The sequence below is a fragment of the Triturus cristatus genome, chromosome 7, assembly GCF_964204655.1.
Source record: "Triturus cristatus chromosome 7, aTriCri1.1, whole genome shotgun sequence".
Lineage (NCBI taxonomy): Eukaryota > Metazoa > Chordata > Amphibia > Caudata > Salamandridae > Triturus > Triturus cristatus.
Genome location: NC_140590.1, coordinates 1,217,228,127 through 1,217,372,305, shown reverse-complemented (window position 1 = coordinate 1,217,372,305; position 144,179 = coordinate 1,217,228,127). Strand labels below are relative to the sequence as shown.

The 144,179-nt window shown below is 44.8% G+C and overlaps 1 protein-coding gene across 1 annotated transcript; it reads left to right on the top strand.

The window, feature by feature from the left end:
• The first annotated feature begins 27,724 nt into the window (after positions 1-27,724).
• Positions 27,725-140,255, top strand: LOC146811650 (uncharacterized). The gene is made up of 6 exons (XM_085618623.1): positions 27,725-27,797; positions 38,143-38,250; positions 42,102-42,264; positions 61,283-61,563; positions 82,051-82,220; positions 138,406-140,255. The coding sequence occupies exons 2-6, from the start codon at positions 38,205-38,207 to the stop codon at positions 139,807-139,809; spliced, it is 2,064 nt and encodes a 687-aa protein (XP_085474749.1). The 5' UTR covers positions 27,725-27,797; positions 38,143-38,204; the 3' UTR covers positions 139,810-140,255.
• The last annotated feature ends 3,924 nt before the right edge of the window (positions 140,256-144,179 follow it).

The following is a 144,179-nucleotide window of genomic DNA, read 5'->3' as shown; positions in this document are numbered from 1 at the left end:
CCAAAGAAGCATTAATAATCCTGTACGACAACAACACATTTTGCACCATCTTCTAAAGAAGGTAAATTTACTTTTGCTACTTTTTATGTTTGCCATCGTTTCTAAAATGAGCCGTGTCTTTTTACTTAGCCTCTTCTACTTCACAACTAGTTTCTAACCCAAGGTTTCTAAGCACCTACGTGGTTCTACCAGTTTTTGTCTTTTTCAGTATTTTATTGTCTTTCCATCAGTAATTTCTTATCTCATTCAGTTTGGCATCTCATCATCTTTCACCTTCCCTTTGTTTTCAACATTCAGGTTGTCCTGAACATCTGCTTCTTCTCCAATATCAGACAAGATAACTCTCAGGATTTCCGATTCTTCATCTTCCTCAACCACTTCCGGTACAACCACCTCTGGATTTCCTTGGCTATCCGCCTCTTCTTTCACTTCAGGCAGGGCCACATATGTCCATTCCGGTGATTTATACTTCTGGTTAGGTTTTCTTGTTCGTTTGTTTTCTTTGACTACTGTCTGTTCTTCTTCTTTCGATTTTTCCTGACTCGTTACTTCATTCACCTATTCAGCTCTTGGCGAATTTACAAGTGTCAGTCGATATCTCAGTCTCTTTATTTTGTTTGGCCACATCTCGTCTTTTGCCGCTCTTTTCAATTTACTCCCTTTATCATTCTTTTCAGTTCTCCAAGCTCTCCTTCTCAGAACTCGGCCTTCTGGTATTTCATCTTCGCTTCCCTCAGACTCTGTTTCAACTTGCTTTTTACCTTCAACTTTTTCCACCTCTTCTTTTGTTTTCCCTACTTCTGTCCCTCCTCGAATCTCCGTCATGCAATCTTCCTGCTGACTACGTGTCCCTGCTTCTAACTGGATGTTGGAGTTCCCTACGCCTCCTCGGGGGTCTTCCGCAATAATCTTTCCCTCTCTCTCTGTATCTGGCACCTGTCCATCTAAAGGTGTTGTTTCAGGTGGAATTTCTCTCAATCTTTCATCTGGCACTTCCTTCTCACGGATTTCTATTATTGTCTCTCAACGTTCTTTTTCTTGGTTCCTCCTTTGTTCTTTCTTGGACGAATGTGCTCTTTGTTCTGTCTCCGAGTCTGAACTGGATTCAGAAATCTGTAACCTTTTCCTCAGGGAGTTACTTCTGGGGACCAAAGTTAACCTTGGCTCTGTCTCCCCCCTTTCAGAGTTTTCTCCTTCCTTATCTTTTGGCTCTCCGTCATCTGACTCAGTACTGGATTCTGATTCATCAAAATACTCCTTTTCTTTACAGTCAACTGGATTTGGAATTCTCAAAGTATGACTTGCATGGATCCAGTTCTTCAATCCAGCACACTTCACAGCTGTTGTAGTAGTCAAAATGACTTGCCTTGGTTTTCTCCACCTGAGAACCAAACAGTTTATTCTTCTGTGTACTTTTATCCTTACCCAGTCCCCTGGGCTTAGATCATGAGCTGGCTTCTTTTCAAGAGTGGTGGCGTCCGCTCCAACCTGATGAAACACAGAATAAACTGCGTCAGCCAGGCTTTTACAGTACTCCAATACCATGTCATCAGTAATTGTCATCAGCTTGTTGACTGGTATAAATACATTTCTCATTGCGCGTCCCATGAGGATCTCATGAGGACTCAAACCAGTAGTTCTGTCTGGTATTGATCTAATAGTCATGAGTACTAGAGGCAAGACATCGGGCCATTTCATACCTGTGGCTAAACACATTTTCCCTATTCTGTTTTTGATACTACCATTCATTTGTTCTACTACACCAGAAGCCTCTGTTCGGTAGGCACAATGCAGTTTCTGTCGTACATTCAATGCTTCACAAATCAGTTTTATGATCTCATTATGAAAATGTCCTCCTCTGTCTGATTCAATTGTTACTGGGAACCCAAACCTAGGTATAAATTCCCTCAACAATAATTTTGCCACTGTCATTCCATCATTTCTTCTTGTTGGGAATGCCTCTACCCACCTGGAGAATAGGCACACCATCACCAAAGCATACCTCAACCTGTTACAAGGAGGCATCTCAATTAAATCTACTTGCATTCTGGTGAAAGGCCCTCCCTCTCGACCTATTGTTCCTAAACTCACCACTGTCTTTCTTCCTGGATTGTATTGCTGACAAATTAGACATCTTTGACAAATACTTTCCGCCACAAGCCTGAACTTGGCATTATACCAAGTTTGTTTAAAAGACCTAATCATGGCGTCTCTCCCTATATGTCCCTGTCCATGATACATCCGTGCCATGGCAGACATCATGCTATCAGGCATAACTGGTCTTCCATCTCAATAGACCCACACATGCTCTTTCTCTCTTGGTGCACATCCTGCTTTTACCCACTGTTTTATTTCTTCCTCTCCTGCTTCTTCCTGCAATTGTCTTACCTCATCCCATGTTCCCACAGTGTTAGTAAACATGGGGAATCAAGAAATCGACTCTTTTTCCTTTGCCCGACTGATTGAATTCTGATTTTGTTCACAACATTGCGCCATGTCGTTTGCAAACTTATTTCCAGTGGCAAAGTAATCACCACTGCGACTATGAGCAGCACATTTTACCACAGCCAATTGCCTAGGCAGCTGTATTGCCTCAAGCAACTTTCCAACCACTTCAGCATTCTTAATGGGAGTTCCACTTGAGGTTAGGAAACCTCTTTGCAGCCAAATTTGGCTGAAATCATGGACCACCCCGTAGCCATACTGGCTATCAGTTATCACAGTCACTCTCACACTTTTCCCAATCTTACATGCTCTGGTCAGGGCAATAAGTTCAGCTACTTGGGCTGACCTTACTCCTTTCAAATAGGATGCTTCCATCACTGCTGCAACTGTACATACCGCATATGCTGCACTCAGCACTCCATTAGCTGTTCTCAAACAAGATCCAGCAACAAACATGACATAATCACTTTCTGGCAAAGGTTCATCTTTTATGTCAGGTCTTGGTTTTGTACAGAAATCAAGTACATCCAAACAATCATGATCTGCTTCATCTCTTACCTCCACATGCTCTACATCAGGCAACACTGTTGAAGGATTCACATTCACGCATCTCACAAGACTCACATTTGTTGCACCCAAAATGACCTTTTCATACTTAGTCAGTCGGCTGTGCGTCATATACTGAGTGTGACTCCTTGTTAAAAGAATCACCACATCATGAGGTACAAATACTTTCACAGGGTATCCCATCACAATTCCTTCACTCTGTTCCAAACTTCGACATGTAGCAGCAACTGCTTTCAGACACCCAGGAAGGGCTACAGCTAACGGGTCCAACATGGATGAAAAATATGCAATTGGTTTCCTCAGTTTTCCATGCTTCTGTACTAGAACAGAGAGCGCACATCCATTTCACTCACTGCAATACAACTCAAACTCCTTATCGTGGTCAGGCATACCTAATGCAGGCGCTTCACACAATCCTTGTCTTAACTTCTTGAATGCTGCTAACTCCTCTTTGTTCAAATCAATTGGATCTCTTACATCACTTCTTGTCAATCGTACCAAAGGTTTCTAATCAATGAAAAATTTCCTATGCACTGACGACAATATCCAACCATTCCCAGAAACATTCTCACTTCTCTTTGGGTCATGGGTGGACTCATTCTTTTTATGATCCTGATTCTGTCTATAGTTATTTTCCTGTGTCCTTTCTCAATGCTATGTCCTAAATATTGGACTTCTTTCTTACAAAATTGTATTTTTGATGGTGACACTTTTAATCCTCCATCTGCCAAATGATTCAGCAAAGCTACCATGTCTACCTCTCAAGCTTCACGAATTTCGATGCCACAAGTAGGTCATCGATATACTGGACTAGTACTGAATTTTCAGGCATTTCTAGACTCTCCAAAGACCGTTTCCATAGCTGATTAAATATTGAGGGGCTTTCCGTATACCCCTGTGGAATTCGGCACCATGCCAAAATACGCTTGCCGAAACGAAATGCAACAATTTGCTGACTGTCATGACGCAATGGGATAGAAAGGAAAGCATGGCACAAATCAATCACTGTGTACCATTCTGCGTCATGAGGGATCTGATTTAAAATCACAGATGGATTCGGTACAATGGGACAACTTGGTACAACAATTTTGTTTATCTTTCTCAGATCTTGCACTATTCTGAACTTCCCACTAGGCTTTTTCAGTCCCATTATTGATGAATTACATGGGCTACTCATTATTTCTCTCAAAATTCCTTGTTTTATCATTTTCTCAATCACAGGAGTAACTCCTTCGGTTATTTCAGGGGTCAATTTATATTGTGGGACATTTGGATAACATACTCCTTCTTTTACAGTTATTTTTACTGGATCTACATTCCTCATTAATCCTACGTCTTCTCCTGTAAAGTCCCAAACTTCTGCTTTTACTGATTGTTTTAATTTTTTTGGTAATTCATCAGGGTTAAATACAGCATAGGTTCCTGTAACCTCTTTCTCTCTGTTTGCCATTGTCATTTTATACAACACATCATCACCTGTTGTTTCAAAGGCTATTCCATCAGGAGTACAAAATATAGTGCAATTCATCTTGCACAATAAATCTCTACGTAACAAATTCACAGGACTGGTATCGCACACTACAAACCTGTGCATTTCAGAAGATTTCCCTAAACTAACTTTCACTGGTTCTGTAAGGTAAGGTAAGATTTAATCTGTCTGGACACACCAACTACTTGGATCGTTTCATCCGAGAGAGGAAGATTCTTGACATCAGCTGATCTAACTGTCGATCGAGTAGCACCAGTATCTACTAGGAAAGTAATATTTTCATTATTAACTTTTCCATCTACAAATGGGCCTGTCTGGTCTACTTCTAGAGTTGCGCCAAGTATGCACTCTTCTTCCTCCCTTCGGCACCGTCAATAACCCTCTTCTGAATCGCTTTCATCGCGTTGCAGCCAATACTGCGAAGCAGCGCTAGCGCGTTGCAGCTTATTTACCTGTTCATCGTTGTAGAATCCATTCTCCTTACTATACTTCTGGCAATTTTTGTTCTGTGGAAAAGGTGGTTTTGGCATCTCATTCTGTTGTGTTACACCCTGCTGTTGTCGTTGCTGTTGACCACTCACCTCATTCTGCACCTGTGGATTCAAGGATGAATTTTCATCGTTACTACTTGGTGGATTCTTACACTCAGGTTTCCAATGCCCTATCCTACCGCACTTATGACACGGAAATTTCTTCTTGGCTTCCTCAATATTATCTTTATTTTTCCCAGGATTACATTTTTGTTTTGACCCAGCTTGTTCCACTAATTGTGCTTCCTGTCTCTCTGCTACTTTTACCTGTGCCCACATTGCTTTCTCTTTGAGTTTTCGCTGTTTTGCTTCAATTTCATCACTGAAATATTTAGCATGTCTTAATACTTCGTCTATTTTCTTATTTTGCCAATCTACCGTATGCTGTTTTATCATTTCACTAATTTCTGGACGAAGACCATATACAAATCTGTATACGAAATGACTCAAATCCTTGTCACTCAAATTTTCATCTCCACTAAATTGTTTAAAGGCTAAAATTAACCTCTCATAATAGGCATATACTGATTCTTTGCTTTCCTGATGTGTTCTGTCAATTTTCACCCAATCTGTCTCTTTAGGGGGTACTTTGTTCTTCAAAAATGCCATAACCTGTTCATATTTCTTCATTACCTCGGGGTCTGGAGCTCCTATCTTAGGATCCCTTGGGTATTACTGTGTCGGCCAAACTATTACTATTTTCCATTCTGTCCATAGATCTGCTGGTACGATTATGTCAAACAAGCTATTCAGATCGATCCACAATACTTTGGATAATTTCACAAATCTGTCCACCTGTCTATACCACTCGACGGGTTTTTCACGCAGTCGAGGGAAGTCATACGTAAATGACAAAATATCCTGTCTAGTCCATGGGACAAGCACATATCCTCCTCCCGGAATCTCTCTCATAGGGTATTCTGTCACAACCTTCTCTTTCTCTCTCACAGGATAAGCTGAAAACGTTTTGTCTGAAACTTCGTCTCGTTTGCGATACCATCTGCTCTTCCATTTGTCCATATCTCCCCATTTCCTCAACAAAATAATTATTTCCTTAATCTGACCTATTCGTCCTGTGGTATTCATGTTTTCAATGTCTTTTTCGGTGAAATCTACTCGATAGGGTTTCTGTAGGGCTTTTACCTTTTCAATATCAATACCCATCTCATTGGCCAATTCTTCTAATCTTTCATGAAGACTCTTTGCTCTCCACGTTACGCTTTTGCACAGAAATAACAACTCCTCATCTTGGTAAGTTTTTTACTTCTCTGTCGGAATAGTTCCTACTATTAATTCTTCCAGTACCATTTGTAATTTGGCTACGTCTATTGACTGGGATTCCTTGTCTTTCTTTTGCAAGCTTCCCAACCATTCACTCAACTCCTCTGTAGATGGTCCTACTGGCTTCTCTACATTTCCTTGTCCAAAATCTTTTTGAGTTTCTGACATTGTCTCTATCATCGTCATACGTTTCTCTGCACAGTTTTGACCTATAAACGGGTTATTTGAAAAATTTGGTTCAATCATACTCATAGTCTGTCTCCATGGATTCTCACTCTGACTCATTCTTGGTTTTTCAAGCGGTATATTACTTTTATAAGGGACTGTCAAACAATGTTCGCTGTCTTTCTGCTTGTCAAAAATAGGCATTACTGGACCTATCGTTACTGGTACAGTTACTGCTTCCAAATTCTTAGTCAATTCTCTTATTTTCTCGGTTAATTCTAGGGTTGTTTTTGCTAATTCTGCTGAATTTTCTCCATCCAATTTTCCTCCAGGCTTCTTTTCTACCTCTCTAATGGAATTGTTTCTTCCTAAATCTTGGAATTCTGGTTCTGATTTTATAATTCATACTGTTTCTTTCATTGGGGCACTTGGAGTTAATATTTCTGGTTCTGGTCGGTATGGTAGTGGATTCTTATAGAACATATCATCAAGTACATCATCCTCTGATTCATTCATTCCATACCCTCTTGATTCCACATTATGCCTCTTTTCTACACACTTTTGTCCTTCATTCTCTCCTGCAGTTCTTACGGGAAACAAACCCTTCTCATTCGATCATCATGCGTCTCATGTCCGTATGATCTGCCAAACAGGTACCTATATCCTCTACCATTTCTCTGTCTTTCTCGGTCATGCATTTCGTCTTCCCACTCCGTCAAAGCCTCAAATTGAGTCGGTCTAGGTCTCAGTTCTAAATTCATCATTTTCTCTCTCAAATTTCTCAAAACAGCCAAATTAAATGAACCATGCTCTGGAAAAGCCAACACTCCATCCTTTTCAGTGTATTTGACCCAATTATCTAGCCAAATGCAGGTGTGATATCCATATTTCGCAACCATAAAGGATGCAGGGGGGACGCTAGGTGGCGCGCTAGCGTATGGCAGCCTTCGTGTAGGGCTCCCGCAGTCCGGCGACTAATATCCGCTTAAATATCCTGAAGTGGGCAATATTTGGTGCTGTAACTACGTACGGAGCTTTGGTGCAAGAATTGGCGACTACTGTCCGAGTTTGAGCGGTACTGAGTAGCTGCAGCGGGAGAGCGGCGCCCCGGAAGCTACGGCGGACAGGTTGGCTGCAGGCAGCGAGGAGCTTGGCGGGCTGCGGATTCCAGGCGAGGCCGCGGCGCGGGATCCGGCTGCAGGCCTCCAGGACGCGTGAGGAGAGCAACGCGCGCTACGGAGGCAAACTGGTGACACACTCGGAGCATTGGGCATATTAGGCGGACACGATTGGGGTGGTAGAGGCAAGGCTTCCCCCCCTTCAAAGTATCGGCGGAGATTGCTGAGCCGAGGGCGGATGCTGGGGACTGACGGGGCTGCTCGGGAACTACACGGCCCTGAATTCTTTTGGCTCGAGGAACAAACAATGTGGTGAGCGGTTTCCCCGCTGGACTGATTAGGGTGGCGAGACTTTGATTCCCCCTCCTGTGCCTGGGGCCGTGGTGCACTGACGGGATCCCCCGCGAGGGGCTGGCGCATCGTTGGGGACCGAGCCGGGACTGTGTGGAGGAGCTGAGCTGGCGGCCTGGTGAAGTGGTGAATGGGACCCGGGGGCGCTGACGGTCTATTGGACATTTGCGCTGCTGCTAGTACGGATAGCGTTGTCTGCTGATATCAGGGCATCCTCTCCCTCCCCCCACCACGTACTGCCTTTTGTACCAAATTGGGTCTGCGGGCTGGGGACCTGGAGAGTGCTCCACTTCAAGGGACGCTATACTACACTGACTACTGATCAAGATGGGCAGGCAGGACACGAGACAGCCCAAGCTCACGTTTGACACTAGCAAGAAGACGACCAAACCTGGGGAGGGTCAACACAGCCCGGCTGGAACGAGCAGAGCCGCGCGGGGATTCACCGGAAACGGCGCCTAACCTACAGGAGGTTTTGCACGAGATGCGTCAAGGGTTTGCGACGATTGCTGACAAAGTCGATAGGATGTCATCGCGCATGGAGGCAGTGGTTCAGAAACTGGATGCTCACGAGGAACGTCTGAAAGGAGCAGAACAGCGGATATCGGATTCGGAGGACACTGTGACACAACACACTTCGCAGTTATATAAAATGGACAACCTGCTGCAAGTTATTGTGGCCAAAAATGAGGATTTGGAAGCGAGAAGTAGACGGAATAATGTCCGCATAGTAGGTATTCCGGAGACGACCAATGTGGGCAAAATGGAGGAGTACGTTGAGAAGATGTTCTTGGCGGCGATTGGTTCTGACGTTTTTTCGCCCCAGTTTATAGTGGAAAGAGCGCATCGTGCCCTGGGCCCCAGACCGAAACCGGGTATGGCCCCCAGGCCAATCATAGCCCGGCTGCTGAACTACCGGGATCGGGATGCGGCTCTACGGGCGGCTCGCGGCACGCAATCACTGTCATATGATGGAAATTCTTTTACGCTGTACCCTGATTTCACTCCGATGGTACAAGAGCAGCGTAGGAAATTTCTAGCTGTCAAGGCCAAGCTGCGCAACTTGCAAGTGGACTATACATTGCTCTACCCGGCTCGTCTGAGAGTCACGTACCAGGGGAGACAAAAAATGTTCACGAATCCTCAACAAGTAGAGGATTTTCTCAAACATTATAGGCGTGCTCACAAGCCTAATGAGGGGGCGGAGGAGGAGCCGGATCCACTACACGGGGAGATGCTGAACGGTGAACAGTGAGTAGGGTGCACGCTGATCACATACCATGACTATGGGATATACGAGGATGGTGCACGAGAGTTGAGAATGGTGCTCTCGGCTGAGAAAAGACAGTGCACTGGGATCGGTATTCTGACTGTCCCTTAATGTTGTGAGCTCGGGGAGGTGGGCAGAATTTTGAGACCTCCGACTTATTGGCTGCTATTCCGTTTGTGCTTTGGGTTTTCTCTATTCTATTGGCTATGGACAGTACAGTTTGTTGATGTGGTACCTTTGTTGCCTATGGTTATAGCGCCGGACACCCCTCTGGGTCACCAGGACAGACTACGAGTCACATTGTGGTTTGGTGAGGAGGAGGGGAATTAGTGGTGCCACCTAGATATGGTCCCCGAAGGGAATTACCCTAGACTAGTTTTGTTGTGGGGGGAGACTACAAGCCCTAGTTCTTGGGGCAATTATGGGAGGGCATGGGAGGGAACATGGCTGGCAGGTTGGGGTTTGCTTCAGTGGGAGTGGGGAGGGTATATGGGGCTAGAGGAAGGGACGGATGTTTGGAGTTTGTGTACGGGGAGGGGGAACTTGGCACAGTTGAGGGGGGTTTGCCTACAGAGGAGGGTGGTGGGAGACGCTTATTGGAATGTTGAGGTGCTTGTTCATGAAAGTCCAATGTTGTGGTTGCTATGGCTACTCTTGATACGACTACGGGATCATAGGCGAGGGCACGTACTTTATGCTATGTGGCTATTCGGAATATGGGACTCTGATGATTGATGGCCGATGCTGAACGGATGACGAAAATCACTGTATTATCATGGAATGTGCGAGGTTTAAATGATGCCAGAAAGTGCAGGAGGGTAGTGGCCTATTTAGAGCAGCATCAGGTACAAATCGCTTTATTGCAGGAAACGCATCTTAGTCCACGTTCTAATTATACCTTGGCTAGCAAGTGGGCGGCGGTGCGCAGTTTCTCTTCCTATTCAGGGTATGCCAGGGGCACAGCAATTTTAATTAAAAAAACTGTGCCTTTTGTGAAACTAGGAGAGCATACGGATACAGAGGGGAGATTTGTCTTGCTATGGGGCAGGCTTGGCACAGACACAGTCACAATAGTGAATTGTTATGGTCCTAATGTAGATTCCCCCGCATTTTTCAAACAGCTATGGGGTAAAATACTGAACACGGGGTCGATGCATATTATATGGGGAGGAGACTTTAATGTTGCGATGGTCCCAGGACTGGATAGATCGGACGGCAGCCCTCAATACAATAAAAGTGCAAGGGATACGTTAGAGGGTATACTGGAGGAGGGGGGACTGATAGATAGTTGGAGGTTTGTGCATGCTGGGCTCCGGGAGGGTACGCACTTTACAGTCTACGTCAACACATGGGCCAGACTTGATTACTGTTTCTTGTCTCGCGGATTGGTGGTCAATTTAGGCAGAGTTGCGCATTTACCGAGGTCTTATTCGGATCATTGTCCGGTTCTGGCTCAGATGTCAGTCCCGGGTTATGGTAGGGCTGCACAGACCTGGCGTATGCAATCCACGGCACTGCTGGATCCACTGTTTAAAACGGAGCTGGGAGAGGAAATTGCGGAGTTTTTCCCTCGCAATAAAGGGTCGGTAGATAGTGTGGATACCATCTGGGAGGCGTTTAAGGTGACGGTCCGGGGATATTACATCTCAAAGAGCTTTGGGGTGCTGAGAGACATCCGAGGGGCGCTTACGAAACTGGAGAAAGAACTTAAGGGGCTGGAATCTAGGATGGCTCGGGAGCCGATGGGACCAATTCATAAGGAATTTAGAGAAAGGCTAACGCAATATGAAAAGGAAGCAGATAGAGAAGCCAAATTCAGAGGTAAACACTGGCAGGCTCGAAGATACTGCGAGGGGGAGAGACCGGGTTGCGCCTTAGTGGAGGTCACTCGACATCCGCGGTGCAACACGCACGTACTGGAGATACGTACGTCGGAAGGGGTCACGCATCAGGATACGAAGGGGATATTAGGCCTCTTCACTAAACAGTACGAGGAATTATATACTGCACGCTGCGCTGGGGAGGTCATATTTGGGAATTTCTTGGATGATGTGGCACTATGCTGGCTCAGTGACGACCATAGGCAGTTCCTTGGAGCCCCGTTTGAACTTGATGAAATCCGAGATGCAATTATGTCTCTTAATAATGGTAAGGCGACAGGCCTCGATGGGCTGCCAGCGGAATTTTATAAATGTTATATTGATATAATGGCCCCAGTGCTCAAGGAGGTCTTTGAGGAGTCTTTGGAGGTGGGAATTTTGCTGGGGTCAATGAGGGAGGTGGTGATTACTTCTTTGCTGAAACCAGGTAAAGACCCTGCTGAGTGCGAATCGTATAGACCGCTCTCTTTGATCAATTGTGACGCCAAGATATTGGCGAAGGTGCTTGCCACTCGGCTCTCCCTGTTGATGTCTAAGATAGCCCTTCCGGATCAGGCTGGGTTTGTCCCCGGGAGATCTACTGCCAGTAATTTGCGAACCCTATTTTCTCTGATCCACACAATAGCGCCGGACCTACCTGTAGCTGCCATATTCCTGGATGCCACCAAGGCATTCGATTCGGTCGAGTGGAGCTACCTGTTTACCATTTTGTATAGGATGGGGTTTCCAAAAATATTCGTGGCGTGGATAAAGTTGCTGTACACTGACCCAATGGCGAGAGTACGAATTAATGGCGAGCTGTAGGATCCGATTTCCCTAACCAGAGGTACCAGACAGGGGTGTCCATTGTCCCCATTGCTATTCGCGATTGCGATTGAACCTTTAGCATGCCGTAATCGACAGCTGCACAAACCAAGTGCTTTTAAATGCTTCCAACGTCAGATAGATGTGTCACTCTATGCGGATGATTTAACGCTGTATGTGGTAGATCCGCAGACTCGCCTCAATCCGCTGCTCCGGGAATTTTTGGTTTTCGGTCGATTGTCTGGGATACAAATTAATTGGAAGAAATCACAGTTTTTTCCCCTGACTCCAGCGGTGGCCCGATTTTCATTGGACTATCCGCTTGAATGGTGTGACTCGGATCTCGTTATTTAGGGATCCAGATATCAAAGGTGAGGGAGGAGACGTTACGATTGAATTATGGCACTGCCATCACTAAATTGGCGGAGGCTGTAACACGATGGATTGCGTTACCGTTTACCATGGCTGGTAGGGCATCTCTAATTAAAATGGTGGTTTTACCTCGTTTTTTGTACTTGTTCCAGAACATCCTGTATTATCCGGGTGCTTTTTTCTTTCGGACGCTGCGTTCAGAGCTGTTGAAGCTGTTCTGGGCGGGTAAGCAACCTAGATTGGCATAGTCGATTATTACCCAGCCATATAGTAGAGAGGGATTCGATGTCCCCGATTTTCTGGCTTATTATCTGAGTGCTCATACCCATTTTGCATACCATTGGTTTGCGCCTACGCCATGCATGCTGCAGCTGGCTGTGGAGGACTGGATAGCTCGACCTCTGCCGCTGAAGGGCATTATTCAGGGCCCGGTAAGTGTAATAGAGACGCCGGCTACTACGGTTACGTGCACGATTGATGCGTGGCAGCGGATCCTACGAAGGATCACACTTACTTTCCTGTATGCACCGACTTTGCCACTGGTTTACCATCCGGGTCTATCCTTGTTGCAAGAAGGGGGGTTCCAGGGGATGTGCGCTAGGTTGAACATCCGCTACTGGGGCGATTTGTTTGTGAACGCTCAGTTTAAAACGCAAGAACAATTGTTTCGGGGGTGTCAGCCTACAGCGCTGGACATCTTTTACTATATCCGGCTGCGGCAGGGATTCAGGGCTGTTCTGCCGCAGTTTCCGAGGAAACATGAAATAGTGCTCCCACTACAAGTACTGCTTACCTCTGCGGATGGCAGACATCCTGTCTAGTCCATGGGACATGCACATATCCTCCTCCCGGAATCTCTCTCATAGGGTATTCTGTCACAACCTTCTCTTTCTCTCTCACAGGATAAGCTGAAAACGTTTTGTCTGAAACTTCGTCTCGTTTGCGATACCATCTGCTCTTCCATTTGTCCATATCTCCCCATTTCCTCAACAAAATAATTATTTCCTTAATCTGACCTATTCGTCCTGTGGTATTCATGTTTTCAATGTCTTTTTCGGTGAAATCTACTCGATAGGGTTTCTGTAGGGCTTTTACCTTTTCAATATCAATACCCATCTCATTGGCCAATTCTTCTAATCTTTCATGAAGACTCTTTGCTCTCCACGTTACGCTTTTGCACAGAAATAACAACTCCTCATCTTGGTAAGTTTTTTACTTCTCTGTCGGAATAGTTCCTACTATTAATTCTTCCAGTACCATTTGTAATTTGGCTACGTCTATTGACTGGGATTCCTTGTCTTTCTTTTGCAAGCTTCCCAACCATTCACTCAACTCCTCTGTAGATGGTCCTACTGGCTTCTCTACATTTCCTTGTCCAAAATCTTTTTGAGTTTCTGACATTGTCTCTATCATCGTCATACGTTTCTCTGCACAGTTTTGACCTATAAACGGGTTATTTGAAAAATTTGGTTCAATCATACTCATAGTCTGTCTCCATGGATTCTCACTCTGACTCATTCTTGGTTTTTCAAGCGGTATATTACTTTTATAAGGGACTGTCAAACAATGTTCGCTGTCTTTCTGCTTGTCAAAAATAGGCATTACTGGACCTATCGTTACTGGTACAGTTACTGCTTCCAAATTCTTAGTCAATTCTCTTATTTTCTCGGTTAATTCTAGGGTTGTTTTTGCTAATTCTGCTGAATTTTCTCCATCCAATTTTCCTCCAGGCTTCTTTTCTACCTCTCTAATGGAATTGTTTCTTCCTAAATCTTGGAATTCTGGTTCTGATTTTATAATTCATACTGTTTCTTTCATTGGGGCACTTGGAGTTAATATTTCTGGTTCTGGTCGGTATGGTAGTGGATTCTTATAGAACATATCATCAAGTACATCATCCTCTGATTCATTCATTCCATACCCTCTTGATTCCACATTATGCCTCTTTTTTACACACTTTTGTCCTTCATTCTCTCCTGCAGTTCTTACGGGAAACAAACCCTTCTCATTCGATCATCATGCGTCTCATGTCCGTATGATCTGCCAAACAGGTACCTATATCCTCTACCATTTCTCTGTCTTTCTCGGTCATGCATTTCGTCTTCCCACTCCGTCAAAGCCTCAAATTGAGTCGGTCTAGGTCTCAGTTCTAAATTCATAATTTTCTCTCTCAAATTTCTCAAAACAGCCAAATTAAATGAACCATGCTCTGGAAAAGCCAACACTCCATCCTTTTCAGTGTATTTGACCCAATTATCTAGCCAAATGCAGGTGTGATATCCATATTTCGCAACCATAAAGGATGCAGGGGGGACGCTAGGTGGCGCGCTAGCGTATGGCAGCCTTCGTGTAGGGCTGCCGCAGTCCGGCGACTAATACCCGCTTAAATATCCTGAAGTGGGCAATATTTGGTGCTGTAACTACGTACGGAGCTTTGGTGCAAGAATTGGCGACTACTGTCCGAGTTTGAGCGGTACTGAGTAGCTGCAGCGGGAGAGCGGCGCCCCGGAAGCTACGGCGGACAGGTTGGCTGCAGGCAGCGAGGAGCTTGGCGGGCTGCGGATTCCAGGCGAGGCCGCGGCGCGGGATCCGGCTGCAGGCCTCCAGGACGCGTGAGGAGAGCAACGCGCGCTACGGAGGCAAACTGGTGACACACTCGGAGCATTGGGCATATTAGGCGGACACGATTGGGGTGGTAGAGGCAAGGCTTCCCCCCCTTCAAAGAATCGGCGGAGATTGCTGAGCCGAGGGCGGATGCTGGGGACTGACGGGGCTGCTCGGGAACTACACGGCCCTGAATTCTTTTGGCTCGAGGCGCAAACAATGTGGTGAGCGGTTTCCCCGCTGGACTGATTAGGGTGGCGAGACTTTGATTCCCCCTCCTGTGCCTGGGGCCGTGGTGCACTGACGGGATCCCCCGCGAGGGGCTGGCGCATCGTTGGGGACCGAGCCGGGACTGTGTGGAGGAGCTGAGCTGGCGGCCTGGTGAAGTGGTGAATGGGACCCGGGGGCGCTGACGGTCTATTGGACATTTGCGCTGCTGCTAGTACGGATAGCGTTGTCTGCTGATATCAGGGCATCCTCTCCCTCCCCCCACCACGTACTGCCTTTTGTACCAAATTGGGTCTGCGGGCTGGGGACCTGGAGAGTGCTCCACTTCAAGGGACGCTATACTACACTGACTACTGATCAAGATGGGCAGGCAGGACACGAGACAGCCCAAGCTCACGTTTGACACTAGCAAGAAGACGACCAAACCTGGGGAGGGTCAACACAGCCCGGCTGGAACGAGCAGAGCCGCGCGGGGATTCACCGGAAACGGCGACTAACCTACAGGAGGTTTTGCACGAGATGCGTCAAGGGTTTGCGACGATTGCTGACAAAGTCGATAGGATGTCATCGCGCATGGAGGCAGTGGTTCAGAAACTGGATGCTCACGAGGAACGTCTGAAAGGAGCAGAACAGCGGATATCGGATTCGGAGGACACTGTGACACAACACACTTCGCAGTTATATAAAATGGACAACCTGCTGCAAGTTATTGCGGCCAAAAATGAGGATTTGGAAGCGAGAAGTAGACGGAATAATGTCCGCATAGTAGGTATTCCGGAGACGACCAATGTGGGCAAAATGGAGGAGTACGTTGAGAAGATGTTCTTGGCGGCGATTGGTTCTGACGTTTTTTCGCCCCAGTTTATAGTGGAAAGAGCGCATCGTGCCCTGGGCCCCAGACCGAAACCGGGTATGGCCCCCAGGCCAATCATAGCCCGGCTGCTGAACTACCGGGATCGGGATGCGGCTCTACGGGCGGCTCGCGGCACGCAATCACTGTCATATGATGGAAATTCTTTTACGCTGTACCCTGATTTCACTCCGATGGTACAAGAGCAGTGTAGGAAATTTCTAGCTGTCAAGGCCAAGCTGCGCAACTTGCAAGTGGACTATGCATTGCTCTACCCGGCTCGTCTGAGAGTCACGTACCAGGGGAGACAAAAAATTTTCACGAATCCTCAACAAGTAGAGGATTTTCTCAAACATTATAGGCGTGCTCACAAGCCTAATGAGGGGGCGGAGGAGGAGCCGGATCCACTACACGGGGAGATGCTGAACGGTGAACAGTGAGTAGGGTGCACGCTGATCACATACCATGACTATGGGATATACGAGGATGGTGCACGAGAGTTGAGAATGGTGCTCTCGGCTGAGAAAAGACAGTGCACTGGGATCGGTATTCTGACTGTCCCTTAATGTTGTGAGCTCGGGGAGGTGGGCGGAATTTTGAGACCTCCGACTTATTGGCTGCTATTCCGTTTGTGCTTTGGGTTTTCTCTATTCTATTGGCTATGGACAGTACAGTTTGTTGATGTGGTACCTTTGTTGCCTATGGTTATAGCGCCGGACACCCCTCTGGGTCACCAGGCCAGACTACGAGTCACATTGTGGTTTGGTGAGGAGGAGGGGAATTAGTGGTGCCACCTAGATATGGTCCCCGAAGGGAATTACCCTAGACTAGTTTTGTTGTGGGGGGAGACTACAAGCCCTAGTTCTTGGGGCAATTATGGGAGGGCATGGGAGGGAACATGGCTGGCAGGTTGGGGTTTGCTTCAGTGGGAGTGGGGAGGGTATATGGGGCTAGAGGAAGGGACGGATGTTTGGAGTTTGTGCACAGTTGAGGGGGGTTTGCCTACAGAGGAGGGTGGTGGGAGACGCTTATTGGAATGTTGAGGTGCTTGTTCATGAAAGTCCAATGTTGTGGTTGCTATGGCTACTCTTGATACGACTACGGGATCATAGGCGAGGGCACGTACTTTATGCTATGTGGCTATTCGGAATATGGGACTCTGATGATTGATGGCCGATGCTGAACGGATGACGAAAATCACTGTATTATCATGGAATGTGCAAGGTTTAAATGATGCCAGAAAGTGCAGGAGGGTAGTGGCCTATTTAGAGCAGCATCAGGTACAAATCGCTTTATTACAGGAAACGCATCTTAGTCCACGTTCTAATAATACCTTGGCTAGCAAGTGGGCGGCGGTGCGCAGTTTCTCTTCCTATTCAGGGTATGCCAGGGGCACAGCAATTTTAATTAAAAAAACTGTGCCTTTTGTGAAACTAGGAGAGCATACGGATACAGAGGGGAGATTTGTCTTGCTATGGGGCAGGCTTGGCACAGACACAGTCACAATAGTGAATTGTTATGGTCCTAATGTAGATTCCCCCGCATTTTTCAAACAGCTATGGGGTAAAATACTGAACACGGGGTCGATGCATATTATATGGGGAGGAGACTTTAATGTTGCGATGGTCCCAGGACTGGATAGATCGGACGGCAGCCCTCAATACAATAAAAGTGCAAAGGATACGTTAGAGGGTATACTGGAGGAGGGGGGACTGATAGATAGTTGGAGGTTTGTGCATGCTGGGCTCCGGGAGGGTACGCACTTTACAGTCTACGTCAACACATGGGCCAGACTTGATTACTGTTTCTTGTCTCGCGGATTGGTGGTCAATTTAGGCAGAGTTGCGCATTTACCGAGGTCTTATTCGGATCATTGTCCGGTTCTGGCTCAGATGTCAGTCCCGGGTTATGGTAGGGCTGCACAGACCTGGCGTATGCAATCCACGGCACTGCTGGATCCACTGTTTAAAACGGAGCTGGGAGAGGAAATTGCGGAGTTTTTCCCTCGCAATAAAGGGTCGGTAGATAGTGTGGATACCATCTGGGAGGCGTTTAAGGTGACGGTCCGGGGATATTACATCTCAAAGAGCTTTGGGGTGCTAAGAGACATCCGAGGGGCGCTTACGAAACTGGAGAAAGAACTTAAGGGGCTGGAATCTAGGATGGCTCGGGAGCCGATGGGACCAATTCATAAGGAATTTAGAGAAAGGCTAACGCAATATGAAAAGGAAGCAGATAGAGAAGCCAAATTCAGAGGTAAACACTGGCAGGCTCGAAGATACTGCGAGGGGGAGAGACCGGGTTGCGCCTTAGTGGAGGTCACTCGACATCCGCGGTGCAACACGCACGTACTGGAGATACGTACGTCGGAAGGGGTCACGCATCAGGATACGAAGGGGATATTAGGCCTCTTCACTAAACAGTACGAGGAATTATATACTGCACGCTGCGCTGGGGAGGTCATATTTGGGAATTTCTTGGATGATGTGGCACTATGCTGGCTCAGTGACGACCATAGGCAGTTCCTTGGAGCCCCGTTTGAACTTGATGAAATCCGAGATGCAATTATGTCTCTTAATAATGGTAAGGCGACAGGCCTCGATGGGCTGCCAGCGGAATTTTATAAATGTTATATTGATATAATGGCCCCAGTGCTCAAGGAGGTCTTTGAGGAGTCTTTGGAGGTGGGAATTTTGCTGGGGTCAATGAGGGAGGTGATGATTACTTCTTTGCTGAAACCAGGTAAAGACCCTGCTGAGTGCGAATCGTATAGACCGCTCTCTTTGATCAATTGTGACGCCAAGATATTGGCGAAGGTGCTTGCCACTCGGCTCTCCCTGTTGATGTCTAAGATAGCCCTTCCGGATCAGGCTGGGTTTGTCCCCGGGAGATCTACTGCCAGTAATTTGCGAACCCTATTTTCTCTGATCCACACAATAGCGCCGGACCTACCTGTAGCTGCCATATTCCTGGATGCCACCAAGGCATTCGATTCGGTCGAGTGGAGCTACCTGTTTACCATTTTGTATAGGATGGGGTTTCCAAAAATATTCGTGGCGTGGATAAAGTTGCTGTACACTGACCCAATGGCGAGAGTACGAATTAATGGCGAGCTGTAGGATCCGATTTCCCTAACCAGAGGTACCAGACAGGGGTGTCCATTGTCCCCATTGCTATTCGCGATTGCGATTGAACCTTTAGCATGCCGTAATCGACAGCTGCACAAACCAAGTGCTTTTAAATGCTTCCAACGTCAGATAGATGTGTCACTCTATGCGGATGATTTAACGCTGTATGTGGTAGATCCGCAGACTCGCCTCAATCCGCTGCTCCGGGAATTTTTGGTTTTCGGTCGATTGTCTGGGATACAAATTAATTGGAAGAAATCACAGTTTTTTCCCCTGACTCCAGCGGTGGCCCGATTTTCATTGGACTATCCGCTTGAATGGTGTGACTCGGATCTCGTTATTTAGGGATCCAGATATCAAAGGTGAGGGAGGAGACGTTACGATTGAATTATGGCACTGCCATCACTAAATTGGCGGAGGATGTAACACGATGGATTGCGTTACCGTTTACCATGGCTGGTAGGGCATCTCTAATTAAAATGGTGGTTTTACCTCGTTTTCTGTACTTGTTCCAGAACATCCTGTATTATCCGGGTGCTTTTTTCTTTCGGACGTTGCGTTCAGAGCTGTTGAAGCTGTTCTGGGCGGGTAAGCAACCTAGATTGGCATAGTCGATTATTACCCAGCCATATAGTAGAGAGGGATTCGATGTCCCCGATTTTCTGGCTTATTATCTGAGTGCTCATACCCATTTTGCATACCATTGGTTTGCGCCTACGCCATGCATGCTGCAGCTGGCTGTGGAGGACTGGATAGCTCGACCTCTGCCGCTAAAGGGCATTATTCAGGGCCCGGTAAGTGTAATAGAGACGCCGGCTCCTACGGTTACGTGCACGATTGATGCGTGGCAGCGGATCCTACGAAGGATCACACTTACTTTCCTGTATGCACCGACTTTGCCACTGGTTTACCATCCGGGTCTATCCTTGTTGCAAGAAGGGGGGTTCCAGGGGATGTGCGCTAGGTTGAACATCCGCTACTGGGGCGATTTGTTTGTGAACGCTCAGTTTAAAACGCAAGAACAATTGTTTCGGGGGTGTCAGCCTACAGCGCTGGACATCTTTTACTATATCCGGCTGCGGCAGGGATTCAGGGCTGTTCTGCCGCAGTTTCCGAGGAAACATGAAATAGTGCTCCCACTACAAGTACTGCTTACCTCTGCGGATGGCAGACATCTGGTTTCTCACCTGTACCGTAGTATCCGAGAGCAAAGTGGGAATGGAGAGTGTAAAGCGCTCAGGCAGTGGTGTGTTGATTTAGGCAGGGATATAACAGAGGCACAGTGGGCATATTGCTGTGAGCTCACTTCTGAGATCTCGGCCAGCTGCAGGCTACGGATTATCCACTATAAGTTTTTGCAGAGATTGTACTGCACGCCCGTAAGAAAGATGAGGTTCCGACTATCGGATAATGACAGATGTGAGTGCTGCCACTCGGAGGGGGCTGATTTTTTACACTTGGCTTGGATGTGTCCGAGGGTGTTTGATTACTGGATGCAGGTCCACACAGCATTAACAGCTATGTTGGGCGACACGATTGCATGTGAACCGCTCATGATGCTGCTGGGATATACTATGCAGATACCCAAGGTGAATCGGAAATTTGGAAACATTGCACTCTTACTGGCGAAGCGACGGGTTGCCTGTCGGTGGGGGAGGGGCCGTGCACCGAAATTTAAGGAGTGGATAGATGACTTACTATATTGTCAAGAACAGAACACGATATACGCTGACACACAGCCACTGGGTAGTAGGGCCAGGGACATATGGGATCCGTTCAGAGAATATTTGGCAGCTCATGCCACTTCAGATGGAGATGGAACTCATGTAGCAGTGGATACCGGCCCTGCAGATATCACGAATGTTTAGGAGAGGTGCTGTGATGTGTGGATGAGTAAGTATAGCTGGGAGTGTGGTACCGTGATGAGATGCTCTATCAGACGGCGGTATTATGGCTACAGCGTCGCTGGCGATGAGGAGGAGCGGGATAGCCTGGTTGCAGAGCGAGGGGTCTGGCATACGATTTATAGGGGGTTGTTGACCTGGAATGCCTGACTCATTGGGTGACATGGCAGATTGCCCACAGGGATGGGAGGCGTAGTAGGTGCTGCAGGTATGCTTGACGGTCTCCTCGGCTTATAGCCCTATATTGTAGCTTAGATTCATGACCTCTGGGGCAGGGGATTGATCCTGTTCGGGGGGTATCTCAGCTTTTTTGAACCTGTTCTGTACGTGACCATAGCTGTATGCCTGGCAGTACCATGGCAATTGGGGCTTTCTGTTAAGCGTTAGGATTATGGACGTCCATTCCCCAAGTTTAACTTCGCTGTTGTTCAGCGGCGAAGGAGTGAAATAGGGAAACAGAAATAACTTCATAGACCTTTTGGACTGTTGCATGTCAAATGGGGACGGTAAGCGGGATGTGTTGCGGAGTCTTGCCGCCGGACCTCTGGGTTGTCGGCCAAATGGCTGTGTATATATGCAAAAGTAACAGATGGATGTTCTCGAATGTGGCCGGCCCGTGAGGTTGTAGGCGTGGTTCTGTAATACTTTGTAATGTTACAATAAAGGTCTTTGAAATCAAAAAAAAAAAGGTTAAAAAAAAAAACCCATAAAGGATGCAGGGGTTTTCGGTGGAGGAAGTAACTGTCCTTCCCTAGTTATGATCGGTTTGTCCTTCTTAAACCACTTCTTAATTTTACCAAACCATGACTTTTTCTCCTTTTCTGGTGGATCGTAATACATTTCCCTTTCTTTCGTGTCTCACTAGTTTCTCCTTACGACTGTACTGCTATTCTGTCCAATCGTGGCGCGATCCACACTAACGCACCAATCCGGAGCGTCTACGTCACTGTCACAATCCTCAAATCCCAGCGCGACTCACACTAACGCACCAATAGGGAGCGTTTACGTCACCCTGTATTTCTCCACTCCTAGCGCGGCGCACACTAACGCACCAATCCGGAGCGCTTTACGTTTCTGACCGTCTGTCCAATCCGAGCGCGGTCGTTCTGTAGTCAGCCGCTGCTGCGGAAGCTCCTGCTCCTGTCTACCCCTCCTTTACAAATCTGCTCAGTAAGTTTTTGTTTCAACAACATAAAAACGTCTCCATTGTCCGCTTCGCTAACCAAGGAATAGCAATAGACCTTTCTCACAAGAATTCCGTCTTTCCCGAGAGCAGCGCTTACCTCTGCCCTACTACGGAATCGTTACTTCCGTTGATAAAGTAGCACATCCCTCTACTTCACCCTTCTAACAAGCATTAGCTAACCATTTCTCCAGAATTAAGACACATAGTTGGAGACCAAATGCTCCTGAGAAATAAAAATAAAGTTTCACAATTAACCCGAATGCCTTCACAACCACGCACTTTCACAGAAGAAAATATAATACATTCACACAGAATCCTGTGTTTCCCGAGAACAGCGAACAGTCTGTTCTACTACAGAATTATGACATACGTTAACAAAGCAGCGCTTTCCTCTCCTTTGTCCTTCTAACAAGCTCAGAGAGTACCTATTACCTTTCCAGTGATAAGCGTTATCGGAATGCCAGTTGGATCCCTGGTACCTAAGACCAGAATTTCACAGGTAACCTTCGCTATCATACACACTTCTCTCACACAGACAATGTCTCTAATGGCAACACACGGCGATGTTACCGAATCGAACCCAGACAATGCGTCGTGCAACTTCAATCATCACACGTTTCTCCTGTGTACCTACAGGATGACAACAATTCCGTCTTTCCCGAGAACAGCGCTTACCTCTGCTCTACTACGGAACTGTTACAAACTTCCGCCTTCCTACATCCCAGAAGCCGTGCAAACAACATAAAACTCAACGTGACTCACCATAAAGTGTAAGTACATAAACCAATATCAATAACCAATAATCAATAAGCTATTTACAAGCAATAATCACCAAACCAAAACAATAAAAACCATTGTCTTGCTACCAGAATAACTGTTGCAGCGTAGAACATCAAATTCCCCCTTTGTCACAGACCAAATACCTCAGCATCCAATTCTCTCATATACATTCAGTGGTGGGGCCCATAACACCAAAACTTACATTCCGTTGATCTGCTTTCCTAGGGAAATAAGATTCCAAACGCTGACATGAAAGGAATACCTTTACCTTACTCTAAACACCTAGACTTCAGACCTAAGATATTCCTCTCATAAGGAGATGGATCATTTAGTTGTTGTATATGATTTTAGTGAATAAACTCATCTATCTACACATTACTTCTTTATCCTAATACTCTTTTTCAAATAATCGACACAACACATTTATCAATTAATCAAGTATTCTTTATCTAAGAAATATTGCAAGAAACGTAAGAAATCATCAGCAGCATTTCAGAGCATCATATATACCTATTCTGGCTAAAGTCGTCCTCTAAGTCAGTCAGTCAAGAAGAATTTTATTCAGCAAAGTTAAGCCGCAATTCAGTCTCTCAAAGATTCAGGATAACAGCTGTCCAGCAGTGTCACCGTCCTCTCCATCAGCATAACGTCAGGAAATCGAGTTCGTCAAAGAAGAGCAAAACCCAGTGATAGCGTTAGCATAAGCCTTAGCAAAATGTCCAATTCCCTACCTACTTTTAAAATGAAAATAATGTCAAAAAGTATCAAGATCGAGGTTTAGAAAGTCCTGATTGGTCAACTTGGGGTCGCGAGGTACAGTTCTCAGGGTGTCAAACGATGAAGTCATCAAACTTGCTAGTTCCGGTTTTTAAATCGAGCATTGTCTTTGGTATTGGATAGGTTCCCGGAGCGTCCTTGAAGGGTACATGTTCTCACGGGGTCAGGTCCAGGCCACTGCTGCTGGCGGTGACGCCTGCGCACTTCACCCAGAACCTCGTGTTGTCGGGGCAGTCACATTTAACGTCTCGTTCAGCCATCTTGTCTAGGCCGAAATGGTCAACTTAAGCAAAAGAAACACAAAAACGTAATTAAAACATAGAAATGACTAATAAAATGTTATCCCCTTCCTAATACCCATATGTGTGTGTATTTATCTAGCAGAAGCAACACTCAGAGCGGTTTATACTCACTGAATAAAGCACAAATCACAAATACGTCACCAAAGCGACATATAACATACAATATTCTAATTTCCTACTATTAATATGCGTACTCAAGTTAGCTCACAATTAATATAGCCATGCGAGGTGCAATTCCCACGTGTAATTCTTTTGTTAATAGAATTGGTGAGTTATCACTTCAAACAGATTAATAATATTACAATTAATTAATTATTCGGATTAATATAAACATGCAGAATGGGGGGTATACAACATTTTGTATTACCCGCTCCAGCAATACGCATCCGAAAATCAAGGGCCATTTAGCATTTTAGTGGCATAGCTGACTTTTTTTTCTTTTTTAATTACTTAATTGGTTTTAATTGTTCTTATGTATTATTTGATTCTGTACTTTATAACTGTATTGCACTTTACATCTGTACTGTATGCTATTAGGGTTTTTATGCATGAAAATCGAATAAGGATGACTTTAGATTTGATTTAGTCATATGATGTAGGCTTTCCTTCCTGTCTTGTGTTTATTCCCCGATGGAGCATGTATACATTGCCTATTTTCTTCCACTGCCTATTTTTCAGACACCATTTTTTTAAGTGCCCTATGAGAGTACATGGGTTTTCCAAATGATTTCATTGTGTGCTTCTCCCACCTCTGTGTTCCTCTTTCTCACCCTCCCTCAATTGTCATTCTTGCTTCTTCCCTGCCCACCATCCGTTGTCATTCTTGCTTCCCAACAGCCCCCTTTTCTATTTGCCACCTCAGCCCCACCCACCTTGCGTTTTTCCATGAATTTCCTCATTATCCACCCACACGCCCTCCGTGCTTTTCTAAACAATGAAATTGCATCAATTGATCGAAACTCTAGTGGATGTGTGTTCCATGCTGACGGCCCAGGAAAAGAGAAGGACCTTCCCCCAACTCTGGTGCGGCGAATCCTAGGGATTCGGGCCAGGAGGGTAAGGGACAGAACAAAAGTTTCTTGGGTGGGGGGGGGGGGGGGGGGGAGGGGCATAAAATCTCATTCTTGCCCTGAAATAGCAGGCACATGTGTGGCGAAGTACCCTGTGTACCAACACAAGTGTTTTAATAAAATTGTGACTTTTGACCCCAAACCTGTGTGCTGTGTTGAGATTCTAGTTCTCTTGTTCTTACTGTATAAAATGTTTCTGTCAGAAATATTACTAACGCAGTAAAAAGAAACTAACCAAAATGTGTCTTTTTCCAACTAAAGTTACAGTGACTCGGTGACATAACTACTGTGTTCTGCTTTATTCTTCAGATGCATGGCACACTAAAATTGTTTCTACTGCCTGCGTTGCGAAAAATACCCTCAGTATCCTTGGCATGGACATCATATTTGGCTCATAATTAAGGCTCCCAGATAAAGACCCACAGAAAACTATATATTTTCTGTTTGTATTTATTTTAAAAAGAGGAAAGATACGGAAAATTGTGCTTCTTGTGAGTGACTTTCTATGCCTTCTGTCATGAATTCCAGGACAACAGCTGAGCAGATGAACAGCGTGGGAATTCGAAAAACAGGGTAAGATTTCATTGAATATAGGCATATATTACAATATATTTGTAGTATATTGCTAATATTCACCAGTGGATGGAGTGTTCTGCTATATGTGGGTGCTGAATTTGCTAAAACGTGACAGGTCTCAAATTATGAGTGTATGTTTCGGAGTTAAATAAATGTAGAAATATACCATTTTTGATTCCATTTATTCTCAAACCACAAAATAAATCTGGATAAATACATAAAAAAAATGGAGCCCTACTCATAATTTAGCATCATTGTGGATTTTCAAAGGCCTTCTCTATGCTGCAGACTGTAGTTCACTGTATATTTTATCCATGGACGCCAGTCTTCTGTCCAACCAAGGAGTGAAAAGGAGGTCTCTCAGGTGGCTGATTGAGAAAGAAACCCTCTTTTAAAGAAACAGTTGCTGAAGATGGCCTCTCACATTGGCCTCTCACATAAACAGCATGTCCATCACCTCTGGGGCACCCCGATGTCACGACCACAGCCAAGACACAGGACACAACTTCCGGCCCCTACAGACTGGACAGGAAGTGTCAGGAGAAGCAGAGGGATTCAATATTAGGGTGACAAAGGTGATGCATGGGCGAAGAGAAGGTTACCAACAAGTAGAGGACCAATGCCCCAAAATAAAGAATATGTCAGCAGTATACCATGCATGTGCGTTATCGGGCCACGCTACATATGTGATACAACACGCCAGGGCTCGCATTCATTCTTAACATTTCCCGGCATGCATTTGGAACCCCAACATGCCTAGTAACAACCAGGGGATATTCCATTCAGTCCTATAACAACGATATGCAAATGTACTTGTGAGCTAGTTGGGTGCAAAGAAGTTTCAGGGACTTTTTCTAAGTTTATAAAAGGTTGCTAGCTCTCTGAAAGAAAATGAGACAAAATGTAACAGGGTAAGATATTGAGGTACCTTATATAAATCTTTACAGGCTGGTCCATTTATCACAAATCCACATGTCCGATCAAACCTCCTGACTCTGAATGGGCACAACCACAAATTCACTGTTAGTGTCAAACATCTCGGTGTGACTTGGATGCTGATCTCAGGGTTTATTTCCAGACAGGACCTGCGGTTATGGTACTTGTGGTGCAGGCACCTTTAGAAGCTGAGACAGCTTTATATAAGGTCTTCTACCTGCCCATGCAATAGGAACATCACAAACTGGCGGGAGGGGAGCCTAGGGACGCCAAACCACCTTATACTATCACCACCTCCCTTTATTTACCACTGTACTAGATGCACCATTAGAAGGGGGTGTCACCTGAGCTGAATAGCTGAATCCAAATGAGGCTTGTACCGCTGATGCACAAATCTTACCATGCTACCACTTGGAGAGCATGTCTATTTTACGGTATTATTATGCACAGCCTTCTAATTCTAAAAGCAACATACTGTCATACCACCGTCATGTGTAAGTGAGAACAGAAAACATATTCCAGGCGTGTGCGACTATCACGTGATTAGTTTCTAGCCCAAAATTGTAGTGACCAAAGAACCTTAGACTGCAGCAGCGCCCCTCCCTCCACCCCAGGCTTCACCCCACCCCCCACACCGAACACACACACATACACACTTTTTCAGTACACCTTAGCAACTTGAGTAAGGAAGATGCCCACTGTGGCGCCATTCACAAAACAAAGCTTTTCATGTAACTCTCGCGAGAATTATGTGCTTTTTAAGTTTCCCGAGACGGTTCATCTGGATGTGCCTGTCTTATTCTTCAATAATAACACAAATGTATGTAAAATGGACCGAGTCCCACGGGGAGGTTACAATTCCGTGCCTTCCTCACACATACCACGTCTATAGTTATTGTTCCTTTATGGATGTCTGTAATTGACACGGTGTCTCTCCTGCCCCCTCTCGTCGGTGGTGTCTTTATGGCATTATGTGAATGTCCGCTATCTGTATTTGTTCTTTGTGTTTTCTGGAAACGCTTCCTGTGCGTTGCTGGGAAGATCAATGACGCCGCCTCAGATGGGGAGTGGTATATTTGGGTGTGATATTATTTTTTGTTCATCTCTGTGAAAGCAGTAAGGGTAGACTGTATCTGCTGTGCTGGGGGTGCAAGCCACACTACTCTTCGTCGACTGGCTGTTCGGTAGGTGTCTCTAGAAAGGGGCATATTGGCGGTCATGCTGTGTTATACTGTGGTGTTCTGGTGTGTTTTACGGTTTCACGTGATGTGGAGGGGTGGCTTTTACTCTGTTGTGGTGTGGTACGATATGGCATGTTGTGGGGTATTGTGCTCTTTTGGTGTGGTACCAAGTGATGTGAAATTTTGTGAGAAGCTACAGTGTAGTGTGTTGCAGTGCATAGCACTGTGCTGTGCTTTGTGTTGTATGGTGTAAAAGGATGCGTTATTATCGGTGTACTCTGTTGTGTTATTATTTTGTATGACATAGGTTAAAATGATATCTGTATTAATATATATATATATATATATGTATAGATAGATAGATAGATAGATAGATAGATAGATAGATAGATAGATAGATAGATAGATAGATAGATAGATAGATAGATAGATAGATAGATAGATAGATAGATAGATAGATAGATAGATAGATAGATAGATAGATAGATAGATAGATAGATAGATAGATAGATAGATAGATAGATAGATAGATAGATAGATAGATAGATAGATAGATAGACAGACATTCCTGGAATATCGACAGGACAACAGGCGCGGATCACGACGTGTTCAGATTATCAAGCTGCGCTTTATTGCATAATGTAGTTAAAATCAATCAGCATCATAAAGAGCGTAGACCAGTGCCCAGCACTCCAAGAGTTCAGAGCATCTTAATATTGCAGAACCCATTCCCCTCCAATGCCCTAACGCCTAAAGCCCTGCCCCTTTACCTACACTACCCAATCCCCCGTGGTATCCCTTAAACTACCCCAACCCCTTCCAGTATGCGTTTCGACCCCCAGGTCTTTTTCTCGGTCTGCAATATTAGAATTAAGAGACTCTGAGTCTCTGGGGTGCAGCGAATATTTCTGTTTTGTTATAATTACATGGGAAGGCTGGTCTGCCTTACACGCTGGCACAAGCAGTGAGAGCGCGACGCCATTACTTGACCGGTTTGTGATAGATAGCTATAAATATATATATTTGTGTACATAAGCCTTTTTTATCATGTACGACATATGGTTTGCCAGAAAATACTGTGCGAAATTATCATATATTTTACTTGTATGTATTATTGTATATTAGACCGTGCCAGGTCATGTCATGTTGAGCAATGCTATGTTATGCTAGATCATTTTACGGTATGATGTCAAAGCTATTCTAAGTCATGCTATGTTCTATTACATATTTTTATATGTTGTGCATTGTTGTTCTATATCATGCTATATTATGCTACGGTATGTTGGATTAAACTAGGCTATGCAATTAACCCTTGTAATGGATTCTGTTTGCGGTATGCAGAGCCACTTCAACTACAAAATAGCACATCCATGTTAGCTCCAAACAACTCCATCTCTAAAACAAGCTATATATGTTGGCATAAACCAAGAGTAGAAGATAGGCACCACCATGGCATAATCCTGAGCCGCCATCATGAGCGCAAGACATCCCCAAAACAAAATGGCTGCTTTATCATTTTCACATCACTCCACTTCCACATCAAGGGGTCGAGATAAGTGGTTGCCTAAGTATTTCCACCTCAACAGCACATCAGTACCCTCTCACCCCCAACATACATATCAACCATTCCTAGCACGTTAACATACATATATCAATTTGACACGCTCACTTCATGGCATCAAAGCTGATAGCTGGCTTATGATGCATGCAAGGCGACACAAGCTAGTGTGAGCCTCACTCAGAGACCAACAGACAATAAGGTTTCTGTCAGCAGAGCCCCCATTGGCTCTATTGACAGAAAGCTCAGTTGGGCCATCGGAGTGAAACAGTCTCACCATCCGCTCTATTTTGAGCAGATAGTGTGATTTTTTTTTCTCTGTCTGTCCCTGCTATATAAAGTCTGATGGTGACAGACAGAAAGACCTGGGAGAAACCTCCCATGGTTTGGTGGTCATTAGCTTTTAGTTTTTCAGAAACAAACTCGGTCAAAGGGATGGTGGTGTCCACCACACTTTTTGTACCTTGAAGAGAACCGTTTGTGACAGCAGTTCCTTTCCAGGTATAGAAATGGCTGGTAATGTCCTCTGCCACCCTGACAGACTGTCGGTCAATCTCAAAATCCTATAGTACTCATATCCATACATACAAATCACTGGAGAAATCACTAAAGAGGTCTATTAGCCAGTATCAAATGCGACAAACAATATCGGTTCTGTCCTAGCTGGTTGGTATCTACTGAATCACTAACACATAGTTCCAAACATATTCTCCGCAGACTAGCTTTATTCTGCTCAACGAGAGTCCAAGAACCCAATGGGCGCACAGACTTGTAAATCATTATTGAAACATTCAAATAGAAGAAATGCTTGTAACCTCTATAATGTACTTCTGTGCCTTTAAAACATTCCCGCCTCTCCCTTGCAGATTTGGGGCCTCATTTATGAGTTGTTGGCACAGGGCAGCGCATCAAGTCACTTTGCTGTGCTGTCCTGTGTCAGAAGGAAAGGGCAGAAATGTGCTGTATTTATGATATATGGCGCATTCCTGTCCTTTCAACTAGCGATATCGCACAATTTAGTGCCTAGCGCCAGTGCTTTAAATGGGCCGGTACTCACCGATACTGAGTATCGGCACTTCTTATTTTTACCGATCAGAGTACCAGCACTTCTTCACTGCCAAGGAGAGTACCGGTACTCATTGGAGGTAAATTAATTGGTTTTAGTGCTGCGAAGCTCAAGGCAGTCAGAGGGGAGCAGATCTGTACGGCCCTCTGACAGCCAAAGCGCCTCTCCAGCTCGTAGGTGAGTAACTGCTGAACCATTCAGCAGCGACTCGTGCTTTATGCGAAAGGATGTCCCTGTGTTGGAATTTTCACGCCCTGCTGTGTTTGATAGAGAAGGGCCCATTAAGGCCCTTCTCTGTCAATCACATTCACACTGTGCTTGCTGTGCCGTAACGATCCCAAGTGTAGAGTGTGAAGTGTAGAGTGTGTGTGTGCGTGTGCACCAGAGGCGCAACTAGAGCCAAATTTCTGGGGGGTAATTCTTCCACCAATAGGCAGAGTGGAGCTTCAGGGGCTCTTAAAAGGGGTGAAAAAAACAACCAAGCCTCATGAACATGCAAATGGTCTTTTAAAGACCTGTGAAGTACTCGGGTGCGGCTCTGTGTGTGCCAGGGAAGCTGTCTGGCCCGGCTGACGCACACGATGGAGGGGTGGGGGGGGTCGGGAGGGGGCTTGAAGCTCTTTGATCCCAATGGGCGTTGCACACCTGGTGTGCGCGCCTGCTTCTGTGTATGTTTCAGTGTGAGAGAAAATGCGAGCTCAGAGAGGAAAAGAATGTGGACAATCTCAGGAGGTAGTTTTAAAGAAATGTGTGGAATGCTTTCGTGTGTACATTGTCTGCTTGTTTCTGTGTGTATTTGAAGTATTGTGCCAATAGCAACCAAGTAGGAACAGTATGATAGTGAGAAGCTGCAAATATTGCAAGACAAGGTAACCTTAACATATCATGTTTGGTCTTTATTTTGTGTAATGAGTTAACACTTTTTTTGTTTATATTGATACTTTTCTCACATGTTTTGATATGTCCTGCAACTGGCGTAGTACTGATTATTAATGCTGGTATTCCAAAATCTCTTTTATTCTGAGGCACACTCATAATTAGCCTGAATAGTGCTGTTGATGGCTTGAATGTATTGATTTAAAAGCTCCTTCTAATATGATTTAGGGCCTGCTCCCAGCTGGCATTCACACCACTCTTTATCATCATATGCAGCTGTTAATCTGCATATATGGGAAGATTGAAGCTACTATCAAAGGAAATGCACGGGCAAACTGAATACTCAATAGAAATGTCTTAGTATCATCATTATCTCGCCCCACCTCTAACCCCGCCCACTAGCCACGCCCCTAGCTCAATTTAATGAGTACCTACACTTATTTTTTCCCATTTAAAGCACTGCCTAGCGCCAATGTAGGCACCTTTGCACCATGGTGCAAGGGTGTCTGCGCTGTCGGCAGGTTTGATTTATTACTGGAAGGGAGACATTCCTGCACAAAAAAAATCCATGGAGGCATTTTCCTCGTTCTACGTGTGCTGCAGAATGTGGTACACATGGAAAGAGGAACAAAAAGAGGAGAAATCAAAACATTTCTCTTCATTACGCCTGCTCTGGAAGGTATAAGGTTTCAGGGCTGTCCCGGGTTTACGTGATTTTGTAAATCTGGGGCAGGATCAAAATCCATGGGTGTTGCGTCGGAACACCCAACGCCCATAGAACACCTCCTTGACACAGCTTAAGGCAACGCAGTGATTTGTGCTGGCTTGCCTTACTCCATATTTATAAGACCAGCGTGGCTTTGTGTCACCTCATTGATAGCACTGAGAGGCCAGCACCACCGCAGCGTCAGGAAAAGCGTTGCTCCAGTGGCGCATACCTCTTGTCAATAACCCCCTTGGTGTGGATTGCAACTTAATGCAAATAAGGCAAAAGTGTCTATGTCCCGCAATGAACAGAGGACACACAACCAAATTGTGAAGTAAAGCTCTTTCACTATCACAGATCACTTTAGTTAGGTTGAGGAACAATATTTTCAGGCTTTTTTGTGAATCAGAAGAGATCAGTGGAAGAAAAATATTTTTAAATACAGTTTTTTAGATTGAGCTTGCACCAGTGCATGTGCTTCACGCTCCCTCACTTGAGAGACCGTGTTGTTTACAATAAAGAGTGTGAAGCCTCCCATAATGCACTGGGGCATGCACATTTGTTCGTTAAACCCTGTATCTGTGCATTAACAGAGCAACACAGCCATAAGGTCTGCAGTGTAAAGGAAACCAGAAAGACAGAAAGGGACATTAAAGTCAGGGGCTTGTTAATAGTAGCTAGTTGTAGTGGGCTCACAACACACATTTTTGTATTCTAATCTCTCGCTCAGTTTTATATAAATCACCCTGTAGCAAGATATATATAATTCCCTCTTTTTGCCTGTATGTTAATCACTCACTCCATAAAAAAATCTGTATTTTATCCTGCATATTAATCCCTCTGCTACTGACATCAATCCATTCACTCATTCTCTCTAGGGTGATGGAAAGAACCCCCATTAAAGTAATCTTTGCTTTTATTTGTTAAATGCCCCTCATTGACATTAAATAGACCAGGCTAGTAAAGACTCTTTTGTAAGAAGTCAAACAAGGAAGAAGAAGGAAGGAATAATGTGAGGCGTGAAGGAAGAGGCGGGGCTGCTTCCTTAATTACAAAAGGCCCGCAGGAAAGTTCTTCTGTTGCAAGGTGTAATGGAGAACATTGATATTTCTACAGATGCCTGGCATCTATCAACCCTAATATGACCTTGACCTAGAGTGTAGAAAATAAATAGAAAATGAAAAATGCATAATTATCAGGGTCGGCTCCTCCGCCGAGGCGGAGGAGCGTGGCCCCACTGCCTTTCAGCACTGTAAAAAAGGAAAACTATAATGATAATAACACAAGATTATCATTTTATTTTTCTGTGCTGAGTCAGCTTTGTGGGGTGGGGCAGGGCTGGGCAGAGCAGGGGGGCGGGGTAGTGGCACTCTCTACGTGCTCATGACTGTTTAGCCAGCCGTCTCGGGTCCGCCAAACAGTCATACGCACTTTGCATGTTCTCCACCCAGGCTGCATTACAGCCTGGGTGGGGAGCATGCCTAGGCTCCCATTCCCTGTCTGAGCGCTGAACCACTGCGCTCAGACCAATCACAATGCTGCATTGCAGTGTTGTGATTGGCTTAGGGGAGCCTGGGTGCTTCCTGCTTGCACAGAAGCCAGGAAGAGGATGGAGAGGACAGAGGAGAGGCAGCAGCCGGCCTGGCATCTGCCAGGTAAATGACCTTTGTTTTGTTTTTTAACCCCTCCCCCTCCTCCACCTTCCCTGCCCCACTGCTACTTCCTGGGAGCAGCCGCCAATGATAATTATTTTAAATCCCCACACCAGCGAAAACGTTCCATTATATGGGTGGTTTTCCAGAAAATAGCTAAAAGTGAAATAAAGGCCTAAGTAAAAATCTCCTCAAGCTTTTCAATGAGTGGCGCCTCCAGCTGGTCAATTTGTGTTCCGTGTCCTAGTTTTTCATGCCCTATGACTGTGGCAGAAGTACTCAAAAATGTTGTTTGGAAGGCCATTAAGCACGGCTTGGTGTCTGAAAATGGTCTGCTTTGTCGGGGGAAATTCTCCACGCTCTCAAAAGAGTCATTTTCAATTATATTAACAGTATTTTTCTCCGCAGAAAAACGTGGGCCCAGAGTTACCAAAAAGTCACACGACGTAGAAAGACAACTTGCTGCGCTGAGTGACAGGGAGAGAGCAGGAATGCGCTGTATCTATTAAGACACATTCCTGCTCTGTCCCTGCGTTGACGCACTGTGTGCTGCCTAGTGCCATCGCAATCACCCTTGCATAATGGTGCAAGGGTGCCTGCGGTGCTGGCAGGATTGTTTTTGTGAAGGAAGGGATACTTTTCTTCAGAAAAACAATCCTTAGAGGCATATACCTCTTTAAAATAAAAGATATTTCCCCTCGTTGCTCCTCTATTCTGAAGGCGTACCATTATGTATGCATTCCCAGGTTTACTAGTCTTAGTAAATCTGGGAATGCTCCAAAAACTATGGGTGGATGCATGGGAACACCCAAACTCTACCCCTCGAATGCCTTCCCAATGCAGAGTAACACAAGGCAGCACCTTCAGCTGCCCTGTGTGTTAGAATCCAGGTTCTCTGGTTGGCACAAGTAGGTACTTGTGACAAGCAGGGAACCTTTCCTCTAGTCAGGGTAAGGGGTTACACTACTAAAACAACCCCTGCTCACCCTCTAGGTAGCTTGGCGCGAGCAGACAAGGCTTATCTCAGAGCGTTATAGGTTAAGCATTTGTGAACACATACAGTAACCAAGTGACAACACTACAAATGGACACCACACAGGTATTTATATTAAAAATAAGGATTCTTTATATAGGATTATCACAAGACCATTAAACGATTAAAAATACTCAATACGGTTGCTTAGTTGGTAGAAGATTGCTTAGTTTCTCTTAAGTTCTTAAATGCAACACTTTAAGTCAATGTACCTTAGATGCGACACGCAGGGCACGAAAGTGTTGCAGCGATGCAGATGCGTTGAAGTTCTTGGTGCAAAAGAAATAAAGACGGGATCTTCCAGATGCGTTACGCTTCTCCGATGTTGCGAGAAGACTCGACTCGATGCGTCAGCTACAGCGCCGTCACCCTTGACGAGATGCGACGACAGCGGCCTTGGCAGAGGCACTCTTCTCCGATGTTGCGAGACGCTTCCGCTCGATGCGATGCTGCAGCGGCGACACCCCTTCTGCGAGATGCGACGACAGCGGCTCCGACGGCGGCACGCTTCTCCGTGGATGCGAGGCGCTTTTCTGGATGCGGTGCAATGCGGCAACTACGATGGCTGCGATGGCGACACGCTTCCTCCTCGATGCGAGACTCTTCTCTCGATGTGGTGCAATGCGACAGCTACGATGGCTGCGATGGCGACACGCTTCTTCGGTGTTGCGAGACACTTCCGGAATGATGCGAGACGCTTCCGCTCGATGCTGCAGCGGCGACACTCTCTGCGAGATGCGACGGCAACAGCTCCGACGGCGCCACGCTTCTCTTCCTTGCATCGCGCTTCCAGCTCCTTGCGACACGCAGTCCCTCAGAAGGCCCAACAACAGCAGCAGGCACTTCCAAAAGACTCTGGGGAGCTGGGGGTGAAGTCCACTGGTCCTGGGACTTCGTTCAGGGGGCAAGCTCAGTTCAAGCCCTTGGAGATCTTTTTAAAGCACAAGTTGAAGCAAAGTCTTCAGTAGTCTTTCTCCTCTCCTTCAGCAGCAAGGCAACCACTGCAGGCCAATCCCCCAGGTCAGGGACAGTACTCCTCCTACAGCTTTCCCAGTTCCTTCTCCTCTGGCAGAGGTTCTTCTTGTTTCAGCAGGATCTAATTTCTTGGGAGCAGGGTCCCAATACTTATACCCCTAATTCCTTTGTTCCTCTGGGGTAGAGGGGCCTTTGCCCAGTCCAAACCAGTTCTTGAGCACTCTGTTGACATGACTCTGCCTTTCTATTCAGGGTGCAGGGCAGAGACATCAGCCGCTCCGCAGGAGGTGGAGCCAGCATTGTGGTAGCAGAGCACAACCCTATTCAGAGCCCAGGTGTACTCCTCCCTCCCATCTGACTGCCAATCTTCCTATTCACTACCAGGCTACCTAGCCCTGCCCCTCTGGGTTTCCCCAGCCCTGTCACTCACACAACCAGACAGGCAGATACACATCATAGCAGAGGCGGGCTGAAATGGTCAGGCAAGCAAATACCAACTTTTTAAAAGTGGTATTTACAAACACAGAATATTAAAATAAACTTTACTAAAAGATGTATTTTATTATTCTGAGTTTAGGCATACTAAACTCGAATTTCTACCATGTTCCCTGGGTCTGTTAGGATCATAGGATATAACAATTCTAACAGCCCATTCTGGCCTATGGAGAACAGGAAGCCTTACAATAGTGAAAAACGAAAATGGCTGTAATTCACTATTAGGACATGCCACACACATCAGGGCTTGTCCTACCTTATGCTTACAATGCACCCTGCCCTTGGGCCTACCATAGGGGTGACTAATATGAAGTTAAGGGAAGGTTTAGGGAATGGCAAGTGTGTGCACTTGCCCAGTCAGCATGACAGTACCAGACTGCACGCAGGTTCTGCAATGGCAGACCTTAGATTCCTTTTACCAGGCCGCTTCTGTGGGTGGCACAACCAGTGCTGCAAGCCCACCAGCAGCATTTGTATTTACAAGCCCTGGGCACTCCTGGTGCACTTTACTGGGGTCTGACAGTAAACCAAATAAGCCAATCATGGAATCCAACCAACATATACATTTCACATAGGGAGAGCATAGGCACTACAGCACTGAACAGCAGTGGTAAAGTGCCCAGAGTCATAAAACAGCCAACAACAGGTCAGAAAAAATGCAGGAGGAAGGCAAAAAGTTTAGGGATGACCCTGCAAAAAGGGCCAAGTCCAACACTGTGTTACTCCAGATTACTATTCCATGCTGAGCCATGCATGGTGGCTCTGCGTGGCACAGTAGATCTGACTTAAGGGCTCACGTTGCCTTGCTTCGCCTTGTGTGACACAGCGGTTATGGAAGCCTTCCATCAATCGGGGCGTGTTGTTCTTAAACAATAGTGGTGGGTGTGTAAACAGCTGTTATTAAAATAAAATGGACAGTTAAATTTTTTAAAGTATGATAGGATAAAAGCCTTTTATTGTTGAGATGGGCAATCTTCCCAAAACATTTTCTTTTAATTTTAATAAGCTTGTATTGATAAATTATTCATCATAAACCATAGGGCAAAGGTGTAACTATATTTAAGAGTTACCAACATGTGAAATAAAAGTATGCCATAAAACATAGCAGCAAGCTGTTTACATATTAGGGTTTACATAGGAAAAGAGGAGGGAGGGAAAGAAAGGGGTAGAGATACAATATACTCTGTAACTAAAAATCAAATAGCAATAAATGCTCAATAGAACAAAAAGGGATATAGTTAACATATTTCCAGATACATTTTACAATGCTAATAGCTATTAAAGAGAAAAAAGGCAAGAAAGTAGAAAATCATGGAGGCTGGACATTTTCAGAATTACTACGGGAGACCTGAGTGATTGAGATCTTATTTAAATAAATAGTTAACAGTAACCAAAATAGGTCTCTATTTACATGTGGATTACAACAGGAGGCAAAACCAATATCCAACCTATGATAGTGGCATACATTTTAAGATCATGAGTGCAGTTTGGATTTTTAATGTACATTGGGCGATTAAAGCATGGAAAGATTTCAAGATTTTGGTACATGTCTTCATAGCTGAGCAGCACCTTATTTACTACCTCATATATTTAACCCCAAAGTGAAGTATTTGACCTTTACTCAGGGATGTACTGGAAAAAAGAAACAAAGTGCATAAATTATATGCATAAATTATACTCAGAATTTCTCTTAGTTAGTTCATGAGGGGCAGAGACCACCGCTTGGAAACAGAGAGAGGCAACCACAGCTTGTTTTTTTCTGAGTTGTACTGTTTGAAGCTCAAGCACTAACTCAGAAAATTCTGATTGAGGGTTACGCACTTTAGAAAGCGCAGCTGCATAAAAACAAGCGCGCAGCTGTACTATACGCGAATGCATAGGTAAAGGATACAGCGCCATAACTTTGATCTTGGATCATCCATTGCAGATGACTGTGAATTGTAGGTTCTCAATTTTATGCTTTTTCTCATCCTCTTTTACCTTATAGGGTATTTACATCTCATAGTTTTTCCACGAGACGAGGGACACAAAGTCCAACAAGACTGAGAGATGGCGCATCTTTACTTGCTTGGGGTCCTGCTTCTTCTTCCCCATGGTGAGTGTTTTAATAAGGCTGTATTAATTCTATAAATAATCATCAGTCATTGCTTAAAATACCATAATACTAAAAATATCTACTGTCTGTGCGACTTCACAAACAGGTCCTTCCTACTGCCTGTGCCCCATCACATACTGGTCCAACCGACAAGGCTGCGTATCAAAGTGTGCTAGACAGAAGATAAGCCATTCAGTGGTCTTGTTACTTGTGCAATTGCAGCAGGGCCTGTAGTTTGTTTGAGGATGAGTGGGTAGGGGGACCTCCTGCTGTGAGTTTAGGTTTTTTGGGAATGGACGTTAACACCCCAAGGAACAAGGAAGGGGGTGAAGGTGAGCTAAAATTTTCTTAGGGGAGCTCCCCGGATTGGGGTTAAGGTGTGTTCAGTGCAAAAGCAGTGCCAGTGAACCCGAAAGTTCTTGAGGGATATTCACAATGAAGTGGCGGTGAGAGGCGTTAGTCTCCTTGGCTTAACGCCTCTCACCACCACTTCGAAAACGCCAGTCTGCACCCTATTCTCAAGAATGTGGTACAGACTGGTGTTACCCACACCGACGGTGATAAATCTCACGATGTATCGCCAAAACAGGCACCCTTGCACCAGAGCGCAAAGGTGTCTGCGAGCAGGGAGGTTTGTTAATCCACAGGAAGGTGTCCCTTCCTGTGCATTAACAAACCGAAAATGCCAGTTTGCTTTTTCCATGTGTGCTGCTACATGCAGCACACATTGGAAAAACAAAAACAAGGAGAAATTTATGTTTTCTCCCTGTTTAGCCACCTTAAGACCTCATTTTTCTAGGTCTTAAGTTTGGCGCTACTTCCTATTATCGCCGCCCTTGATAATAGGTGGTAGTGTCAAACTCAAAGGGTGTTGCGGTGGTACGCCCACCACAACACCCACTGCACGCCCCCTTTTACAATAAGTTTAGCGTGAAAGGAGCCCTATTCTCAGGGCAGCGTTAAGCCACTTAACGTGGCTTTAAGCCACGTTAAGTAGGTTAACGCTGCCTTGAGAATAGGGCGCTGGCCCTATCGCCATGGGAACGTCAAAAGAAATGACGTTCCCGTGGTGATAGGGGCTTGTGAATATGCCCCCTTGTGTTTTATTATCAGTTTCCTGGAAAACACATTACTGAAACAGACTGCTAAATAAAAACAACAGATACAACGGAAAACCTAGCATGCACACTTTAGATCAAACACTCTTAATCTGAAAGACTTGATGCATGACAATATCAACTCCACCTTCCATTGAAAAAAATTATCACTCCCTTTCTTGATCCATAAAGTGCATAATGCCAAATTGCAAGGAGATCAAAAAGTGACTCAGACACATTATGGCTAACTCCCCGGCCTCTCCCAAAGGGACTACATATGTTTCAAGCAAAGCTCTGATTTCCAGGTCTGGATGTCCATCCTTAGTTATCCCAATAACATCATATCAACAACCCTTCAAAATGTAAAATAGATAGTAAAGAAAGTAGATTTAGTGTCAGCTCCCTCAGCTATTCTCTTTCATGTGTTTTAAATTATTCATCATTGCTTGGGTGTATTGAATATCGAAGCCTTGACTTTATGAGGATGGTTACATTGTTTCTTTTTGTTCCCACTAGGTTTTTGTGGTGGGACCATCAAGTAATATTTTTCTTACTCTGGAGATTTGAAATGTAACATGAGATCCAACAAAATTTTAATTGCTGTTAGTCCCTTTTATTTAGGAAGGTATTACTGTAGTGATGCCTTAGCCCCCCCCCCCTCCACAAGTAAAGCACAGTAGTATTCAGTATTCACCCTAGTGTATTCATTTCGCTTTTACTTTGCTGTCATAGTAATAAGTTGGATATATTTTTTTTTAGTTTACACAGTAAAGGGGTTTGCACTCCTAGGTATTCTTATAAATGCTTTGAATACACTCGCTGTATGTCAAAGGTATGTACTGTGAAAATCTTTGATCTCTTTGAAAACGTCATAACTTCATCTTCTGACTCCTTTTCCTACTACTCTCCTTCGAGAATATAGCTTAACTTTGTTAATGCGGTCTGATCAGTATTGTTTAGCCCAACATGCTGCTTCATTGAGAGATTTTCCTTCAAGAACAATGGAAGGAGAAACACAGAAAGATGTTCCACTATTACCAAATACTTCCCCGTACAAAAGAGCCAGAGCTATTGTCTTTCCCAATGCTTGTTGAAGTTGCCAACAATAGTATATACATTCATTACATGCACTATGGCCTCTGTCTCAACATGGGAGTCTCAGGAGCTATCACAAGTCAGAGGTGATCTCAGGAGCTACCACAAGTCAGAGGTGATCTCAGGAGCTATCACAAGTCAGAGGTGATCTCAGGAGCTACCACAAGTCAGAGGTGATCTCAGGAGCTATCACAAGTCAGAGGTGATCTCAAAACCTATCACAAGTCAGAGGTGATCTCAGGAGCTATCACAAGTCAGAGGCGATCTCAGGACCTATCACAAGTCAGTGGTGATCTCAGGAGCTATCACAAGTCAGAGGTGATCTCAGGAGCTATCACAAGTCAGTTGTGATCTCAGGAGCTATCACAAGTCAGAGGTGATCTCAGGAGCTATCACAAGTCAGAGGTGATCTCAGGAGCTACCACAAGTCAGAGGTGATCTCAGGAGCTATCACAAGTCAGAGGTGATCTCAGGACCTATCACAAGTCAGTGGTGATCTCAGGAGCTATCACAAGTCAGAGGTGATCTCAGGAGCTATCACAAGTCAGAGGTGATCTCAGGAGCTATCACAAGTCAGAGGTGATCTCAGGAGCTATCACAAGTCAGTGGTGATTTCAGGAGCTATCACAAGTCAGAGGTGATCTCAGGAGCTATCACAAGTCAGAGGTGATCTCAGGAGCTATCACAAGTCAGAGGTGATCTCAGGAGCTATCACAAGTCAGAGGTGATCTCAGGAGCTATCACAAGTCAGCGGTGTAGCTACAATTGGTGCAGCAGGTGCAGTGGCACTGGGGCCCAGAGTCCTGAGGTGCCCATTGAACTCTGAACATTGCTACATTGTACTACCCCCAAAGTGACCATTTTCCTCCCTTACATCAGGGCCCATGGGATCCTTGCTTCGCCACTGTCACAAGTGTCTTAAAATACAGCGAAAAGGATGCACATATTTAGTGTGCCTTCCCTAAATATACATCATGTGTGAAGGACTCGTGATGTGAATTTATTCATCCTTCAACATACTGTATTTTACTGTATTTTTTGCTTATTTCCATAAAAGATAATCCTAATACAAGCCACAAGTAATGCATTCATTGAGTCTATCACATACACTTATAACACCATCTTCAAAAATCCAATATCCAATAACGTTATCATGTTCTATATTAAGGTCTATCAGTGGACACAATGTACCCGTTTCTCTAGCGCATGAGTCCCAGTGCAAATCTCCAAATATTCATTAATTTTAAGGGTATTTTTTAATTTAATTTGACTATGGATTCAGCCTGTATCGCCAGCATAATATTGCCTATTACGGACTACATTCATCGATCTTATAAGTAGTGCTCTCTTTACATAGTTAGCTAGTCTAACCAAAGTATGTGCCTCCTGGGCAGTAAAAATACTTAAGTATGGGGATGATGATACATTTTTCCACTTTAGAGCACTAGCCAATAGAAATCCAGTTGTCATTTGGGCACTGGTCGCTATAATTCTCCCCCTACGACCATTTTTCACCACACTTCGAATTGGTAAATAAAAGTGAAAACTTGATGACATCATCTGTGTGGGACATGAAGGCAGACTGGCTTCCAGACAGTGTCTATATGTATATGTTTCTGTGGTAAATCGAGTAACAAGAACCTACCTCCTTCTTTGCAGCCTGTGTACCTCAGAAAGTCTCCAATCGCATCGTGGGGGGACAGGACGCCCAAGCCCAAAGCTGGCCCTGGCAGGCCAGCATTGGACTGCCAGGATACCATAACTGCGGAGGGACCCTGATTTCAGATCGCTGGGTGGTGTCAGCAGCGCACTGCTTTCCAAAGTAAGACTATTCATCCATCAAGAATCACTTTTTTGCAAAGTCGACAACCGTAAGTGCTGCTTTTATGGCAGAACTGTCGCTGGATGCTCTAGACTTCCACTTTCAAGATGGAGTAACAGCAATACATGACTCCAAAGTGTTGTGCCACTTACTTCGAGACCTTTCTGTTTTGCAATATTTTATCAATCCTACTGAAAGCAATGATTTAATGTTGATGCGAGTTCTGGCACGTGCACGTTACAGTGCATTCTTTGTGTGATTCGACCCTGAAGGAGTGGCAGAGCATTCATCTTCATCCATTGGTCTGTTCAACTGTCATTCACATTTTCTTTCTGCCCACCACAGCCTACATCATGGGGCAATGGATCTGCTACTTGATCCATTGTCTATCTTGCACTGTGAGGGACCACATTTTGTCTGACCACATCTGTGCATATGCCTAAAAAGAAGGGCACTTCATGGCTGATGGATCAATGCTTTACTGTGGCAATCTGTGTTTTTCTTTCCTTTCTGTGTCCTTTTAAAACATTTAAGTCTGTCTTCTTTGTTTAAACTAGTTTTTCAGGTGACAGGAAATGAAAGCCACTTGCAGCATTTGATTGCACCAGTATAAATCATGTTTGAATGTAAAGTGCATCAAAACTAAAAATGTTTTTCTCACCTACTCTAAGTACGCCTGCCTGCTAGGAAGCACCATTGTGGTTCTTTTAAAATTCTAAGAATTTGTTATGTTTAAAAATTCTTTTTATTGTAAATATATGACTGCTATGCTTAGACAGTGCCATGTTTTTTGTGTTTTACTTCATTTTGTTTTTGCAACTTATGCTTGCAATAATAAAATCATCATCTATTCAGATTGCCGAAGCCACTCCGATTGACTTTGCCAGTGCTTGTTTTGATTGCACGAGACAGCAAGACAGCTTAATCTGACTCTGGTCAGACCTAAAGATAGGCACCAGGGTGTTTTGCATTTCTTTCACCACTGACATTTTGTCATCATTACATGCTCTACAAAGACTTTTCCAGAACCCTTACTCAACTGCAAAGGCAAGGCCTTTGCCCTTCGCCATGATGCTCTTTTGTGTTCAACACATCACTAAGTCAGTTTATCATTTTAATGGCCACAGTTCATTTTATTTGTGTTTCGGAAAAAAGACCATTACATTTTAGAGGAAGAACAGAAATATTAGGTGCTCATATGAGTGGACCTGAAATTTTCACAGCTAACTGGGGCCTTGCGGCAGGAGATTTGCCTATCATACACCAAGCCTGTAGCTCCAGCTCTCAAACTCTATAGTGCTATGGTAGTGAGCAGTGTCCTTTATGGGGCAGAATTGTGGGGTGTAGCAGATGCAAGCAAGCTAACAACTGTGGAAAATAAGTTCCACAGGAGCCTGGTATCTCTCTCCCAAAGCACCCCCCTTGTCCCCTTGAAAATGGACCTGGGAGTTAGGTCAATTAATGACCAAGTGAGATTGCGCCCATTGGTCTTTTGATATAGACTGGTTACTGATTTGGCCTTTTACGCTGCTGCTTTTAATGAAGTTTCTGCCCTAGATAGAAATAAACAAATCGGGTGGATTAAATATGTGAATTTAATCCGGGCAGCAATTGGTCTCCCAAATGAGCTTGTTGGTCCCCAGCCCCTGCATACAAAGGATCAAATAAAACTCCAATATTGGTCATGGGTAGATCAGATTAATTATTTGAAAATCCGCCATGGTAGCCTAGCTGATGCTTTTTTAGATATTAAATCCGTTAAATGTTTTGAGAGCTACTTTGATATTATTAAGGAGCCTGGGGACAGGAAACTGTATAGTCAGTTTAGATACGGCTGTCTACCTATTAATGCTTTTATCAATACTTGGCAGAACAATAACAGCCAGCCTAAGGGCTGTCCCTCTTGCTCAAATTCAAACGAAACCATTGGCCATGTATTCTTTGCATGTCCTGCGTATGCAAGACCAAGAATGAACTGGTTGGCTCCTGTATGTAGACATTTGGGGACCCACAGTCACTATGAAGCCCTATGTATCTTAAAATCAGATATGAGACCACAATTTGAGTGTGAAGTTGTGAAATTTCTTGGCCAGTTTTGGGTTATGATCCAACTGTAGGAAAATATTATGATCTGAGGGTGTTTCATTTCCCAAGATAATGTCTACAAAATCTGGTTTCAAGTATTTTTAATGTGTTTTACTATTCCTATTCTTAATGTATAAAGCGCAGAGGGCCCCCAATGAGCAATATAGAGTTGGTGGGCTTTACAGAATAGAAACTGTGACAATTGTCATTTAAACAAATGCACTTGCACTTTGGTTTGTATCCTAGCCATTATTAATAGTGATTTTAAATAGTGAGTTATTTTTCTTGTTGATCTCTTTCGTGTTTATAAGACTGTAAAAATTACTCCTTAGAATCTGGTGTACGGATTTTTTTTTGTACCAATTCTATTTCGTGCACTATTGACAAGGAATTATATCTTTGTATCTTTTATGGTATTATAAACCGAAATAAAGATTGTATGTATGAGTGGACCGGATAATGCCTTCCCTGCGCAAAAGCCTATTTGCACAGAGATCCGAATTACAAGTGGTGAGTTTTTTATGACACCTGGTAATTACTGGCTGCCATAAAGTTCGCATCCCTGGATACAATTTGGCATGTCATATCTGTCAGAAGTTAACAGGGTAAAAAGGCTATTAATTTGAAAGACATGCAGATTTTGGAGCAGCAAGTACCAAAATTTAGATGTTAGTACCCCTTATTTATGAAAATCTCAAAGTAGGAGAATTTGGACCCACATGGTGAAACATTTGATAGGGTGCAAGAAATATCACACACTTCAACAGGTTACTCATAATCAGGGCTTTGGTCAAGCTAAGAGTTCCTAGGATGGCTCTTTTATGTTCAAAACAACAGTTCCACAGTTTAAGATTTTAAAGTCGAAGCCCAGCCCAAGAAAGGCGAAGCCGGACCCAATAGGGACCCGGGACAAATGCCGCTTGGAGGTGAGAAGCCCTCCCCCCCCCACCCCCCCGGGACGCAAGCCCGTGAAAATGGGGCAACCACGATTGGTCGCCACAAGGTAGACTCGGCCCCCCCAATCAGGGGCAAGCTCGTAAGCCACGAAGGGGGTTAAGAAGGGGGCGAAAGGCCCCCAAAGCACACACTCCCCCTCGTTTGAGGAGAAGAAGGAATCCCACCCACCCACTCCAGAAAAAGGCCGGCGTCGCAGCCGCAAGGGTAGAAGTGAAGTGGAAGAAACCCTAGAAAGATAGAAAAAGGAGAGAAATTGCTAGAGATAGATGGAAGGCTCACACAGTGTCCTTGGTATGTCTAACGGCAGGGGCACTGAGGGAGCCAATAGTGGCGATCAGCCACAGATAGAGTAGATGGGATGCTCCCGCTGGGCCCTTGGGATGCCTCACGGCAGGGGTACCAAAGGAGCGAAATGTCAGAACTCAGCCTCAGGCTAGATAGATGAAGTGCTCACACAGGGTACTTGGGATGCCACACGGCAGGGACCCGGAGGAGCAGGGAAGGGCCAAAAAGGGATCGTAGGCAAGCGGGACGGCACTTGCAGCCCAGGCAAGTCCGTACAGACACTTACCAAGTCGGTAGCAAGTTGAAGCCTAGCACCGTTGAAACAGTGGCCCAGGTATTGGTCTGTCTTAGAGCAGATAATGAACAAGAACCGACTAAAAGAACTATAATTGCCTAGACAGTAAATGTGTCAAAAGAATGTTATGCATAACCATGAAGATTGGGATATGTATAAATGTTATGTTATAATAAACTGCGACCTTTTAAGGCACCAAGCAGGTTGTCACCGGTGTGTTTTGAAGGTTAAGCTGGACGCAGTTTGGAAATTACTAAGGGAGGGAGAGGGGACTCGCCTCTTGGGAAGGGTTTAGTTTATTTTAGAGTCGGTTTGGAACATAAAAGTAGATTTCTTTTATATCACAGAGGAACACTCATACATTTTTTGCAAAGCAACGGGAGCTCCCGGTACGTGTAGTTTAAAAGTGTCCCCATCTGTTCAGGAAGGGGGGGGGGAGGTGCAAATATTTGTGGCACGAGTGGCAAAGAAGCATGTTGCCAAATTTGATACTACAATGTGCCATCTGGCACCCACATGCTGTTGGCACAAGTTAGAGGCTGCCATGAATTGCTCTAATGCAGCACTGGGTTTGCCATTCGTATCATTAGTTCAGCACGGGTTGTCCAGAAGAATAGAAATAACAAACGTGCCACAGTTCTGCAGTAATTGTGCATTTCTTTTCATTTATTATTCCTTGCAACTGGTGTGAATACATTTTTAACCTGCAGATTTGTCCCTCTGAGATCCAACATCCATAACTCAAAGCATAACAAATAACAAACTTAGCAAAGTCTATTCATATGTTTGCCTGTCTTTGCACGTGTAGCACTTTAAAACCAGACCTCTTGGCTTTGACACTGTTAGTTCTTGAGTACACACACAAAACTTTATTGTTCAAGTAATTAAAATCATTTCAAATTCTCATCATGTTTGCATTTCTATAATTTAATAAGAAATACATTATAAAAATGATAATATTAAGACAGTGGTTAAAATATATTATACATAATTTGTCCTTTCCAGTGTTAATAGGCTTTACAATAAAATATGAGCTGAGTCAAAGATGTCAATAGAAATTTGTCAAAATATCTTACGTCTATTAATAAGACCATTAAAACCAGCGTGGCTGTTGCTAAGCACATGAATTTTACAAATCAACAATCTATTTAGTGGATTATTTTCACTGTTCAGTAACTGGAAATAATTATTGTTTATGTGTGGGGACCTTCAAAGCTGAAAAGCATGGCCATAGCAGTGATTTTTGAGCATCCAATAAGTTTGGACAGGTCCATAGAATATGCAAAATGGATTCGTTTTGTTAGTCACAAAGTCTGCAGGTTTTATTTTGCCGTGTCAGTTCCCATTTTGGAGTTACATTTTTAGTCCGGGAGACACCTATTCTGTAATTTAGAAATTTCAGTTTGAGATATTCAGAGAAATGAACGTCCAGATATCCTTGTTGTGTATTCTGATTATGTGTATCTATAACCATCCACGTGTGCAATTGTTTTGCAAATTCCTCTTTATCCTGAAGATATTAGATACATGTAATTGACGTATTTACAACTGTTTGAATTCAGTTGGTATCACTGCGGAAGTCCATGGATTATATAATTAGAGACTTTTACAAGGCTATATTACACTGGTTATGCCATGTGGAAGGAACATTTTGAGGGGTATATCATTTTGGGCTTAGTAGAGACAAGGAGGAGCGGGGTGGACTAGTGAGGGGTAGATCCAAAGTAGTTTTCACACTAGATGAAGTATCCCAGGACATTCGGGCATTATCTCGTAATAAGAACTCAGGACCTGATGGAATACCCCCAGATGCATTTTTGGACAACCTGGAGTTCTGGGGTCCAGTCCTGACCTTTGCCCTCAATGCTGCAGTGAGGGAGGGGGCACCATCTTCATGGTCTACTGCCGTAATTGTCCTGGTCTTTAAAAAGGGGGACAAGGACAATCCCCAGTGCTATCGGCTAGCGCTGGGATGCCTCCGGGTAGCCATGCGCTCTAGAAATGCCTTTTCAATTCAATTCAATTCAATATCATTGATTGATTCAGCAGTAAAGGTCCTGGGGAGGGTACTTTGAAACAGGCTGATCACGTGGAAGGATGCAAACGATATTCTTTCAGGGGTACAACAGGACTTCAGGCTGAGCAGATCGACTTCGGACCAATGTCTAAATCTATATCTAACTATAAATAAGTATAATTCTCCCAATCTGTATGACTTCACTTGGCATTCATGGACTTCACGTGCCTTTGACAAGGTGAACTGCAGGAAGTTGTGGGGTTTGCTTCTTGCGATGGGGTTGGATCCGGACATAGTGTTTCTTTTATCAAATTTACAAGCCTACATCTCGGCCTTGGTGTGGTACTCCCAGAGCACGGATTCTACCCAATCCTTTAGATCTTGCAGGGGAGTCTGATAGGAGTGTATTCTTGCCCCTTTCTTGTTCACCCTATATATTAATGGTCTAGAAGAAGCCCTCCTATCAGTGCAGGTGGATTGTCAAAGGAAGGAACCAGATCGCTTCCGGTTTTATTGTATGCTGATGACGCGGTTATCACGGCATGTACCGCTGTGGAACTGCAGTCATTACTGAATACGTTTTTTACCTAAAATGCCAGCTTGGACCTTACAGTTAATTTCACAGAATCATACCAAAAGTACACCCGCTTTCTCTGTCCATGACAAGCTTGGAATAAACTATATAAGAGACATAATTGCTCTCTGACCATTGCTATGCTTGATTAAGATCTAGACGGGGAGGGAGCTCAGTTGAAATATATATGTAAATATATGAAGACGATAATTTCTGGTCTCATTTGAATAGTCTAGTTGAGATGCCATTTGGGCCTGGGACACCATCAGATTTCATTTTAAGCAACTGTATCTGTTTCGTAGTAATTGTTAAATACTTATGAACGTCCTAAGAAGTACATTGATTATATGCATTTTGATGGTCTGTTTTTCAATATATGATTTTCAAGTCAATTCACTATCATTTGCATTATTACTTCTATTATACCCAGAGGATAAGGTGTTGCTAAAATTCCCAAATTATTTTTCATTGTTAGTTTCACAGATAAAAAAATACTTGGGTCCACATTTCACTTGCTTTTGCTGTTTTCGCCGTCCTTACAGCCTTTGTGTAATTTCACCACAGGAATCCAATTATGTTTTTCTTTTTAGTTTAGAGTGGTTCTTCTTTTAAGGTCTGTTTTAGATACAAAGGCTCTTTATTAAGTCTTTTATTTTTCTTCTCGTGGATTTTTAGAGAACCAAATATTGCATGGTATAGCTTGCTCATGTTTCCTTCCCTTTTAGCAGATAGTTGCTCCAAATTCAGCTGCCAGATCCTCTGTATATTTGGTCTATTCCTAGAGGAGGTTGCAAGTTGTTGGTAATGTTGTAAAATCTATTATATTGTCCCAGTGCTGCATGGTCTTTGTCACCAAACGGAACAAATGTTTTATAATATTGCCTGCCCATTTAAGATGTTTCTGGTTCTATGTTTCTGAGTGAGTCATTTTAATTACTGTCCTTGGAAAACAGGTTTATTTACTTGAAGAACAATTATTTGGGGACAATAAGCCCTCTCTGATCTCAGTTCAATCTAAAACTGATTAAAATTAGAAAACAAGTTAAAACATGGAAATGTGTAATCTAAAACTGAATATGTGGTCCTTGAGACACAAGTTGGTACTGGTGGCTGGTCTTTACAGAAGTGCTCACTCAGTGCCCTTAACCCTGCTGAGTGCAGGCATGTGACCAATTGTTCTCCCTTTTTATTTCTCTTCTGGATTGTCTTTATTTGGATGGCAACGTTCCATAAACTATTCTGGAGAGCAGTATAACAATTTCCCTCTATATCATTCACAAAGTTTAAATTGAAGGAAAAGTAAGTTGCCTTCAATAAAGCCTTATCTGGTAGAGACTCTTTCTAGCTGCAGATTCCCTACCTTAGAATTAGCCCCTGGCATCAGACTAAATATGGAAACATTTTGTGAGCATTACCCCTGCGCACCAGTAGTTATCTACGTTTGACTACTCATGGTGTCATCCGCGCTGTAAGTGACGAGCATGGTACCTATATAGGCGCCACCCACAGTGTGCTGACATCAGTTTCTATTCATGCCTTTCCATGCCAGGAGCACGGAGCCACGAAGAACACTGAAAACTGGTGTGTAAAACTAGGGCCCTGAAAGGGGAAAAACCCTGTTCCTATAAATCTATTCCCAGAGAGGGAAGGATGGGTGGGTAAGGGATCTGTGTCTTGGGTAGGGGTCTTCAAACTGGGGGTAGGCACCCCTAGGGGGGCCTCAAGTGATCCCAGGGAGAGTACCAGGCTCTGGCCAAAAGCAGCATTATAACGATAACAGTGCTTTGTTTTAGGCTGAAAAAACATGAGCGGCAGTAAGCCACTCTAGAATGGGCTATCATTAACATGCTTTGTTATTTATTTCCTATCTGTGAGTATGTATCAAAAAGGAAGAAACTCCAAATATTCTGTTTTTAAAACCACCCCCACTTCTAATAATCACACTGTGGATACTTGTTCGTGTTAGTAAGGCTTACCTGACCAGAATAGTATTTTTTGGCAATAATGTATTTGATTGCATTTTTAAAACAGTAACAGAAATTAACTGCAATGTTTTGAAAAGCCTATACATAATTAAACATTGCCAATTTAATAAAATGATTCTGAAAAATTCTGAGGGGGCCCGTTCATTTATTTTTTTCACTAGAAGGGCGCAACATTAAAAAATGTGAAGACCACTGATCTAGGGTCTCTAAAAGATAAGGTGTTACCAAATCTGATAGAGACTTCTAGCTGCAGATTTCCTGCCCTAGAAAAGATACCCAAGCAATACCTCCCTGGAGGTAGGTCTGCAAAACAATTTCACACCAAAAAGTCCTGCATGTCTGAATGAGCAAAGTGCCTGTGCCAACAGACCTGGTTGTCCAGACAGTAGTGCTTTGTGAACCTGTGGCCGCCACAAACACAGGTTGGTGAGGCGGGTGGAAGGAACACGGGAGATGGAGCGCAGGGAGGTAGGAGGGGGGTGTTAGAAATAATATATTTTTTTAAACTTACCCTTAGCCACCGGCTGCCTCCAGCATCCCGTTGCGGCTCTTCTCCTCTTCCTGGTCCCAGCAGCTCCTGGGACAGACTCCCATCCAATTTCCCTGCTGCAGAGCAACACTGGGATTGGCCTGAGTGGACTAGAAAGACGCTCCACTCAGGCCAAGGATTCTGTGGGGGTTTCGCCAGCCCAGTTGTTCAATGCAGTCGGGCTGGAGAAACCTAAGTGCGCATGTGTGTTTTGATCAGCCTGAGACGGCCGGCCAAACACATATGCACACTTAGGGAGTGAGCGTAGTACTCCTATTTCCTCTCCCATGCCTTGGCCTCGCCCCTCCCTACAGCACTGGCTCTAAGCCGGCAAATGCAAAATAAAACGATGCAAGAAAATTGTTTTATTTTTTATTTGCTGGCTCTGAGCCAGTCAGTGGGGCGACGTTCTTCCACCATTGCGGAGGAGCCAGCACTGTTGTGAACGTGTGCAGAGCCGCGCATGTTGCTGCCTGGCAGATATACAGGAATGGAACTCCACACGCTAATCACAGCCTTTGATTTAGTGGAATGCTCATGCAAACCTTCTGGGTGTTGCTTATTGGCCAATGCAAAGCAGATTTTAATACAGAGCACAATCCATCGAGGTGTATACCATCTTGGTGGAGGGACGCCTTGCTGCCAAGATGACATTACAGACTTTGGGCAGAAGGTTGAATGCTGTCAATTCTTGTTGCTCAATATCATGCATGAAGGCGGAGCGTTGACAGGTTTAGGTCGAGAACCAGCCCTGTGTTGCTGTGACACAAGATCCTCCAGAAAGAGCAGCTTCATTGGAGGTCCGATGGCCATGCCCAACAGCTTGGGATGCCAAACTCTCCAAGCCCAGTCTGGAGCCACAAGGATGACTTGGGCCCGGTTGCTCCTGATCTCCTTGAGAACTATGGGCAGGAGTGGTATGAGGTGAAAGGCATACAGGAGGCCTGTGCTCCACTCGAGACAAACAGATCTAACCAAGGTTCTCTCTACTGCTGAAAGAGACCTTGCGCCACCTCTGGATGGAAACGCCATTCGTGATCCACTGCCATTTGTCCTCACTGGTATTCAGAGAGCTTGCCAGGTGTTGAACCACCAGGGATATGCCCTAATGTTCCAGCCATGTCCAGAGGCACAAGGCCTCTTGACAAAGGGCCTACGACCCCACCCAGCCCTGCTTTTTGCAGTACCACATGATGGTGATGTTATCCGTAAATACCTGCACTATCCCTACCTTGATGGAGGACAGAAAGGCTTTAAATGCCAGCCGGGTCTCTCGGAGCTCCAGCAGGTTGATGTGGAGTCCGGATTCTGCCGGAGACCAGAGGCATTTGATCTCCACCTCTCCCAGATATTGCCCCATCCCATGGAGTGATGCATCTAGCACTACTGTTAGATCTGGTTGGGGAAGGGAGATGGATCTCCCGCTGACCTAATCGTGGTTTGGTAACCACCACAGCAGATCTTTAGCAATACTCTCTGAGATATGGACCATATTGAAGAGATTTCCCTGATGTTGCGCGCACTGGAACTTTAAGTCCCACTGCAAAGCCTGCATAGGCCAGCGTGCATGTGTCACAATAAGGATACAGGAGGCCATGAGGCCAGCAGCCTCAGAGTCAGTCTCACCGAAACCCAGGATACAGGCTGAAAAATCGGTATCATAACCTGAATATCCTGGACTCACCATTCTGGAGAATAAACCTGAATCTGCACCATGTCCAGAACAGCTCCCATGTAAGGCAGCATCTGAGATGGAGTCAGTTGTGACTTTGCCATGTTGAAAGTGAACCCCAGGGAGTACAGGAGGTCTGCCGTAGTCTGGAGGTGGGAGATAACTGCCTGGGGTGAGCCCACCTTCAACCGCCAGTCGTCAAAATATGGGAAGACTGGAATCCCTGATCTCCGCGGATGAGCTGCAACCACCGCCATCACCTTGGTGAAACACAAGTGGTTCTGGTAAGGCCGAAAGGGGGCACAACAAACTGAAAGTGCTCGTGACCCACTGGGAACCACTGGAAAAGTCTGTGGGCAGGCAGGACAGGAATGTGGAAATATGCATCCTGCAAGTCCAAAGGTACTATCCAATTTCCCGGGTCGAGAGCAGACAGAACTTGAGTGTGCGTGAGCAATATTTATTCCTCCTTTATAAGTAAGAAATTGAGAGAGGCTGCAGGTCTAGTATAAAATGAATTCCTGCGTCCTTCTAGGGCACCAGAAAATAGCGGGATTAACAAACACAACCTACTTTGATGTCGGCCAAGAGAGCCGCCTCTTCCTGGCTCAGTAAGAAGAGATGGTCCTCCGTTAGTGGATGGCATGGGTGGAAGGGTGGTCATGAAGGGGAGGAAGTAGCCCCTTCTGATAATTCAGGAGAACCCAGTGGTCAGATGTTATTGACCTTCAGTGGTACAGGTGATGGCGTATCATGACTCCTACAGTTGCCCATGATGGTCGGAAAACAAACTAAAGAGGCTTGGAGGCTGCGGTTGCCGAGGGGGGTTGGTGAACTGGCCCGACCCCCGGCTGTCCAACCCACAGGGTCTGTAGGTACCTTGGCCTCAGCCATGCAGGGGCAGGGAAGCTTGCATGAAGTGGTGTCTTTTCACATACATGGATAATGATGGTGACGACCGGAGTACTCTACTTTGTTGATATATAAATAATCCTTATTATAGGACGCTTTGATTGGAACTATAATTCATCTGAGATATTTATATATACACGACTGATTAGTGTATGGGACCACACTCAGGTTCTACTTGAGGTGTGGTGAGATACTTTTTTATATTTGCCTTTATGCCATGAGGAAGTCATTGGGCCACTCACCCTAGACGAAACACGTGTTGGCTACTGATTACATTCTGGCTATTATATCTATGCCAATGTGTCACTGTGGATTAATACTAAATGATCACGTGGAGAAGATTTGAGAGAAAAAGAGAAAAAGAAAATAAAAGAAGAACACCGTTTGATGATTTATTGGACTGAAACTTTATTGGATTGGTTCTGATGACTAATACCTGAACGCTTATTTGCTTTTTTGCTCGGGAACATCTCTTTGTGTTGTGTTTTTCCTCTGAGTACCTTTGTAACGTAGGAATATTGGGGCATAGGTGGCTGTTCCCCTTGATGTTCCCTGGAGCACCTTTTAGATACTGACTTACACTATTATCAGGATTTTGGACTTCGCGCAAGGCTTTAACCATGCCACGGTTCGAAGTTACATTGAAGTGGTGTCTGGGCAGGTAGGGACTCAATTGGAAACTCCTTCCGTGGCCACGAAAGGAGAAAAATGTGGACAGCGGTGCTCCGGGGGCCATGGAGAGGCCCAAGAACCTGGATGTAACTCTACTATCCTTGAAGCGCTCCAGCACAGAGTCCGCCTTGTCTCCAAAGAGATGGCAGCCATCAAAGGGCATGTTCATAAGCAAAGTTTGGACATCCCTGAAACACCAGTCGTCCTCAGCCAGGCATGGCGCCAATAGGCCACTGACGAAGAAATCACTCTTGCTAGCGGGTCAGTCAAGTCAAGCCCACATCTCACCTTGAACTTAGCTGCATCGCCCCGATCGGCCATAGCTTGGGAGAGTATGGTCCGGGCCTCCTCGGGACCACAGGCAGTACCTGTATAACTGAATCACAGAGTGAATGGGAGTAATGGCCCAAAAGGCACATGGTGTTCACAGACCACAGTGCCAGGCTGGTGAAAGAAAACTATTTCTTGCCCAAAGTGTCAAGTCTAATGGATTCCCTATCCAGTGGGGTGGAAGGGAATGTGCCCGGGTTTACTAAGGAGCTGGAGGCTTGGTCCAGCCAACTCTTTAGGGTAGGGTGCTGAGTGGAGAAATTGGGGTCCCCTGGGGCGCTGGTGGTAGGGGTTAGAGATAAGAATGGGGATGGCACCACAAGAGGGCGCTGGTGGTGCCGGGAGCGTCGACACCGGGGCCAGGGAAGGTCAAGGTGTATCCACCAGTGCTAGTCTGATCCATCTGTGGATCAACAGACCAGACTAGTGCCAAGGGCAAACCTGCCAGTAGAGGACCAGTAGAGGCCCCTCCCGAACCAGACGACCCGATTGCGCTCCAGCAGGGATGGGCCGTCAAAATTTGAGGTGTATGACCTCATAAAATTTGTGGAATTAGGCGGGGTTGCCCCGGCTCCCGGAAACTCGGGAGGCACAGAAGCGTAGGTCTCTGGTCTCAGGTGTAGGTTCAACCACAGAGCCAGGCCTTGAGTGTCAACACTCCCTCGTCTCCTCAGAAGACTTCGACGGATGGGGCAAAGTTGAAGACCTCTTTGACTTCTTCTTCTTGTGGGACTTACTGGAGTGGGGCAACTTCGACAAAGATTGCTGGCTCTGCGACTGATCCTGGGACCTAAATCTCAACTGGGATAGAGACCGTCGGGCAACACACGTCAAGCAGCCAAGAGCTTGAGGGATCGCTCCCTCAAGTCCTTGGGGTGCACGGAACAACAATTAATGCAAGCCTTGGCATCATGGTCACGCTCAAGACACCAAAGACAGACGAGTTGCGGGTCCATCACCAACATTTGTCAGTGACAGGTGCCGCAGGGCTTGAATCCAGCCTTCCTTGTAGATATCCCTGCCACACCAAGAGACAAAGTTTCAAAAATCTTTGACAAAAGGGTCAAAAAAAGGTCAGTCAAAAAGTGACTGGGGGTAGCTCTTCTCTGGATCTGTGCTGACTGGCGCGGAAAGAAAAGAACTGACATCAATACGCTGGGGTGGCACCTATATAGGCACCATTCACTTCACTTCCGGCACGGACAACGACGACACCTACCGGCATGCAGAGGTACTGCTCATGAAAAATGTCCGGATCCAGTCTGACTCCCAGGGATAATTCTAAGGAAGGGAATCTGCAGTTAGAAGTCTCTATCAGACAGCACAAGTTAAGAGCCACAGGACATGAATGTGGCATACTTTAGGCTCCTCTCAAAATAATTGTATTCTCGTTTCTGTGTGGGTTACTATATACATTTAACAAAAGGAGGATTTGGTTTCCTTCCCAGTCATGTATAAATATGCCAATGAACCATAGTACTTGTATAACTGACCGGGATATTCTCATATCCAGATTAGCTGCAGCATATACACGCCCGCATGACCTTTTTGATATTGTTTCAAATCTTGTGTTTGATATGTTTGATATTCAATATATCCGATTAATAGAAAAGATGTCTTGCACCATGTTTCTTGAAACACAAGGATATAAAATGATTTCTAAAAGCTAGTTACTTCCTTGTCTTCCACGATATGTAAGAGGCCACCAACATTTCAAGAACACATGGTTAAATTCTAGATATTAGTTGGAATTGTTTTCAATTTGTTTATTTTGCGTTGAAATTGTAGGGATGCAGGACCAGTCATCATCGACTTTGTCGGACACTTCACCTATTGTGCATTGTCGCTCTGATCCCAAACCTAAGCAGATTTTCAAATGTGATATTTTCTGTACATTATAATCCACTGGACCCAGTGCACCTTTTAGAACCTTTACTTCAATTATTGGAACAGTTGATTTGACCATGTCATTGGTGTTTTGTAGGGGTGATCTTATTTGAATTTTTGGGGGACTCATTAAAATTGCAGGATAGAAAGTTTTGTAATATCTATCTACTGCATTTCCCCAGCTTTTACATCATCAATTTCTACCGTGGCCTACTTAACTAAGGTCACTTCGTTCTGTGGTGGGAACACAGGGGAATGAAATGCAATGGGCATTAAGGGCTTAGATTTTACATAAGACAGCTCCTTTATAGAGCCAAGTAATTTTAGGATATTACCTCTTATATTAAAGTTCTCTTTTGATTAATATTCTGAGTGAAATAACAGTTTATTCATTCCTGTTTTATTTTGATCCTTCGAGGTGGAAATTAATCCAAAGTCTGTATCGCTGTCATGCGGTTCATTTTGCACACTGGTTGTCAAGAATTTGGCTTTTATATTTGTAGATAGATCTTCATGAAGTTTCTTTAATTTGGGGAATTTGTTTTGTGCACTCAAACAGGTACATATTTTTGTTGATTGTCATTTTTATCATTTGTGCCATTTCCATCAGTTTTTCTTTGGAAAAATTGTTGCGGGTTATTATTTATTTGCATCAATCCTGTTGGGTCAGAATTTCTCCTGTCTTGACTAATGTCTGATGTATACTTCTTATAGTCCTGTCTTGTTTGTTACATCTGATAGTTCTAGCTCTGTTTTATGATCCAAAGGACTTTGGGGCATATCAACAACAACCGGCGATAATTATCGCTAAGCGCACTTAGCGCTAGGATAATTATCGCCGGCTAGCGTTGATTTTTATCGCTGAGATAGCGTGCTATTAGCAACGCTTATCTCAATAGCGATAAAAATCCTCACGCTAAGTGGCTAACGTGAGATTATCGCTGGAAACCCAGCGATAATCTCACGTTAGCTTGTTGATAGGGACAGACAAACTTAGCCATGATATTCACCTTCCATAGGATATCATGGCTAAGTCTGAAAAATACCAGACGTAAAAAAGCAGCGTTAACCACGGTTAGCGCTGCTTTTTTTGTCTCTAACAGGGTTAGCGATATTCTTGATAATAGGAGAAATGTCGCTTAGCGACATTTCTCCTATTATTTTACTCTGGAACGCCCCCTTTGCATCTCATTAGAGATGCAAGGGGAAGCGAAGAGTAAAAGGATGCTAACATGCAAATTTGCATGTTAGCACCCTGTTGTTGATAGGGTGCTAGTTTTATCTCTGCTTTTTTGGCTTTTAAAGCCAAAAAAGCAGAGATAAAGCCCTTGTTGATATGCCCCTTTGATTTTGAGGTGCTACTCTTGTAGCAGCATAAACATTTGTTTCCGTGGAGGCTGGAACCTTGAATAATTAATTTGCAGTTTATTCCGGGACATACTGTTGATTTTTTCCCCACACGTTCTAAATATAGGGAATAAATGATCTATTCTGTGGATTTTTGGTTTGTTGTATGTTTTGTCTCCTTTTTAATATGTGCCTTTCTCAGGTACGTCCATTCCCTTTTTGTTAGTTGTTTAATGGGTGCATCAGGGACTAGACAGTGTGACTTCACTAGAAAGCTCTTCATGATCTGATGAGGTTGCTTTGTTGCATGAGATTGAAGCTTGCCTTCAGAAATCATATGTGGGTTTCGGCGTAGGGCTATTTGATTTGGCGGTTAAGCCACTTTACGATGAGTTCTCAATATTTTGACCTCCTGCACTAGGGCATCCAATGCTTTTGGCAAATATACTAATTTGTTAATTAATGCTGAGCATACACAAGTCAAGGGTGGAGGGCCCATTTCAGTTTTGGCCAAATTAACCAAATCATCTAAATGCTCTAATTTTTTGTTGATTCTCGCCACATAAGTCGCAAGAGTTCATACGAATTTAGCCAACTTGCACCTATAATTTGGCTGATTGGAAATTGAGTGATTTGATTGTAGTGTTCAACATATAAAACGGCCATCCAAGTGGAGAACTTATCTTTATGTTCAGCGGTTCTTGAAGAATTTATTGTTTTGAAGACTGCTCATAGTGATCTTGTTCCAGTGCTGTTTTACAATCATTTTGGGGGATACGCTTGCATATCTAGTGGCTGATTACTAACTACTATTAATAAGGACTCATCTGCCAGTTGATTCATTTCAGCTTTGTGGGTTTCTAATGTTGGGTCCTCGTTAATATCAGTTTGGGATGTCATATGTACATTGTTTTGTTTATTTTGAAGATTGGCTGCGGTTTGTGGATCAGTTTGTGTACACAGTCAACTAGACTTTTATTAATTGTTTCAGATTCTGAACCTTTGAGCTTCAAGACTGATATTGGGGAATTGTGTTGAGTTTGCTTTTCATTAGATAATTAATTCAATCAGTGGTAGCTGTTTTTGTTTGCTTTAAATACTTTATTAAGGTTGCTGAAGTCGAGGGTTTGGCCAAATTAGACTTTTACTGCAGATTATGCTGTTCCATAAGCCATCTTTTTCACCCCTTTTACATTTGTATTTCAACAGAGGGGCAACTATGGTCCTAGTGCATCCGGATCTCGTTTTAAGAAATGTAGGTGATTTTAGATTTTACCGAAAGCAATTTTTCATTGCGACTTTTTTTATTTAGTTCATTTTTTTATTATATCAACCCTTCGATAGCTAAACCTAGTAACATATAGGCACATGCATCAAGGTCGGATTTTGCGAGTCCTTAATTGTAATTATTAAGGAATCGCAATTAAGGACTCGCAAAATCCTATGCATGTAGGAATCGCTATAAAAATAGCGAATCCTACATATTCCTTATTTGTGACTCGCATATTGCGAGTCGCAAATAAGGAATGGCTTCCCCTTCATTCCTATGGGCCCACAGGCCCATAGGAATGAATGGGAAATTGCAAGCGCAATTTGCGAGTACCAATAGGTACTCGCAAATTGTGAATGCAATTTGAAGGAGGCCAGGGGGCCTTAAAGGCCACCCTGCTACACCCCCAAATTTGGCATGTATGCTTATTTGGCACACACATATGCCCTAAGGGCATATGTGTGCGCCACATGGCACTTTGAAAAATGCACTTTTGTGCATTTTTCAAAGTTTTAGCAAATTACCATCAACTTGCAGTTGATGGCAATTAGCGTTTCCTAAATGCCACGTCGCATTTAGAAAAGGCTTTGATGCATCCCAAACAGGGAATCACAATTTGCGACTCCCTAAAAGCATTCGCAATTTAGGTAATCGCAAAATTTGCGATTCCCTATATTGCGAATGGATTTTGGGTTTGATGCATCGGAAATGGCATTTTACCGGCCGCAAACGTGCATGTGCCAGTAAATATTATATATTAAAAGCTTGTGGAACACAACTCTTAACAAAAACATGCAATGCTACATTTTCAAATACTCAAATTAATGGAACCCATCTTAGTAAAAATGAATGCACTGATTCATTGGAAGTAGTTGCTGGAACCCCTACCATGGACTACCTTTAAGAAAGGAATGGCTTGACCTTCAATGCTGCAGAGTTGTCTGTGGTGTGGTGCTATGCTGCAGATGTTGCCATAGTTTGGTCAAGGAAGTAGGTCCTGAAAATTGCTGATTCCCCTGTGAAGAGTGTGCGAATTTGTCCCACAATTCCCATAATTCTCATGCACACTACGATTACCATACCTAGTTTGCAAAGTATTTTTTATGTTCGTTTGCAAATTGAAGGCCATATTTATGAAAGTTCATGTCACCCTTGCAAGGTAACGCAAGAGCAACACAAAACCTAGAGGAGATTTACAAGGCCAAACAAGGCCACCTGCATGGCCCTGTGATTCTTGGTAAATCAGGAGTATTGCAAGGAAGTGCAAGTTGCTGCCTTGAGTAACTCTACCCCAGTGAGGCACTTCAGAGGTGGAGCGTGTGTGTTCCCATGCATTCACGCATGGATTTTGGCACGTTCCCAGATTTACCATGAGTGGTGTGCCTGGGAATGCATAAAAATGCAATGACTACCCAGGGGATGGCTAATGAAGAAAAATATTTTTATTTGTCCTTGTTTTTTCCTCTTTCCACATGTGCCCCTTCCTGCACACAAACAATCCTGCTAGCAACACAGGCACCCTTACGCATAGAGCAAGGGTGCCTGCATTGGCGCTGGGTAACACATAGTTCACCAGCAGATAGGATTACACCAAATAATATTAAATATGGCACATTTCTGCCTTCTCCCTGTCACGCAGCGCAGCAGGGTGTCTTGCTGAGCTGCGGTGCGTGACATTTTGATTAATATGCCCCTAAGTCTGAGTGTTTAGACTGCCACGATACAAAAATAAAGATTGTTAACATCCAGAGAATAAAAAACGCCACATTGATTTTCAGAGCCAACTAGTACCAGTGAGGAATGTTGCCTGGAAATCTTTCACAAACAAGTTGACATAAGAAAAGCAGGAAATGTCACGAACTATTGAGTAGGCCGAAAATATGTATCTAGGTAAAACTTTTCTCGTGTGATAAAAGATATTCACTCACCTGGAATCCACTACTACAGACTGAAGATAGAAAAGCAATGAATTTCACCCATTCTAACCAAGAGAATAAGATTGGGACAGGTTGATTCCGGTCTGGAACTGGACACATTTCTGCTGAAGGTTTTAGCATGGAAAATCAGAAAAGCAACCACCTGCATCACAGGTGCTCTGAACATCTTGAATGATAGGCACACATGTCCCCCTCACACCCTACATGTGTCAACATGAGTGACAATGCAGATTCTGATGTTACTTTCACTCTCATCTGTTACAGGCCGATAAATTCCTCGCTGTATGTCGTCAGACTTGGAGTGTACCAATTGTCCAATGTCTCCAACATAAATGCAATCATCACAGGGGTGAAGCAGGTGATTGTCAACAGCAAGTTTGACTCTACCGTGGTGACATCAAGTGGAGACATCGCCCTGCTGGAGCTGCAGACACGCGTGGCCTACTCCAGCTTCATCCGCCCCGTTTGCCTGCCTGCTGCCACCGCACAGTTTCCACCAGGGATGAACTGCTGGGTGACTGGATGGGGGAATGTTCAGTACTTAGGTGAGTATTTCAGGGTGCAGCATAGCCAGGCACAGGACACTGCCGGAGAGGCCTCTGTGGGTTGGATGTTACATAAACTCCCCCACCCCCAATCCCAAGAGAATATAAAGTGTCCTTCCACAGGCAAAGAACCCTCCAATTGCCACCTCTCACAAAAGATCCATAACAGACTGGAATGGACATTCTACCCTATATGACACACAGTTCATCCTAGAAACATCTGTATAGTAGCTCACTCAGACATAGCCAAACTCACACAATCAAACCACAATCACACACTGACCATCACCACATCACATACAAATAGAAAAAATTGTATAAATAATCAAAAAAGACATATGGGCTCCTCAATTACCCTATTGCTGACTCCCATAACACACCTCGCATATTTGTGGGCTCACTTTAAGGGGGAACAACCTTTACATCGTGGTTAGCACACCGCGATGCAGTTACATCGCAATCGTTACAACGACTGCATGTTACCACGCCATGCCATTACAACGCAAGTCTTTACATCGACTTGCGCTAGATGGCGTGCTAACATTACAAATTGTGTAGTTTACTATCCCAACACCTTCCCTACTGTTAAGTGGACTGGAGTTGGAATAGTAAATTACGCTTTTCTAATGTTAGTACGCCATCTAGTGCAAGTCGATGTAAAGACTTGCGTTGTAAAGGCATGGCGTGGTAACATCGCAGTCGTTGTAACAACTGCGATGTAACGGTACGCGTTGTAAAAACTCGCGTTGTAACATCGTACATCCACTTTAAGGGGCATTTTAGTGCTAATGGCTGATAACAGAAGAAACACAAATCTCTGAAGATGATACATGAGCCACCAGTCCCCACTATCTTCTTATTCACCCTACTCTTTGAGTCAGAAAATCATTAACTGAAATATTGTGTCCCAAATATTGTTTACAAAACATATTGTCAAACCTGTGTAGATTTTCTTCTATTCAATCCAGTGAGGCGATATTTTTGTAAGTGATGTTTAAAACACAATATTGTGGTCTGCAATATATCACTGTCACAAACCTTTAGACGCAAACACTTCCCTGTACAACATTGCTTCCATAGACGTCATCAGTGTAAAAACAGAAGAGACGTGGACCTCCGGGTGACATTGGGAATTGTCCACTACAATCTGTCCTCCCAATAAAGACAGACGCACAAAACGGCAAGATAAGCCCTCTCCCAAGGCACGAAAAATACACTGGTGTCACAGAAAGTGCAATACCTTCTAGTGCCTTTATACTCTGACTTAATTCTGTACAACCACTAAGCACTCTTTCCAGCATTTTATCCATTCACAGATTCACCTAGCCATCTTTATTTTGTATTGGTTGATGTGATATGTCCTTTATGAACTATAATAACACTCATCTTCACACAGGTTTGTCATTCCTACCAAGTAAGTTCTTGCCAATCTCAACATTTCCTTCAGCATCCAAAAAGAGACAACATTCTCATGTAGCCCATGTCTGCCTTGCCAATCATTCTCCACCAAACCCAAACTTTCAGATGGTCCGGATCCCATTAACTCGCCTGGTCCACTCCACAGTACAAATAACTGATAAAGACACCTGGGTGCTGAGAGGCCTGATGGAGTGACTGGCCTGCCTTAGAGCTGGGGGAAGCAGGACGCCCATTTTATAACCCCTGGGTATACACAGACACTTGTACAATTCTGTAGTAAGATATCTGACTACCAGGAGGAAGCTGAAGGAAAAACACACTACCTGCCCAATGAGGTTACTGCTAGGTGCTATGGCGAGGGAGACAGAGCTGGGAAAACTCTAGCCTTGCTGTTTCGATCCACACAGATGGGCCCCCACCTTACAGAGATCCTGACTGACGAGAAGAATAAACAACAATAAAGCAGCACAGAGGGTTAATGTGCCTGCTGCAAAGCACGTGTACCATGTCAATCACAGAAGCGCGTATATTTTAATAGTTCAGTGGGTTACTGCTTTTGTTGAAAGATCCCTTTCTTACTTGCAATTTACAAATGAAATCCAAATATAGAACTGTGAGCTATTAAATGTCATCAAAGATCTGCATGAAACTGCAAAGTAAGTTAGAACGTTATGATATCTTCCCCAGTCTTTCTTTATCCTAATGTTGCAAAAAGCGTTTATTTGGGTAGAAATCAATTCTTATTAGTAGAGGCAACCCCAACCATGGGGGTACGTTTTACATTTTGAGTTTGGGCTTATCAAGAGCGCGCACTCTTAAAGTATACTCCCTACCAGTATGGATGACATGTGACTCCTCTACCTTGTAGTCCTCTTTTTGATGTAACATTTCCAATACACTGATTACAACGTGTGATTCATTGTCTCTATGTAACTTGTGTGTGCTGTGAAGAGTTCTGACACCCTATACTTGTATGAGTAGCTTTATAAACCAAACGAAAGGCATGTGAGAGAGAGTGGTTATGGAGCTGTAAAGGTCTCTGTTAAAAGGTGGTAGTGAGGGAATTTATGGAGAACAAGGTCATTGGGGTGTGCCAGCAAACGTAGTCTCACTGGGCGTCACTAGCGCTAAAGCCGGCCCTGATTGTCAATGATCAATGTTGACAATAAAATCCTAGCATGTCTCATCGCAGACAGGCTGCTGCCTTTCCTCCCCAGCATTGTTTGACCAGACCAACCTGACTTTGTGCCAGGCAGATACACTGCACACAACTTGCAGGTCTTGTTTGCTGTGATGCACCCTGATGTCCTGAACGCCACTAAGGCCATTGACTCACTGGAGTGGCCATATCTCTTCTTACTGCTAAAATGACTAGGCCTCAGCGGCTGGTTCTTCGGATGGATTCAATTACTATACACTAAACCGATTTTCCCATCTCAGGGTAAATTATGCGGTCTCTCCTGCATACCCAATCAGCAGGGGCATACGATAGGGCTGTCTGCTGTTCCCAATACTATTTGCAATCGCTATGGAGCCCCTGGTGGCCCGTCCCTGCCAGCACCACTCCACACAAGTTATACTTCACATCTCAGGGACTCATAGTATCCATGTACGAAGATGATGTGACAGAGTATGTATATACCACATTTTTGCTGTTGCAGTTCATGGATCATCGCTGCTCCCATTCAGTGCTGTTTTTGAATTTGATATGTTGTGGTTCTTTTTGTTAAGTGACAAGTCCTGCAATTTCCACATGGGTAGTGGCCCTTCACTGGGGGTGGAAGCGCTTTGTCTGTTTCCCTGGGTGAGATATGCCAGGTCTCATGTGGACCAACATGTCTCTCAGACTCCTTCCTCTTTTGTGTGAAAACATTGGTTTTGGGAGGTCAAGGTTGCCACAGTTCAATAACCTCCAATGCTTGTTCACGATTTTTGTCACCTGATTCGAATTTGTGTTATAGGTGGTGACGCATATGGGTCTCTGCTCCGGTTCCTTTGGGATTCTTGGTTCCAGTAGGGCTTCCCTATTGTTGTTGCGTGCCCTCTTAATAGCACTATCTATGATTTGTGCTGGATATTTTCGTTTTTTTAACTTCTCTTGAAGATCCGTTGCCTGTCTCTTGAAGTCCCTGACCTCGGTACAATTCCTCCGCAAGCGGAGGAACTGTCTGTAAGGGAGGTGGTCCTGGAGGTGCCGAGGATGGAAGCTGTTGTATAACAGCAGGCAGTTCTTTGCTGTAACTTTGAAGTGAGTGGTGGTCTTCAGTGTACCCTCCTCAGGGTAGATATTGAGGTCTAGGAAAACCACGTTGGTTCGTGAGACTGTGCTGGTGAATTTTAGGTAGGCGTTTTATTGATTCAGCCAGTCCATAAAAGCTTCTGTTGACACAATGTCTCCTTCCCATATAACCAGCACATCGTTGATGTAGCGTTTCCAATTTCTTATATGGTTGATGAATGGGTTGCTTTGGTGCTGGATTTTCTTAGTCTCCAAGTAGTAGACATAGAGACCAGCTATGCTAGGAGCAAATGTGCTCCCCATGCTGGTCCCGTGCCTCTGGAGGTAGAGCCTCTATCCAAATTTGCGGATACCTTCCTTCGTCCGCTGGTCCAGAAAACCGAGACATATCTAAAGGATACGAAGGAAATCCTACAGCTACTACAAAGGATGGAGTTTGACCCCCACCAAACATCTCCTTATGGGACTAGACATGGAGAGTCTTTACACCAGCCTCCCACATGATGATCATTATTGAGGATGTACTATTTACCACCAACTGGGAGTACCAAACACCACGCAATGTGATCATGGAGTGTGTTTCTCTAGCACTCACCAAAAATTTCTTTGCCTATGATACCCTCTACCTCCAGAGGCACGGGACCAGCATGGGGAGCACATTTGCTCCTAGCATAGCTGGTCTCTTTGTCTACCACTTGGAGACTGTCTTGCTTGGGCCTATCAGACAATACAGCTCCCACACGATGGCTCAACACCAGGCGAAGCAAAAGACTTTAACACAAAACAAACAACACCTTTAGAAAAGGGTTTTATTTTACAAAATGCAAGGAATCTTTCTCTTTTAGAATAAGGCTTGTGGTTTTATTTTACACAATGCTCTCTAACAGAAAGGCTTTCCCAGATGCCAAATGCACAAGATTCAAATACACAAAGAGATATATATGTTTATTTGCAAGCAATAATAACACACTTTGTAAATATAATACATGAATAATACTGATGAATAAACAAGCAGCAAATAATATGAAATAAGACTCAAGCAAATATACTGGATGTCCTGCAAGAGATCAGAGATATATATATACACATCAAATGATTACTTTGGTGGTGCACCTTGACTCACTCACACATGACAAATAAAACACATCAAATGATCGAAGCCACTGACCAAACATCACAATGGCAATAACCAAAACTCAATACATCACCTGGTGCAAACACTGCATCTCACCCACTCCTGACTGGGGAAGTTAAACAGCTGTGATTGAGAGCCTCAGCAACCAGGGTCCCACACTCCGAGGTAGACGCGTCCGTCCCCACTCAAATTCCAAACTCCCGGTTTCTGAGTCAACAACCCTCAGCTTTAAACACAAGAAGGAGGTTCGGGAAAGACCTCCCCCCAGGCCAGAGGAATCTTACCAGAACTGAAAACCAACTAATAACCTATATAGACACTCATGTAGCTACGCACCAACCCATGCAGCCACTTATACACAAAGTGAGAGACTGATACAGATATTTACATATTTAAACATTACTCCCTAACCCATGTAATCACTAAGATACACTTAATCAGTCAGTTATAAAATCAATTTTTCATTAAAAAAATTATCCATTTAGACACTTACATACCCATTTATTCTTCCATCGACCATGAGATATACATATATAAAACATATTTAATTTTCAGAAAAACACACATTCACTGGATGATGTCATTAGTGATGTCATTTGAAATGTCATCAGTGATGTCATGAGTGATGTCACTGACCATGTCATGAGTGATGTAATATGTGACGTCATCAGCAGTGCATTGCGGGCGCGCGAGTTATAGTTAGCTGAACTAACTATAACAGGGGAATTTCAATGGTTTTGTACGAGTGAAATGTCCAGCTAACTATAACGCCCCTGAAACCTATGGTTTTTTCAGTGAATTTCTAAGGTTTTTTAAATGCTAATTCCTAACTATAACGTGCCAGAAACCTATGTTTTTTTCAGTGAATAGATAGTTAGATAGATAGATAGATAGATAGATAGATAGATAGATAGATAGATAGATAGATAGATAGATAGATAGATAGATAGATAGATAGATAGATAGATAGATAGATAGATAGATAGATAGATAGATAGATAGATAGATAGATAGATAGATAGATAGATAGATAGATAGATAGATAGATAGATAGATAGATAGATAGATAGATAGATAGATAGATAGATAGATAGATAGATAGATAGATAGATAGATAGATAGATATAAATAACAAGCAGATGAAGGCAGAACGCCGAAACGCGTCCTTGTAATTAAAGAATCTTCTAAGGGGTCCTGTGAGTGCAGCGTGTTTTCTTTTGGAAACGTGAGCGTGAATTGAAATGTGGACCCACTTCCACAGAGTTGCACCCGCCAGAAAGAGTGCACATTTTGCCTGCAAGTGGACTTTGGAGCTGTGATATATGAAGGCAAGTTGCACCACCAACAGGGATCACTCGGCACCGCCGTCGACTACTGTCGACAGTCATCATTACTGGTGGAGTTATGGCCATTTGACCTGCTCCTGCGCCGAGTGCTTCGGAACCCTGGGGTATGACGAGGGCCCCCCCCCGAGGAGACTTTGAAAACAGCGCAACACATCATGATTCTTGGAGACTGAACTGTGCATCAGAGTGGGATGGTAAATATTTACCCAGTACTGTGAAACATTGTGCTCGTGGGGGACATGTCTATGTGGACGCCGGTGGGAATGCGATGATCAATTCTCCCCCACCCCCCACGAACACCCTTGGACTTCCAATCCCACAATACATCTCAGGAGGAAATGAGTCCCTCTTTGATGCCTAGCAGCAAGAACCAATGAAATAACTTCTACCTGTTCAAATAACCAGCAGGACAGGTTGCGCTATCTTTAAACAAGCAGATGAAGGCAGAACGCCGAAACGCGTCCTTGTAATTAAAGAATCTTCTAAGGGGTCCCGTGAGTGCAGCGTGTTTTCTTTTGGAAACGTGAGCGTGAATTGAAATGTGGACCCACTTCCACAGAGTTGCACCCGACAGAAAGAGTGCACATATTGCCTGCAAGTGGACTTTGGAGCTGTGATATATGAAGGCAAGTTGCACCACCAACAGGGATCACAGGGCACCGCCGTCGACTACTGTCGACAGTCATCATTACTGGTGGAGTTATGGCCATTTGACCTGCTCCTGCGCCGGGTGCTTCGGAACCCTGGGGTATGACGAGGGGCCCCCCCGAGGAGACTTTGAAAACAGCGCGACACATCATGATTCTTGGAAACTGAACTGTTCATCAGAGTTGGATGGTAAATATTTACCCAGTACTGTGAAACATCATGCTCGTGGGGGACATGTCTATGTGGACGCCGGTGGGAATGCGATGATCAACTCTCCCCCCCCCCCCCCCGAACACCCTTGGACTTCCAATCCCACAATACATCTCAGGAGGAAATGAGTCCCTCTTTGATGCCTAGCAGCAAGAACCAATGAAATAACTTCTACCTGTTTAAATAACCAGCAGGACTGGTTGCGCTGTCTTTAAACAAGCAGATGAAGGCAGAACGCCGAAACGCGTCCTTGTAATTAAAGAATCTTCTAAAGGGTCCCGTGAGTGCAGCGTGTTTACTTTTGGAAACGTGAGCGTGAATTGAAATGTGGACCCACTTCCACAGAGTTGCACCCGCCAGAAAGAGTGCACATATTGCCTGCAAGTGGACTTTGGAGCTGTGATATATGAAGGCAAGTTGCACCACCAACAGGGATCACAGGGCACCGCCGTCGACTACTGTCGACAGTCATCATTACTGGTGGAGTTATGGCCATTTGACCTGCTCCTGCGCCGAGGGCTTCGGAACCCTTGGGTATGACGAGGGCCCCCCCCCCCCCCGAGGAGACTTTGAAAACAGCGCGACACATCATGATTCTTGGAAACTGAACTGTGCATCAGAGGGGTATGGTAAATATTTACCCAGTACTGTGAAACATCGTGGGGACATGTCTATGTGGACGCCGGTGGGAATGCGATGATCAACTCTCCCCCACCCCCCGAACACCCTTGGACTTCCAATCCCACAATACATCTCAGGAGGAAATGAGTCCCTTTTTGATGCCTAGCAGCAAGAACCAATGAAATAACTTCTACCTGTTCAAATAACCAGCAGGACTGGTTGCGCTGTCTTTAAACAAGCAGATGAAGGCAGAACGCCGAAACGCGTCCTTGTAATTAAAGAATCTTCTAAGGGGTCCCGTGAGTGCAGCGTGTTTTCTTTTGGAAACGTGAGCGTGAATTGAAATGTGGACCCACTTCCACAGAGTTGCACCCGCTAGAAAGAGTGCACATATTGCCTGCAAGTGGACTTTGGAGCTGTGATATATGAAGGCAAGTTGCACCACCAACAGGGATCACAGGGCACCGCCGTCGACTACTGTCGACAGTCATCATTACTGGTGGAGTTATGGCCATTTGACCTGCTCCTGCGCCGAGGGCTTCGGAACCCTGGGGTATGACGAGGGCCCCCCCCCGAGGAGACTTTGAAAACAGCGCGACACATCATGATTCTTGGAAACTGAACTGTGCATCAGAGTGGTATGGTAAATATTTACCCAGTACTGTGAAACATCGTGGGGACATGTCTATGTGGACGCCGGTGGGAATGCGATGATCAACTCTCCCCCACCCCCCGAACACCCTTGGACTTCCAATCCCACAATACATCTCAGGAGGAAATGAGTCCCTTTTTGATGCCTAGCAGCAAGAACCAATGAAATAACTTCTACCTGTTCAAATAACCAGCAGGACTGGTTGCGCTGTCTTTAAACAAGCAGATGAAGGCAGAACGCCGAAACGCGTCCTTGTAATTAAAGAATCTTCTAAGGGGTCCCGTGAGTGCAGCGTGTTTTCTTTTGGAAACGTGAGCGTGAATTGAAATGTGGACCCACTTCCACAGAGTTGCACCCGCCAGAAAGAGTGCACATATTGCCTGCAAGTGGACTTTGGAGCTGTGATATATGAAGGCAAGTTGCACCACCAACAGGGATCACTGGGCACCGCCGTCGACTACTGTCGACAGTCATCATTACTGGTGGAGTTATGGCCATTTGACCTGCTCCTGCGCCGAGGACTTCGGAACCCTGGGGTATGACGAGGGCCCCCCCCCCCGAGGAGACTTTGAAAACAGCGCGACACATCATGATTCTTGGAAACTGAACTGTGCATCAGAGTGGGATGGTAAATATTTACCCAGTACTGTGAAACATCGTGGGGACATGTCTATGTGGACGCCGGTGGGAATGCGATGATAAACTCTCCCCCACCCCCCGAACACCCTTGGACTTCCAATCCCACAATACATCTCAGGAGGAAATGAGTCCCTCTTTGATGCCTAGCAGCAAGAACCAATGAAATAACTACCTGTTCAAATAATCAGCAGGACTTGTTGCGCTGTCTTTAAACAAGCAGAAGAAGGCAGAACGCCGAAACGCGTCCTTGTAATTAAAGAATCTTCTAAGGGGTCCCATGAGTGCAGCGTGTTTTCTTTTGGAAACGTGAGCGTGAATTGAAATGTGGACCCACTTCCACAGAGTTGCACCCGCCAGAAAGAGTGCACATATTGCCTGCAAGTGGACTTTGGAGCTGTGAGATATAAATATATATATATATATAATACTGAGAATAAACACTGTTAAATTGAATTTGTGGTTAGAACACACATAAAACATAACAGATATTTTTTTATTATAAAGTTGGAAGTCACAAAAAAAAATGTAAGTGAAGTTCTGATTAGAACACTTAGAAAATATATAAAGTGATGTTCTTTGAGTATATTAAAAAAAGAAATAATTTAGTAGCTATTGAAGAGAATTTAGTTCCCAGTTAGCTGAGCACCTCTTTGCCTGTTTAAACCATTATTTGAATGAATGAATGTATGATGGTATTTGTAAAGCACAACGTTCACTCCAAGGAGCATCCTGGTGCTAGCAAAACAATATCTGAAAATCTGTAGTAGGGGAGAAACCAGGCTGAGATATTAAAATCAAGGGATTAAATGAGAGATAAAACAGTGTCATATGGTAATAATCCAGGTCTTTAAGAGCTTCTTAAACGTGGGTTCAATGTGTGTATGTCTAAGCTGGGTGGTCAGGGAATTCCATGCTTTAGTTCCTAACACCGCCATTGTCTTGCCCCCTCTTGTTTTCAGTTTAAAGAAGGGGGGTGCTAGCAGATTCTCCGCGGATGACCGCAGAATGCGATTGGTAGTGTACGGTGTGATTCTTGATCTTAGGTATCCTGGCCCTGTGGCTCTTGAGGCTCTGTAAGTGATAGGATTTTGAAGAGAATCCTCTTGTGAATGGGCAGCCAGTGAAGAGGTCTCAGTGCTGCTGCTGCAGAGGAGCCTTTTGGCAATTTCAGGACCAGCCTCGCTGCAGCATTCTGGACAATCTGCAGTCGTTTCAAGACCGTCTTTTTCGTTCCTGCATACAGACTATTACAATAGTCCAGACGAGATAGAATTAAAGCAGCTGTAACCGTTTTCCTAGCGGGTAACGGAAGAAGATCAAAAATCTTTCTCAGAGTTTTTATCATTTGGAAGCAAGTACCCGCCACCACAGCGGCTTGCTTGTGGAAAGATAGAGTGGAATCAAACTTGATCTCTACATTTCTCATAGTATCTACTGTTTTTGGAGGTGGGCTGAATTAGAAGGCCACCACTGAATTGGGGAAAATTAGTTAGATTTTCCAAACAACTTAATTTCTGTTTTTGAACTGTTGCATTTAAGATGATTCAGTTTCATCCAGTCCATAGCTGCTGTTAGGCAGTGATGAAACTTCTCTTCTGCTACTGTAGAAATTTTGTCAAGAGTAAAAATCAACTGTGTATCATCTGCATAGGCTATGGATTCAACATCAAATGTGGATAGCAGGGTGAGGAGTGGTGCCATATAGATATTAAAAAGAGTTGGATTCAGGGATGAGCCTCGGGTACCCCTGATAACACCAGTTTTTCCTCAGATTTATAACTACCCAGTGTTATTATCTGGTGCCTGTTTTCCAAAAAAGATGTGATCCATGCTAATGCCTTGTTCATAATTCCGATATGTGCGAGCCTCTCTCTCAAAATATCGTGAGAGACAGTATCGAACACGGCCAACAAGTCCAACAGAACCAGCACTGCATCCTTGCCCTGATCAAGGGACAATTTCAAAGTCTCGGATGTATGGAGCCGCACTGACTCTGTTGAATGGCCAGGTCTAAAACCCGATTGCTTGGGGTGTAGTATATTGGCTTTTTGCAGAAATCATTTATTTTTATATGTACTAATTTCTCAGTGATTTTACTCAGGTAGGGCAGTAGTGAGATTGGTATAAGATTGGAAAGAGTGGTAGGATCAGGGATTTTCTTTTTTCGAAGAGGCTTCACAGCTGCAATTTTCCAATTTTCAGGAACTCTCGCTAGCCTGAAGATTGAATTAATTGTCTGATTGACGGTTGGATTTATGGTATCTACCAATGCGTGTAGAACTTTTGGAGGATAGGGATCGAACGGTGAACCTGACTTATAGGAAACAATAGCTTGCCTAGATTGACCCAAATTGATCTCTTTGAAACAGGTGAGTTCGCTATTATTTTCCCAGAGTTGAATGTCATTAGGTGGAGAAAAAACATCCGTGAAATCTTTCCTAAGGTCTATGATTTTTCGTCAAAGAAATCAGCAATTTGATCACATAGATCCTGTGAAGGAGAGATTTCTTGTTCAAGACAATTTGGATTTATAAAAGATTTTACAATATTAAAAATAGTTTTTTGATTGTCAGCCTTATTAATTAAATTGGAGTAGTGTGCCCTCTTTTCTACTCTAATTTGCTGGTGGTATTCTCTGAGTGCTAGTTTAAAAGGCCCCAGAACATCTGGTTTATAGTCTTCTCTCCATAGTTTTTTCAGTTTTTTACATTGACTTTGTAGGTTTTTTTAGATGAGGGGTGAACCAAGGAGCTGACTCTTTCTAAGTGCTATTTTTTCTTAAAGGGGCTAAGGGTTACAGGCTACCAGCTGAGAACGCCATAACCACACCCCCTTTCTCTTCCGAAGTCGAGCTGATGTCAGACGTGGGAGTCAGCTGAGCCGCGGGATGCAGCCGAGCCGCTGAGCTCCATGAACATGCCAGCGGGAGCTGGGAAATTGGAGCTGTACAGGATCGGAGCAGCGTGAGCACCGGTGTGCACCAGTGGGCCTTTTTTCCCACCTGAATAACCCTGTTTTACTAAGTGTGCCCACCCTGCCTACATTGCTATAGCGGGCTTCCAACATGCTGGTGTCAACATTCTAACACCATTTCAGCTCCATAATGACCTGAGGCGGTTTACCGGCTAGTCTCCATACTCCATGAGCCTGAATACTTCCTGGATAGTTCCTGCAGTGCCGGCGCATGTGCTCCTTGGAGTTGCAGCCTTTTTTTTCTTTTGCCATTGGACCACCGGGTTTCTCTCCAAGAGGGGGTAAGTGCACGTGTTTTCCTTACCCACCGGTGTATGGGAGTTCCCTATGCCACTTGGTTGAGGGTCGCTGGGGGGGTCCCAGGTATTTATTTTGGCCGCCTTGTTAAGGGATCAGCATGATAACTGCATTATGCGAAATCTCACCAAAGGAGCAAAAGGAACTGTAACAGCCCACTCTGACTCCCCAAGCCTGGGTCAAAGTGTGAAAAAAAGAGTTGGCTAGGCTGCTGTTCAGGCAAACCACGCGGCGGCTCTTAGGAAAGATCTTGACCTGAATACCGAAACCGCTGAGATGGCAAGCTCTGGGGCTGCTAAACAAGACCACCTTAGAGGTGCTTCTGTGGACCTTGATTCGAGCATTAGCCCTTTCTCCATTGCCTCTCCTGGGGCACGTACCTCCATCTCATCAGATCTGACCAAGCTAAAGACACTGACGCTGGTGGATTCAGCTGGGGTAACCAAGGACCTCAAAAAGCATCGTTTATTTTTCAAAGCTAAGCCTGGTTTGTCATCTGCAGAACTGGAGGCGAATGGGCCTCCTCTAATCGACAACCCTATGGACTAAAGATGGGAGTCTTTGAGATCCTTTGAATGGCTGTCACTCTCCCTCTCCATCCCCTTCTCTGCTTGTGCCTCCTTCTGGGGGGAGTTCATCTGATCTATCTACTTCTGTGGATGCTGTCTTGACCATCCCAGTAGAGTCTACATCCTCTGACCCACTGGCTTTGCTGTCTGAAGTTAGGCCAGAATCGACTCAGGACAACTTCTCCCAGGATAACAGATCCTTCTCCATGCAATGGGACGCCAAGAGCCTCCTTAACTTGATTCTGGAGGAGATTCGAGATCTGAAAGCCTCCCAATCTGCTTAAATTGCTGTAATCCACGCTCGTTTAACTAAAATTGAAGAAAGCATGGGTCAAGTTCCCGGCACGGCTACTTGAGGCAGAGACTAGAATCTCGCAATTGGAGGACCAAGTTTCAACTATGAATAATAAAGTCACCACCTTCCAGAACCAGAGAAGAGCATTGGAGTATAAACTGGAGGAATTAGAGAATCATTCTAGATGCTCCAATCTCTGCATTTTGGGTATTCTGGAGGTCCTTGAGGGCCAGCAGACTCTACAACGGGTTGATTAGTTTATTTTAAAAAATGTCCTCCCAGAGTTTAATGGTGATCTCACCCTTATGCGAGCATATCGGGTTCCAGCACATCTTCCTCCCATTGCTAAACTCCCACGGACTATTTTGGTTAATTTTGGTGATTTCAGGGTTAAGGAACAAATGTTAACCAAGGCCATTAAACAGCTACTGTTTACCTCGACAGAAGTGCTACTTTGCCGCATCTTCCCGGACATGTCGGCTTCCGCAGCCAAAAGGCGGAAAGAGTTTGTAAAAAATGTACATCTGTTCAAGGAACAGGGGGCGCAGGCAATGATTGCCCAACAGAGCAAGTTAAAGGTGCTAGTTAAAGGCAGATTTCAGGTATTTTGCAATGTCCCGGAAGCGCAGGAATTACTGCAACAAATTTTGATGGATAAGTTCTAATGGCCTATAGACTCCATAGTGACAATATAATGTCAAGGTGTTAATGTTATGAGTTTACAAATGTTTTCAAAATGTTTCCAAAATGTTTTCAATCACTTGTTCTGGTCTCTTATCCTGATGCTTGTCCTTCTTCCACTATATCCTCTCACGCAGTTTGTCATCTATTGCCTTTTGTTTTTCCTCTTTTTCTTTTTCCTTTCTCTGCTCTTGTTTGTTTTCTTCTTTTTGAAGGGGGGTAGGTAGTTTGGTAGCACTTGGCACCAAGTCATAGTGCCAGTTAAGGGGGGGGAATAGCCTGTCAGGTGTAAGCAGGGACAGTGGTCTCCTCATGGTGGCTACAGGAGGAGGGCGGGGTTCACAGGTGTGGAAAAGGGAGCATGGGGAAAAACAAAATCCATTTTTTTAATCATTAATAGACCTATATTTTGTTAGACCTCGAATGGGGCCATTGACTGATGTCAGCGTTTTTCAGCACATTTCCATGCTTTTAGGCTGCTCGGATACTATCTTGCTTTCTGTAAATGGATGAAAGGAAATTTTAAAAGTGGTCTCTTTTAATGTTAATGACCTCAATAATAAGAAGAAAATGCGTGCCATTGAGGCTTGGATTAAGACAGAAAATCCAGCGGCCAGTCTCATAAAAGAGACTGATATACCAGCGGGGAAACTAGCAGATATCCCAATGTTTAGGTCCTGGGCAGCTTATAGGGGTTTCTCCTCCTCTTCGGCATCTCATCGGGGTACCGCAATTTTCCTTAGCAAAAACCTCCAGGCTGAGGTAGTCAATTTTGGAAACTATCAGAGCAGAAGGGGGTGCTGGGCTACCTGTAAATTAGGAAGCAGACTCTTAACTTTCGCCAGCATATATGCCCCAGTAGAGGATAATCCTATGCCATATGAAGAGTTTTTTCAATCTTTAATTCAAGTACCTGGGGAAATGATCTTAGGGGGGATTTCAATTTTCTAATGAACCCTAAAATTGACTCCTCAGCTATATCCAAAAAACAGCTAAAACCCAAAACTTTAAAAGTTTTACAAAATTATGGTTCGACTTTGGACATATTTAATGCATGGAGGGCGGTATTTCCAACTAATATCGCCTATACTTGTCTCTCAGGTAGATTTTGCACCTCTTCATGCATTGACTTTATTCTTATTTCTAGGAGACTGGTTTTTAGCCAACAGTTAATCCTTCAGAATGGATTTTCGGATCATGCGATGGTCATTCTTGAGTTAGAGCTAGGTAAATATATAATGACTTCTAAAAGATGGATGTTAAACCGGCAGTAGCTATTAGAAGAGAACTGGGTGCTCTTTATTAAAACCAAGATTGAAGAGTTTCTTGAGCGAAATCATGGCTCAGCACCTCCGCATGTGGTTTGGGACTCGCTTAAAGCTTTTGCACGGTGATTAGCCATCCGAAAAGATGCCGATAATTCAAGGAAAGCTAAGGAAGAAAAGCGCATTTTAGAGCAGAAAGTGCAAAGGTACTTTGATACATTTCTCAGTTGCCCCTCTGCTTTTAACCAATGGCAGCTTGATCAGGCTAAATGGGATTTTAGCTAAAAATATTATGTTAAAAGTGAATCCTTTTATCAGCACCACAGGCAAAAGGTCTACGAAGAGAGTAATTATACTGGGAGGTTCCTCGCGTGGCAGACCAGGGAGGAGGCTGTAACTAATCAGATAACCGCATTGAGATGTCCTATAACTGCTTCCCGCTCTGATGACCCGGGAGCTATAGGGGATATCATGTTACAACATTATAGGAACATATACGGCCAACAACAGACTATTGATATGCCATCCTTGAGAGATTTTCTCCAGAGACATGAATTGCCCGTACTTTCAGATGCTGAAAAAAAGAGTATGGCGAGTCCTTTCACAAAAGAACAACTGGGGGATGTAATTAAAAATCTCCCGAATGGTAAAGCCTGTGGCCCGGACGGCCTCCCGGCAGAATTCTTTAATATCTTTTCTAGCACCATTTTGGATTATCTTTTGCTGTTGGCCGACTCAATTTTAGAGGATACCATTGTCATTTAGAAATGTGAATATAGTAAGTTTAAAAAAAAAAGGTAAGGATAGTGAAGACCCTAACTCTTATCGTCCCATCACGCTCTTAAATTCTGACTATAAAATAATTACCAAACTTTTAACCAATCGATTTATTCGGATTGCCTCGCACCTGATCCATCCTTATCAAAACGGTTTTATCGCTGGGAGGCAGCTCGGTACCAATAGGCATTATTTAGCGGAAGCACTTGATTATTTTGAGACTCGGAAGATACCAGCTCTGGTCCTCTTATTAGACACCAAAAAGGCATAACTATATTAATTAATACAGGATGAATTAGTATTTTGCCCATTCTCCCTGATTTCTCTGTAAATGCTTAAGGTTTTTAAGGTCTAATCAATTGCTTAGTTTGTGTTAATTATTGGCAGTGGATGCTGTTCCAAGATATTATGCGTTTCTTTTGTTGAATACTGCCTTCAATGTTCATATTGTTTATCTTTTATTGATTTTAGGATTTACTGCTTTCCGGCAAATCGGTGCTATTTAACAATTCTGTATCAATTGACATATTTAATGAATTTTATGTATGTATGTATGGATAAAAATCTTCTTGTTATATGGCTTTCAATAAAAAAAAAAAAGGGGGGCTAAGGGTGCCAAGGTGTTTGCCAGGGACAACATCCATCCCTTGAAGAGATCATTGTCGATTAATGGGTTTCCTGTAAGGATAGGTTTCCTGGCTTCTGCTATGCTCTGTAGGTCGGGATTTGAGAGCATGCTATTACATCTCCGACTTTGTGCACATCCCTGTTGGCTAGGATATCTTTCTTGTGGAGCATTTTTATGGCCAAATTTAAAGGGAATTAACTTGTGGTCTGACCATGTTAAAGGAACTGGGGGGTCAATGGTTAGGCTAACAGTGTTGGTGCATATCCCATCAAGGGTATGTCCTGCACAGTGTGTAGACCCCTCTACCTGTAGCTTTAGCCCCAAGGTATTTATAATTTCTATAAAGGTTTTAGTGTTAGAAGTGTCAGCTGTTTCAAGATGAAGATTAAAATCACTTAAGATAGTAAAGTTAGAGTATCTGACCACTAGGGGGCATTTACTTTCCCCTAGGATATCTAAAAAGTCAAGAGCAGATCCTGAGGGCCTGTAAATTAGAGCTCCCGCAAACGTTGTGCAACTGTCTAGCTTGAGACTGAAATAGAGACTTTCCGAATTCTTTAATTCATTAATATTGAAGGTAGCGCTTTTCAGATAGACCTTGTAAATTATGGCTATGCCTCCTCCTCTTTGCCCAGTTCTATCCAGTCTAGAAATGGTGTAGCCGGGAGGAAGGGCTTGTACTACATCAGGAGTTGAACATTCCGTTAACAAGGTTTCTGTAATAAAGAGGCAGTCCAGATTCTGATCTACCAGCATCTCCTGGATATGTAGTGCATTTTTTGCTAGAGATCTAGCATTTATAAGTCCACAGCACACCTGTTTGCCATGAATCTTATGCTCAGGGTGAGCAGTACGACCGGCCGCCATATTGCACTCATAATTGAAGGTTTGTTTACATGTGCAGCAGACCAAGGGGCCTTTAATATACTCCATACGCGGGAGAGCTTGACTAGTATTAGCTGATGAATTAAGTGTCAAAAGCTCTTCCCTGGTATATGAGAGCTCTGGTTCAAAGCCGGCGGCATTTATGGCCCTGGATGCTGATTGGGCGCTGACGGGCGCAGACAGGCTAGCCTTTGGTGCACCTTCAGCGCGCCGGCGGTGCGCCTGCTGCAGCATCTGATTTAAATCCCCTCGGGGCTCACGCCACTAGCACTGCAACAGCAGGAACTGGGAGTGTCCTCTATGGGAGGCGCTGCGTTTCTCTGCTCAATCGGCGATGGTAATGCCGCAGCAGACCGGAAACGCCGGGGCAAATTTACAAGCCCCTTGCGCCACTTTTGCATCATTTTTCCCATGTTAAAAGTGACGCAAAAGTGGCGCAAGGGGCTTGTAAATCTGTCCCGCAGTCTCTAACAAGGCTAAAATTCAATAATGTGCAAAACATCGCTATTGACACTGGGCAATGGGCGTATGTGCAAGCAAAACCTCTCCCAGACTTGTACTGAAATCAGGTGAGTACCCTAAACATTTAAGAAGATAGAGTGCAGCAGTTTACATAAAAACGATTTAAAATCAACAGCTATAAAATAACAATTTCAGCGTTTCTGTCTCCCTACTGTCAGACCTTTGTCCGCATTTGCGTTCACCCGCCTGCTATTACCCTTAAAGACTGTTCCACACGTCCAGAATAGGGGAAGCTTGCTCATCCGACCCAACCCCAGAGCTTGTTCATGCACACCCTGGACTCAACAAGCAGGATACATCCCTCTTATTTCAGAAGATGACGAACAGAATCTGTTCATATCCTGAAAGATATTCCACCTTGTGAGATTAGCACCAGAAAGGTCAAGGGAGATCGCATTCAAATGTCCCCTCCATTTGTTATTTATTTCCCAAGACCTCTCCCTGGGTTGCAGATACGCTCTTTTCCTTCATCAGTCAGGGATATTACAGCAGACGTGTGGTTGATTAAGAAGGGTATAGGATAAAATGACACTGTTTGTGGGTAAGGTTGATCCTGCCTCATCAGTCAGGGCTTCTTTATAAAATACAACAAAGGTATATGGACCAATCAGGAAATCAAGTCCAGTCGAAAAATTCACTATTTGGGCTTTTTCCCTGTAGCATGTTACCAGAGGAAGCCTGGAGGGATCTCTCCAGGGAAATTACATAGAATTAGGGCAGAACATGCAAATTGTTGCACAAGCACCGATTTCTGTAGTTACTCCTTATTTCGAGAACTTCAACTTAAAATGTAAAGGGAATTTGTTCCCTGAAAAATATCAAACCCTGTAATATCGGTATTTGCCCTTGGGGAAATTCCAGGTGAATTAACTCAAGCAGCGATCTCTGTGCCTTCAGAGTAACCACAGTCAAAGCAGATCCTCTGATGGCAGTGCACATGTGTGCCTGATCACTATCTTTAGGGCAGCCGTGTACCAAACCTTTTTCAAAAATAACACCCACAGCAGGAGTTTTATTTATAAAAAATAAAAAAAAACGAATGGCCCCCACAACATGGGAGTTTTTAACCAGGCTGTATGGGCCAGTTTCCAATTTTTTTCTGTTCAGTACTGCCAAGTTTTTCTGGATAGTGGCAGAAAGAAAACAATACACCAGACTGCCCGCTCAAAACATGGTAGACAGTGCTGTCCTTACACCAACAGCCCCTACTCTGTGGGTCCTTCGGAGTAGGCAGTCCCACAGTGCAGCCAGTGGGGGCACAGGAAAGTTAACAGCTCACCCTGCTCTAAATACAGCATATGGACCACTGGTTTGGCAGACAGAGGACTCCATCACCTTTGTGGTGAAGCAACATGTCTGCCAAACTCTACATCAAGCCCTAAAAGTGGACTTACTAGACCAAACTACTGAGTTCATATCCTCCCTCCTTCCAGACCCTGAAAGGACCGATTGGAAACCAAATCTGCTTTAGAAAAATTAGCACTAAAAATAGACCCATCAATCCGCACGTCTCCCATGAACCCCCTAAGCAGTGACATAGTGCAGGTGAAAATGTGAGCAAAGGTTTTGTAAAAGATATCAACAAATGGAGGCTGCAAGAGGTTGATCCGTAGTGGTTTTAAGGTCATGAAATCATTCAATATATAGAAAACATTAATATTACATTTTAATAGATACACATGTATTAAGTCACATAAAACAAAAGCCCTTTCTCAGGGGGGAAAAATAAAGCTCTCGACCTTACAGAAATGAGATGGAAGAGCATAATTAATTTTCTTACAATTAGGCCATTTCAGTTTTGGATGTATGTCTTTCGTTTAGAATGAATTAATTTCTGTTTGAGTACTGAAGAATTTAAAATATAATATTTGACTCAGTGTCTTTACTTGAAATGTTCATTCTGGCAGATTAACATATGCTGTATAAATATTACTGCATGGACGGTCAAAATTAAAATTAGTTCATGATGTATGTTTTAATGAAAGATGAGTCTTTGGAAAACTGGCCAAATGTGACTGTAGAGAATATGTCAGTTTTACTTTGAACTTTGAAAACAGTCTTAAGTTGTATTTTGTTCAAACCCCTTTTTCTTTCACGTGAATACCACCACCAGCCCCCTCCACCATGTGCAAATAGTTTTTGATCTAGTCAACGTTTGGCTCTTGCATAAGCTGGATAGTGTGTTAATTCTATGCAAAAATCCATGTAGGGTAGAGAAGTATCGTCTGGATGTAAATATAAATCTGATATTGAAAAGCGGCAAATAATTGTCCGCATGTGATAACATTGGTGGTACCCTGCCGGGGTACCACTTTGGGACCCAGTCTACATTGCCAGTAGGTAGACCACATGACAGTATTCCAGTTTCCACATTTCATGCAAGAAGTCTGCCAACCTGTTGGGTCACTGTAGCACTTCTACTGTTTGGCACCATTTGATGAGCACCTTAGCTCACCACCCATGCCTATTATCTCCCTCATAATTAAAGTGTTTAATAACAATTTAAAGTAGACACTGGATGCATTTACGTATGGAAACATTGTAACAAAGGCCACAACTCGTAAACCTTGGGCTGGGCTTTACAAGATGGCCGCCAAGTAATTGACTGTCTCTCTACTGGGCTGCAGGAAGAGTTGTATAAAAATACTAATGTCCTTTTGTTCATTCCTTGTTCCTTCCACCGCAGCAAGCCTGCCCCCGCCGCAGACCCTGCAGGAGGTGCAGGTCCCCCTTATAGACTCAACATATTGCAACACTATGTTTGTGCAGTACCTAAACCAGAGCCAGGGCCTGACGCTGATCCAAAATGACATGCTGTGTGCTGGCTTCACAGCAGGACAGAAGAGCTTCTGCAGTGTGAGTATTGCTGGCACTCTTGAAAGTGTGCATGCTGTGTTTCAGTGCTGTTTGTGATGTTTGTTTCTATTGTGAGTGTCTAGAATTGATACAAGTAGTATCCATTATACAATTAAGTGGCTACCCAAGCCCACCACTTGCACATCCATTTATTTGCAGCAGTCTTATAGGTACAGAGTTTCATGTGACAACTTCTACATTTCTTGTTGGGAGGAACACAGCCATAGATCAGGACCGTCGATTCACCTGAGGTGGCAGGAACAGGCTCTGTGTAAATGACAGCAGGAAGTGACAACACAGGAAGTGACTTTGCATACGTGTTTTTAGGCCTTCTTCCCCTTTGTTTTCCTTTTGCTGTCTTCTTCCTCCCAGCCCATCTTCCTTTCCTTTCTTCCTTCTTTTCTCTTTCCTCCCTCGCTCCTCCTTCCATCCGAGATTTCAAAATCCCCCCTCACCAACTGTAACTCACCCATTTGCTTTTTCCTTTGCGGTCTAGTATTTATAGTCCTGTGTTTATAACTTGACATGCAAAATTACAAATGCCAACAGGACTCGATAAGCTAGTCACATCTAACATGGGACAAGTGCAAACCGCTGTTACTGTATCATCTCCTTGCCTCTCCCGTCACCCATTTCTGTCCTCTCTCATCCCTATCCTTGATCTCTTTAGCTCTGGCTCCCTCTTAGTTCTTCCTTTCCTCTGATGCATCCCTCCCCTATGTCACTTTACTTGTCTCTCTTCTCTTTCCTTTTCCTTCTATTTCTCCTTGCCTGGCTCATTTTATTCCTTGCCTTTAATTTGTCTAGCCCTCTTTCTCTCATCCCCACTCTCAAGTCCTCCCTTTTTTTCTGTTTCCTTCTCACCATCATTCAACTCCATTCTGTCCTGCAAATTCCCCTTCCACCATAGATTTTTAGCAGACCCATGTGAGGTGTGAAAAATTCATCCACTGCAGTTTTCTGTGCCACATGGTGCTTGAAACTTTGTGTGTATAACTAAAGAAGCAAAAAGATGTACCTGAATGCAAAGGAAAACCAGGGATGGGTGAACTACTCACATTGGAACTCTCCATCAACTCCTTTTCTCTCTGTTTCCCACTGCCTCCCTGTTCCTATGCTCGGTCCATGTTCCTCCCTCCTGGTTCATCGTTCAGTTCCTTAATGTTCCCCCTCCTTTAAATGTATCCTACTGCATGCGTCTCTATCTATTTCTGGAAAAGCATGCCTCATTTATACCCCACACATCATACCCCATGTTGTTCCTCATACATACCTGTCATTATATTCTCTCAGCAGCACTCAGAATTTGAGAAGTATTTAGGGGGCTTCAGGTGAAACCATAGGCTCAGATTTACGAACAAGTCACGCATGCAGCGAGGCGCCTTGCTGTGCTGCGTTACATGACAAGGAGAGGGCAGAAATGCACCATATCTCCTAAGATATGGCACACTCCTGGTCTCTCCCTCTGCTGGCGCACGGAGTGCAGCCTAGCGCCAATGCGTAGGCACTCTTGCACCATGCTGCAAGGGTGCCTGCGTTACACGCAGGATTGCTTTTGTGCAGCAAGGGACAGCTTCCTGCACAAAAACAATCCTCTGAGGCCTTTTCTTCTTTCTATGTGTGCTGCAAAATGCAGCACATGTAGAAAGAGGAATAAAACGAGGAGAAATAAACATATTTCTTCTCTTTGAGTCTCACCTTGGAAGGTGTAGCATTTTGACGCATGTTTGGATGCGCGGGCACATCCACACTCCACCCATGGAACGCTTTCCCAGAACAGAATAAAAGAAGGCAGCGACTTGTGCTACATTGCGTTACTCTAGATTTACTATGTCATGCAGAGCCAGCAGGGTGGCTCTGCGTTGTATAATAAATGTCACTTAACGGCTGGGTTGCCATGCATCACCTTGCGTGACACAAAGGCGACAGAAGCCCCTCCGTAGATGTAGGCCATAATTGAAACTCTGTATTGCTTTTACACACGGGGCACGCCTGCTTTTGAGACATTCAAGGGGCCGCATCACAGAAACTGTCCTCCAGACAATAGGTATTTGCGTACATTTTTTTCAACCATTAGTACTCTATTATTGTAGAAGACCATGCAATGCTTGTGCCCTTCATACATTATGCAGCTGCATGATCCCAAGGTGGAGATCCCTCATTTGCATTGAAGCATGGCCCTATGCAAATGAGGAACAGCCTCTGCTCCTGTGCCCTCGATAGATCACAAACTGTGGCTCTAGGAAGTTAAGTCAGCAGGTGGAACATTGTGTGCACGTAATAAGTTGCACACAGTCACCGTGCCCTTGGGGCGACCAATGGAAGATGGGCACAGGGGTCCCAAGGACCCCTCAGGCATCCCCTGCTAGCCTGTGCAGTCACACGCTACTCTCATCCTGCAGGGAGATCCCTGACACAGGAATGTTAGAAGCTTTTGTGGGGCTGTGGACTTTTGTGGGCCATTTGGATCCAAGCAGAATCTTGTAATAAGAAAGACAAGAAGGTTGGGAAAAGAGAAAACAAAGTAGCTGACACCACCTTAAAGTGTTGTGCATAAACTGCCATAAGAAGAAGGAGGTGAGGCCTTCTATGTTATTACTTTAAAACAAGGTGTAACAGAAGAGTGGAACCCCAAAAAGTAGGAAGAGGATGTGGCCTTACAGCCAGAGCTGCCAACTCTGGACCTAGGGAACCGGGTTTTAGTCTCGCTTCGACTCAAAATCCTGTGATTCTAGACAAATCATTTAATCTCCCAGTGACTAAAAAGAAAAATAACATGACCTTAGTTAATGTAACTGGTGCTCATGTAAAGCTCCCCAATACCTTCAGGTGAAGTTTGCGGTTTAAAAATAACTGCACAAAAAGGTTAAAAAGACACGGAGACCCTTATTCTGTTACAGTGCTGCCATGCCCCTGCCTCTATATGCTGCCAGTTCCTCTATATTGAACCTGATGCTTCAAACCATCAGTCTATATTTGAATGCAAGTTCCTGAGAGCAAATTGTTTCTGTATTATGTTCCACTGTCTCTGTCTGTTTCTGGCACACCCAATTGAGAGTGCATCTGGCTTAGACAAGTTAAATGTATCATTTTAAATAATTTAGCCTCAGATGACCATCCTGTGTGCAAATACCTAAGGCCAGTCTGGCTGGGACAGACTTTTCATGGCCAAGTGGGTGTTCATAATCCTGCCAAGATGTTCATACTTTAGAGAGCATGGTTTGAAAAAGGTTGACATCATAAGGGGCATATGTTTAGGGGGTAGGGTTTAAGGAGAAGCTTGTGGGGACTCTGCCAAGATGGCAGCCGGATCGGATGCTTGTTGAAGAGCTCCATGCCGGGTCCATTACTTATCCTGAAGCATCTGCGGTACAGGCCTCACATCGCCCCAACAACCACTTGTTGGCAGCTTGGAACTCACCTGCCAAAGTTGCAGTGGGGCCTGGCTCAGTCGGAGCCTCATTGTGTGGGGCATTAAAGAAACTGCCAGCGTGTGGCCTGCGATGCGTGGGCTCTCCAGACCTGTTACATGGCACTGGAGACTACTGCAGGACCGGCAACTCTAGAGCAGTGTGCTGCAGTAACCCGACTCGGCATCTTGCCTGGGGAGGAGCTCCCTATCATTCACACTGCTGTGTTTTCTGCCCCAGTGATGCATCCACGAGCACTGCAGTGATGGGTGCGGCCTTAAGCCCTGAGTGGTGTCACGGCTCCCCAAAATTGATGGTGCAAGGGGTGTGACCCACTCCGGCCTGGAGACATTGCTTGCCGCTGCGTTCCCCAGAGGTCAGTGTATTGAACATTTGGTGCGGAATTTTGTCTGATTCAACATGCGCTCAACGCTGCATCATCTACTGTGCTGAGGGGGGTATGCAGCAGAATGAAAAATGTGCTAGCTGTTGTGAAGGAAAGTTTCAATTCTATTAAGGACACGGAGGCGAGGATTAAGCTTGAACTTTCAATTCTTTTATTATACCAGCAGCCATTTTAAAACTAGTAAACACTACATTTCCCATCAGACCATGGGATAAACAGAAAAAAGTCCAATCCTCCAATCAGGGTGGCCTTAGTCCTTAAACAGTCCTTATCGCCGCTCTAGCCTCCTCTTTCTTTCTGCGTGCTCAGCCAGACTTGATCATTACAAGTCCATTTTATTTGAGTCTCTTCCTAGAAATAAAACAGCATATGAGATAAGAACTCCATCTCTGAACATGAGCATGTCAACAAAAGAGTAGACCGCAAATTTTGTTAAAATAAGACATATTCAGCTAGTTCCTGCAGAGAACACAATTGTCCTAAAGAACTGGCATAAGCTGTATCAGGGAAGACGACATCACATAATTCTCCAGTAAAGGAACCGTCAGACCATGGGAGAACCATTACTCTAGGGTGGGAAAACCGGGACATGGTCTATTGGGTGGGCTAATCCTCGCTGCTGCATCCTTAATAGAATTTAAACTTTCCTTCACAACAGCCAACTAATTTTTCACTTTATGTCAGGACCGGAGGTAAGGATTAGGCTAGTTTAAAGCTTCTCCATCACCAGAGATGCCAAATGTGTTATCGGCTTAAAGTAAAATCTTTTAAACGTAGAGTCAGAGGACCAGTCCGCCGCGTTGAGTATTTCCTCCAAGCGTGCCCCTAAGGAGAACGCCTTGGAGGCCATAGCTCCCCACAAGGAGTGAGCTCCAAACTTTGAAATATCAATACCTACTTCTTGCAAAACTGATCTAATACATCTTGCGATAGTGGGAGAAGTCACTGCTTTGTGAGGTTTTGTAAGTGCGATAAACAATTGTTGTTCACCCGAAGTGTGGACTTCTTCAGTCATGTTTTCATACACCTTTAGTGCTTTCACCACACATAATTTGGGAACATTAGGAAAGGTAGGATAGGACACAATTCTCAAATTACATTTAGTGCATCAAGAAATGAGAAAAGTAACACACTCTGGGGTAAATACTCTACCTGTAAGGTACATTTATGAGGGACAAGGGAACCCAAAAGGTAATTGAGGACCTTGGGTAATAGTTCAGTACAAACAACAGTGATCCTCAAATGGTTACGATAAGGATTAGATAAATATAGTTCAGAATCGATACTATATTCTGGAAGTCCAGCCGGACAACCGATTTAATTTTGCAATTAAACAATGCACACAATTGCTAGGATTGTTGGACCGTCAACTGTTGGATTCTTCTTCAGCTTAATCTAGTGAACCTTCACTCAACCTGGCTACCGTTGTTGCCCTTGGCACCGGCCGGATCGTGCATTCTCACGACTCCAGTTCCCCTCCACCCCCGGGACCTCGCTCCCTTCGTGGATACGATTCCTTCTCGACCACCTTCCCAGGGCAATTTCGGTTACAATCAGGCATGTACACATTAATGTCCTGATGATGATCCTAGTACCCTCGTAACAGGATCGAAACGTCGTCGACCCCTACTAAAACAGCATGCACATTAATCCATTGTGTAAAAAAGTGCATTCGCTGTTTTGAAAAAGCTTAAAACATTGGATAATGTAAAAAGCTCCTATTGTCTTGCCTGAAATGCCTTTGTTTGTTTTGTAATGTTACTGTTCTAATTGGATACAGGACTGTGTCCCAGAAGTATTTTGTTCCTATATGTGTACATTGTTTTATTGCAAAATTAAATCGGTAAAGTTTTATTTTATTCGGTGGCACTATCAGTGCTGTAGGCCCACTAGTAGTATTTAATTTACAGGCCCTGGGCACATGTAGTGCACTTTACTTTGGACTTATTAGTAAATTAAATAAGCCATTTAGCGATAAACCAATATTACCATATTTAGAGGCGGGAGCACATGCTCTTTAGCACTGGTTAGCAGTGATAATGTACACAGTGTCCTATTGCCAATAAAAAATGGTTCTGCAACAGAAGGCAAAAATCTGCAGGAATACCACACAAAAGATGGTCATTTCCAACAACAAATATCCAGTTTTTTGTTACCAGAAGGCCAGAGAGGGTTGAAGGGAAAGGGCCGCAATCACTTCATAGTGAGTTGGGCATGAGTGGTAGTCGCAGTTTGAATATTATTTAGTAAGAAGGTGCACACAAAAAAACAGAGGGATAAGAGGATAGCAAGTTAACTTGTATAGGTAGGAGGAGACAAGTTTTTTGTTCTAGTTCATGAATTTCTGTTGAACGTTTCTAACGAGATAGCACCATTAAGAAGTTCAATACAGTAATAATAGCTAAGGCGCATTATTAGGTTGCCTTAAGAGGGCTCAATAATACGACCTTGATGGGGCTTATCCACAAGAAATGGATTGAGAAAAAAGTATTCAGAATGCAGAGTTTATTGTATTTTTAGTGTGTTAAAGCAATCCTGACAGTGAACGAAACCCATTGCTATAATTTTGTTTTCCATAGGAAATGTTCTGCTACCTACTGGGCTTTCCACCAGCTCAATGTAGTCATGTGGATCTTTGTTTTGTCCAGTCTGCGAGGTGTCACAATAAGAGCTAGAAGAATTTAGTGTCCAGTGGAGACAAATTGGGTGGGCAAGAAAAGAAACCAACATTTTGGACTTGGAACTTACACTGTCTAAGCTTGGCCTAATCTTTTATTCAGTCATTTGTGGGCACTGGAAGGCCCCAAATCTTGCTCTTAAGGTCAACTCAGTTTGGTTGTAAAAGCTTAGAGCCTGATTTAGAATTTGACAGGTGTGTTACTCCGTCACAAACATGAGGCATATTTTGTTTGTCTTATTACAAGTGCATTATATGATACAGCATGTGGAATAAAGTAGAGGTTGTTATCGGTCATAGTGTGATTGAGAAGCCTGTCCACCAAACTCTAAATCAGGCCTTAGTTTGAAACTGAGTGCCGGATACCTGAAATAGGTTGGTTTTGCTGGTGCTTTGGAATTTTAGAAATTTCTCTCTGAAAATTGTCCCAGTCCCTACACAGAATAGGACTTAGTCATTTTGTTTCAAGGTGTGGGACCTTTGAGTGGGACGAAACTGAAATCCAATCCGATGCTGAGCAACTGCTCGCCGAATACTTTTCCCATCAGGTCCTGCTAGAAATCTGCAGGTTTGGAGGAAAAGCTTTCAAAAGTTTCCAAAACTATTTACTTTTGCCCAAACAACCACAGGAGTACACTTCGAATTACCCGTATGTCACTGGAAGGTACTTATAGACTCTCAGGTTATCACAAAGAGGCTAACGGCATAATCCAGTCCAGGTCCAGTTGCCACTGATAAGCTCAGCAGTTCAGGAAGAATGCCTCTTGCACTTTGTTGTGTGCCTGCAGCCACACAGCATGGCAGCCAACTGACACTCTTCTTTGTCCTGGGTACAAGAAGGGGCATGTCCAGTAATTCTGGACCCTCTTAGGTCACAGACAGCAGGTCCAGTCTTCTTCAGATCTTATTCTGAGGAGGGTTCTTTGAGTGCCAAATGTATGGTTTCCACTAGCTAGGGTGTGGGGATGACTGCTGGGCACACTGTATCCAATCAGGTAAAAGTTCCTGGGGGCAAGCCTACCCACCTTTTCAGCAGTTCCTTCTTGTCCTGCTGGAATCGATCCTACAGTGCTCCTCACTCTCACTCTCAAGATCCAAGATAGGGAATCCCTTCTCTCCTTGGCCACGGTAATGAGAAGTCGCCTCCACTTCAGTCACTCAAAACCGGTTAAGGGGGTAGCTTTCCTCCCACTGGTTGTGCTGTCAGTCGGACTATGGTGAAACAGAACGGGCTTTTTCAGGTTAAGCAAACTAATTACTTGTGACACGGCAGATCCCTATGAAGTTAATGAAGTTCCTAGGTCCACTATACGTGGAAGGACAAAAAACACCTCCCCACTCCCAGGCCAACAGTTTTCACACCTCATTCAGGCCAGGAACAGACTTAGCAGTGATTAGAGAGCTAACGAAAATTAGCATCCAGCAGCATCAGGCAGGCTAAAGGTAACTTTTTAAAGCTACATTGCCAACATATATATTAAAAATCAGACTTTGCCTGTGCATTGGATTGTTATGAAATATAAAAATAGGTATTTTAATGAAGTTTATAAAGGCAAAAAGTCACAGATTAAAGTATGTAATCTATACTTTAACTTTTCGTATTTGCCTGTTACAGCCTGACAAGTGACAATGTCGTTTTGTGTGTAGTCACTGAGAGAACATCCCATTTCTAATGTCACACATGTTCCATTCTTAAATATTATGCACCACAGTTTGTAGCCAGGAAGGGATGCTAAGGGTTAACTTATTTATAATATTTCAAATCAAGGGTTCCTACTGGTCACAATCTGCAGGGTGCAAGCTGCTGTTATCATGTCATACTGAGTAGGTCTGAAGCCATGGGGCTTATTTGCAAGCCCTTTCCGCCACTGGTGCGTCACTTTTTTTGATGCACTGGCAGCGCAACCTGCTGCCCCATATTTACAAGGACATGTAAAGCCACCCTGTGTGGATTTTCATGTCCTTGTAAATACGGCCCCTTTACACGCAACACTTTGATTGAATGGGCATGCCAAGGGTGTTGCTGTGGGTGTTCCCACACGCTTTACCCTTGGTTAGCACAGGCAAAGTGCACAGAGTTCTAAAGTCAGCAAAAATAGGGTTCAGAAAAGGCAACAAATCTGGGGTGTCCACAAATAAAAGCCATGTTTCCTACATAATGCCACTAGGATGCTATGTTTCCCTCTTCATTTCACCCAACTTTTTTCCATCATTAGTGCCCCTTACATAAAAGACCACCCCCATCCTCACTGGCTGTGACCTTCGTCATGACACAGGACAATGAAGCATGTTTTAGAGTGGGGCATGGCACTCAAGTGCCATAGTGCCCAAAAAGGTCAAAGACAAATGGCAACAGAAAAATTCAAATGAAAATATGAGTCCTATCAGTATCTTAAATCGCACCCATCAAAGTTGGCAACTCCAATGTGGGGATCTCCGGTGAGTACGTGAGTTGGGGACTCCTGGTGTGCCAAACCACACCAACAAGTATGGTCTACAGACATCTGGGTGGTTTCACGTCGAGGGGGAACCGAAGAGTCAGACTACCACTTATAAATACTGACCCCGTCTAGCACTGCGCGGATCAGAGGCAATTTGGGACAAGAGGCAGAGCACAGCCACACCATTGGCCACAGAAGCTGCACCGCCACACAATAATACTCAAAGTTAGGTGCCCCGAGACACCCCTCTGCCAGTGGACACTGAGGCTCAACTCAAGTAAGACACCGTTAAGTACCCGAAAAAAAGACCATGAAAGCAAAACCGGCAGGGCTGCAAAAAGAATATCAACCGTGGTAACACTAACATTTTACATATGGCTGAATGACCCAGTGGGGACACAGGCAATGATCTCCAAAACTACAAAGAGCGGGAAATGGACCCCAACACCCTATCAATATTGCCCTCACTGAGGTCACCTTCAGTGTGAAAAAATGTAAACCCTAAGTACTTAAAAGAGCCATAACTCAATTGAAGATGCACGTCTCTGGCCTCAGTCCTATGAGACAGTGGGCGTATTGCTGGGGGAAACAAACAGGATTAGGACCAATTCACCCGTAGACCTGATATACAGCCAAATGCATCAAGCAATTCTGTCAGCACAGGTAGGGTGGCCCCAATGTCTTGTAGAAACACCAAGGCATTGTTAGCGTACAACGATACGACATGGGGAGCACCCAGCTCTTGGACACCCTGATTCTCCGCGCGCTTACGTAAGCTGCAAGCCAAAGCAAAAATACAGGGAGACAGTGGGCAGCCCTGGCGTGCACCATGTTAAATGCAAAAGCTATCAGAGATCAGTTGGCCAACCTTCAGATGTGCAGGTGGACCTGCATATAGGGTACGAATCCAGCCTAAGAACCCGTGAGCAAAGCCCATTTTAATAAGGACAGTGAACAGAAAATTCCAGCCCAGGGTATCAAAGGTCTTTTCTATGTCCAAAGATACAGCCACACAAGTCCAGGCCTCTGAGGGAGTACTGTGCATAAGGTGCTGCAACCGCTGGATGTTAAGGAACAAACTGTGTCCTCAGATTAAACCGGATTGATTTGTGTGAACAAGTGAGTGAATAGTTGAAAGTAACCGATTTGTGAGCACCTTATCCAACACCTTACAGTTCAGATTCCGCAATGAAAGGGGAAGATAGGAACGAACATCCAGCTGATCATGACTGGGTTTGGGCAAGACCACTATCAGTGCCTCGTAAAGGGAGTCGGGGAGACTCTGCTGGTCCCTGGCCTCGTGGCCAACAAATGCTGGGTAGTCAGTGCCGCAAAGGTGGTATAGTACTTGACCGGCAGCCCTTCAGTGCCTGGGGTCTTATTTCGGGCAATCTGAACCAAAGCCTTGCAAACATTCTCCAGTTGAAAGTGTTTGTCAAGCTCCAAGTGCTGCAAATTGGTTAAGCAAGAAAGAAAAGTTTCACGAAAGAACTCCGACACCCTATCTGCAGAGGGAGGGTCAGGAGCAGCATACAATTCCTGGTAGTAGACTATGAAATCTGAATTAATGGCCAATTGAGATGTTATAAGCTCGCCATTCGAAAGCTGCAGTGCCCCGATAGGGGTGCTCTTGCATTCTTCTTGAACCAGCCATGGATTTTCTTGTCTTTAAGGGTGATCTTTTCTGGGGGGAAAACCAAAGGGCTCGGGGGAGATGACTGGAGGGGAGATCCTCAAAACTCTATCTGAAACCCTTGGACTATCTGTAGTTGCCCAAGCGTCGGAGGTGAGGAGTCGCCAATTGTCTATGAAGGTTCCCAACCTGCCCCCCAGTCATATCCCTGCTGAGGGTTGAACTCTCACATGATTGATTCTGTTGTTGGCCATTACCCCTTCCTTTCGTGCCTCGGCATAAGGGGTAGGTCCTGGTGTTTTAGAAGGTCCAGAACTTAGCTGGGTCCTGCCATTGGTCATGGCAGGTATCTCCTCTTGTGGAGGACTGGTAGGAGGCGCGGCTGGTCGAGCGCCCTCTTCCACAACCAGATCCGGCAAAAACACGCTTAATAGAAGTCTGGGCCTTTTCCAAGGGTGTGAAAGTATTCACAAATTGCCCCAATTCCTTAATGAAGTGGTCACCAAATAATTTCCCCTCAGCAATAGAGGCTTGAGTCAGAGGTTGCGAGCTTCCCCAATTTGGGGTCGATCTTAATTAGTAGGGACCTGCGACACTAGGTATATAGAGCACAGTTCGTAGTTCCCCAATAGGATGACGGCCAGCTAGACACTGCCTCCAGGGCAATGAGAGAGCCAGAAACCTTGGCGTCCTCGGCCATATCCAGGATCTTGGAGAGTAGGCCAACCACGTCCAATAACTTGTCCTGCCAAGAATGTCAGGAGCGGTCGATGCCCTTTTGTGGCTCTCGCACAGACTTAGTCAAGAAGGTCTTCATTTAGAGTCGATCTCCAGGGTAGCGGCAAACTTGCCATCCAAAGACGACCTAGGACACTCGGTTTGGAGACAATTGCGTATCTCTTTATCTAGTGGTTTGCGCAGCCGTTCAGCGACATACAAGGTTACCTTAGGGGCAGGCACCCATTCTGCCGAACGAGGGTGTAAAAGGTAATCTGGGTAGGCATATCAGAAGGTGCTGGTTGATCCCCGAGGGTATCATCCTTCCCGGGGTTAGAGCCACCAGAAGGATGCCAGCAGTGCCCAAGTCCCCAACCGATGTATTAGGGGAATCTCCTGCATCCCCTGATTGAGGGGTAGGGTCAGGGAGGGATCCCCAATACGACTGGTAAAGCAGTGCCGGAGGGTTGGGACTCCATGAAGGTCTTTTTTAGGCATTGGAATGGATCTAGGTCTACCTCAGCCTCCGCTGGGTTCTTGCGCTGGGCCCCAGGGTCTTAACCTGGCTGCCTGGGGGTCAGAGACCCCGTAGGTTCTTCCCTTTGATCAAGGGATCTTGGGCACTGAGCCTGCAATTCTTGTATCTTCCTCTCCAACGGCTCCACTACCTGTGTCACAGCCCTAACAATAGACATATCCACTAAATGACAGAAACCATCGTCAATAGGAAGATACTGGACTTCTTCCTCTTCATAATAGACCCCATATTCTTCCATTTTAAATGAATCCCAAGAGGGGTTACCTTATGTCAGGGAAAAACAGACTGGGCGGACCCAATACTTAATAATAAGGCTGATGGCCTGGGGGACTGATTCTCCCTTGGTGTTTTTTAAGGGAATTCAACTGTTACTGCCTGGGTGAGTCCCCAGATACAATCAATTATCTTTCCCGCAGCACGGGTGTAACGCTTTCAGTCGGCGCTCTCCGATCACAGCCTTTAGCAAAGTCCAGATGCCTATTAAGGCATTGAAATACCAATAATCACTCTTTATTCCCCCGTGAGAGCCTGTGATCACGGCCGCCACTCACTCGTGCTCTGTACCGATTAACAATCAGACGAACGAGACATGCCGTCTGCCGGGGTGGTAAAGCGTGCAGTGCATGAATAAATGCAGATGCCCGGCCCCCTGCAGGTCAGATGACCTCACCGCGTGGAGAGCTATCACAGGAGGGCGCCACGATCACAAAGAAGCGGCTACCGTTCCCGCGACCGAGGCGTCCCCAAATACTGGGCAACACAGCTCAATAAGATTCCAGCAATGCAGGAAACACTTACGGTCAAAATTTGCACCAGAATAAAGGCAATAAACACAAATACCAGGCAATACATGAGGAGAAACGAAAGACACTTATCTGTGGCTGCTGGAGCAGCAAAGAAAGAGGTGGCTAGAGCGACGACAAGGACTGTCCAAGCACTATGCTGCCCTGATTGGTCGATTGGACTTTTTTCTGTTTATCCCATGGTCTGATGGGAAATGTAGTGTTTACTAGTTTTGAAATGGCTGCTGGTATAATAAAAGCATTGAAAGTTCAAGCCTAATCCTCACCTCCAGTCCTGACATAGAATGTAGCGACCATGGCAGGGCCTGCCAATTTCCTCCCTCCCCTATGTCTACTCTTGGTCCTGGTGACTTGTGAGATATGGTGGTGTCCGTCACTACATCTAGGGACCACCGTGACATTTTCGTGACTTTGAGTTGAACCCTGCCTGATCATGTATGGCCCAGTATCCACATCAGCCCTTGATCGCCTCACTGAGCCTGCCTGCTATAGTGGCCTCTTGACTCTGGTGCTTGCCGGGTGCCTCTATTTGTTGATGCTGTGGATGCCGCCAGTGGAGGCTTGCTGTGGTGTTTGCCATGACTTCTGCAGCAATATTTGGAGCTCTAGAGCTCTGCTGGCATTCTATGGGTCCTAATTGCCGCACTCACTGCAGTGTTCTGGACATTCTGTTATTTACCGTGGAGTTGTACCCATGCACCAAGTGCTCTGTCCCCAGCTGGAAACCCTAGTAATTGTCTTTTCTATTTAACTTCATTGTGCCCTGTGTTATTCAGGAGTGGGCATCCTGCAGCAGGGCTGTACTTCAGGCTCTGACCCATTGCTCCTCTCCTGCTGCCCAGGGGTGTCAGGAGCGCCCAGTCGTGACATGCTGTAGTGCATCCTCTTCACTTGTTTTTTGATTTTCACATTCGGTATCTCCTCCTTTGTCTCTGCCTCACCGCGCTGCGGTGTCAGCTATCTCCGTTGGACAGGGGCGTCTGTGCAGTTCCTTCCCTTGGCTATCCAGGAGACCTTGCTGTGCTTGCTGTGGTGGGTGCTGGAAGGCCTCTACATCGTAGCGAGGCATATGGGGAAGATTCGCTTAAATAAACCGCTGCCCTCTGAACCTGCTGTGCCTGGTCTTTCTGCCACTACTGCGCTGCCTAATATGGGCACGCAGCTGCCCCTTAAATCTACACTGCACAAACACTCAGAACAATTCGAGAGGGCACTCAATGCCATATTAGACACGAAGACCTTGCCGGAGTGAAAAACCGATGCAGTGTCCCTTAATATGGGCGTCTTGAGGGTGGATCATCAAAAGCTAGTGGACATGATAGACTAGTCAGAAGCGGTGTTGCTTAGGGTGAACCCCACGGCTAGTGAGCTCCAAACCAAGCTGGATGCAGGGCAGACTGAGATGGCATCCCTGCACTGTAGGGCGGAAGATGCCGGAGGATGCGGAAGGCTGCTCTTGGCCCAAGAACATGTGCTTCTTTGAGTTCCCGGAGTGTTCCGAGTTACCCAGTGCTGAGCCTTTTCTTGAAAATGGTTGATGGACACTGTACTGAAGGGCAAGATCCCTTCACTGTTTTCTATGGAGATGCTGCATCAGGTCCCAGGGTGCCCACCCCCAGCTGGGGCTCCCCATACCCTCTCATAGCACGTTTTCTTAACTTCCGAGCTCAGGATCTCATCCTTCAACTCTTCTGCATGAAAGGTCCTTGGTGCTTTGAAATCATGACCATTACGGTCTATACTGACTACACTCTTGAGGTCCAACGCAAAAGAGGTTCCTATCTGAAGATAAAGCAACACCTCAGAGATCTGCAACTTTGGTACACCTCGCTGTTTCCTGCTAAGCTTAAGGTCATTGATGGTGATACCTCACATGCCTTCTACAGACCAAAAGATGTTTGGACCTAGCTCTATGCCAATAGTCTTGCTCGCACTGTGGATGAGGAGCATGGTGATAAGACATGGGTGATGCCGAAATCTGAGCGTTGACAGCGCAGACCGACTCAGGCGTGACCAGATCGGGATCAAATGGCAGCAGAACAGGCACTTGCAGTAGAGGTGGCTGTCCTCCATCACTATGATAATTCATTTGCAGCTCTCCAGGACAAATCTCCTGAGGGTTCCAACTCTGATACGTGTGCTTCAGATACCCCCTCTGCCTTCAGCATGATTGCCCACATGGTTGCTCCAAGATCTGCAGATGATCTCATAGATTTGCCCACTCGATCGGCTGTCTCACCTTCCTGTCTCACTGATAGCCCAGGATGCCGCCATGGAAGCTGTCTCCTGTTGGCTGCTCCTGCTTTGTATTCGCAAGGGCCTGTGTACTGGATTCTGCTCTTTTGTCACTTTCTCACGACCCTCTGTGACTCCCATGTGGACTAATGTTGCTGTTTCTTTAACTATGTTTTTTTTCCAGAGTTGAGGAGATCTGGGCAGTCATACTGGGCATTATTGTTACTGTTTCCAAGGTTTGATCTGGGACTTCTCCTAATGTGACGGATTTGGGGTGGTTGTATGGGTGGGGTTGGACTTTGCTGAGAGGAGTGAAATGTCCTGCTGATCATTTTGTGCTGTTTTGTATTTCTGAGCATCATGTCTGTCCAATCACCTAATTGTCATGTCCCCCAATGCTACATCCTTATGTGGAATGTGCGTGGCATGGCTACTCCTGCCAAACATTACCATAAACATGCCTATCTCAGGCGCCGGTGCACTCATATTACTCTACTACAGGAGACCCACCTCACTCTGTCCAAACTTCTCAAAGTCTGGGCTAAATGGAGGGGACAGGTATTTGTTACATCAATGAGAGTGTGCACTAATCCAAATGGGTAGTGTCCCTCTAAGCACAGCCAAAGGGCAACGAAGTTGCAGGGTAAGTCGCAAAGTAGTGCAGAGTTTCAAAGAAAGTTCCAATATACGATTTTATTAACAAAAGTTTGATCAATGTTCAATTCCACGTTGCATTCACGGGATTGTAGATTCAGCACAATAATTCAACGTAGGACTTTTTAAACGCGCTCAATGCATTTCGGGTCACGCACGACCCTTCGTCAGGAGAAGTCCTAAAAGAATCCAAAAGGAGAGTTTTAACGACCTACTCGAATCTAAGGATATCAGTAAATGAACAGAAGTCCATCAGTAAAAAAAAGGTCCGAAATAGAGTGATGGTGAACGTAAAGAAAACGTGGTTGGCGGTAGGAAGAAGAGAGACCCACAGAGGAATCCCAAAAAGTGATTTGTTGAAAAAAACAACCAAAGAATGATTAGTTGATCCTGTAACAAGAGTATGTGAAAAACGATATTTAACAACGATAGGAAGCTTCGGGTCAACCCGTTATGGAAAACCGCTTGTGAAAAGAAAAGAACTTACGTGAAGCACTATGAGAAACCCAATAACATACATTAAAAACAAAGCATACCTGAAAGTTAAGTAATCAAAAGTCTCAAACGTCCGAAGGACGAACGGCATATACGCGAGTAGTCTAACACCAACAGCTGTAGTGGATAGTGAAGAGTGAAAAAGGAACACGCTAATGTTCGTTACGTGAAAAAGAAAAAGCGAAAAGGGGTTAAATGATAAATAATCCTAGCGGCAGCCATATTGAAATGGAGTCTTAACATAATGATGTTAATGCAATGATAATACAATAGGTAACAAAAGGAAGGTAAAAAGGCTAAAGGAGTTCTGAAAACATTAAAAGTCAAACAAAAAAAGTGAAAGGGCTGGAGGAGTTTGAAAACAATGTAAAAACGAAAAATTAAGAGAAGGCAAAAACGAGAGTTTACTGATAATGTAAACAAATTGGAAAGAAACAACAAGTAAATAAAGTTATATACAATAAGACAAAAAAACAAATAAATGACAAATTGATGATCAGGAGTGTGAAGAAAAAAGAGAAGAAAAATGAGAGGACCAAACAAGTAAATAGAACATATAGAGTTCAAGGAAAATAACAGATACTGTGACTCAATACGAATAATATTGTGTTGACATAGGATACATGGGAAAACAACAAGTATGTGACGTTCCATGGGACTAGGTTGTACAGAGCAAAGTTTATAAGAAACAACTGAGTTCGACGCGGTCATTGAGTCCATGTGGGACCAGGGCATTCATTTTATAGATCCAAACCGTTTCTCTCTGGAGAAGATGCTTGCGATTGTCTCTGTGATCTTTAATCGGTACCACCTCGCATACCAGAAACCTCAATTGACTGATGTTGTGACTCTTAGCAAGAAAGTGCATCGCTATTGCGGATTTAGTGTTCTTGTTGCGGATGTTGCTTTTGTGTTCCGTTAATCGTACCTTAATTTTTCTCTCAGTCTTGCCAATATATACTAGGCCGCACGGGCACTTGAGCATGTAAACAAGGTTTTTGGAGTCGCATGTTGCCGTGACATGTAACTTGATGTTATAACCCTGTGTAGGGTGCTGTGTTGAATTGCCTTGGATGATGTTGTCACAATGGCCACAGTTATGGCAAGGAATTGTACCCTTATGAGAACCAACTGAATCATTGGACGATTGAAATTCCTTACAATTCCTTGCCATAACTTGTTTACATGCTCAAGTGCCCGTGCGGCCTAGTATATATTGGCAAGACTGAGAGAAAAATTAAGGTACGATTAACGGAACACAAAAGCAACATCCGCAACAAGAACACTAAATAGCGATGCACTTTCTTGCTAAGAGTCACAACATCAGTCAATTGAGGTTTCTGGTATGCGAGGTGGTACCGATTAAAGATCACAGAGACAATCGCAAGCATCTTCTCCAGAGAGAAACGGTTTGGATTACTACGTCTGGGGACCCTCCCAGACCCACCTGAAAAGACCAAAGAAACGAGCGGCAGGAAATCCTGCCGAACCCCCTCAGTCACCAAAGGCCACTCTCTGCGAGGACTCCGGACTTCAAAGGGCAGGGGAAGTATAATAGGGGGTGCCAGAGGAACAAATGACAGAGAAGACCTGGAACCATTGAAGCCTGCTGACGCTGTCGCGGCTCCCGAATACCGAACCACCTGGGCCTGCTGAGTGACTCGCGGCCCCCAGCCATTGAACCATCTGAGCCCTGCTGACGAGATCGCGGCTCCCGAACTCCGACTACCTGTGCCTGCTGAGTGACTCGCGGCGCTCCCCTCGAGGACGAATTGGCAAGAGATCGCCCAGAGAAACAACACCCTCCAGCTCGAGGATTGTGAGCTATGCGCAGGGTACTTTGCAGAGACACTACCTTCAAAGACTGTCCCGCTACCCCCATTCCCCTACCACTGATTTGCAGTATCTTGTGCCGCTGATGTACTACTTGCACCTTGGATCATAAAGATCCCTTGAAACCTTCGATAAAAGAACCTATCGTCCTACAAAGAATACGTGTGGTGTCACTCTGTTCGTAGTGTAAGCTCAGGGTGTGCGCGCCCGGTTCGGCCTACTTGGGAGAGGTGGGTCAAAGGGGTGGGCAAGACGTGCATCGAACCCCCCTCCGGCGAACGCCTTTCCAACATTTGGTGGCAGACGACGGGATACGAGCCGACACCGAAAGAGAGCGTGCAGTGAACGACTGACTCACTACCAAACAGAGATGGAAGGAGAAACCTCCCTGGGTGCCGCAGGTACCGAAATGAGCTCGCCGTTCCGAGAGGATCAATTGGACTATTATACGCATAGAGAATTAAAACAATTTTGCAAAGACCTTGGAATCGCTACCACCGGATTAAGCACAAAGGAAGACTTCCAGAAAGTATTGAAGACCTGGGTCGAGACGGGGGCGCCCCCGACCCAAACAGAAGGAGACTCCGCCCATGAACCACAAAGCATCCCGGTGAGAAACAACGGGCCAGAGGGGAACCTGTCCCCCGAGGAACTAGCAGACCGAGAGAGAAGCCGCAACCACGAACTTGAACTGGCCAAGCTGAAAATCGAGGGAGAAATAAAACTGGCCGAGAAAAAGTTAGCCGTCGAGCAGTTACGGCTACAAGGGGAACTCGAGGAGAAGAGACGCCAAAGAGAGCATGACGAAAAGAAACTCCAGCTGGAACATGAACGCAGCCTGAAAGAGATCGAGTTAAGGGCTAAAAGCGAAGGGTCACGACCTTCCGGGAATCTACCATCCGCTCCCACCGTGGAAGCCAAAGTCCACATCCCCAAGGATGTGGTAAAGGAGTATTACAAGAACGACGATATCCAGCAGTGGTTTAAGGCCTACGAAGTCGCCATGACCTCTCACCGAGTCCCGCAGAAGGATTGGGGGGCTGGCCTATGGGGCCGGTTCTTAAGCGAAGGAAGAGATACCCTGCTGGATCTGCCCTCCACGGTCATGAACTCCTACAGCCACATGAAAGAAGCCCTCGTGGGCCGGTATGGACTCACCCCCTAGATGTACCGGCAACGGTTCAGAGATTGCAAAAAGATACCGGGCACCACATGGGTAGAATACGTGAACTTTTACAGCCGGGCCTTAGACGGGTGGATCAAGGGCAGCAAGGTCTCCACCTTCGAAGAGCTGTTTGATCTGATCGCCTGGGAACATTTAGCGGCCAATTGCTTTGTAGAACTGCGCCAACATCTTCTGGACAGTAAACTCACCGACCCTCGAAAGCTGGCCGCCGAGGCTGACCGTTGGGTGAACACCCGGGCCACCCGAGGCCCCGTGGGAGACTACGGTCGCCACAGTCAAGGACCCCCCCACCAGAGGGGCGGAGGAAACCACGGCCGACCGAGAGACTTCCCAGGGGGGCCCCGCACGGCCCTCCCAGCAGCCCACCAGCGGCAGGTCTAGCCCCGTCCCCAGCCAGCACCGGAGCCCCGGGGCGGCTAGGGCCACGAACCAGGATCACCTGCTTCCGCTGCCAACAGCCCGGACACTACGCCAATGACCCCCAGTGTCCCCAGTATCAACGAACCGCAACGACCAACCCCCCGGCCCGGCAGATGGCCTCCGTGGCCCTAGGGGAAGAGATAGAGGACTCCGAAGAGTGAGAACCAGGGGCCATGGCCCTGGTCTCCCTTGGTGATCGAGAAATGGTCCCCGGGACACCCTTGCCCGCCAACACGAAGAAGTACCGACAGCGGGTGACCATCAACGGCCACCGAGTCGAGGGCCTCCGCGATACCGGGGCAAGTGTCACCGCGGTCCACCGCAGCCTAATCTCTGAAGACCAGATCCTACCCGGTGCCCTCTGTCCGGTCATATCCTCCGACAATTCCGAGAGCCTCTGCCAGAGGGCTCTGGTGCCTTTCGAGTGGGGAGGAGTCTCCGGAGAATTGAAGGTAGCCGTCCGAACATCACAGCCCGTAGACTGCCTCCTGGGCAACGACCTTGAGAGTTCCCCGTGGGGGCAAGTGGAACGAAGTGCCCATCTCGAGATGATGGGCCTACCCGAATGGGTCTGCGCCACCACGCACTCCATGACCGCGCGATTGCCTCTCTCCGAGGGCGGTGAGGCCCTCCCACCGAACACTGTCCCCGAGAACCGGGACACCCTACCAGAAGCGGACCACCCTCCTTCGGAGGGAGAAGAAGACACCAACCCGGGAGAAGGGCCGGAACCTTCCGCCCCTGAGGCACTGACTGAGCTCGGGGAACTGCCCGAGATGGCCCAGTGGCGCTGTGAGGGAGGGCCCTCCCTCCCGCGAAGAGTTCTGCCAGGAACAGGCCACCTGCCCTTCCCTCGTGGGACTCCGACAACAAGCCGAAGCCCAGACCGCCGGTGACCGGACCGGAACCCACTGGGTCTATTGGGACAATGGCCTCCTATACAGTGAACAAAAGTCAGCCGAGCTAGGCGCAGCCCGAGTACTGGTGGTACCCCTGCGCTTCCGAAGCCTCCTCCTGGGCCTGGCCCACGATGTACCCTTGGCAGGACACTTAGGCCAAGACAAAACATATCAGCGATTAGTTACCCACTTCTATTGGCCCAAGATGCGAGCAAATGTAGAAGTCCACTGTAAATCCTGCCTCACGTGCCAGGGCAGTGGGAAAAGTGGCGGAAAGCGCAAGGCACCATTACAACCCTTCCCCGTTGTGAGTACCCCGTGTGAGCGGGTCGGCATCGACATCGTGGGGCCCCTGGATCCGAAGACCGCCCAGGGCCACAGATTCATCCTCGTCCTGGTGGACCATGCCACCCGCTACCCCGAGGCCATTCCCCTCCGCACCGTGACGGCTCCCGTGGTGGGCCGGGCTCTCATGGGGATCTTCTCCCGTGTCGGATTCCCTCGCGAGGTTGTGAGTGATCGCGGCACTAACTTCATATCCCGCTTCATGAAGTCCCTGTGGCAGCAGTGCGGAGTAACATATAAGTTCACGACCCCCTACCACCCCCAGGGCAACGGCCTGGTGGAACGCTTCAACCGAACCCTGAAGGGGATGATCCTGGGCCTTGAGGAGCCCCTGCGCCGAAGATGGGACGTCCTCCTCCCTTGCCTCCTGTTCGCGTACCGGGAAGTTCCCCAAAAGTCCCTGGGGTTCAGCCCATTCGAACTGCTATATGGACACCCCGTCCGGGGGCCCCTGAGCCTGGTCAAAGAGGGCTGGGAGACAAGCCCCCGGGGGACCCCCCCTGTTGTGTTCCGCTACATCCTGGCGCTCCGCAACCAGACCCGGAAGTTCAGAGAACTCGCAGAGGCTAACCTCGAGGCCAGCCAAGAAGAAATGAAGCGCTGGTATGACCAGAATGCAACTCTGGTCGAGTTCCAGCCAGGCCAGCAGGTTTGGGTCATGGCCCCGGTGAAACCCTGCGCCCTACAGGACAAATGGACTGGCCCCTTCAAGGTGATCGAGCAGAAGAGTCAGGTCACGTACCTGATTGATGTAAAGTCCCCACGGAACCCCCTCCGGGTTCTCCACGTGAACCGTCTCAAGCCCCACTTTGTGAGAACGGAGTTGAGTTTGCTACTGGCCACCGATGGTGGGGCGGAAGAAGACACTGAACCTCTACCCGACCCCCTGTGCGCTAAAGAACTGGATGGGTCCGTGGAGGGAGTGAAGCTGTCAACCACCCTCACTCCCCAACAGTCCGACGACTGTCGCCAGCTGCTCAGACAATTCGCAGACCTCTTCTCCCTCATCCCAAGAGTCACCGACTGGTGTGTCCACGACGTGGACACCGGCGACAGCCCACCTGTGAGACACCGAGCCTACCGGGTGCCTGACCGGGTCCGCACCTGTATCAAGACCGAAGTACAGAAGATGTTAACCCTTGGAGTGATCGAACCCTCCGATAGCCCCTGGGCCAGCCCGGTAGTCCTGGTCCCGAAAGCGGCCGCCCCTGGGGCCGCCCCTGAACTAAGATTCTGTGTGGACTACCGGGGGCTCAATGCGGTCACCCGAGCGGACGCTCACCCTATTCCCCGCGCCGACGAACTCATCGACCGCCTTGGGGCCGCACGTTTCCTCAGCACCTTCGACCTGACCTGCGGTTGCTGGCAGATTGCGCTCACGGAGGGAGCAAAAGAATGCTCCGCCTTCTCCACCCCCGATGGACACTACCGCTTCAGGGTCATGCCGTTCGGGATGAAAAATGCCCCGGCCACTTTCCAGCGGTTGGTAAACAAGGTCCTGGCCAGACTCGAGGAGTTCAGCGCAGCGTACCTTGACGACATAGCCGTATTCAGCTCCCAATGGCACGAGCATCTCCAGCAACTCCGACAAGTACTGCTGGCCCTGCGCCAAGCTGGCCTAACAGTGAAGGCCAGCAAATGCCAGCTCGGGCAAGGCTCCGTAGTCTACCTGGGGCATCAGGTGGGCAGCGGGCAGGTCGCCCCCCTCCAACCAAAGATCGACGCCATCAGGTCCTGGGAGCCCCCCACCACTCAGACGGAAGTCCGGGCCTTCCTGGGCCTCACAGGATACTACCGGAGGTTCATTAAAAACTATGGTAGCCTCACAGGGCCTCTCACGGAGTTGACCTCCAAAAAGCTCCCGAAGAAGGTGCAGTGGACCCCCCCATGCCAGCAGGCTTTCGACGCCTTGAAAACCGCCACGTGCACCGCCCCAGTACTCAAGGCCCCCGACTACTCCCAAGAGGTTGTGGTCCAGACCGACGCATCCGAACACGGCATCGGAGCCGTCCTCTCGCAGTTCAACGACAAGGGCATAGATCAGCCCATAGCCTTCATCGGCCGAAGGCTGCTGCCTCGAGAACAGCGTTGGAGTACCATAGAACGAGAGACCTTCGCCGTAGTCTGGGCCCTCAAGAAACTACGGCCCTATTTGTTCGGAACCCACTTCCGAGTGCAGACGGACCACCGGCCCTTGCGGTGGCTGATGCAGATGAGGGGAGAGAACCCCAAGCTATTACGATGGTCAATCTCCCTCCAAGGGATGGACTTCACTGTCGAGCATAGCCCCGGGGCGGATCATGCCAACGCCGACGGCCTGTCCCGGTTCTTCCGCTTCGGCGAGGAGAACCCCCCAGTGGATGGGTAGTTCTCCACGCCTTTCAGCTGGGGGGGACGCGTGTGAGACCGGCCTCACGCCGTATGCCCTCCCGATCATCCAGCCAACCTGCAACCACCCCCAAGACACGGCATCTCCGACTCCGGCCGCCCCAGCCACACAGACCCGAGGGCCGGTCAGAGTCCCCGACAGACTCGACACCCTACCACGCATGTCCGACCGAGGGAGCGGGAACCCCCGAGCCAGACCAAGAGGCGCCAGCCCAGTCACACCTCGGATTGCCTTCCCCCGGGAGGACTCGATCGGCCACCAGGCCCCTGGGGAGCAGGCGCCTCGCCTGCCGAGCATCTGGGGACCCTCCCAGACCCACCTGAAAAGACCAAAGAAATGAGCGGCAGGAAATCCCGCCGAACCCCCTCAGTCACCAAAGGCCCCTCTCTGCGAGGACTCCGGACTTCAAAGGGCAGGGGGAGTATAATAGGGGGTGCCGGAGGAACGAATGGCAGAGAAGACCTGGAACCATTGAAGCCTGCTGACGCTGTCGCGGCTCCCGAATACCGAACCACCTGGGCCTGCTGAGTGACTCGCGGCCCCCAGCCATTGAACCATCTGAGCCCTGCCGACAAGATCGCGGCTCCCGAACTCCGAACCACCTGGGCCTGCTGAGTGACTCGCGGCCCCCAGCCATTGAACCATCTGAGCCCTGCTGACGAGATCGCGGCTCCCGAACTCCGACTACCTGTGCCTGCTGAGTGACTCGCGGCGCTCCCCTCGAGGACGAATTGGCAAGAGATCGCCCAGAGAAACAACACCCTTCAGCTCGAGGATTGTGAGCTATCCGCAGGGTACTTTGCAGAGACACTACCTTCAAAGACTGTCCCGCTACCCCCATTCCCCTACCACTGATTTGCAGTATCTTGTGCCGCTGATGTACTACTTGCACCTTGGATCATAAAGATCCCTTGAAACCTTCGATAAAAGAACCTATCGTCCTACAAAGAATACGTGTGGTGTCACTCTGTTCGTAGTGTAAGCTCAGGGTGTGCACGCCTGGTTCGGCCTACTTGGGAGAGGTGGTTCAAAGGGGTGGGCAAGACGTGCATCGAACCCCCCTCCGGCGAACGCCTTTCCAACAGCTTGCAGCTTACGTAAGCGTGCGGAGAATCAGAGTGTCCAAGAGCTGGGTGCTCCCCATGTCGTATCATTGTAAGCTAACAATGCCTTGGTGTTTCTACAAGACATTGGGGCCACCCTACCTGTGCTGACAGAATTGCTTGATGCATTTGGCTGTATATCAGGTCTACGGGTGAATTGGTCCTAATCCTGTTTGTTTCCCCCAGCAATACGCCCACTGTCTCATAGGACTGAGGCCAGAGACGTGCATCTTCAATGGAGTTATGGCTCTTTTAAGTACATAGGGTTTACATTTTTTCACACTGAAGGTGACCTCAGTGAGGGCAATATTGATAGGGTGTTGGGGTCCATTTCCCGCTCTTTGCAGTTTTGGAAATCATTGCCTGTGTCCTCACCGGGTCATGCAGCCATATGTAAAATTTTAGTGTTACCACGGTTGATATTCTTTTTGCAGCCCTGCCGGTTTTGCTTTCATGGTCTTTTTTTCGGGTACTTAACGGTGTCTTACTTGAGTTGAGCCTCAGTGTCCACTGGCAGAGGGGTGTCTCGGGGCACCTAACTTTGAGTATTATTGTGTGGCGGTGCAGCTTCAGTGGCCAATGGTGGGGCTGTGCTCTGCCTCTTGTCCCAAATTGCCTCTGATCCGCGCAGTGCTAGCCGGGGTCAGTATTTACAAGTGGTAGTCTGACTCTTCAGTTCCCCCTCGACGTGAAACCACCCAGATGTCTGTAGGCCATACTTGTTGGTATGGTTTGGCACACCAGGAGTCCCCAACTCACGTACTCACCGGAGATCCCCACATTGGAGTTGCCAACTTTGATGGGTGCGATTTAAGATACTGATAGGACTCATATTTTCATTTGCATTTTTCTGTTGCCATTTGTCTTTGACCTTTTTGGGCACTATGGCACTTGAGTGCCATGCCCCACTCTAAAACATGCTTCATTGTCCTGTGTCATGACAAAGGTCACAGTCAGTGAGGATGGGGGTGGTCTTTTATGTAAGGGGCACTAATGATGGAAAAAAGTTGGGTGAAATGAAGAGGGAAACATAGCATCCTAGTGGCATTATGTAGGAAACATGGCTTTTCTTTGTGGACACCCCAGATTTGTTGCCTTTTCTGAACCCTATTTTTGCTGACTTTAGAACTCTGTGCACTTTCCCTGTGCTAACCAAGGGTAAAGCGTGTGGGAACACCCACAGCAACACCCTTGGCATGCCCATTCAATCAAAGTGTTGCGTGTAAAGGGGCCGTATTTACAAGGACATGAAAATCCACACAGAGTGGCTTTACTTGTCCTTGTAAATATGGGGCAGCATGTTGCGCTGCCAGTGCATCAAAAAAGTGACGCACCAGTGGCGGAAAGGGCTTGCAAATAAGCCCCATGGCTTCAGACCTACTCAGTATGACATGATAACAGCAGCTTGCACCCTGCAGATTGTGACCAGTAGGAACCCTTGATTTGAAATATTATAAATAAGTTAACCCTTAGCATCCCTTCCTGGCTACAAACTGTGGTGCATAATATTTAAGAATGGAACATGTGTGACATTAGAAATGGGATGTTCTCTCAGTGACTACACACAAAACGACATTGTCACTTGTCAGGCTGTAACAGGCAAATACGAAAAGTTAAAGTATAGATTACATACTTTAATCTGTAACTTTTTATCTGTATAAACTTCATTAAAATACCTATTTTTATATTTAATAACAATCCAATGCACAGGCAAAGTCTGACTTTTATTATATATGTTGGCAATGTAACTTTAAAAAGTTACCTTTAGTCTGCCTGACGCTGCTGGATGCTAATTTTCATTAGCTCGCTAATCACTGCCAAGTCTGTTCCTGGCCTGAATGAGGTGTGAAAACTGCTGCCCTGGGAGTGGGGAGGTGTTTTTTGTCCTTCCACGTATAGTGGACCTAGGAACTTCATTAACTTCATAGGGATCTGCCGTGTCACAAATAAATATTAGTTTGCTTAACTTGAAAACGCCCGTTCTGTTTCACCATAGTCTGACTGACAGCACAACCAGTGGGAGGAAAGCTACCCCCTTAACCGGTTTTGAGTGACTGAAGTGGAGGAGACTTCTCATTACCATGGCCAAGGAGAGAAGGATTTCCCCATCTTGGATCTTGAGAGTGAGGAGCACTGTAGGATCGATTCCAGCAGGACAAAAAGGAACTGCTGAAAAGGTGGGTAGGCTTGCCCCCAGGAACTTTTACATGATTGGATACAGTGTGCCCAGCAGTCATCCCCACACCCTAGCTAGTGGAAACCATACATTTGGCACTCAAAGAACCCTCCTCAGAACAAGATCAGAAGAAGACTGGACCTGCTGTCTGTGACCTAAGAGGGTCCAGAATTACTGGACATGCCCCTTCTTGTACCCAGGACAAAGAAGAGTGTCAGTTGGCTGCCATGCTGTGTGGCTGCAGGCACACAACAAAGTGCAAGAGGCATTCTTCCTGAACTGCTGAGCTTATCAGTGGCAACTGGACCTGGACTGGATTATGCCGTTAGCCTCTGTGTGATAACCTGAGAGTCTATAAGTACCTTCCAGTGACATACGGGTAATTCGAAGTGTACTCCTGTGGTTGTTTGGGCAAAAGTAAATAGTTTTGGAAACTTTTCAAAGCTTTTCCTCCAAACCTGCAGATTTCTAGCAGGACCTTATGGGAAAAGTATTCGGTGGGCATTTGCTCAGCATCGGATTGGATTTCAGTTTCGTCCCACTCAAAGGTCCCACACCTTGAAAAATAATGACTAAGTCCCATTCTGTGTAGGGACTGGGACAATTTTCAGAGAGAAATTTCTAAAATTCCAAAGCACCAGAAAAACCAACCTATTTCAGGTATCCGGCACTCAGTTTCAAACTAAGGCCTGATTTAGAGTTTGGTGGACAGGCTTCTCAATCTCACTATGACCGATAACAACCTCTACTTTATTCCACATGCTGTATCATATAATGCACTTGTAATAAGACAAACAAGATATGCCTCATATTTGTGACGGAGTAACACACCTGTCAAATTCTAAATCAGGCTCTAAGCTTTTACAACCAAACTGAGCTGACCTTAAGAGCAAGATTTGGGGCCTTCCAGTGCCCACAAATGACTGAATAAAAAGATTAGGCCACGCGTAGACAATGTAAGTTCCAAGTCCAAAATGTTGGTTTCTTTTCTTGCCCACCCAATTTGTCTCAGCCACTGGACAGGAAATTCTTCTAGCTCTTATTGGGACACCTCGCAGACTGGACAAAACAAAGATCCACATGACTACATTGAGCTGGTGGAAAGCCCAGTAGGTAGCAGAACATTTCCTATGGAAAACAAAATTATAGCAATGGGTTTCGTTTGCTGTCAGGATTGCTTTAACACACTAAAAATACAATAAACTCTGCATTCTGAATACTTTTTTCTCAATCCGTTTCTTGTGGATAAGCCCCATCAAGGTCCTATTATTGAGCCCTCTTAAGGCAACCTAATAATGCGCCTTAGCTGTTATTACTGTATTGAACTTCTTAATGGTGCTATCTCGTTAGAAACGTTAAACAGAAATTCATGAACTAGAACAAAAAACTTGTCTCCTCCTACCTATACAAGTTAACTTGCTATCCTCTTATCCCTCCGTTTTTTTGTGTGCACCTTCTTACTAAATAATATTCAAACTGCGACTACCACTCATGCCCTACTCCCTATGAAGTGATTGCGGCCCTTTCCCTTCAACCCTCTCTGGCCTTCTGGTAACAAAAAACTGGATATTTGTTGTTGGAAATGAGCATCTTTTGTGTGGTATTCCTGCAGATTTTTGCCTTCTGTTGCAGAACCATTTTTTATTGGCAATAGGACACTGTGTACATTATCACTGCTAACCAGTGCTAAAGAGCATGTGCTCCCGCCTCTAAATATGGTAATATTGGTTTATCGCTAAATGGCTTATTTAATTTACTAATAAGTCCCAAGTAAAGTGCACTACATGTGCCCAGGGCCTGTAAATTAAATACTACTAGTGGGCCTACAGCACTTTTAGTGCCACCGAATAAAATAAAACTTTACAGCATGTCGGTAGGCTTGCCCCTGCTGCCTAAGTAAGCAGTTTTAAACTGCCCTTATAACCTGGCAAAATAAACTTTTTGCCAGGCTTAAATATTCCTTTTGAATGCTTATCAGTCACCCCTAAGGTAGGCACTAAATGCCCATGGTGCAGTGTGCTTAATACTTTAAAAGTAGGACATGCATATTTAATGTTTTACATTTCCTAGAACTGAAAAACCTTTGAAGTCATTTTTTAATGTGGCTAGGCTGGATCTCCCAAAGGAGAACACTGGGTTACACTACAACAATGTATAATGTTTCTTTTCGGTTTGGGAGCTGCTGATGATTTAAGGACTCATTTGAAGAGTAATTTAACATTTTAAAGATGAATTTGGATTTTATGTTACGATTTGGGAAGCAACAATTTTAGAAATTTGTAATTTTTCTTCCTAAGCCAAATGGTACTTTCCACCAGTGCCCATTGGCACCTTACTATGGATGGCTCCCAGACAGTACACAAAGAGCTTGGTGGCGGGAATTGGCTGCTGACTGTGGAACATGGGGACTTTTTGTTGGCATCCTGGGTTGGCGAGACTGCCCGCCGCTCTTGTGGCCTCCCAGTGTCTGGTCACCTGAGACGGCTGGATGAGTGCTGGGGCGGGCGGAGTGCTTGAGCGTCCGGCTGCGATACTGGCGTGTCAGAAAGGTTGCTTAACGAGTTGCTCCTAACATTGTTGTGATATGTATGGTAACAATCCCGAAGTTCAGACTGGGGCCCATTGACCCAGCTTCTGTCTGGCTCGCTCTGCGTTTTTTCATTACTGGACTATTTCTTTCCTTACTGTGAAGCTGGTTTGGAATGGGTTGTTCTGTTAACGTTGACTGTTGGGTAGCACTGTCTTTGCTCTCTTAAAATGCAAAACCCATGTATACTGTAACGCGGCCTGCCCTTTCGGGTTGTCGGCATTTCGCTGTGTACATCTTTATTCTTCTGCTCATCATGATGCGCTGCCGGCCCGAGGTGGATGTAGGCAATCTGCTGTGTGCTGCTGTTAACTGCTGAATAGAGGTTTTGGAAAAAAAAAAAAAAAAAAAGCTTGGTGGCGGAGAGGTATTTTGCTTGCCTGAGCTGGATGGCCTGAGGGTGGAGTCCAGCCCCTTTCCGAGTTTCAAAGGATGAATATCTTGTTGCAGGCAGATGTAGCTCCCACCTAGGTCAGTCTTGCTTTTATCTTGCTAGCCAGCTTGGTTCCAAAACCAGTGTAAGGGGATACTGTCCCAGAACTGGTTAGGCCTGACCACAAGGGAGGGTTTGCCTATTTCTATAGCCACACACCTGGGGGGCACAGGGAGTTCTGTTCAGGGGAAGAAGGGTTCTTCAATGTTGGTTTTAAGGGAAGAGGAATACTGTGGGCCACTTACAGTAAGGCACATAAAAAGCTTTGCAAAAGTGGGAAGGATTACCCCTGTAATTTTTACCTGATTGGTTACAGATTGGCCAGGAGTTTCCCCCACAGGCTGGCACTGGGCATAAACGCAGCACATCCAGTACCCTCCTCAGAACACTTCTGGCATTGCTTGACTTGAACCTAGTACCCTAGAAGTGACTCCAAGGGTCAGTTCCCTCGCCTTCTGTTTAAACAACAGGTACTCAACAAGCTTCCAGAGGCCTTCCTCCCTGCAACTACCCAGCTGACCAGTTCCAACTGGACCTACCATGGACCCTACTGCTAACCTCTGTGGGATTGAGTCCTAATCCCCAAGTGGTGCCCCACCAGGTCCTATACCCTTGGCTGGTGTTAGAGTGTACTCCCTCTGCCCACACTGCAGAAGCTGAAACGTAGCAACTTTTTGCCAACTTTCTGTCAGGAGAACAGATTAAGACATGGATCACTGTTGAAGCCACCGCCATCAACGCTGAATTGCCGGTCGGCCTCAGCTTTCTTGTTTACCCTCTGAAGGAGATCTGACTTACAGAAACGTTTCTGAATCAGAACGCAGAGGACAACCGAATCGATGCCGAGCAGCAACCTGTCAAGGCCTTCCTGGGCACAGACTTCACACTTGGCTCACTCGGAGTTTACCCACTTGCATTGATGACTACACCGGGAACACATGCTTCAGCAACCCACTGACCTCCAGCCCTGCTTCTGATCAAGCTTGTCCCACCAACGACTCATTAATGACCAGTTTTTCTCCATGAAAATGTCTAAGTCCGAAGGTAAACTTTCTAATGGGACTAACATCGTCCCTGTATCTGACAAGTGATCCATCACATTCGGGGTTAGCTTTTGACTTTGACCAGGTCTAGCACAAACAGATAACCACTTGTGCAGTTTTGTCTTTTTGGTGCCATTTTTTATTCAAACTTTAAATAATTCTTATCTCCGGTTTTATTTATTGCATTTTTATTGTTTTGGTCTCATTTTATTTATTAAAATGTACTCCATTTGTCTAAATTGGTTTGAGATTTTTCTTGTGTTGTGTTTTCTTGTGTTGACCTTATTGCTATTTGAGAACTATATAAATACTTTACGCATTCCCTTTAAGTTAAGCCTGACTGCTATATTCCTGCCACCAGAGAATTAAGCACATATTTATTTGGTGACTTTTGTGGTTCACCCTGACAAGGATTGAGATTCTTATTTGTGGTGAGTCCTCACCCCCACAACTAATACTCCAATTTCTTAGAGTTATCAAAATAGAATTCCCCTAGTATCCCTTTGGATGTGTTTAAATATTCCTAAATGTACAAATGACAAGTTGGATTGGAAATGTTCCCCATAGAAAAACATGAAGAAGAAAATGTATTTGCCGCAGAGGTTCCCAAGACCAAAAGTGTCTTTGGTGGAAAAAAAACCAAGTAGGCTTCAAGATGGCTCACACTCTCTATTATCATGTGTATATTACTTGAAACTGACGATTCATTGCACCACAATTATTCATCATCTGTGTCACTATTATTCATCTTATGTGTAATATTCATGTAGGCTCACTTGTATATTCTTTCAGACATGTCATTCTGTTTATCCTGTGTACCAGGACCCTTTCACTCTTTTCTGGCAAAAGCCAGTGAGCAAAGTAAAATAAAACATGAAAGTCAATGCAACCATGGGCCACATGTAATAAAACTGTGGCTAAAAAAAGTGGTAGCAATTTGTGTACTGACTGTTCATGACCACTAAATTGTTTTGGGGCATAGCCTATGTATTAATAGGTTATATCATGAAATAATGAATTGGAGGGGCCACAGAACAACCTGCCTAATGAGTATTCATCAGGCAGTTCACAAATTATAATTCATTCTTATTGGCTGCAAAGACAGAGATAGTGACTGGCAAGGGACAGCAGACACCCATGCCTGTCTTTGTTTTTCAAAACCGAAAACCTTGTACAAATCAGCCAGATTTCGTTAAAGGAAACAGTGCTGCTGTTAAAACAAATAAATTCAGTGAGAGTTGCCTACTCTTCATGTATCTGTCAACCCAATTTGCAAAGGGAAGTTTCTCTTTTGCAAATGAGTTACCACCACAACTTGGGAGTTAGGAAGTTATCAATGGTTTGTGTCCATAATTCAGATTGCAAACCATTGATATATAGGGTACCTATTCCGTATTTTGAAGGGACACCTATAACACGTCCCTTCCAAATTTAAAATCACTAAACATACCTAAACCCATTTTATTATTTTGAAACTTTTCCAAATCCTAAAATGGTTTAGTACGTATGCACAGGAGCTTCTGTTGTTGCAAACCCTTAATGGTAGCATTTCAGAAGGTTTCCAACCACAAAACCTCTTAATACATTTGAACCATTCTTATCAATTTACAGCCAATTCAACGTTTCCTGTTCTATGGCATCACATGGAAGCTAATGGTTTTATGGGTGGTTCGCGGTGAGGGAGACACCAACTAGTTTTTGTTAAAGTAGGCACCAACCAGAGGCTTCTTGGTATCACAGTTAGATGGTATTCTTGCATTAGACTTTTACTGTGATAGACTGTAATGAGGCATCTTCTGTGTTATACATCTAATATGAAGGGTAACTATTAAATTGGGATACACAACTGTACACCAGAGTTTTCACTACTCACCTTGAAAAGATATAGCAAAAAAATGACCTTCCACAACTGGTTTTGAGAGACCTCTGATGCCTAGGCCAATTCAAAAGAGGCCAGCTTGAAAACCTATGAAGATTGTATTTTGCCTTCAAACATTGTTTGGCACGATATTAGGTTTATAGGACAGACACTCAATATGTGCGGATTCCAGAAGACTAGATTAAGGCAAGGACATCTGTTAGACTAAGACACCACATCATTGAATAGCTGTCTCACCTTTCCCCACTTGGATATTTTTACCACTGAAATATTTTTCACTGAAGACTTCCGCAAAGCCCAGCCAACCCTGTTGAGCTCTTCTTGGATTCAATATTTGATTTTGATCCACTGGACCCTGTCAAGTAACGATAAACTGGAGAGTTCAGACTTGTAAATATCTACCAAGATCACTCACTACATACACTCAAACCTCAAGAGATTTCTGGCCAGCCTCACTTGTTCTCCTTGGCCTGCTCCGTTATTTTTACATTTGATTTTTCCATGTTCACCAATGGCTTCCCTTTTCTGCATCTATCCTGCCTTGAGCCGGACAACGAAATACTTCCAGGTTGTCTCGCAATTATTTTTTTCACATCACTTTCATCCTAGTGACCATTAAAGGGAAAATGAGGGTCCAGCAGCCATCATGACTTCCACTGTATGAATTTGCAGGTCAGCTATGAGGATTGTAGGATACAGACATTCGTCTGGAGGACACATGGATTTTTGTGGATATTTTTCAACTTTCCATTGACTTTGAGGAAAACACCTTTTGGATTTCTTTTCAAAGATATTTTCCCAATTTCATTTAATTTTTAGTCTTTTGTCTCCTATTTTTCTTTTTTTCGCATGAAACATTTCCATTTTGGTTAATTAGTTCTTTAACTATGTTGTTGTCAGTTTGATTTGTTGCATACAACAACTCACACCTTTTTTTTCTGTGGACTTGGTTTCTGCTCAGGCTTTGTCACCAAGGGCGGAACTAAAAGAGGAAAACACCTTCCCTACAGCACCATCTCTCCAAACACACAGAAAAGTGAGCACTAGGTGGAATCACTCCAGGACTCTTAACATTAGGGCACATGACGATCACCTACACCTCCATGAAAAGTAAAGACAGTACCACGAAATGTCAAAGTTGTGAAATGAGAGGGGGCAAAACTGGGACTTTATTCGTGCATAATAACCATAAGTTTGGTGAAAATGACGTCTGCTGAACAAAATATACTTCGGTGGTCATATGTATGAAATTCTTTGAGAGGTATGAGCTCATATGCAAATTATATCAAGATACCTGCTCAGTGTATATTTAAATACAGTTTTTAAAGTAATGTGGTAAAGACTGATAGTTCAGTGCATGCAGCCTACACTCACAACCAGTTTCACAGTTTCTGCAATCCATTTTCTACCAGGGGCGGCATCTCCGCTAAGACGGAGGAACGTCATCCCACTGCTCTAAGAGCAGAGCAAAGTAAAAATAAAATGATAATAACAGAACGTTATTAGCATTTTATTTTCTAGTCTGACTGCTAGCTCCATTTTAGGTCAGGGTGGGGCGGGCTGGACTCGCGTGACGCCAGCAGGGGGAGGAGTGGTGGCTGCACCATAAGTGCGCATGACGGTTTGGCTGGCCTTCTTGCGCCAGCCAAACCATCTTGCACACTTTGCATGTTCCCCACTGGCTGTATTGTACAGCCTGGGTGGAGAAAATGCTAAGCCTCCCAGTTCTTCTCTGAGCGCCGAACCATGGCACTCAGACCAATAACAATGCTGCTGTAAGGATACATGATTGGCTGTGGTTGTCTGGGAGCCTGGGTGCTTCCAAGAGGCAGGATACAGTGCGAACAAAGAAGAGGCGGTGGCTGGTGACCCACAGGTAATTTTTTTTTCTACCCCCCATGCCCCTGTCCCCCATCACCATCTCCTACCAGCCGCCACTGTTATCTACTCGAGATAGTTTTGGAGGAGCACAACATTCTAGGAAAAGTATACAAAACAGTTTATTTCTTCTTGATAAAGGTTTAGTTTGTCATCAACTAGCTCACACTTTTAATGAGAAATTCGCAATCAGCCACTGGTACCCCATGCAGCTTGTGCCTTAGGACTACTCAAAGATGTTTCTAAACTGACCAGGATAAATGTGGGCACAGGGGAAATAATTTAGGTCATGAAATGTTTCTATCACACCAGTGATTTTCTATCCTGTTCTTCCAGAGGAACTTTGAGAATTTGCTTCTGTTTCACACTTCTATAGCACATGAAAGTATTTACCTTTTGGTGAAATAATTTCCCCCACTTAAGTTAAATTGCTTAGGCCTGATTTAGAGTTTCGCGGACAGGATGCACTTTTGCAAACGTGACAGAGCACCCTATCTGCCAAACCCTCGGTCCTACCGCCTCATTTAGAGTTGAGGAGACAGTCACGATCACAACCATTGGCAAAGCCAATAGGTCGCGCCTCAACAAGCTAATGTGATGGTTATTCCTTTTAAGTTTCATTGCAGCATAAGCCACTAAAATAATAGAAAAACAAAGAAAATATGCCCCCACATAAACATGGTCACCATCTACCTGCAATATAAATGAAAACACATTCACTAGTGTGGCTGTTTTAGTAAATAACAAGCCTTTCGGTTGTGCCTTCCATTTTTTAAAATTAGTATTGCTTATGAACGAGACAAGAATAAATCACAAGCTAACCAAGCACTTAAATCCCGGTCAGCTACAATGTTACAATGTCATTCAAACACTTTATAACAGCAACAGAAGAGAGAAAATAAATTACTATCTAACTGAGAAACTGAAGAGCAAGCAAAATAAATAGCCGCTATTCAAGTTAACATAAAAACAAATTAAAAAACACACTTTGAGCCAGCTTTGTCATTGAGGAGAAAGGAACTTATTTTAGGCGGATGTCAACAATGTGCTCAGACTTTGTGCAGGTACTCAAAGTGAAGGGAGCCAATGGGTAAAGTGAGCTGACCTATTGCCCCATGCTGAACGCTGTGGTGTGCGGATGCAAAATGTGAATGGAAATTTAACAGGTCAATGGATAAAGCCCACTGAACAAAAGGGTCTCTATGTATGCACTTTACATGTGTTGTCTTGGAAAACCAGCCATGTCACATAACTGATACAATTGTAAAGCATCACATGTCTTCACCTATATGATTGTATAAAGACTCCATGCACATTCAGACTTTTGTCAAGCGCAGTAAACAGTAATAATTTCTTGTAGCTTTACTGTGGTGCCACCAGATCTCTTGTTGCAGTTTACAGGGTGTGTATCAGATAACATTATTGTAAACTCGGGTCATTGGCTGCTAGGTTGCTTGTTGCTCACCTTTTTTCAGTGGGCAGAAAACACGGGTGTAGAATACCATTGAAGAGAAACATACAGGCCTATGGCTGTAGTTAGTTATACAGTATAAAGGTAGAGCTTAGGTCCAAATTAGGCCTAGGCAAACATTTCATTACAAAGGCATAATTTCCAAATATCGTATTATCTGAAATTTCCATAAAATTTTGCATATGCAAAAGTGCATACTTGGGAGACTTGGTTGTGCAAAAAATGTGTCGCCAATAGATATTTTTTCCCAGTGGCGCCTCCTCCGCCGCACCACTGTTTTACAGCAGTGAAATAAAGGAAACATAAAATGAAAATAATGTTTGTTGTGAAATGGGGGTGTGCAGATCATAACGTCCAATAGCCAAATAGTAATGTATAAAATCAATTTCTTTATTCCAAATTCTTAAAAACTCCGCCAACGCGTTTCATTCCCATGCTGGGAACTTCGTCAGAGCTGAAAGAATGACAAACAACACAAATATTACCTTCTAATACCGAGACACAAGACTAAAAAGGTACATATATACATATCAATACATTTAAAAATACATACACAGACACATAAATATCCACATGACATAACAGATATATAAGACCAATGTTCTTGAGCAGTCAAGACACGGATAATCACAAATTTCAAACATATTGTGTGCATATTGAACTCAAAATATGCATAGTTCTAAAAAACCATGACATTGGGGTAGAACATTATCCTAGATGCAAAATGAGCGCTGAACTGCGGTGCTCAGACCAATCGCAATGCTGCATTGCAACATTATAATTGGCTACGGGGAGCCGGGTGCTTCCTGCTTCCCTGTTGCGACCTGGAGAGCTGACAGAGGGACAGCAGAGGAGAGACCTGACAATCAGGTACGTTTTTTTCCTTTATTTTTAACCCCCTCATACCCCCCCACGCCTCCTCACCCCCAATTTGTGCCGGCTGCCACTGTTTTTTCCTCTGACCAGTCTCCTGGTAATATCTCGCAAGCCCTTTTTTACACACTGCTCAGGGGATGCAAGCAAACCACTGAAAAACCACATTTTAGGCTGAAAGCATAATTTCATGTAGTTATGGGAAATATTCGTAGAATTTCTTTAATTATCTAAAAGTAAGAAGCAATTTCGGAAAGACGAGCGAGGTACTAAGTGGATACTAAAGGATTCATTGCATGTTGTGTGATCTTTCTCCAAGCTATGATTTGGGTAGAATTAGTTTTGCATAAAATCTTCCAGGGAAAATAAACAGAATGAATTCTGGCATAATCGTGCAATAGGCAATTAATGAATGCTTTCCATTCGTATTTTACGTAACCTTCTCTTAATCTTTGTAAATGTGTGGCCTATGACGTTGGTATGAACAAAAACATTTTGTTATTTAAGAATGCATAAATAATATCTATCCCATAAAGTGATGTCAAGCTTGGTAGAAGGCTGTTGATCTGCGACCTTCCCACCTGCTCTCCGGAGAGATATTTTACTGGGGAAAACACTAGGGAGCTATGATGGGAAGAAAGAAAAGAAAAAGAAACCAGGATCTAGCCGTCAACGCAGAAAAGTCCAGAAAGGATAACTTACCGGCACATCAAATCAAAGAAAACACAAATGTAACAAGCATTTGCAATGCAATGCACTTTGAGCTATTGGCATTGTAAATGGCAATGCCTTTTATTTATTTGTTTGGAAAATCAGCACTGTTCTATATTTAGGGAGATCCCTTAGTTACTTGCCGTGTATAACTGCATGTAACAAAAGGATTTCTCTGATAAAAGCCCTGACCTATTTACCTTATATGAACTTTGCGATAAGCATGGTACACATCCTTTGCAGCAGGCACATTAACCCTCTGCGCTACCTTTTAAGTTAAGTGAAAGCTCACTAGACAAAACTCCGATCTCACTCCAGGAAGAAAATTAATCACCAGTTATCTTCACATTTTTATTGTTGTACGAAAATTGCAGAAGGCAAGGAACGCGGCAGCAGGTGCTTTTAAAACCATAATATACTTACAAACACAGCGCCCCCCAAAGTCAGCACCTGGTGCAGTATCACCGGTCGCACCGCCCCACAGCCAGACATGGTTCCAAATAGTGGCAAACTGTGTCATCTCAGGCAAATCGTATTCTCTTCCTGCCCATCTGTGACCATTAATGTAAACTGAGAAAATTAAGACGTTTGGCACAAATATTTTTTATTTGGCTTTTGCAAACGTACATGCACAATACTAAAACGCTCCCTAGCAGACCACAATGAATTCACACACCGTTCTCCAATCTTAAACTAGCCCCTTCATGCTAAAAAGCGGTGTCTTTCACTCTGTTTGCTTCACCACCTGGCAATGACCAGCAGCTCAAACATAAGATCACATCTCTGGACATAACAAACTTTGAAAAAACATCCTGCATGGGTCGCCAAGAAACCCACAATCTTCCTTCTCTTCAGAGGTATGGAGCACTATAAATACAAATAAAATACATTGGAACTGCCCAATAGTACGTGGTATGGATGCAGTTATAGCGTGTTACTCCCAGAAAAATATACTACAGGTCTAACTCCTGCCATGTGTTAACTTTTTTGTATTAAAAAGTGCAACTTTAGTTCCCATGCCAGTTTGTATGGGCACCTTGTGCTCCTTACCAGCCAGAACTCCCGACTTTGGAAGGGGGGAACCAGGTACGAGTCTCGACATTGGCTCAACATCCCGTGATTCTGGGCAAATCACTTAATATTCCTGTGCCCACCAAAAATGAATGTCTAATGTAACTGGGGTTCATGTAAAGTGCTTCAAGACCTTCGGGTCGAGTTTGCGCTATAAAAAACTGCATAAAAATGGCATGGGACTTTCAGGGTAAAAGTAGGAGGGCCTGAATGGATTATTGTGGCCAGTCAAGTAAGCCTTTTAGTTGAGTGATTGCCACAGTGTCGAACCAGTTTGCAGTGGACTGTTGACTCGGTGATTGCTGCTGCTTTCTTACTGAGTGAAAGGGCAGTCAGCCATACTTGGGGGTCATCACAAATAGCGTATTTAACTTTTTGCTCCCCTGTGTAAACCGGGATGTGTCACCTTCCACCGCCCCTCCCCAGACACTCTACAGCTGTGTGAGCATCTCAGACGTCCGATAAATAGGGGCAGCAAAAGGGTCAGTTAATGCATATGTAGCACAGACAGCCCTAACCATTCTTACGGTTCCTGATGATGATAGCAGTGAGGTAAATAATACATAGGTGTAGATTTACCGCGAATTCTGCTCGGGCTAGCACAGTGACATTTTGCTGCGCCCTTTTAAATGGTCAGTACATCGTAATATTGATTATCATTAAGTTTTGCGCTGGTACATAAATTCTCTTTATTTGGTTAAATAAGCAACAAACAGCATGAAGCAACTGCAGGCGATGCTGTGACGATCCCATGACAGTGTACAGGCTGGGTGGCGCAATTCAGTTTCAAGCACCAAACGCCAGTGGGGCTCAGAAATGAATAATTGCTGGTGGGTGGCGGCCAGCATTAAACTATAGCATCCACAGCAAGGGCTGATGGTGTGAAGCAGCTAGTGGGAAGAGGCGGGGCTTTGGCTGGAGCGATTTCCAAGATGGGAGGAGGGGCCATCTCGCCCTGGGCCAGTAGGATCTCTGAAGGCTGGATGGCAAACAAAATAAACACTGAGTGAAATCTCCTGGGTGTCAACCAGGCACCCAAAGGCAGGGCAAATGAAAGCAATGGGCCAATAGAAAGCCAGCATTTCAGAATGACATGACAAAGAACCAATGGCAAGCGATGGGCTTGATTAAAGCCCATATTGTAGCTACATCATGTCTCATGCGCGCTGACTCTAGGCTTGACCTAAAAATGGGTGCATACATAATACACACAGTACAAAAGAAACATATTCAGGACTTACTAGATGATGCAGTGATGAGCCCCCACATGAACCGGCAGAGAATCCCAAGGCGCTGAGGAGCAGTGAAAGTATCAACAAAGAAATTTCAGCAGGAAACTCAAACAAAGATAGAGAACCTTGCTATTCTGTTATCACTGGATCTGAGCGAACCTGGAGGGGAGAAAAATAGCAAAGGGAATGGAGAAGCAGCTAAAGAACTAAAGGGCATATTTACAAGTAAGTGGCGGTGCGCGGGTTAACTCTAAAATTGCTAACGCCGCCCTCTGTCACTTTAGAAACGCAGGGATGAGCCTTCTTTACAATAATACGGCGCACACCTGCATTTCTCCCTGTGCTGGTGCTGAATTAAGCTGCCTAGCACCAACGCAGGCACACCTGCACCATAGTGAAAGGGTGTCTGCATTGAGGGAATGACTGTTTATGTGCAGGAAGGTGTCCCTTCCTGCCCATAAACAAGCCAAAATGGTGATTTGTAACTTCTATATGTGCTGCATAGTGAAGCACACATAGAAGTTACAAATCGTCATTTTTTAACTGATTATTTATGTGCAGGAAGGGAAACCTTCCTGCACATAAACAATCATTCATAGCAGTTTGCTGTTTCTATGTGTGCTGCACAATGCAGCGTACATAAAAACATCAAAATCAAGGAGAAATAAAACATCTCTCCTTGTTTCACCATGTTAAGACCAGGTTTTTCCTGGGCTTAATTTTGGCGCTGCTTTCTATTTACGCCACCCTTGTAAATAAGGGGCAGCGTCAGAATTAATGGGTGTTGCGGTGGACACCCACAGCAACACCCATTGCCCACTCCTTTCACGCAAGTATAGCATGAAAGGGTACCTTATTTACAAGGCGGCATTTAGCCACGTTAGGTAGCGTAACACCATCTTGTAAATAAGGCAAAGCCCCTATCACCACAGAAGTGTTGTTAAAAGTGACGTTCCTGTGGCGATAGGGGCTTGTAAATATGCCCCTAAATGTCAAAAGGAAAAGCCATACAAGTAAGCACATTGTTTCCTAGCTGAGATGAGAGGTTTCAATACTAACATGCTAGTACGCCATTCCAGGTGTTAATGCCTAACTCACTAGTGATTGTCTCAAAGATAGTTAACAGTGTAGTGTACTGTCACAAGCTCTACTGTCGGGTCTTCCAAAGTTTGCAATTCCTTCTGCTTCTGAATCTACATGTGTGTAGGTCAGTAATAGGAGTGCAGGAGAGCGTGCTTATTATTCTGAGATGTATAGTTTTTTCCCTGAGTCCTGACAAAAGACTTCGGAGATATTTTTTAGTTGTCAGTCCTTGCAGATTATTCGTAAATCATTAGAAAGCAAATGATTGTGTTAAGTGAAGAAAATTTGAGGAAACTTCCGGGTACTATAAAATTGTATCATGCACTTTGGGGAAATTAAATGGATAAAGTACAAAAAACACTGAAATATTTTATTTTAACAATATTTTCAAACACAAATGGCCAGATTTCAATGAGGCAGTCATTTAAAATCCATTATTCTTTGGCAAATATAGTAAGTGAGACATCTGACAGTTTCAGCTAGATAGTTGCACTACTAAAGCTCACTTTCTGATATTGCTAACCCTGCCATAGTGGATTTACTTTTCACCAAAAATTGGCTAATTTACATTAATCGGATTATTTAGATCATCCCCAGATTATGCTATCCAAGATCCTGCTGAAAGCCCTATTTAACAACAGCTGCTGATAGTAGGAGGAAGCTGTTGTTTCAATGCTAAACAATGATGCTTTCTATGTTATGGTAACTGAACAGTATCTTCAGTGATCTTTGTTTGGAACTGAAAGAGCCGGGTTCCATGTTCTAGGTCTACTCTGGAACCCCAGGTTGATAACTGTTTTTCTCAGCATGAAAGCGTGGGGGGGCGGAGAAATAGTTAACAAATCAATCATTACAGTTCCAATGCACTATGACTCCGAAGAATCAGAGACTCCCAATTCGGTTTAGTTAGTTTATTACATGTTTGAAATGCTTTATTGGGCAAATTATGAATACAGAAAGATATCAGCAACTTACAGAAAATAAAATCAAGTACGAAATTGAAACAAAGGTAAGGCTAATATCATATAGAGAAAGGCAAAAGCATTTTGTGGAGTTTTATAAATGAGAGGAAAGGGAAAACAGAGGAAAAACAGGAAAAGGAATATATAAAGGGGAGGAGAGGGTGTTAACAGTGCAATATAAATATGAATAAAATAAGGCACATTAGCAAACAACTGCAAGTAAATCAAAACCTATTATTCGATAAAAAGTTGACATAATATAAGGAGCATGAAAAGAGAGAGGAAAGGAGGACAGAGCTGATATCCTTCAAGGAGGTTTAAAATTTTCGGAAGTGATATGTGAATTTTTCTTCAAGGCCATTCGATCCAGGTATATGGTATGGGGTAACCAGAAGAGATCTCTGTTAAGAGTGGGAGTGCAAGAAGAGGCAAATGCAACATCAAGTCTATGAAAATTACAGAGAGAGTTCCACCAACATCGTATGGAAAGATTAGTGAGAGTTTTCCAGTTAAAAGATATGCCTTGGAATGTGAGAGCAAGCATGAGGTCAAATAAACCACGACAATGTGTGGGAAGGTCTAAAGAGTCAGAAAGGCTGCCTGCGAAGAGAAGAGGTATAGAGTGAGGAATAGAAATTGTAAAGAGACGAGAGATATATGACCAAACCTCATCCCAGAATTTAGCAACAGGAGGACAGAGAAAGAAGAGATGAAGAAGATCAGCATTGGGAGAGCGACAGGTCCAACAATTAGAATCAGGAGAAATAGAGAAACGAGATAAAGAAACTGGAGAAAGGTAGAGTCTGTGATATAGAAAGAATAAAGATTGGGTAAGAGAAGCGGAGCAGGACATTTTTAGGGTTCTGGACCAGATTTTATCCCAAAAAGTAACAGACCAATCACATCCCAAATCCAACCCAAGAGAGTTCTAGTTTAGACTTAATGCGATCTGGATTGGGGGATAAGAACGATTTATAGATAAGAGAAGCTTTAGGAAGGGTAAAAATAATTTTAAGGAGAGGAGATTGAGAAAGAGATGAAGATGAGGAAGGAAGAGAATAGTAAATGTCGAGAATAATTGCCATAAGAAAGGTGAATTCGCGTAAAAAGGAGCTAGGGCAATGAAATAAGAGTTGAAATTGGGGAAAGGAGCAAGGTAAGAGTCCATCAAAGAGCTGATTAAACCACTTGAGACCTCTTGATCTCCAAGAATGCCAGAAAATGGGTCTGTTATTTAGGAGAATTAGCGAACTATGCCAAATGGGGGTCTTTAAAAAGGATTCACGGGTAATAGGGGTAGAGTGGACCAAGGGCTTCAAGAGAGAAGAAGTATGTCTAAATAAGGGAAGGGAAGTGTAGGTATTTTTGGCGGAAAAACATATAACTTCGTTAAGAGAGAAGGGTAACAATAGCGTTTGCTCTATGGAGAGCCAAAGGGGAGTAAAAGGAGAAGGTTCTGATGTGAGCCATCTAGAGGCCTGACGTAACGAGAAGGACTTATGATAGAGACGAAAATCTGTGAAGTTGATTCCACCATTCGATTTTGGGTTACGAAGAGAGGCTAAAGCAATTCTGGACTTTTTATTTTTCCAACGAAATGTTGAAAGACAGGAGTCTAGACGTTTAAAATGAATATATTGGGGATATGAACGGGAAGCATGGAAAATATATATATTAGAATAGGGGCTATCATCATCTTAATCTAGTCCAATCGCCCCCACCAAGAAAGAAAGAGAGGGTTCCAAGAGGAAAGTGACTTGTCAAAACGAGAGAGGACTGCAGACATATTTAGTTGAATTGAAGAGGCAATGGAATTAGAGAACCATATACCCAGATATTTATTTTCAAACAATTCCAGGCAAACCCAGTGGAGGAGAAGAAATTAGGGAGGTAGAATTTTGTGAGAGGGAGAATTTCAGTCTTGTCTGAATTAATTTTATATCCAGAAACCTGTGAAAGAGTTAAATTCAAGTAATAAGGCAGGAATAGACGTTTCGGGAGCAGAGATAAATAGAAGAATATCATCTGCATATGCAGAAAGTTTCAGCTGATTATCACCATAAGGGAAACCAGAAATTGAGTCATTATTACGAATAGAGGTCAAAAAGGGTTCAAGGGCAAGAATAAAGAGAAGTGGAGATAAAGGACAGCATTGACGGACACCACGCTGAAGAGAAAAATAAGAGGAAACGTGACCGTTAACTAGGACCGAAGCTTTAGGAGCAGGGAGATACGAGAAATGAATTTAGGGCCAAAGCCATGCCAGTGCAATGAAGCAAACAAAAAAGACCAATCTACTCTGTCAAAAGCTTTCTCTGCATCAACAGAAATAGCAGCTAGAAGAATGGAAAGGGAAGAGGCTTTATTTAACACATTTAGGATAAGACGAGAATTATCAGAGGTAAGTCTACCTTTAACAAAGCCACACTGCTCCTTACCAATAAGATGGGGCATAAAGGGATCCAGGCGCAGAGCAAGCAATTTAGCAAATAATTTATAATCCACATTGACTAAAGATATCAGTCGATAATTTTTACAAAATTGGGGATCACGGCCTTCCTTGGGAATGAGGCAAATGGTAGCTTCTTGGAAAGTTCCCGCTGTCTTACCAGATAAATAAAATGATTGAAAGAGCACTAAAAGTCTAGGGAGTAAGAGGTCAGAAAAGTGCATGTAAAATTCAACAGAAAAACCATCCGGCCCAGGTGATTTTCCTTTAGTGAGGGTGTTCAAGGCTTTGGAGAGTTCAGCAAGTGAAAGGTCGTGTTCAAGATCAAGAAAATTAAGATAAGAGGTAGAGGGAGTAGGAAGTTTCTCAAAATAGGTTTGAATAAGAGAGGAAGTGGGTGGAGATTCTGGTGTGTAAAGAGTCCGATAAAAAAGTTGAAATTGGTCAAGTATTTCCTGGTCTTTGTGTAAAAGAGATTTATCGGAAGAGTAGATAGAGTCTATAAAAGTATGCTCTTTATGCGATTTGAGATAATTAGGCAAGAGCTTACCTGCTTTGTTACGGCCACCATAATAACGAGCGCTACTACGAAGAAGTATTGAGGAAGCGTTATCAGTAGTTGATTTGTTAAATTCAAGTTTAGATCGTATGAGGTCTAGTGAAATGCAATTAGTTGAAGAAGTGTAAAATTCATGTTCTAAAGACTTAACATATGCCAATAAAGATTTCCGTTTGAGAAGAAAGTGTTTCTTTTTCTTAGAAACAAAATAAATAATGAACCCTCTTGCTGTAGCTTTAAAGGAATCCCAAAGAAGATGAGGGGACAAAGTAGGTTCATAATTGAGTAAAAAGAATTCATTAGTAAAGGAACGAAAAGAAGAAGAGAAAAGAGGATCAGTAAGAAGAGAGTTATTAAACCTCCAGCGTGAAGACGTAGGATGCGGGGGGAGTAGATCAAGGTCTGTTACAATTGGAGCATGATCTGAAATAACTATGGGTTCAATAGAAGAGGATAAGAGATTTTGGGATAAAGATTGAGAGAGAAAGATGCAATCAAGACGAGATAGAGATGCGTGAAGGGGAGAGAACAAGGAGTAATCAAGAGTATCAGGATGTGAGAGTCTCCAAGAATCAATAAGATGTGATTGAGAAATAGTGTCAAGGAATTGTTTGTGGGTCTTATGAGGTGTAAAACGGACAGATGATTTGCGATCAAGAAACGGATCAACAATCTGGTTACAATCACCACCTAAAATAAACATGGCATCTCGGTGTTGAATACATTTGGTTGTGATTAAAGGCCAAAAAGAACAATCAGGTTGTGTAGGGCCATAAACATTGAAAACAGTCAAAGGTACAGAATTAATTAATAGTTTAGCTAATACCCATCTACCTTCAGTATCATTATCTTGGGACGCAACCTTACACTTAAGTTTCTTGTGACATAGAATAGCAACACCATTTTTTTATTGGTAGATGGGGAGAATAAAACCGTACCCACCCAACTTCTCTTCAACTTAAGCGATTCGGCTTCCGTAAGATGAGTCTCTTGTAAGAGAACTAAATCTGGGTTATAAGAAGCTAGGATTCTCTGTCGCTTAATAGGATTAGTAAAACCTTTTACGTTCCAGGAGATAACTTTGAATGTAAAAACAACAAAAATATAAAAAAACAAAAGCGACAATGACAAAAGGAAAGAGAAGAATGCCAATAAGTACCAGAAAAAAGGATGAGAAGAAAGAGGAAGTTTAGAGAAGGAAGTGTAAAAGCACAAGGAGAAAAAATTGAAAAGAGCATTTATAGGGAAGGAAAGAATAGATAGGGACAAAAGAAAATAAAAAAGTGTAACCAATAGGTAACAGGGAAAGAGAAGGAAAAGAAGTGAAGGAAAAGAAAGAAAAAATACAAGAAGAGACAGTACATATCCAAAAAGGATGACTGAGGGCAACATACCTGAGGGGGCAAAGAAAAAAGAGAACAATGGAGCAATGGCGACACTCAAAAAGATGAGCCTCCTATGATTGGGAGTCCAAACTGAACCAGGACGGAAGAAAGCAGGAGGGGAACCACATGAATTGAAGAAAAAAAAATCAACCAATCTATATGGATAAACAAAGGAAACAATGAACATCAGGAAAATACAAAGGATAGAAATAACCAGCTAACATGCAACACGAAAGATAACACATCTTAAGACCAATGATATCTAAAGAGCAAACATGAAAAGAAGTAAACATGAAGGGAGAACTACACTAAAACAGCATGAGGAACATCAGGAATACAAAACTGCAGTGTAACAAGAAACAAGTGCGGATATTAGAACACAAAACCTGTAAGGAAAAAAGCAGGTTAAATGTTCAACCATTAGAAGAAGTGGAAGAATCCATGCCAGTGGAAGTTTGAATATGAATAAAGTTTTTAAGTTCCGCAGGATTTTGAAAAGTCCATGTTTGGTTTTGGTATGTGACTTTGAAGATACATGGGTGGAATAAGCCATATCTAGCACCAAGAGTTCGCAGAGGAGCACGAAGGTTCAGGAATTCTTTTCTTCTAGTTGCAGTAGCTTTAGAGACGTCTTGCGAAAGAAACACCTTCTGACCCATCCAGGAGATTTGACGTTTAGATCTAGCTGCAGAGAGAACTGAAAGAAGATCTGTAAATTTCAGGAACAGAATGATGACACCTCGTGGTTTAGCTGAGGTAGATGTGCGAGGACCAAGCCTATGAGCTCTTTGGATGCTGAGAGAGGTGGTAGATGGCATATCTAAAAGTTTCGGAAGAAAGGAAGTGAAGAATGAGACAGGGTCGTCTCCTTCCAGGGATTCTGGCAGACCATAGACGCGTAGGTTATTTCTCCTATTTCGATTTTCTAAATCTTCAGTGTGTTGCTGTAGGGCGAGAACCGATTTTTCCAAAGAGGAAATTTGTTGTGAATGAACTGGAATCTCTGAGACTTGCTGCTCCACCGACAACACTCTGTTATCCATAGTAGACCACTTCTCCTCAAGAAATTGCATCTTGTTATTGGTTTGCTCTACAAATGGTTGCAAAGCGCGTATCTCTTCCAAAAGAAGTTCCATAGAGATGGGAGAGGGAACTTTATCAGGAGAGGGAGAATCCTGTTTCAGGCGTTTAGAGGACGCGGCAAGTGAAGACGACTTGCTTGCAGAGGGCTGCATCGAAGAGGAATGATTAGAGGCAACTCCAGCCATTTGGCCTGTGTTAGAAGATGAGTCCGATGCTGAGGAGGATGAAGATGTTGCCATAGGAACGCGCGTAGAAGGAACGAAAACAAACTTTGGACTACGCAGCTTTCCCATAAATATCTAACCTTCAGGGCGTAGAGAGCACCAAAAAATACCAGGGAGATCAAGTTAAATTGGTTGATGAAGGAGTGCTCTGACGGGAGGTTAGGCAGACAAGGGAATACACCACTCACAGGCAATGCTGGATCTCCTGAGTAGGATATGTAAACTAGTTAAGCAATTGAGGTAAATAAGTGTCCAGCAAGAAGTGCTCGTATAACTCTCAGCAATAACATATAAAGTCACCTGAAATCACAAAGGAGTAGGAGCAGCAAACCTATCCATATGCCAAGAATCTGAGGAGAGTCACACACAAAATGGCAGCCAGCGTGAGGAGACAAACTCAGCAATTAGGCAGTATGGCACGATATGAGCAGGAGTCATTCTCTGTGGTTGTAGTGTATAAACAGCTATCCAGAGAAGAAACAAGAAGTTATTGAGGAAGCCAGCAAGTAATGAGCGTGTCGGTAGAAGTGGCAGTTCCCGATGATGAGGCGCGCATATTCAAAATGGCGGGCGCTCTCAGGGAACGAGTACAGCGGTGAAAACAGCATGAAGCGCAATGCGCTGGAGCTCCAAAAATAGTCTCACCAGAGGCACGAAGCAGTCCGGAGCACAATGCGGGCGGATGAGAACAAAAGGCTGAGAGGAAACCGCGTCGGCATTTTACAAAATGCATCCCGGTGTGACGGAGCGGAATCCCTAGGCGGCTATCTTGCGCGGCACCTTAGCCACGCCCCTCTAGTTAGTTTATTACAAAGCCAAGAACAGTTGGGCGTACAGAAACCTCAATATGAGGGTGTAGTAATACTTTGGAATTAATACATAGCCAAACCTACGGTTGAAGTTAAGGTGGTGCAACATGCACAGAATAATCAGTTTCAAGGACCAGCACACAGAAGATGACTGTGCATACATCAAGATCCCCCTTCATTGGAGGTTTGTGGGTATAAAGCATTAGTCTGCCCCTACACTACAACTAACGTGACATCCCTACTTAGCATTTCGCAAGGCAAGATTCCCTTAAAGTGTCAGCATGTGAAGTCTTCCTAAGAAGTCTCTTCAGATCAGATGGGTCAAGTGATATAAAGCTACAGTAGTCTTTCTAAGATGTTCTCTCCCTCAAGACAAGGCAGAAGTCCCCCGGACGCTGTCCCTAACTTTGGTACATCACTCTTTCAGGTAGTATCCCAAGATGCATTGCAGCATCAACCCATCCATTCAAGCCACCTCCTCGTAGGTGATTTTCCACACAGCAACTTGGCGGGATGACCTTGATTCCCAGGCTTACTCCAATGAGAAAGTACAACAGTTCTTTATTATCAGTATCAACATTCAATGCATACACCCCTCCCAAAGCCTAACTCCTAAAACAAAGACTTTATTCTAGCTAACAAGGATGAATTCTCCACCTGCAACAGAAACATGAGAAAGAAAAAATCCAAAAAGCACATGAAATTCACTTATTAAATCTAATGCGAGAGCTTCCGGGCAAAAATTCAATTCAGGCCAACAGAAATCAGACAACATAAGAAATGGCACACAGGCCTCATGAAATTACACATAAAGTGAACGTTATTTAATGAGCACATCTAAATTAGTATGTTACATAAGCACATCAAAATACATGAATACTTGTCAGCAACATGTACGAATTCTACACGTTAATGTTTCAGATAAACACACATAGGTGCAACGTTTATCTCTTCACATTCACATTGTATTTATCCTTAACACTGCACCTATCACGTTATTACAGTTCACGTTCTAAGGTTTTAAGTTAACACAATAAAGGATTATATGTGGGTGCGGTCTACCCATGATATAATGCACCCCTACAAATGAAAGAGTAAAAATCACTCTCTAAAAAAAGAAAAACAAAGGCTGTAAGCTATTATTTGTTTACTTGGTAGGCATCCTGCGACAGGGGAATAGTTATTTACATGGATACAACAACAGTATTTGATACTTGTTCTACAGTAAATTTCAAATTAATTTTGCACCACATTTGGTCCCAGACACAGTGAAAATGAGGTTTGGCTATACTCCAAGTGAATTGGGGATATGATTAATGCCTTCAATGTTTCCTTCTATGGCATCGAGTGTTTCATTTAACTGCAACCCCCTTGAAAAATCCTGTTTACACAGGTTTCGCCATTACCAGAGGGCCCGAGTTTTCTAACCCCTCCGAATTTTGACCAGGTAAATATCAGAAGGTCCAAATTAGGGTATGTGATGTGAAAGCACCCAAATCCGCATTGCATTTCACAGTGCAGTGGAAACGCTTGTAATAAGTGATATCAACCTATTAAACCCATGGCTATTAGAATTTAAATGGTGCGATGCATAGTACGTAGTGTCTGAGGCACCCATGATAGAGGGCTATGTGCCCATGTTCTATCAAAAGAACAAATATTTATTAAGCAATACTCACAATGGGGATCAGGAGTGCCGCCCTGAACTTGCTTACCTCATTCATTACGGACCGGTCACAAATAGTTAAGATGGTACAATTATACTCAGGTCCTAATCAGTTGTTCTGTGGTGTCCCTCAGGGCTCCTCATTGAGCTCGACCCTTTTTAACATTTATGTTGCCCCTCTAGCCAGGGTCGTAAGATTCTTTGGGCTGGAGGTGCTATCCTATGCTGATGACACCCAAATTATAGTGCCTATTACCAACAACATAGAAGCTTCTGCAACTAACTAAAAAATTGCATGAAGGTAGTGGCCTCCTGGATGGTTGAGATCAGACTCAATGGGTACAAAACGGAGGTTTTAGTCTTTGGAAACCAACAGGACATCTGGTCAGAGGCCTGGTGGCCTGATACGCTTGGCCCTTGCCTGTGCCCCGGGTCCATCGCAGAAAACCTTGGCATCTTAGTTGACAATTCCCTTTTCCTGGACCCCCAGATTAGTAGAATGGTGTCCACCTGCTTTGGGATTATTATGACTCTCAGGAAGATTTCTCAATTTCTTTCCGTTTCCTCCCGAAAATAGCTGTTGTTGCCCTCGTGTTGTCACGTTTGGACTATTGTAATGCACTCTACTTGGGTATCAACAGGGGACTTGTGCATCGACTACAGCTGGTGCAGAACGCTGCTGCCAGGCTGTTGATGGGCCTTCCCAAATACCACTCGGTTTCAGCTACTATCAGTAAGCTGCATTGGCTCCTTGTGGCCGAAGAATCCTGTGTAAAGCCCTTTGCCTCACTCACAAGGCCTTCTATAACACTGGGTCGGAAGGCCTTAAAAGGCTTTTTCAAAGATATGTCCCTACCAAGCAGTTTAGATCTGCCAGTAAGAATCTGCTGGCAGTCCCAAGGTTTAAGAAAGTAAGGTGCGCTGGTAGAGCCTTTTCTTCAACTACGGCCAAACTCTGGAATTCCCTTCCCTCCTCAGTCTCTGGACTGGAGTCTCATTCTTTCTTCCGTAAGGCCCTGAAGACTTGTCTTGTCACCCATTCATCATCGTGAGCCCCACACATTATCGTCTGTTGGCCCCTTTCCGCAGCGCCTTGCACCTCTAGGCAAAGTTCATGCTTTATAAGGCTAATATTCATTAATTCATTCACAAAACAAGTTGGCCTTTGCAGTTTTTAGATGGAAGCCTAGATCTTATTGAGAACATCCATGACCTGACAGCCCTCCGCCAGGGGACCAACAAGCCGCAGTGACCATCACCTGCCCTATCTAAGGCAGGGCACCGGAACTCCTTTTCTCTGCCTGGTTCTGTCATAGGAGCATAACAGATGCAAGCAGAGAAAACTTATGATGGCCCTGCCTTAGAAACCTTCCTGCATGTCAGGACTGTGTGTGTTTTTTGTTTTAGTTTGTGTAAAATAATAAAGAATGCTGAGCAGGTTATAAAACATAGCACCCACTCAACAGCCTATCCTTCAGTGCATCCCATGCACCACTGGAAACATTGAAGGTATAGATATTTCTGCCAGACATGTGAAGATCTGAAAGCCTAGCCGGAGGTCACCACCAGGGGAGCAGAGTACAGGGCTGTCGCAGTAGTTGGCTATTGCTAGAGGGCTGGCTTGACACCCACCAATGTCTAGATGAGGCTCATGGTCACTGCCATGATTTTAGGGTGTTGGCTGTCCTGAAAAGTCGAAGAGCTGGAGCAGTGGTAGTTATGTTACCATCTTTTACCGAGGTAAATATCTGTGTTTCACTGGACCTCAAATGGATTGTGCATATTTTGAGAGTAAACATCAGGGGTGGGCCGCAAACTTGGCTCTGCTGGAGGAGCTCACAGAGTTTGACCCACGCCCAGAGTTATGGAAAACTCCACGAACCATCAAAGAATTGTATTCTCACGTGCAGCTCACCAACGTTAAGGTATCGAGTGCAAGCGAGATAAACTGGGCCCTACGGCGAGTCCAGGTGCGATTTCTCAATGCAGGCGGTAACGTAAGGTTGCTACGGTTCACGTTGAGAATGCTGCTGCTCGAGTAGAAATTTCGAGCAGCAGAAAGAAGCAGCACCCTCTGGCAAGGCATGTGGTGCCATTTGTTTTGATTGTACAGCACGGAACAAGCTCCCGGTGCTAACAATCAGCATGAGGAGCGTGACGTGTCGAGACTCCATAGCTCATGGAACTCCACAAAATTTCACAAAGTTTTTATGTAACTCCATGGAATTCCGCAGAGAAAAAACAAAGCAATAACACAAACATTACAGAAAACAACAATATAAAACAAATACAATCAGCATAAATCACAGCCACGTGGTAAAGACATTAAAACACAATGTAGAGCACAATAAACCACACAACACAAAAAGGCAACACAAAACAGCATAACATTGCAAATCAAAATGCACAAAAACAATTCAACCACAAATCAAAACGCACAAAATAGCACTACAACACAACATAAAACCATAATACAGCAATCCATCCTACTACATTAATGTAACACAAAGATGCAACACCAACCCAGCCATCCAATGTTAAAAAGCAAAGCACAATGCAATTATGAAGGGAAATGAGAAATCATAGCATCATAAGGACACAGCAAGAGCGCAAGTTCATGCAATAATATAATACATAACATACAATGCAACACAAAACAGCACAAAATAATACAATATAACACACCACAGAAATGCAACACTACACCAGCCCAGTGACTACACGAAACACAACCAGACAGCAATATAGAAACACAATAAATCATCACAGAAAAAATATACTCAAAAAAACCAACACCACAAAACACAACGAGTGGATTAATAATACTTGCAGAGCATGCTATGCTCTAAAGTGGGTGTTCTTGTGCTTTAGGAAAAAAATAGGCAAAAGAGATTAGGTTAGAAATTGTCATGATTAAATATTAGTACGAAATTGTAAAAGATCAGCAGAAAGATCGAAAAATAAGGTGAGCAAATTACTTTTTTAAATGAACCTTTGTGTACAGGACCAGCCCAGTTCTTGACTCACCCCACTCTGCTTGTGAGCCTGTTAAAATGTTCCTTTTTGACTTCTTTTCAATGAGAGAACATTTAACCAGCATACAAGCAAGGATTCAATGGTTTGCTTAGTACACAATTATTTCAGATGCAAATTAAAGCGTATAGGGCCTGATGCAAAACGATTCTTAATAAGGAATTAAAAATTGTATTGAATAACAATTTGTGATTTCTTTTTAAGAATCTACTAAAATGGATTTGTTAGAAGTGGGTGTAATTTGCACACTGATTTCTATTGAATGCTTTGGTAGTTTTTAGAATCAATCTATGGATTAAGAGTATGGTTCAGAAGATACCAATTTGTAGTGGGTCGTTATTCCGCCAACCTCATTAATATGAATGAGGTAGGTCGCAAACTGTGACCCATTGCGATTGGTTGGAGTCACAGGCCTGGTGGCCTACTGGGGTCAACAGACCCCGTTTGTGATTGCTTTTAAATAAAGCACATTTTGTTCAGGTCGAGTCCAGGCAGTGTGCATGCGTTGTCTGCAAGACCTGCTGTAATCACTATACAGAGTGCAATCCCGCCTGCCGCTTGCCATTGGTTCACTCCTGCATTGCCCTTCTTTGCTGGGTCCTCATTGTTTTGTGTTCCCGATACATTCCTTCCGTTTTTTGCTCAGCAGCACCAGCCAACTACAGTTTCCTAACACTGTAGGTGCTTATTGTGTTCTTTTGGGGTATACTTGTTGTATTTCCTTTTCTTGTTATTTGATCATCACTGCATCCTCTTCACGGGCCGCTGCACACATAACTTTTATATACACAGGTGCGGCGCTTCATGTTTCATCACGGCGTCTGCTTTTATCTTTCTTGTCTTTTAATTGCTACCTAACTTTACACCCCTTTATTTTTTGCAGTTGTAGCGCAAACCTGACCTGAAGGTATTGGAGTGCTTTACGTGAGCACCAGTTCTCCAGTTCCAAAGTGGCAGCTCACCGTGCTAACATTTTCTAAAAGCACATTTGTATTATATTCAGCACGACTGCTCTGGGCACTAATATGAAGCGGTGTTTAATTTCACTTTGCAATTAGGCGTGCCTGCACAGTTGGAGCACTTCAATGTCTACGCTCACTAACGAGGCACCTCTTTCCTGTTGTTTTTGGTTTTTTTTTTTGCAGTTCTAGTGCGAACCTGATCGGAAGGTATTGAAGCGCTTTCCCTAATCACCAGTTCTCCAGTTACAAAGTGGAAGCTCGCCGCACAAACATTTTCCCATGAGGACACTTGTATTATAATCAGTGTGACTGCTCTGTACACTAATATGAAGCAGTGCTCAATTTCACTTTGCACTTAGGCGTGCACAATTGGGAGCGCTTTGGTGTTTACTCACACTAACGGAGGCACTGCTTTCCTGTTGGTTTTTTTATAGTTGTAGCTCTAACACGACCAAAAGGTATTGGAGCGCTTTATGTGAGCACCAGTTCTTCAGTTTCAAAGTGGCAGCTCGGCACGCTAACATTTTCCAACAAGGACATATGACAGCATTAGGTTTGCTCCTCCGCTCCCTTGCTGAAAACCAGGACTTCAACAAACGCTTATTACCCTCTCTTTCCTCTCCTTTACTTGATTAGTTCCCCTGTGAAATGGATCAAAAAAAGAAAGAAACACTTTGGGTGCAAATATCTTTTTCTGACATTTTTCTGTTCCAAAGTGCAGCCTCCCCACAGTGTAGAAGCCCCCTTCTAAATATGATGAACCCCACCCTTCTAGCCCTGACATCACTCAACTCACACCGCCCACCTCCCTACAGTGTTTACTTATGCTCTGCCGCTGGCAGTTGCCCCCCACCCATTTTCTCTCTCTCATTCTCTTTCTCTCGCTTCCTCTTACTCTTATTCCCTCTTTCTGTTCACTCCTCCTACTTGCTAAAAACCATGATTTCAACTAACACCTCTTACCCTCTCTTTCCTCTCCTTTTCTTTATTTGTTCCCCTGTGAAATGGATCCAAAACAGAAAGAAAGAAACACTTTGGCTGCAAATGAAGTCTTTTTCTATAATTTTTCTATTCCAAAAAGCAGCCTCTGGATGGAAAGAATAAAAAGGTTCAATATACGATACAAAAGAAAACTAAATAAAGCAATACAGAGTGGTCACAAAATAGCCAGATTGGTTTATTCACGACCACACCCATTAGCACCAGTTCACAAAGTTTACCAGTAAAGCACTACTTTTGTTTTCTCCTCTTTCTTTGAACATTGTTTTTCCCAGGTGGGGAGGTGCACCATTCCTGGAGATACTGCAATACCTGGTTGATGTGTAAAGTGGAAAATGCTTAATGTGATCATTATCAGCGGTTTTCTTGTTTTTTAATTGATAAAATGTGTCCTGTGTCTCTCTGTTCGGGGACGTGGTATTTTTATACCACACTGCTTACATGTTGTAAGAATATAAGCAATGAACATTGAAACAGGTCAGTCATGTTCTTAACTTTTCGGGCAAAAACACTCAATGATTTCTGAATTAGTTTAAAATCGTTAAGGTAACTCTGTTGTTTCTGCTTGCATTTCACATGCTTTACTTAATCTTGCATTCTCTGTGAGTGTTTGCTATTTCCAGAATGTTGTTACTTTTTTTTCCAGCCAGCATATTACTCTTGCCTCCCCTCCCTCATAATATATTTCCCATTTTCTGGTTCTCCAGCACCGCAAGGTCATACGAATTCACAATAATGCTATGCAAATATCATCACTCCACTGCATACAAAAAAACAAAAGAAGAAAACATAGTCATTTTCAACACCAAGAGATCTAACTTTAACAAATGCGAAACAGACTGCATTGTAAATGCTTGTTTATATGTCCACTCCACTCCAAACCAAAGCATATGGGTAAAAGACATTGTCATTCACAACACCAATAGCTCTAACTCTCGCAAATGCGAGATTTGTCGCATTGCAAATGCTTGTTTTAAATGCAGCCCGTTTTCCTATGCGTTTAAAAAACAAAAATTAATGCATTTGCGAACATTTTTGAGGAGCATGCCGGGGTCCGAGGGACTACTGGTTGCTCGTAAAAATGCTTTTGTTGACATTCACCAAGGGGAAGGGGTTCCTTGTAGACCCCTTTCCTCTTCTGAATGGTTGCAACTAATTTTGAAGAATCTATATTTGGAAGATATGTCCTTTACACAATTCCTTCCATATACCAATTGTGTATTTATTCCAAAACACAAATTGCAATTTGGTAACATTTTACTGAACCACCATTGGGGTTTCTGCATTAAAAAAAGCTATTTTCCAGTCCCAAAGGCTCAAATTTTACCTTTGCGACCGTAAAATTACATTGTGCATTAGGCTCCTAACATATTTATTTATTCACTGTCACTTGAGTAGCACCAGAAGTTCATCAATTGTCATTTCTTTTCCAGGGAGACTCTGGGGGTCCTTTGGTCTGCAGTGTAAGCGGTACGTGGCTTCTGGCTGGAGTGGTGAGCTGGGGTCCTAAAGTGTGCGCTTCGCCATTAGCTCCAGGTGTCTATACCCGAGTTACTTCCTACGTCAACTGGATCAAAGACATCGCATCAGTTCTGGACTGTGGTGCAGCAAATACAACTTCTACAGCAGGGATTGCCCCAGCAGCACCCAGCTCTACTGCTTTAACTAGTGGGGTCCAATCACCCATACCCACTTCCGCAGTAACTTTAGCTTCAAAAGCTTTAAATGTGTCTACAACTGTGTCATACTCCAGATTGCTGGACATTTCCTCCCTTGCACGAGCAGCAGTTTCCGTTGTTAACACAGTACCTCAGCCAAGCAGCTCACCTACCTCAAAAGTTAACAGCAGCTCTACAATTTCCAAAGAAACTAACTCAACCAGTGCACCAGTCTCTGGCAAAGTCACCGTAGGCACAAGCTCACTCACAGCGGGCTTGCTGCCAACTGCGAACTCAACCTTTAGGTCAAATACACCCTTTGTTCCCAACATCACAATAGCAGCCACATCTAAGTGGGTCACTCAAAATACATCCATTGTAACTTCAATTGTTGTCTCCAATTTTACAACACCATTGAACACAAACTCCACAACCAGACCTCTCAGCTTAAATACTTTGTTTCTACCCAGCATACCTACTGCTTCCACGTCCAGATTTATTTTACCCAATTTCACTGCGCCTACCATTCTTAGCAGTACCTCAAACTCTACTTCATCTTTAATGCTGAAGGTTTCCTCCACAACCGACCCTAACTTAACCCACACATCAGGGCTTATCATTTCCACCACAGATAAAAAGATATCTGAGCCCATTTCCAATATGACCACAGCAACTAACAACTTCACAAGCACACACAGCTCTTCTGTGCTCAGCACCCCCATCACAACAAATTCACTGGCGATATCCAAAGCAAATTTCAACACGAACACCTTGCAGATCACTACATCAACCACACCATTATCTAACTCAACCCCAATACCTGTCTTTACTGCAAATGCCAACGTAACCTCTGCGGGACAGGTGTCTTCTGCCCATTTCACTGCCACGGTAAGCACTTCTTCCTTTAACGTCAGCACTACATCCACCCCCAGTGTAGCCAATACAAAGGAACCAAACTCTACCGGTGCTGTCAGCTTTACACATTTAACCACTTCCACACTGGTCCTTACACCATCTTCTAATTTAACAAGAAACATTAGCTCTACCACAAATCTGTCTATGACAACAAGTGACTTGGTAAAGATAATTAAGGCCACAGTGCACCAGTTTTGGTCCCAGATCTTACAGTCATTGCAAAATACCAACATATGGACAAAAGAGGATGAGTTACTAGTTTAGCTCAGTAGGCCAGCTTTTTATGGGAGTGAACGCAAATGCGAATCTACTTTTAAATAAGTGAATTGTGATGATTTGCTAAGTTTTGTGATTTATAATAACATGGATTCAAATAAAAGAGCGATTCATAAAGATATTGATTCATAATGACAGAAAATGAAAATGTTAATAAAAGTTACAATGATGTAGCAATTCACAAAAACATGACTACGTACAGAGACATAGCAATCTGCAAAGAAAGGGACATTAGTAGTAACATAACGATATGTAGTAACAGAGCAACTCACAATGGCATATTAATCATTAACATAGAGATTCAGAATGGCAGTAAGTCACGTAAAAGATATTTAAAGCAGCATCACATTCACATTGTGACAGTGATTTACAATAAAACATGCTGCTGTTTGTCTGCACTTTTATGGATATGTATTTGTATCCGAATAAAGTTTATATTGATTGATTGATTGAATAAAACATCAAGTTACTATGTGGTAGCGTTTTTCCCATACTTTATGTAGCAGTTCAAACGTATATAACAGGAGAAGGTTATAGCTATACTATTACTTCGGTATGTGTACCTATAACATTATTAACACTTTTTTTTTATTTATTTTTTTTAAAACCTTTATTAATGTCAATCTGGAACACAGCTATTCAGCCGACATCCCGGAGGTTCGGCAGCCAAGTAAGAACAACACATGAAAGTGTCCACAGCTCTGGTACAGGATAAAACAAAGGTTCCTTTTTTAAAACAACCTAAAATAAATAACACAAGCAAGGCAGTGTACACAGTAAACCCATGCAGGTTCTCGATGGGGGCGCAGGCCCATTCTCAACACAGAGCAAAGCCACCGGTCGGGTGGATGAGGGAGAAGCAGGGGCACTAACAATCTAGCATATTATCCCCGAAAAATCCCAAGTTGGAAGTGAGGCTAGGGGGAGAGGTGCTCCTCCAACGGTTCAGTGGCCGGGGGCAGACATATATCCCCCCTATACTGGTTCCATCGCCCCCATATCTTATGCCATTTCTTAGGCCGGGCACAGTACACCGTCTTCTCCCTAAACATGTTCCAGTCCATATTTTCCATCCATGCATCCACAGCGGGAGGTCTATGAGAACCCCACAGTCGCGCAATGTCACGCTTCGCCACCATGTTTCCCAGGGTCACCCATTGAGTCTGCACAGCATCATAGTTAGTAGGACCCCAGACATTCAAAAGACAGCGCCGTGCCTCTGGCAACAGTGCAAAGCCTGTGATCTCCTGCATCACAACATGAATTCGCTTCCAGAACTCCGCAATCACACCACATTCCCATATGATATGTAGGAAGGTGCCCACCATCCCACAGCCCCTCTTGCATAGGCCGTCCTCAGAGAAACCCATATGAATCAGTCGGGGGCCCGTGACATAGACTCTATGAAGTATCTTAAGCTGTACAAGCCTTAGCCGTGCCGGGATCGCGACCTCCTTAGGAGAGGAAATGGCATACTGCCAGTCCTCATCATCCAGTTCAAGACCGTCCCTAGTCCACTGATCACGCACCCCGAGGAGGAGGTCGGTCCGGACATTAACAAGCTTCTTGTAGATTAAGGAGATTGTACTCTCCGGCATATGGCCATCCAGAATCCGATCCTCCAGGGGGGAGGACTCTGGCACAGCCACCCCCTCGACGAGGACAGACCACAGAGCGTGGCGCACCTGCGCATACCGGAAATATTCCGTACCCTTCAGATCGTACTCCGTCTGTAGCTCATCAAACGATTTCACTCGTCCCTTCACCAGGAGGTCCCCCACTCTGGATAGCCCAATCAGGTCCCATTTCTCGAACCCCTTCGTGTGCCAAAGTTTCCCCAACACATCGGAGTCAAACAACGGAGTGGCGCGGGTAAGCCTATCCTTCCAGCCCAACGAGTTCGTAACAGCTTTCCACACTTGCACCGCCGTCTTGGTCGGTCCCGTGAGAGACCCTTCCATGGACCTGGAGTAGAGTGCTCTAAAGTAATTACCCCCGCGCAGCAACCATCGGTCCATGGCAAAGCCAGGGCTCTGCGCCGGTCCGTAAACGCCGTGGTTGATAGCACTCAACTGGGTGGCCCAATAGTATCGTCTGATGTCAGGAAGCGCGATACCCCCATCGTACCACGGAAGGGTCAGCTTTGCGATGGCTATACGCGGTCGGCCCTCCCACAGCAGCGAGCGCTGGAGGCCCTCAACCTCCCGAAAATAGCTGGCCGGGACCAGCTCAAGGGTATTCTGCAGGGCATAAAGAAAGCGGGGAAGCGACATCATTTTGAACAGCGCGGCCCGGCCTAGGAGGGAAAGCGGCAACCGCCGCCAACCCGCCACATCCCGCCGCAAGCGCGCCAACGGAGGGAGCAGGTTTCTCTCGTACCGAACAATTGGATCGACGGAGATATAGATCCCTAGATACAAAAAGCCATCCCGGGCGATCTTGATCGCGCAATTCCGCGGGAGAACAGGGACTTCTCCCCACAGGGCGTACAGATACGACTTACCCCAGTTAATGGTGAGACCCGAGTTCCTACCAAAGGAAGCCAAAACGTCACAGACTACTATGAGAGACTTCCTGGGGAGGTGAGGTATAGCAAGATGTCATCAGCATACAGAGAGATGCGGTCCTCATGGTCTGGTGACCATCGGATCCCCCTTATGTCCGGGTGCCATCGTATCCATGCCGCCAGCGGTTCGAGGGCAAGAGCAAACAACGGCGACAGGGGACAACCCTGCCTGGTGCCCCTCTCCAGCTTGAACGGGCAGGAAGCCCTACCATTGACCGCAACTTTAGCCAAGGGTCCTTCATATAGTAATCTCACCCAGCCAACAAAGCCAGGCCCAAAGCCGAATTTTGCAAGTGCGGCCCACAGATATGCCCACTCTACCGTATCAAAAGCCATCGTGGCGTCAAGTGCGTCCACAACGGTCGACTCCCGCAGCGTCCCCGTCCGTGCAAGCACGCCGTGGATGCGCCTAAGGTTCAACGCAGTGTTACGATGCGGGATGAAACCGGATTGGTCCGGGTGAATCAAGTCCCCGATCACCCTAATCAAGCGGTTGGCCAATATTTTAGCAAGGATTTTCGGCTCGGCATTAAGTAGCGAAATCGGCCTATAGGAGCTGCATTTATTTCTGGGCTTGCCGTCTTTGTGTATGACCACAATTGTCGCCAGACGTTGGTCAAATGGAAGGCATCCCATTTCCCGCGCCTCCACAAACATAGTTCGCAGATGCGGAGCAATCTTGTCCGGACGGAGTTTATAGAACTCAATTGGCAGGCCGTTCGGGCCCGAGGCCTTGCCCGGGCGCAGTGAACGGATAGCACCCGCGACTTCATCAGCTGTGATGTCACCATCCAGGTCGTCCCTGTCTATATCAGAGAGGCAAGGCAGGGCCAGGTCACGCAGAAGTTCACATGAGTCCTCTACCGGCCTGTCCGACACCGAGGTGTAGACCGTGCGGAAATAATTCGCGAAGCACTGAACTATGCCATCCGGCTCAGTAACGCTAACGCCAGTCTCTGTAACAAGTTCTGGCACCACACGATTAACCCGCTCTTTTTTATCCAGCCCCGCTATTAATTTCCCGGCCTTGTCCCCAACATCGTACAGTCGCCCCTGCTGCTCCCTACTCAGGGCTTTGGCCGCGTCCGTCACCAGGGCCTTATACTCAGACTGCTTAAGGCTCAATTTATGCAGCGTTGCTGCCGTAACCTCCTCCTCCAAGGCCGACTCTAGAGCCGCTATCTCCGCCTCAATCTGTGAGACCTCCGCATCCCTCCGACGCTTGGCTGCCGCTATCAAGGAAAGGGCCTCTCCTCTCAGCACAGTTTTAAACGCTTCCCACAAAGACACCGCAGACGCGACCGAGCCTAGGTTTTCCTGGAAGTAGAGATCGACCGCCTTCAGCACCGCGCTACGAGTCCTAGGGTCACGGAGATACCAGGGGTTAATCGGGGCCACCCTACCCCCCACCTCTCGACCAACATCCATACAGATCCACACCGGCGAATGGTCAGAAATACCCCTAGCCATGTGCCTAGCCTCAGACACAAAGGAGGCGTGTGCAGCCAAAGTGAGCACATAATCAATTCTAGAGAGACTGCCATGCGCCCCTGAGTGGAAGGTGTACTGCCGCTGAGTGGGATGCAGCAGTCTCCAACAGTCAACCAGACCAAGGGTATCCACAAAATCAGTAAGCCATTTCTGCGCCCCCCCAGTGTTCCTTGGCGGGTGTCTATCAAGCAATCCGGAACCAACCGCATTAAAATCGCCACCCACCACCAACATCCCCTCTGGGAGATCCAGCAGAGCCCTCCCCAGGTCCTCAAATGTGGAGGGCTGCAGCGCAGGAGGG

Bases quoted from the DNA above. Each gene is read 5' to 3' on its own strand.
- LOC146811650 (XM_085618623.1), top strand. From the start codon at position 38,205: ATGGCGCATCTTTACTTGCTTGGGGTCCTGCTTCTTCTTCCCCATG. The intron at 38,251-42,101 runs GTGAGTGTTTTA...CCTTCTTTGCAG, and splicing joins CCTGCTTCTTCTTCCCCATG to CCTGTGTACCTCAGAAAGTC. The intron at 82,221-138,405 runs GTGAGTATTGCT...TTTCTTTTCCAG, and splicing joins GACAGAAGAGCTTCTGCAGT to GGAGACTCTGGGGGTCCTTT.